This window comes from Ptychodera flava, chromosome 13 (assembly GCF_041260155.1).
Source record: "Ptychodera flava strain L36383 chromosome 13, AS_Pfla_20210202, whole genome shotgun sequence".
In the NCBI taxonomy this organism is placed as follows: Eukaryota; Metazoa; Hemichordata; class Enteropneusta; family Ptychoderidae; genus Ptychodera; species Ptychodera flava.
In genome coordinates this window covers 17,577,511-17,717,441 of record NC_091940.1, presented here as the reverse complement: position 1 = coordinate 17,717,441, position 139,931 = coordinate 17,577,511, and the positions used below count along the sequence as shown (strand labels likewise).

Below are 139,931 nucleotides of genomic sequence, written 5' to 3'. Positions count from 1 at the left end.
GTATGGTGAAAATACCTCATGCCAAAATGTACGGACTCCGACATGCTCATCGACGTTCAACGTGAATTTATGTTGGTAAATCTACTTATATAGCGGCGTTTTACGCAAAACAATGAAAACGATACTAGACAGGATGGAGTGCCCACTAATGCGCGAACCTGTGATTGAGAATGGCGGCTTTAAGAAGTATTACTGGAGCGTATATGTTGAGATCTATGGGCACATAGGTCTATGTCGTTGTTCCCAATTTGAAACACACAAGGCATGTCTATGTTATGATTCTAAATCGGGAAAAAAGATCAGACCTCTAGCTGTATTGGCCAGCCAAGAAATACATATGCGCATAATAAATGAGGTACAAGATGTGACATCTTAAGGTCAATATCCTTTCAAAATTGAAGGGTATAGAACTTGTGGTTACTGAGTTATGCATATATATATATATATATATATATATATATATATATATATATATATATATATATATATATATATATATATATATATATATATATATATATATATATATATATATATATATATATATATATATATATATATACACAAAATGTATACAATGTGCCCTCCCGGTTATCACCATAATGGCTTTATGGCAACCTCTGAACTTGGGCACAGAGTGTACGGTATATATATATATATATATATATATATATATATATATATATATATATATATATATATATATATATATATATATATATATATATATATATATATGTATGTATGTATGTATAATCAAGGTCAAAGGTCATCGAGGTCACGTAACATTTTGAAAAAAAATTATATTGCTAATTAATCCCTTAATGCCAGAAAATCAGATCTCTAGCTCTATTCGCTTGCCCAGAATTAGATATGTGCATAATTAATGAGGTGAAGCGTGTGTCGTCATAAGATATCCCATCCTACCAAAAGGACATAGCACTTGTGGTTACTTATTTATTGACATAAACGTATAATTTAGGTAAAAGGTCATCGAAGATACATGATATTTTGTCAAAACATTTCTATCGTATAGTTATCCCTATATACCAAAAATCAGACATCCAGCTCTATTGACTTGCTCAGAATTAGATATGCGCATAATTAATTAGGCGTCATAAGGTCTCCCATCATACTAAATATGAAGGGTGTACCACTTGTGGTTACTGAGTTATGGACAAACATGTATATTTGAGGTCAAAGGTCATCGAGGTCACGTGACAATTGTCCAAAAAGATTGTATTGCTAAGTTATCCTTATATACCAAAAATCAGACCTTTAGCTCTATTGGCTCGCTCAAAATTAGATATGTGCATAATTAATGAGGTAAGTATGTGGCGTCATAAGGTGTTCCTTCATACCATATATGAAGGGTGTAGCACTTGTGGTTACTGAGTTATGGACAAATATGTATATCTGAGGTCAAAGGTCACCGAGGTCACGTGACATTTTGTCATGGACTCACGAATGGACGAACAAACGGACATTACCCAATCTATTATCCCCCTGGACTTCATCTGTGGGGACTAAAAATGTGTCACTGCATCCTATTTTGCAATATGAATACGATGAGAAACTAAATTTTTATTTTTCTTGGCCTTATACATGGGAGTCTATGTAGAGAACTGCCTTACACAGGGGATTCTATGGAGGTGTAAACTAAAAAGGCCTCTAACACGGCCAAATTTGATCGCATTGTGAAACAAACTGACGTGCATCTGTATGGGGTAGGTACTATCCTTGTGCAAATTTTGAAAGAAATTGACCAGGGCATGTCTGAGATATCTGCGTGAACGAACGCACGCACGCACGCACGCACGCACGGACATGACCCAATCTATAAGTCCCCCGGACTTCGTCCGTGGGGACTAAAAAGACGTAAAGCTACCCTTTTCTATTTAGGCGTTGCGGATGTTACGGAGTCTTGTGGTAAAAAAGACTCAAATGACCATTTTCTCCTTTTAGTATCTTATTCATTTGGAGGTTGTTTCTCATGACCATTCTATAAATGATATTGAGTCTCAGCTGTTTGTCATTAAAGTTCCATTAGCTGTATCTTCTTGCGATTTTTCCGTTAGTTTTGATTGAAATGATCACTGGCTCATGTTGAATAGCCTGTCAAATAACAGAGAATCGCATATTATTCGAAACATTACGTGCCCTACAACTAAATAACATGTGATTTTACAACGAAATTTTCAATTTTTGTCCGGACAGAAATACAAACTCTGTTGACACGCGGATTGCAACGTTGGCATTCTTCTGCACCTGCGCGAGCCATTTACAGCGATTTCAAAATTAATATTCATTACTTAGGCCGGTTGTCCGCGCACGTTGCGTAGCCAGATGTCTGGCAATCCACGACGCAATGTTGTTTTGATCCCGCAATAAACGTGAAATTGTACATCTGGCGTCAACATTATCTGCGTTCTCCCCAGCACGCTGAGCATGCCAGACGTCAACAAACGAGCTCGGAAGGGCAACATGTTTGAACAAAAATTAGCAGTTTTATGTGGCTATAACATCGTTTGTTCTTCGTAAAACAACATTTTGCAACAAATGTGAGCCTCCAACATGGAATTTTCCGAGGTAAAAATGGTCAAAAGTTACAAATAATGGCCCTTTAAATTTCAAAATCTTATTTTGTCCATATAAGTGTTCGTTTTAAGTAACGCTTCGTAAAACATACCATCAGTGACCTGCTCGGCAATGTTTTTCAACCGGAAGAAGAAATTACCACTCTTTGGTACTTTTTCTGGTGGTCCATCTCCTCCAGCTGAAGACCCGTCTGCCTCTCGTCTGGACATCTTGCTCTCGAATGAAAACTGAGTGAGTATACGCCCTAGAGTCGTTTCAACATAAAAACCTAATATGTGACCAATTTATGGGCGAAAATGACGTAAACTGCAACAAATAAATAAAAATAATATGTTCATAAGTCGTTCTCCAAAGTGTGTCGATCACATGCACACTATGTACATTACACTTTCTTTTAATTGATAATTTTACTTTAAATTTAGTTGCCGCTATTTAGATGTCGGGAATCACCTAAAACCACAAAAAAACATTTGCAGTAGGAGAAGCATCGGCTCACATAACTGAGTAAATTAGCGAATCGGATGAAGCAATGTTGAATTGAATATTGCAAGTGGTATTGATGAAATCTGTTTTATCAAAATGGGTGTATTGTTTCGTACAAAACATTTAACTCCAAGTGTGAATACGAAATAGATGTACTTATAAAATACAGCAGAGATATCGTTGTAAATTAAAATGCTATTCAAACTATCAAAGTGACTGATAATTGAGAACTGTACTGCTACACCTAGATAACAAGCACAAGCCTTTCGATACTGCCAGCAATACAACCTCGTAAAGCACGGAAAAATTCACGCGATGTAAATATTCGCTTTACAAAATTCTGACTTTTATTAAGCTTATCAGTGATAAGTATTTAGTTAACATTTGCTTCCGCTCTCGTGCAGATAAGATCGCAAAATTATGATTTCGGAAAACACAACTTTGTACTATCTGTAAAACAGTGACTCGGTTAATAACGCTATGTTCGATTGACAACTGCCTAATATTTAATTTATTCATCCGTCGTAACCAAACTATGTTCGAGGATGACAGCTGCCATTACTTATTAACTTTATCGATTTGTAAACACTAGTTAAATAATAACACATGAGAGCGAGGGCAATATCACGATTTATTGCCTGCCGAAGGGATGGTGGTCATGATCGAAATACTGATGATGCCCGAGCCGTAGGCGAGGGCATCATCAGTATTTCGATCATGACCACCAGCCCGAGGGCAGGCAAAAAATCGTGATATTGCCCTAGCTCTCATGTGTTATTATTTTTATTACACCGAACAAGCAAACATGCAAAGAAACAAAAACACAAAGCTTTCTTCGAGTACAGTTCGCCTTCTGAGTCCGGACCTCAGCGTAAAATGTTGTCAGTGTCTAGGGTTGCAGCTAAAGTTTGCCGATCTCCTCGGTGGCGTATCCAAATTTGTTGCTTGCATAGTCGCTGAACACAGAAATTGCATTCCTTGTTGCCATTTTCGTTCGTTTGCTGTTTACTTGCATCAAAATATCGTCTAACTATGCCGGTGACAGCTCTGCATGACATTTCGCAGCCATAAGTTGCCAACTGCAAAGTACAACAAGCGAACGACAATTTGTTTTGCGCAGAAAGGATGCGCAGTAAGTAAAATGACGTCATCCATGTAATATCAAATGCAGAGGGCATCATCAAGTTCGCAGAGGGCATCATCACATTCGCAGAGGGCATCATCACGTAGTCTGGTTCCCTGACCCATTTCCCCGGTAGAGGGCGTGGGGAAATATAGGGTCAGGTACCGGCTAATGTAAACATGGACGCTATTGGGTTAAAATAAAACAAGCTGTGATTGGATGGAAGTAACACTTGTAACTTGTTCTCATGTTTCTTGGGTTTCCCACTTTCAGGCTCACTTGACACCAACTTCTTGTTTGTACCACAAAGCCGTGGGGGTAGAAAGAAAGACTTTTTAGCTCCATAATTTAGCCACTGTGATTTAGCACACCTCTTGATACTTTTAGAACGTCGACATGATGCCTGGCATTTTTAACGAAATTCGGACACCATTCTATCCATTAAAATCAATCGTCGTTCACAGTTCCAACTAAATTTGCTTTCAATCAGCTGTGATATCGCATAATGCAAGTTGTAGCACAGGGTACACGGGCTTGTTGTTTGTTTGTGTTTGTTTGTTTGTGTGTATGTTTGTGTTTGTTTATTTGTTATTTTTAATAAAATAACAGCGAAAAGCTGTTTTGTTAATATTTGTCAATAAAGAGCAGTTTATTTGTTTATTTGTTTGTTTATTTATTTATTTATTTGTTTGCTTGTTTGTTGATACGTATTTCCGATGGTTAGGGTTAGGGTTAGGCTTAAGTTAGGGTTAGGGTTAGGGTTAGGGTTAGGGTTAAGTTAGGGTTAGGGTTAGGGTTAGGCTTATTCACTCCCTCTATATATGGAGACAAGGGGAGCAAGTGGGATTCCAACATCTGTATTTTCAAGTCAAGAAAAACACACCAAATAAATGCCGGACAATTGAAATATTGGGTTTGTGGCAGCATCATGTCCTGTACTTACCACACCTATCCTTTAATTCGATGGAAAGGGCAAAAATCGGCGATATTTAGCATCTTTCTCCTTTGATTCGTACAGTTTGTACGGCAAAACGTAAGTGTCACACTTTGGCGGGTTAGTACGTCAGAGAAATTCAAATCGGACCAATCAGGCAGCTTGTTAGACTCACAGCAGTATATGAGAACGCCAGTTCTCAAGCGACTATACCACAGCAAGATGCAGTCATGCCTGTGACTAATACGTGTTCGCAGATATCGAGAATGCAACAAAAAAGTCGTTGATTCACTGTTCATGACAACGGATCATACTTTAACCATTAAAAGATGTAAAAACGATCGGAAACTCGAGTTCCCTTGACAGCAACGTAAGGAAAATGACACGTTTTTCCAGTACTTTCTTGATTCTTTGACCCTGCTCACCCCGTCGCCTAAATAGAATAGTCTCCACACACGTCTGCCATGGCTTATTTTCATTGACGGCCACGATGTCTGTTTTTTGCAGTTGCTTTTGTTTGAAGCAATTAATTATCCTTTCATTTGTGAAGCTTTTTTTCCTGGTGACTATTACAATCACTGCTATGTTGTTGTTTTCACAAGATGTATACGGTTTGATACAGGAATATTGAGTTGCCTTTCCGTGTAGGCAATATGCATGCCATACCAGTTCACATACACTCAGATCAGCAGCATACATGTACATGACGTCTTTGTTTCAAGTTTGGGGTTTTTTCGACGCTGAAATTTTACCAAAATGTCACTTCTGTATTCAGAGATTGTGTAATCAATACCTTTGGATAAAGTTGATTTGGAAAGCGATAGACACATCCAGAGGAGTTGAAAAAATCGTGCATAAAATAATAGCATAAGTTAAGCGACCGTGGTGGCGTGGCAGAAAAAAATGGGATACTCGAGCCCCTCCAGTTTTTACCACCGTTCACTGTTCAGTGTTGCCGAACCGGGGGCTTATAGTATACTCGGACGAGTACAGTATTGTTCGTAGTTGGAAGGTTACTGCCCGTAGTTTACTTTCGATAGCTAGAAAACTATTAGAATGAACCAATACCAAGAACAACTTTTCCAGTCGCGGAAATTCAACCGTGGCGTGGCGACGGTCTCTCTGTATTTTTTTACTTCCGGGTTTACGCTCATGTTTTTTGTCCATCTAGGCTCGTATATCTCACAAACTGATTGGAAATGAGTGCGTTTCGCACAGATGTATAGTTGAAGTACTCTAGTGGAATCTTCTTCTCATAAGACCAAAGTAAATGTTGCGTCATACAAAGTTGTCGACGATTCGTAAAGGGAAAATGAACATGGCAAAATGCGCCAAAGTAAATCATCCTGGTTCGAGCCCCATAAGGGGAGAACCATTTGATTTTTTGGGGGGGGGTATGGAGGAAATGGGTATGGGAGCAAATTTTTTTTTCCTGTCACAGTGACAGCAATTTTTTTTTCTACTGTCAGAGCTGCATCAATTTTTTTTTTCAAATGGAGTAGCAATGCAATTTTTTTTTCTTTGTCATCAAGTTTGTGATGCGTTGTATATAAGGGAGCCGTCATTATTTACGGCCTGAAACTCAGAAATTTTGAATGACAGAGTTTTCACTAGGATATCTGACCGGGCAGAATTTGAAAGTACAGGGGGAGAACACGCGAGAGGCTTAGGGGGAAAGTGTCGCAGGGGCTTTTCCCTATCTTGCATGGAAATTTTTCAGATATTGATGTGTGCAATGATGCAGTCTGATGCAATCTGAGAGGTTTTTTTTTAATTTTTTTACTAAGTGAAACTGTTAGAACACCCCAAAGGGGGAGCAGAACGAGAGGGGGTTTCCCCCTCTCGTATTGGAAATTTTGGGAAATTGATGTGTTTAATGGTGCAATCTGAGAGGAGTTTCAGGTTATTTTGCACTCTGTAAAACTGTTTGAAAATGACATTGAACACTGCAATATTTTTTTTACGTTTTTTGCATGATCAGTGTTTGTGTCACAATATTCAACAACCAAACAATGACAATACAATTTGTGAAAAATAGTTCTGTTTGCCAGAGACTGAAGATAAATAAATATACAGGAACGGAAAATCTGTGACCTTCTTGTGTCATTTCTCCAGCTGCCAGCTTCTAATGAAAAACATGAATATGGTATGTTTAACTGTCAAAATGGTCATTGAACTGAGGTAAATGAGAACATGTTTCTGTGATAATAAAGGATGAATTCACAACAGTTCAGTTTTGTCCTAGATCCTGTGAAAATTTTGAGAAATTGATGTGCGCCACGGTGCAGTGTGTAGTGCAATCCGACAGGTATTTTAAATTTGTCTTTTACCAGTAACACTGTTAGAAGAGCCAGGGGGGGGGGAGCACGAGAGGGGGTGCCCTCCTCTCGCATTGAAAATTTTTAGAAATGGATGTGTGCAATGGTGTAATCTGAGATGTGTTTCAATTTATTTCGCCAAAAAAAAAATTGAGTAACCCCGCCCCCTTCTTCCTCTCCACATTTTGAGTAACGCCCCCCTGAAGTTTTCAATTTTTTTAGTGACCCCCTCCCTTGTATTTCATTATATTTGTTGTTCCTCAATTTTTCATTGTCAACTTGTACATCTTCCTAATATATTTATATTGAGAGAATAATATATTGATTTTAACACTAGTTTATTGACTCCTGTCTTGTGTTTAAAATTTTCACAATTTACAGAAGTCAAAAAGTCCCCTTTAGATAGTGCCTATGCCATTGAGATATTGCAACAGAAATCCTGAAATATGATTTCTTGGGTCAGAAAAGGGAAGGAAAACATTGAGTGTACTGAGGTGTAAAGTAGACCTATGTAGTGCATGCTTATATCATAAGTGCTGGGAAAAAACATAAGAATTACTTGTGGTAAAAACATTTGCGCCGCCTATGGCGGCGCGCCGGCAAAGAATACATGAGAATAGGGTTTCCAAATTTTGCTAATTTCTGGTGCATTGTGACAATTTTTTTTTCACTTCTGTCTGTTATGACAATTTTTTTTTTCTCAGGCCATGACAGGATCATTTTTTTTTTCTTCTATCTCACCTGGCGACAATTTTTTTTTTCTCAAAATCCTCCATACCCCCCCTCCCCAGAAATCAAATGGTTCTCCCCTAACGGTAACGTCTCCAGTTCGGGCCAAGGCAGGGCTAACAAGCTATCTGATTGGGTCAGATTTGAATTTCACTGACGTACTAACCCGCCAAAGTGTGACACTTACGTTTTGCCGTACAAACTGTACGAATCAAAGGAGAAAGATGCTAAATATCGCCGATTTTTGCCCTTTCCATCGAATTAAAGGATAGGTGTGGTAAGTACAGGACATGATGCTGCCACAAACCCAATATTTCAATTGTCCGGCATTTATTTGGTGTGTTTTTCTTGACTTGAAAATACAGATGTTGGAATCCCACTTGCTCCCCTTGTCTCCATATATAGTGGGAGTGAATAAGCCTAACCCTAACTCTAACCCTAACTTAAGCCTAACCCTAACCCTAACCCTAACTTAAGCCTAACCCTAACCCTAACCATCGGAAATACGTATCAACAAACAAACAAATAAATAAATAAACAAACAAACAAATAAACAAATAAACTGCTCTTTATTGACAAATATTAACAAAACAGCTTTTCGCTGTTATTTTATTAAAAATAACAAATAAACAAACACAAACATACACACAACAAACAAACACAAATAAACAACAAGCCGAGTACCCTGTGATCGCAGCAGTACTTGTGGCGTGTATCGAACGCGCTCTGGTCATTGGGGTCACGCCACAGTCAGCGATGACCTCAATGACCCTAGCACGTTCGATACACGCCACAAGTACTGCTGCGATATCAAAGCCAGCCTTCAATCACCTCTATTTCCGCGTACTTCTGGATTAATCCTTTCAGTTTATGTTTCCCGTCTCGTGTGCCAATGTTTTTGGTTCGGATACCAGTGTTCGAACATAATTCTGATCCAGTCCAATTTTGACCGGCGTTTTCATGATAGCAGCCATATTTGTTGTGGCATGTTCTGTCAGGTGACTAACCTCCGCCATCTTGAACAAAATTCTGTTCAAGATGGCTACCTGGTACCTGACCCTATATTTCCCCACGCCCTCTACCGGGGAAATGGGTCAGGGAACCAGACTAATCATCACGTTCTTTTACATGTCACGTGATTCGTGTTTAACCAATGGCAGTGCATGCTGAATGAGTTAGGTGTAATAATAGTTTATATGTAAGGAATCATGTTACATTGACCTCACCCTGATAGGATGACTTTGACTCGATTTCTGTCTAACTACGTTGTCTACATGTTACATATTTTAACTTATTTGTAATTTTTAAGAAGTTTCGTTTGATTAATTTTTATTGTTTTATCCAATTAGTTTTAACTTTTTAGCTTCATGTATGGTTGTACTTTTATCAATTTACTTTTTATGCTGCTATGTAAAACGTGCTTAGACGTGTCTGTAGTGCATTTCGAAAAGTTCGTAATAATAATAATAATAATAATTAAAGCTCCATAAGCTGTATCTTTTGGCTATTGTTTCAGAACTTTTGTTTTGTGGTTTTCCTACACTTTCTGCATTGAATCCCTAAACTGTAATTTAATGCCAAGTATTTAGCATATCAACAGAACCTATATGAGTATAAAATACATTGCTTCTTATTATTATTATTATTATTATTATTATTATTATTATTATTATTATTATTATTACAAGTTTAGGGGCTATAAGTATTATATAGAAATCTAATAACAGTTCATTGAAGCTGTGGGAATTCTGAAAAAGAGGTGTTGTTTATTTTAATTTTGTCAATAGGGGTGACTTCTAATTGTCGTACGTATATTCTCTCCGCCCAGTTAGGTGTTCCTTTTGACATCACTACCCTTATGAATATTCATATACTTGCAAAACTGACAGTCGCTGTGTCTGGCAGCGCGTGCTCACAGCTGCTGAGCTTCACAGCGTAGCCTTCGAATGCAGCCCATCGTGGCAGTCGTGGGCGTGCACAAAACAAGGCACAGCGACTGTGCAGAGTCTATGCCAGTGTAATTGGCCTTGTAAACGTATCTTCAGCGTGGCATTTGTAGTTGTTGCGAAAACCATAAACCCTCTCCCTATGCTGACGTTGTTGGTTTTATTTTGTTCATGTGCATTAAATGTAAGCAATCAAGGAAGTTTTGGGATGGAAATAGAGCAAAGGCATGAGTTTCCGCGAGATCTGTGCTACAAATATAACTTTACGCATGCGCACTCTTTTGCCAGTGTAGTCTGCCAATTGAGCATGCGCATTGTGTGAACGTGCGCGTGAGTGTAGTCTGCTCTACGTCTCCTGCTATAATCATGTCGTTCAGCTTTGCATGTTGACAGAAACTGGAATTACTGCAGAGAATACCTTTCAGGACATCACATGTGAGTCTGCAAGGTAACAAGTAGGACGTTTAGAAAATCCTTTCCGAAAGTTCACGCTGCCTGTGGCCATTTTGTGGAGTATAAGCTTTTAGTTATACGTACCTGGAGCGTATACAATTCTACTGTACAGTGTACATATTGCCAGATAATATGCGATGGAATTTTGTGTGTCACGTCGTTCAATCATTCAGATGGAAATGCCGCTCTTCTCCAAACTTTGAAAAAACAGGGTGACAGACTTTGGAATGCTAACTCTTGTATATCAAGGATGTCGTAATTTAATGAGAAGACATTTGTATTCGAGCACGGCTACAGTTTTGAGTCGAGAACTCTCATCATAGACCCTGGTTGTATTCAACAATCGAGAGGGCTAGGGTGAGTCGAAGTTTTTCCTATGTCCATGTAGCACTTGTGCAAAAATAACCGAATCCACAGGCCTTTGTCGAATCAATAATGCGTTTTTCACCAAGCTGAAAGGTTGAAAGATCCGTCCGTCACTTTGGGACGAGGTAGATAAATGCAGTCAACCCAGCTGGGCACATAATGTGACTTTGTTCTGGAAATTACGAAGACGACCGGCCGTGCGGTGGAACTTTGCAACAAAGTTTCAATATCTGAACTGACGTACTTGAATGACAGGCACAGGAAACGATGGCCAATAAAAATGCATTCTTGTTGCATTTTGATAATAATGTATCAATCACAATGACACAGAAATTATGCCTCCTCCCGGCAGAAGGGCCATGGCCAATTTTTAGCCCTGCTACAGTATGTCTCAGTGCTGAAAAGGCCATGTTGATGTCAGGTTGTCATGGCAACTTTTAAAATTTGCATACAACTCGGGTTGTTAATAGGTCACAAAACTTTTGAGTCCCACTGTCGTCCATTATACCTGTTTCCTTGGGTATTAAAGGTGTGCAAGTATACACATCAAAAGACTAGAAAATTCACTTCATGGGCAGAATCTCGTAAAATAGCCTTTTCTTGTCTGGTTAACGAGAAAAGATACCCCTGATCTAAAATATGCATGGTTTTAAATAAAAAACTGTGGTTACCTAAATGGTTACCATGGCAACATGAAACAAAAATGAACATGGAGTTCATGCTGTGATAAATACACTTAGGAGAGCATTTGCATAGTAACTGGGATTACTTTTAATGGAATTTGGAAAAACTTTGAAATTTTAAAATGCAAATAGGTTACTATGGAAACACAGGGCAGTAAAAATGAATATCATGTTTTGTCTTTCTAACCCAAAATAACCCTTTGGTATAATATTTCTGTTGATTACTGGATTTTTACACTGGATATTTGGTCTTTCTAACCCAAAATATCCCTTTGATATAACATATTCTGTTGGTTACTGGATTTTAGGTGGAATCTTTGAAAAACTGGTAATTTTTACTCCTGAATGGTTACCATGGAAACATCTCACATTAAAATGAGTGTTTTTTTGGTGTGCTAACAAGAAAAACCCTTATTATCAATTTGTTTACATCAATCAAGAGTTCTTTAATAGGAATTAGGGAAAAAGTAACATTTTCAATCCCAAAATAGTTTCCATGGCGACTCGAAACATTAAGATCAGTCTTTTTTTGTGTGTGTTCTCTGACCCGAACTCCTCCACTAGGTAATTTTCATATCAATCAAAGTAACTTTTCATGGGATATTAGAAAAACTGAAATTTTCAACCCCTAAAATGGTTACCATGGAAACATGGGGCAGTGAAATCGATATCATATTTGGTCTTTCCGACCCAAAATACCTTTATGGTGAAATTTTCACGGAAATTGAACCTATTATTATTCGCGTTATTATTTCTATATAATACTTATATTAATTATTATTATTATTATTATTATTATTATACTTTATTGTCCTAAAAAGGATAATCACCTTACAGCTCAGAGGATAAAAATAACGACCTGACAGACATAAAAAACAAAAACAAAACAAAACACAGACTAAGTCAGCAAACACACGAAAAAAAAATACACTTCAGAGATTGAGTCTCTTGATGGCTGTTGGAACAAAGCTCTTTCTGTACCTTAATTTGTTACACTTCAAGCAGCGAAATCTCCTTCCTGAAGGCAATAATTCAAAAGAGGAATACAAAGGATGGTTTACGTCAGCAGTGATTGATCGTGCTTTGCGCAGTATTGCACTATCCGTGAGCACTGAAAGGGACGGAGTGGGTCCACCAATTATCTTAGCAGCAGTTTGCGAGATTTTAACAACTTATTGCGATTTACGGTAGAGAGCAACGAAAAGTAGCAGATATTGCAATAAGTCAGAAGTGGTTCAATAATACTCCGATATAGTAAGAGTAACAGATGTGAATCCACATCAAAGGAACGCAGCCTCCTAAGCACGTGCAACCTCTGCTGACATTTCTTTAGAAGGGCTGTTGTATGATGACTAAATGAAAGTTTACTGTCGAGAATTACGCCAAGGTACTTGAAAAAGGTCACTTGTTCAACAGGTTCTCCATCGATACAAATCGGGTCATTTTGGTCAGGAACCTGACGAAAGTCGATTGTAAGCTCTTTCGTCTTTGATACATTTAGCTCTAGGAAATTCGAGCTACACCAATCAGAAAAATATTTAACAGAATTTATGTAATCAATTTTCGAGTTTAAGTCACTAAGGAGAGCAAGTACAGCTGCATCATCTGAAAATTTGAAAAATGGGCTAGTTGGAGAACTACTTTGGCAATCATTTGTATACAAATAAACAAGAACGGACTTAAAACACATCCTTGTGGGGCACCAGTGTTTGTAGAAATCATCGTGGATTTGGACTGTCCAACCCTTACCACACTGTGGTCTGTCAGTTAGGAAATTATAAACCCGATGAATGATTGAAGATGGAACATTGAACTTCATTAATTTATCTATCATAATATGTCGCTGAATAGTGTTAAAAGCAGAACTGAAATCAATGAATAGAATCTTGGCATAGTTATCAGCTTTATCAAGATGTTCTAAAAATCTATGGAGAAGGCAAGCGACTGCGTTATCTGTACCTCTTTTACGTTGATATGCAAACTTATTTGGGTCCAGTTTTGATTGAACGTGGGGGAGGAGATTTGACAGGATCAACCTTTCAAAACATTTCATAATGAGAGATGTGAGGGCTACTGGTCTATAGTGATTTAATTCAGAAGGTGATGAAATTTTGGGAACGGGTACGATTGTCGACGTTTTCCAAATTTTAGGGATAGTGCCAGTGTCAATGGAACGCTGAAATAAATTTTGAAACACAGGACCAAGATCATCAGCGCACGCCCTCAGCACCCGACCAGTAACACCGTCTGGGCCTGGGGCTTTGCGCGGTTTCGTACCTTTCAGCTGGCGCCGTACATCACAAGCAGTAATGACTATGTCATTTTGAAGTGGAAGTGGACAGGAGGTCAGCCTTCTGTTACATTCGCAGAAAAGTCTTTTTTGTCAACCTGGTGTAAAACATATTAAGATCTGAAGCCAATGATTGTGGATCAGATAAAGATGATGTTGATTGTACGACGCTTTGACCGGACATCTTTTTCAAATACTGAAAAGCTTTCCTTGAATTCATGTTACTAAACTCACTTTCAACTTTCTTCCTGAATTTATGTTTTGCTTCCTTGATTTCTGCACGTAGTAATCTATTTGCCCTTAGAATTTGTTGACTATCTCTTGATCGGAATGCTGATTGTTTCTGTTTAAGTAAGAATTTGATATTTGAAGTAACCCAAGGTTTTGAATTGAGATAGACTAAAACAGACTTTGTAGACACTATGGAATCTGTACAAAAATTGATATAATTAGGTGACAACAGATGCATGATCATTCAGATCTCCTGACTCTGGTGTGAAAACATCCCAGTTAGTACTGGCAAAGCAGCCCTGCAGCTGTGCGATGGAGTCTTCCGACCAATGACGAACCTGGATTTTATTTGGTTTCATTCTTTTGAGCACCTGTCGATAAGTTGGAATGAGCTGGATCACGTTGTGGTCGGCACGACCCAGAGGTGCGCGCAAACGGGCAGTGTACGCGTTGGTAATATTCCCATAGCAAAGATCGATAGTCTTTTCTTTCCTTGTCGCAACATCAACATATTGATGGAAGGATGGCAAAATGTCTTCTCTCTAATCTGCAGCTATTAAAATCACCAAATATAAACATCGGAGCGTCAGGATAGTGAGACAGCATATTCTGGGTGTGATTGGCTATGGCATCAGCTGCTATACGTACATCCGCACGAGGTGGAATATAGACACAGGATAGCACAATGTTTGAAAACTCGCGTGGCAGATAAAAAGGACGTAGTGACAAAGTTAGTATCTCGAAATCTGGGTTACAAAGCCTCTTGTGCATTTTGATGTTAGTACACACAACGAGAATTAATATAGAAACAAACGCCCCCACCTCTGCTTTTGCCAGAGTGGGAGTTCCTGTCGCCACGAAATACGGTGAATCCATCCAGACTTATATCATCATCTGTCACGTTATCATTTAGCCAAGTCTCACAAAAAGCCATAACACATGCCTCTCTGTATACATTATCGAAACGACTATTCGCATGAAGTTCGTCCATTTTGTTTCTCAAAGACTGCACATTTGCAAATACCACTGCTGGTAGAGGTGGTTTGGTAGGCCTCTTACGCAGTCTTGTACGTACACCTCCACGCCTACCTCTTTTACGTTGTTTCGGGCCATCAAAAGGAGATGGCAGTTGACAGCAGGTGTGACGCTGAAACTGGACGAAGCAGAAGAAGCTGCTCACGCGTGTACGTCAGGCCACCATTTTGGTCACCTCTGATATCCAGACCTGTACACAAATCTCTCACAAGCGAAAGAGCAATGAGTAGAAGACACAGACATCTAACGATTGACGACATTATACACTTATAGTAAAATAACAACAAGGGCTTCTGCCTAGAAATGAGTCAGGAAGGACGCGAGAACATAAAACACGGGAGGTCGTCCAAAGAGCTGTTCGTCACAGCTGAGCATGCGCCGAAATATCATTGAAAATTTATATTATATTGATTATTGAAAATTTTATATATATATATTATTGAAAATTGTATTCAAGTCCGGAATAGAATTCATTTGTAAATAATAAACAATGATCACTACACACATACAAGCTGTGTTGACAAAAAGAATACTCGAAATTTCAGCATGACAAACGGATTAGGGTCAGACATGATAATTTATATACAGAAGCAGAATACTGAAAAACTTGCCACAAGTTACAGCTTATGTCCCTTTAATATAAGTATTATATAGAAATAATAACGCGAATAATAATAGGTTCAATTTCCGTGAAAATTTCACCATATGGGTATTTTGGGTCGAAAAGACCAAATATGATATCGAATTCACTGCCCCATGTTTCCATGGTAACCATTTTAGGGGTTGAAAATTTCAGTTTTTCTAATATCCCATGAAAAGTTACTTTGATTGATATGAAATTATCTATTGGGGGAGTTCGGGTCAGAGAACACAAAAACCAGACTTATTTTAATGTTTCGAGTTGCCATGGTAACTATTTCCAGAACAATGTCATATTATGGCAAATTTCTGTGCCCAGTTTGGTTTGACTGCATTTATCTAGCTCGTCCCAAAGTGACGGACGCATCTTTCAACCTTTCATTTTGGTGAAAAACGCATTTATTGATTCGCCAAAGGCCTGTGGATTCGCTTATTTTTGCACAAGTGCTACATGGACATAGGAAAAACTTCGACTCACCCTAGCCCTCTCGATTGTTGAATACAACCACGGTCCATGATGAGAGTTCTCGAATCAAAAACTGTAGCCGTGCTCGAATACAAATATCTTCTCATTAAATTACGTCATTCTTGATATACAAGAGTTAGCATTCCAAAGTCTGTCACCCTGTTTTTTCAAAGTTTGGAGAAGAGCGGCATTTCCATCTGAATGATTGAACGACGTGACACGCAAAATTCCATCGCATATGTTCCGCAATATGTACAGTAGAAATACGCTGCAGTTAGTAAGCTTATAAGCTTGTACTCCACAAAATGGCCACAGGCGGCGTGAACTTTCTGAAAGGATTTCCTAAACGTCCTACTTGGTACCTTAGACACTCACATGTGATATCCTGAAAAGTATTCTCTGCAGTAATTCCAATTTCTGTCAACATTCCATCATTTTTAAAGGTCAACGACACGATAGCACGAGATCGGAGATGTTCTACTGTCACGCGCACGCACTCTCAATTGCGCATGCTCTGGGATTCGCATCGCGTCTCTGAAGGGCGCGCGCGTGTTCCAACAGAGAAGAACGCGAATCGCATCAGGCAGGGTCTCTGCCAGACTACACACACCTCTTTTTCAGAATTCCCACACAGCTTTAATGAACTGTTATTAGATTTCTATATGATACTTATAGCCCCTAAACTTGTAATAATAATAATAATAATAATAATAATAATAATAACAACAACAACAACAAGAACTTGCTGGCACGTTCGTATTCGTCGTCGCACAAGTTTTATCTATTCATGGATGTATCTTAGTTTTTACAAAGTTTGTATATTTTATCAATATGTATTTATCCATCTATCTACCCATCTCTCTATCTATCTATCTATCTATCTACCTATCTATCTATCTGTATCGTACTATCCGTCTCTCAATCTATCTCTATGTCTAATAGTATCGATTTGTATGTCTGTTTGTCTATCTGTTTGTCGTTTTGTCAGTATGCCTGTTCGTTTGTCTGTCCGTCTGTCCGTTCATCCATTTGTCTGTCTATCTATCTATCTATCGACCTATCTATCTGTCTATCTATCTATCTACCTATCTATATATCTATCTATCTATTTATCTGTAAAGCTATCCCTCCGTCAGTCTGTGTAGTATATCTATCTGCCCGTCTATCTGTTTGCCTGTCCGTCTCTGAAATTATGTGAGAAATGAAACTTGGAACGGAGCTCTACATTAAGATGGTGAAAACGTTGTGAGTTTGAAAGGCTTGTTTGATCATCATCATCAACCATCAGTAAGGTAAGAAGAGGTTCAAGGGAATCATAAAAAATGAATGTTGCTTAAAACTTTCACTAAACAGGCGAAGGACAATAACCCCGTTTTGCGTTGGTAAACAGAAGTAAGGTTTGCGGATCCGACAAAAGAATTGTCCGTAACATCTCACATCAAAAATGCCGCTAATTGAGACACGGGCTTCACATGCGGAGTGTTGTATGATATAAAATGTGTTTTTGTTTTTCCCCGTCAAAACAGAACGTAGCAAAATTGTATTTGAGGGAAAATTGAGAGCTCCCAAATCCACGTTAAGGTATCCAACAAACACGCAGGCGTAAAGTTTATTTGGAAATAACCATATTGGCTCTAGTCGGATGAACTTTATATAGCTTGTGTGGTCAGAGTTCAGTACATTAAATGTTTTCATATTTTTGAAATATTGAGTTTGCCACAAAATAAAATATCAACAAGCGATATAATGTAATGTTGTTTCAATTCTTGCATATCTACAACCATCCTGTGGAGTAAAAAAAATATAGAGCACTGGTTTGGTTGCCATCTAAATATTTTAATTATTGTTCGTAATAGTTTCACCAATCACGTAATCAACAACTGGCAGTTTCTTATAAAGCGAGACATTTTCTGTTAGTGATAAAACCAGCCACAGTCGAATCACTTAAATGAGCATGTTAATAATTAATAGTCATTGCGAAATACACCTACGTAAACGTGCCTGTATTGAATCGGGCTGTTCAACATTTACGTGACGACTGGCAGGTAGGGTAACAGTTCAGAGTGCGTGTTGCTTTGTTATTTCTTTTATTACCGGGAACATTATGTTTGTCAGAGTACAAATATTTGAATGTTGCTCGCTATTTGTTGTGGAGGTGCAATAAATATTAAGGTAGAGTCGATACAGTAGTAACCTGCTGATAAATACAAACACTGAAATGATGTCGGCTTCATAAACTTGGAATGTTTGTTTCAGTTCCGTTTCTGCTTTCCCTGTGTGGAAAATTTTGTTGTTTGACATTTACAACGCTGGTACTTTTTTTAACATTTAAGTGGCTTCTTTAGATTTCTGGGAAAAAACGTTGACATGTTTCACAATATCTAGAAGTTAGCTACCCACTGGTAGCATCGGAGAAATATTCATACATCAGCCTGGGTGGCTACCAGTAATTTGTGTTTAAAGGTAGGGGACTCGATCCCGGGGATCATGTTTGTTATAGTCATAGGAAGATCATGACCTGTAATTTTGGGTCTTAGACAATATGCTCCTGGTAGCCCCCCCCCCCCTCTAATATCTAAATTTATTTTGTTCTTCCTGTCAGCGGTGTTAAACTCGATTTCTTTGTATTTACTGCTCAAATATTTGGAATGATATAAAAGTTCACACGATATTATCTATGCTTTAGCGACGAGTACATGCATACATCTTCCTTTGACGAGCAGGACAAGGTTAATAAAATATGATATAGTTGGGTCTTCAGCAAATCTGCCAAACTTTTGTCCTGTTATGCATTGCAAGTCTTCTGTCCTACAGCATGAAGAAGCTTTCCCAAAATAAATGTACTTTTACATAGTCATGAAGTAAATGGGAGAATGTTCATTCCTCGCATCTATAGAATGTACATAAATTAAAGAACTTTCGGCTTCTGCACATTCATAAAACTTGAGTACCGATTCACAATGTCGGCACATGCAAGAAAGCAGAAGCGTGTACCGTCCTCTGAGAGAGAGAGAGAGAGAGAGAGAGAGAGAGAGAGAGAGAGAGAGAGAGAGAGAGAGAGAGAGAGACGGATTTGGTGAAAGTCACCCTGGCAAGTGCATTTGAAAACATACAAGATTACAAAGAAACAAACAAGCAACATACAAAATATGTAAAATGACGTATTTAGGGTCCACATCTAGAAAGATACATAGGAGGGGAGTGGAATAAATAGGTTGGCATTGTCATCTTAGTTTTTACCATCCTATACGTGATCGATCATAACAAAATTTAACATGCGGGATGCCGTCATGACGTCATTGTTTACTCACATGACGTGACACTTCGACTACAACTTTGTTCTCAGAAACTCTAATGAAACCAATAAAATGTTAAAAAACTACAACGTTGTAAATTTCAAACAACAATATTTACCTCACAGAGAAAGCAGAAACGGAACTGAAACAAACATTCCAAGTTTATGAAGCCGACATCATTTCAGTGTTTGTATTTATCAGCAGGTTACTACTGTATCGACTCTACCTTAATATTTATTGCACCTCCACAACAAATAGCGAGCAACATTCAAATATTTGTACTCTGACAAACATAATGTTCCCGGTAATAAAAGAAATAACAAAGCAACACGCACTCTGAACTGTTACCCTACCTGCCAGTCGTCACGTAAATGTTGAACAGCCAGATATCTAGGCACTTTTACGTAGGTGACGGACTCGTCGTATTTCGCAATGACTATTAATTATTAACATGCTCATTTAGTGATTCGATTATGGCTGGTTTTATCACTAACAGAAAATGTCTCGCTTTATAAGAAACTGCCAGTTGTTGATTACGTGATTGGTGAAACTATTACGAACAATAATTAAAATATTTAGATGGCAACCAAACCATGTTTTATTACTGCTCTATGGTTTTTTGCTCCAACGGATGGTCGTAGATATGCAAGAATTGAAGACACCATTACATTATATCGGTTGTTAATATTTGACTTTGTGGCTGACTTAATATTTCAAAAATATGAAAATATTTAATGTACTGAACTCTGACCACACAAGGTATAAACGTTCATCCGACTTAACTCAATCTGTTTCCAAATAACCTTTACGGCTGCGTTTTTGTTAGATACCTTAAAGTCAATTCGAACTTAGGCGTAATTATTTGTAGAGCTCTCAATTTTCCCTATTGTACAATTTTGCTACGTTCTGCTTTGACGGGGAAAAACAATTACACATTTTATTTCGTACAGCACTCCGCATGTGAAGCCCGTGTCTCAATTAGCGGCATTTTTGATGTGAGATGTTACGGACAATTCTTTTGTCGGATCCGCAAACCTTACTTCTGTTTACCAACGCAAAACGGGGTTATTGTCCTTCGCCTGTTTAGTGAAAGTTTTAAGCAACATTCATTTTTTATGATTCCCTTGAACCTCTTCTTACCTTACTGATGGTTGATGATGATGATCAAACAAACTTTTCAAAATCACAACGTTTTCACCATCTTAATGTAGAGCTCCGTCGCCAATATTGCACCAAGTCTCATTTCTCTTTTACTTAAAATCATTTCATGAGTTCAATATATGTCTTCGCGTTCTATTGCCACTACAAAGGATATCAACGAAAGCCGCATAGTGTTCTTGACATTTGTTTTGATTTCAAAATTAAAAATGACACTTGCATATACAGTTCAGGGTCCGTTGCTAAAACACATTGCACCATTACATAAAATCAAGCAGTAAACATCGATGTCAGGATATTCTCATTTTGTGTCTCAATAAGTGTACATATCCTTCTGGCGAATAGGGAAATCGCTGAGTAATCATAAATGATTCGAAATGGGAAAGAAGCAATCACAAATAATGATACATTATGTAAAAGAAATACTGATCAATCATGAATCATGTTACATCTTATATGTAAGTATATGGGGCTACAGAAACGGTGGCGTACACGAGATCGGGAATCAAGTCGTCTTGTCAAAGGCACAGACAATTTTTACGACAAGGAACAGTTTACAGGTTACGATACTGTATACGGGGAAATTATCCCTTAAAATTGGAAGATTGAGTTTCAAATGTGTTATCTTTTTATTAGCGTTCAGTAGACGCAAAACGCAGTCTTTCATTCTATCGAATATTTATTTTATCTTGAGCATCGTCACCTCACGTCGGCATGGCCAACATTAAAGATGTATTGTAAAAAGTTTCATCTAAAAGACCTAATATTTTTGGCAAAGCGAGAGCTTCCTTATATACACCATCTTCATGTAACATGCAAGTTTTATTGTATTGACACAAAAAGGCTTGTAAATGATTTTATAGTTAATTCATTATGTCGAAAATCGCTTCCCTTCCCCTTTTAGTGTTTCTCTGTTTCGAATTTTCCATAACAAGTCTCATTCAGCAAATCTGCATGTTCAATTTATCTTGAATGCAGCGACAAAAATGCCCGCTACGTGTTTCTGTATCAACATTCTGCTCCATGGCAAAGTTGATGTTTACCTAGGTGTGAGAAAGAGAAACTATTGAAGATGCTTGATAGGCCCACACATTTCATAATACAAATTCCTCATCGATTGAGAAAGAACGATAAAATGTTTTCTGTAAGCCTTTCCGGTATGCTTATGCATTTGTATCATTCAGAAACAGGTGAAACTATTCGACTGACATACATCTGGTACAACATAGGGTTGTTACTCGCCTCGGGATTACATTCTGCTCTCGAAGGACTATGAATGGTTTTCTGAGCTGATTCACAATTTTACTCCGCTGTTTCTGTCATTGTTGTAATATTTTTGCTGTCTCAAAGTTTATGAATCTGACATCTTTTCAGTGTTTTTCTGCAGGTCATTACCATTTTTACTGTATCGAAGGCAACTTGGTATTCCAACCGATTTTTATTGCACCTCCACATTCATCGTACCTGCTACGAGGTATGATTAATACGCTTGTATAAATGTAAAATTAAACAACACGCACGCAGAACTGTGATACCACATGTGAATCGTCACGTAAATGTTGAATACCCTAGCTCCCTAAATGCACGTTTATGTCGACAATGGACTCTGTGTATTTTGCTATGGCTCTCATCTATGTACGTGCAATCCAGATTAAATTGCGGGTAGTTTAAACATTAACAGATTCTTTGGCTTTGTAATAAGTTGTCAATTATTAGTTAGATGGTTGGTTGAAACAATTATTCAAAATACATGTTTTAGCTTCCATTTTGTCTGATGTATGACAATAGAATCTTATATCATATCTGGGAAAAGCCAGTGTCTCTATGCATGCGCGTGCCTGCGTATGTATGTATGTATGTATGTATGTATGTATGTATGTATGTATGTATGTATGTATGTATGTATGTATGTATGTATGTATGTATGTATGTATGTATGTATGTATGTATGTATGCATGTATACAACATCTACTCCCAAACAGCTGTGTATATCGCTTGAATACTTAGTGTGAACATGCGTCATGCGGCGAAGAGTTTTAAATGTGGTACGAATGTTCCCTGGCATGGTATTGATAATATTTATTAAGATTTTGTTGAAACTAGCAAAATTTAATAAGTTTATACACTTTTCTTATTTTGGTGATACACCACCTACATGACTTTGAGGACATAATATGGTACTGTAATTTGATGGACATTTGATATGGTAAACTGTATTCGGTGTCAAATTTGTAGTGAAAAGTACATTGGAAAACAACGCTAAAGACGATATTAACAGTTTTTTGCCTCCAACCAATGCCAAGTAGTATCAAGGTTGTGAAATAGTTCAAATATTTCCTGCCATCTAGATCTGGCCTTTAAATCTCTTTAAATAAACATGGCCTATACTTACGGTTATTTTCATGGCAGGAAAAGTGCTTTCGTCGGTCACCATGTTGTGACACTTGTGTAATTGGTTTGGCAAGTTGTTCCAAAAGTTTCTGCTCCAGTTGCGCATGACAGTAGAGGTGCAGACAGAACAAAAACAATGTTTACTTTTACCGATAGGGTTTCTCAGTTTATTGTGTATGTCTAAATCTCATCATGTATCTGGTGTATGGGCAAAACATACATTGATTCAGTGTTGTGTATTTCGGTCAATGATCTCCACTGTTTACGAAAAATCGAGTAAAGTTTTCCTGTGTGCCTGAAAAAAATGGCATGTATGGGAACACAGAAAATATAAGGCAGAACGGCAGTCTCAAAAAGTAATCATAGAGGACAAGAAACAAATAAGTGGATGTTACATAAGCATCCATAGTGCTTATGTACTTGACCATTTTATCATCAACCCCGGCTGTTTATTATCCAGAGTTCTCATGCTATCTTTGTGACTTTCCCAATGGATGTGCCAAATGCATACGGGGGGTAGTGCCATCTCCTTGTCACTTTATCTCTGTGTCTGTCAGTCTGTCCGTCCGTCCGTCAGTAGACCAAGTTTGTGGAGCTCATAACGTCAAAATTACTACACCAAATATGACCAGCTTTTGATGTTGACTCTTTTGATGATTATCTAGAAGAAAGTAGAATCTTTTAGATGTTGCTAGCGGAATTAAGCAAAAATACATGGTCACGTTTTTCGGGAAATTTCAAAATTTTCCATTGACAAGAGAGGTATTAGTTTGATACTTTATATATGTGTTGATATTTCGCCATTGAAGGGGAATATTCCTTCTCAGAAACTGAACACTGAGTTTAGTTGAAATATTACTGACAGTTTCTTACTGGTTTTATTGTATATTATATCTATTGAAATTTAAATTAAAAGTGATATCATTAGCATTTTTTAGAACAGCGTGAATACACGTAAATACCTTGTTTGTTTGTCCGATGTGTAGAAACTATATGCCAACAATCATTGCTTAAAACAATAAAATTTAATTTCATATACCGTTGTTTTGTTGTGCCTGTGAAATTTACTCTTTAGAGACAAGGCAAGTCACCTTTGTATAGGTGAAAACAAAACTTAGCGACATTATAATTCTTTAGAATGTTTCATGAATTTTGATTAAAAGCTATCGTAAGAAAACACCCTCTTATGGTTTCACATTGTTACTAGTATTTTCTGGATGTTTTATGTTAGTTTATCTGATTTATTACAAAACTACCCTCTCATGTCGTTTGAAAGAAAAGAATACACGTTTCTTTCATGCTTCCGCTTACGAAGCCCCTATCTCATTTAGCTGCATATTTAATTTTAGATGTCAAAGTTTAATTTCCAGAGATGCTATTCCTTTGTCAGATCTGTTGACCGTCCTTACTGCCGTACACAGAGACAAAAGAGCCGATCTTCCTCGGACTGAATTTATTGTAAAAGTTCAATAATATTTCTTCTTTTAGGATTAGTTGAACCCATTCATACCTTGCTAATGATAAAAAGGTTAAAATTAAAGAAATTTTGCAAAATCATAACATCATTGCTATTTTATGCTAAACCCCGTCGCCAATATGGCAGCCAGTCTCATCTCATTTTTACTGAAAATCATTTCATGTGTTCCCTCCATATTTTAACTTTGGATTATCGCAACAAAATACATCATTGAAAGCCACACAGTATTCTTGACCTTTGTTTTAATTTTCAAAATTAAAAATGACACTTATATAAACGGTTAAGGATCCATTGCTAAAACACATTGCATCATAACATAAAATCAAGCAGTAAACATCAATGTCAGGATATTCTCATTTTGATTGAAAAAGTGAAATATCCTACAAGAAAATAGGGCTATTTCTGAGAAAATATGCATCACGTGAAATGTACATACAGAGAAAAGAACCAATCATAAATAACATTACGTTAAAAGAAATACATTAAAGTCATTCATGAATCTCGTTACATGTTATACATGAGACAGAAAACAGAGGTGAACACAAGCTCAAGAATCAAGTTGTCTTTTTCACGGCGCAAACAACCTATTAACAAAGAACAGGTACGGTTTGAGATACTCTACTGGGAAGGTGTCCCTTAAATTGGAAGATTAAGTTTTAAGTTTGTCATCTTATTATCAGGAGACTCGTGTACAGTACACGTATAAAACACATTCTTTTATGATATCGAATATTTTAACTTATACAATCACCTGACGTCGGCATGGCCGATATCACCGAAGATTAATGTAAATGTTTGTAGCTAATAACTATAATAAAACAGTAAAATAAAATGAAGACGGCAATGCGATACATATTTCATCTCAATTCCCAACGTTGGGGAAACTAGCGCTTCACAAATACACATCATGCAGGTTTTATTATATTTACACAAATGGCTTGACTTAATGGTTTATTCGTTAAATTTGAAGTGCTTCCCGCTTCCTCTTTTCTAATTCCCTGATTCGAAGTTTCATAGCAGTTTCGTTCAACAAATCTGCTTGCTCAATTTATGTTGGTAGATGACTTTTGAGATCGCAGCAACACATCTTCAAAGTACGTCACGTTTGTGATGGTTACTGCAACATAAATGCACAACGGCTACGTGTTCCTTTCGTCAACGTTCTGATCCTTAGCAAAGTCGATGAACACCTGGATGTGAGAAAGAAGGTAATAACAATCATGTGACCGGAATAACGGTTTTTTTCTGGTTTCAGGAGTGCGTTCTGCTTCTCTAGGGACAACGAATGGTTTCCAGGCTAGATTGGTAATTTCAGATTGTTTTAATTAGTTTTTTATCATTTTTATGAGGTAAATTAGTTTTGCTCGTCTTTCTGATGGCCTAAATTTCTTTCAAACAACCTTGAAAGACAGACATATTGTACGACAGGCAAATGGGGTGTTGTGTCTTCCAAGAGCAGAAGTCCTTTGCTAAGCCAATGACAAATCATGTGTCATGTACCAAAACGACTGGCACCAATCACGTATCATGTTAATTGCGTTGATGAAAAGCTGCAAACCAATCATGGATCACGTTACGTATGGAAAAGGGGGAATAAAAAAAATATTCACGAATCACGGGTGCTCATTATGTAAATCCAACATTCCTGTTATGTGGACGTAATATGGACGTTTGACCAGAATAGCTCCCATCGAGAATTACCAAGATTACTGACCTGTTCCAGGGAAGTTTGGCTGACGCTGTAGTCGATGAGTTCAAACTGGGCTTTGTTGTCTTCTATCGTTCCAAAGATGTAGGACCAACTGAGATTAGTGCTATCGATTCGATACTGTATCATCCCCTGAAAGTCGACGAAAATAAAGAATATATGGGTGAAACTCATGATGCGTAGTGGATAAATAACAATTCTCAAGAAGAGTTTATTGAAAAGTTAATGAAATTTCAAAACACTTCAATTACGTTCAGAATTCATATGTAACGTTCGTGGTGAAACCTATCTATCTGTCTGTCTGTCAGTTTGCTCGTAGTCTATGTCTCTGAGTTTGTCACGGGGATTTGCATCTCTAAAAATTTATTCCCAAATCATCGAAAATTTCACAAAATAACGTCGCCCTAAAGATTGTTAATCCATCCGTACCGTGTCAGCCGATATGATATCTTGAAAGTTCAATAGTATTGGAATTGCAGTTATTTTTCACCAAAAAACAGGAAGGTCAAAGGTTAAAGTTAGGGGTTTATAATTTAATCGCCAGCCTAATAAAATTGAAAACGGGAAATCTAATGTGAATATTTTAAGCCACTGTAAGATTTTCTTTACCAAGTGCTCTTCTAGAAGAGTAGCCCCTGGGAATTTACTGGCGATGAATTCTTTTATTGCGGTTGTGTCGCCTGTAGGTTCAACTTTCACCATCATACTGTAACCACTTCCAAACCTGAACAGAAGAATTAGAGAAAGTTAGAGAAGAGAGAAGAAATATCAGTCTATAGAGAGAGATCAGTCTATAGACTTGGTACAAGTCTGTGAATAAAAACTGATTTAGTGCATGCGATGTAGTAGCATAATTGCAATGGTTTTATTCTGATCGCGATGTAGCAGAGTTATTGCAATTCCGGGAGAAACTTACTGCCCATCGAGTTCACTCTACAAGTACACTACGTCTAGCAAGTGTGAGATCGTATTCCGGTCATCTCAGTTAAAGCGTTTCACATAAAAAGTACAAATTCCTGAAATGACTTTATTTGACACAATAACTGAATTGAACCAAGTCTAGTCAAATCATAGAACAAGGACAGAACACTAAAAATGGCATTAGGCGGGAAACTGTGTCTGGCATGAATAAACCGCGTTGGTTCAGTCTAATACCACCGTACATACACCTCATCCTTGAGTTGTTTGTGTGAACAAGACACAAAATACGCATTTGTTCAGTGTACGGACTACTTCATGTATATATATATATATATATATATATATATATATATATATATATATATATATATATATATATATATATATATATATATATATATATATATATATACCGCTCGTGGTGCTATCGTCAGAGCGTCCATACAACACCCGACTTTTTCCTTAACCAATCCCGCTCATAAACTGAATGAAAACACTGTATATACCGGTAGTACTAATTCAAAAATATCCAGAATATTTCAAATTCAATGAGATTAAAAGCCACGAAACAATGCTCAAAAGGTCTCTGTAGTACGTGAATCTCGGTCGCTCCGATACAAACCTGCTTTTGAGGTGCTGCGTGCTGCCCAGGCACTTGAATTGTCCGTTCACCATGATAGCCATTCGTGTACACAAGGCTTCACATTCTTCCATACTTTGAAGTTACGACAGGAAAAAGGAAGAAATAACTAAGTGATGGTAGAGGAATGGTAATGTCAGAGATTGCTGCCATTGAGGATGAGGTATTTATGCAACGTTCATCCAGTAATTCAAACTCATACGGTCAACCCATCTGAAATTATGTTTAATATCATACCAATGACGTCACTGTTAAATCCGAAACATTATCACACTTTTTATTCCATTTCACCGTAACGTAAAAGAATTGTGTATGGTACAAACTAAACATTGTTATGCCGAAACCAAATCGACTTACTCATTGATAGTTTCTTTAATACAGAAATGATATACACACATTCACAGGGCAATGTCAACCGCGCGAAATCAACAACGCCGTCTTCAAGTTGTGGGCAATGCGTCAGTTAATTCATTTACCTGTGTGACGTCAGCACAATGCATCGTCCACCTTTCATCAGTCGTGTTATGGAGTTCCATAGGAACCGCCTCGCTCTGGGATCCATACCTGCCGTTGGCTCGTCCTGCGAAGATAAGCAGCCAATAGTGTATGAGAGTCGCAAACAAATTTATATCGGATCCCCTTTTCTTGTTATGTATTGTATATTCATCTGATGAAATAAACTCAACTCAACTCAACTCTTGGAACGGAGGAAGATCACATTCACTGGTAATTGTAATGGATAAATACTGTGACAAGCAACGAAAGCTTTGCCTAGTTTCTCATAAAATATCTGGTAGACTTTGAAGGCTGAGCTAAGAAACGCAATATCGCATGTTGAACAGAGGTACAAGAAGCCGAAAGAGGGCCAATGAACACGTATTAAATACTTCATTATTCATTAGAGGAACTTACCAAGAATATGATTGGTGGATTCCCTACCATTGCGATCGCTGTGCTCAACTTCCTTTTGTTTCCTCCACTGTGGTTAGGAATGAGTTTTGGAAAATGTTAGAAAATTAGCCGTATGTTCATATAAACTGAGATAATATTTGTTTTGTTCGTGGTGTAATCGAGCTAGGTAGTGAATCCTCAAGGGATATTACTTTGATTATTTCCCGTTAGCATTTGTCAGGGAAAAATTCATCATTGGTAGACAGTCAAGGGCAATTATTTTTTTGCTCAGAATCCATCAGACTGAATCAAGTTCTCCCGACTTATTCACCATTTGTTTTCTTTAATTCGACATATAAATTTGATATCCCAGTGACAACAGCGCCACCACCCGAAAATTATTTCAGCCAGAAACTCACCTGTAATTACCACATATTTTGTCCGCCCAATTGCCTAAATAGATGTGACGTATGCAGGATTCAACCACTGCTTCTATCATGTGGGAGGGTATTCCACGCAAACGTGCATACATACGCAACAACTCACGTCCGGTCAGCTTCTCGACGAGTGCATCGAACTGTAGTCACGTGGAAATAGACAGAAATGTAACTTTAACCACTTATGCGAGAAAAATGAGAAGTTTCAAACAAATACGTTTCACGCTTCACTCGTTTTCCTAAGAAACGAGTGCGGATTCTATTTCCTCACATGCTGTTGTAAATTTTGCTACAATGTATTCTAGAGTGACCTTCTTACTCGTAAATGCTGGTAGATTTATTCTTGGGATGGTTTGATCGGCTACGGTAAAATTTAAAAGGTTGTAAATATGCGTATTTGTTGTTGAGAGAAAACGTACCTGTGGACAGTATCCGATTCGTTGTTGAACCTTTAACAGAATGAAATGGAACAGCTCAAACTTATTGTTCATCTGTAAACTTTGAAGTTTCAAATGGCAGAATGCCTAACGTGATTTTATGATGACACATAAATATATTGATTTCACAGAAAGTCAATCACAAACTGTGACCTTTGTGCGATCGGTTTTATATTTTTCAGTGTTTTTCAGTAATACTTTGTAGATATTCATCTTGCCCAATTACGACATGATTTTCAGTCCAAATTGCAACCGATCACCAAATTGTTAAGACTCCATGTGTCGTTGGAGTTCTTCCTTGTGAAAATTTGCTATTTTTGTATAATTTCACAAAATCACATGCATGTTGCTAAATGATGAGGTTCTTTGTTTGTAGAGCCCAAAGTGCACGGCTGAATACAAGACTACATGCGAAAGATGCATGCATAGGGACCGGCAGACATGGTAGATTTAATTGGACGTGGCTTTACATGCATTTGTAGACGATTGTGTCTGAGTGTGCAAATGCACCCACCTGTCGCTTTTCTCTTTGAATATTGTATCCGCCCATGTAAGCTGTGCCAGCAGAAATGCTCAGATCTCCAGTCATCATACTAAACGTACTCGTCTTTCCCGCTCCTGTAAGAAGTAATTAATCGAGTAAAACTAAAAGCATTTGTGTGTCATTAACTTCAACTTATAACTGGCTTTGGGCATTGAAAGACGTACCCGGAGCTGAGATGTAATTTGGAATACGAGTTGCGTGATGGTATCCATCACTCGCACAATGGCAGTAAAGTTAGGCTTACACTGATTTGCGGAACGGAATGAGCGGAACGGAACGGAATAGCCACACCAAAAAGAAAAACAGTTTCTCTCAATAAGAGTCAATTTTTTATCGTCCACATAATTTTGGCGCGGAACAGCATGGAATTTCGAATCTAAACATAAATTTGGATTTAAATAAAATACAATTTTTTCAACCCCTAAAGTAATACATCTGTTTTTCGAAGTTTTCCTTGCTGTGATGAAAATCGTGAATAAGACTACTAATAGGAATTTTATTCCACAGAAACACACTTCGGGAACTGTGGTAGAACAAGTACAATAAATCAAAAATTACACATATAATCAGGCAAGACTGCTCCCGAGACTGCTGGTGGGAATGAATAAGACTACTGGAGTAAAGCGATAATAATTCAAGTCTCAAACAACACCTGAATCCAAACCTCACACTCAGGCATATTGCATCTGCTGGAGGATGCTATGGCTACCATGAGGTGGCGGTCTGTGTATGAAATATTCATCTCGATGGCATGGCGCCAGATGACTTTTGGCGCGGAGGTGAAAAACAAGGGAGGTGGTGACGGATTATAATTTCTAAAATTGATTCATTGTAACTGCATTGCTGACTGTGCGGATGCAACCCCTGACTAGTATGATAAAAGTCTCACAACAGCCAGGCAGGGCAAGGAGTGGTGGAGCCAGGTACAACCGCAGCAACTTTTATGTTTTACTGACAGTGCGTCATGGTGAGTTCCTGGATCAATTTATCTAAACTGTCCAAACGTACGAAAGTTGTAAAGGCATTCAGATCCTGTACTCTAAATCCGCTTGTTTTACGAAAAAATATACAGCTGCTCGTGTAACGATGACATCTTAAAACATTGCGATCGTATGTAACAAAACGGAGTGTACAATTACACAATAGCCATAGTAGACACGTCCTCTTTTTGGTTGATCACCCCTCCACACTATGGTAGTGCCTACTATAAGGCGTGATTCTCGGGGTTAGTTGAAGTTACAGCCTCGTTTCCTGTGGTATTTGATATAATTTTCATTTTGGAAACTTCAAAAATTAAGGTGCGTAATACGAGTACAGTTGAATAAGTGATATATTTTATTTTGATCAAAATGTCTCTCTTTATTCCATTCCTTTTCGCTCAAAAATCCAGTGGGTGACAAAATGGACTCTAATTAAGAGAAACTAATTTTTTATTTGATCTGGCTATTCCGTTCCGTTCCGTTCCGCTCATTCCGTTCCGCAAATCAGTGTAAGCCGTAAAGTTATAGTCACCTAGGCTGAAACACCAAGTCAACAAGAGAAGTATTCGGCTAACTTGCTGAGGTTACAGAGAGAGACATGAACTTTGATGCACTTTACTACTGATACTAGTAGGGGCTTCCACTGAAGTCAAGTTCATAACCAAGTGACGCATGAACGACAGTTTTGGATAGGCAAGCTGGCCAACCAATCAAATTCCGTTATAAGTATGATCTATGAAAAAGTACAGAAGTGACAATTTTTGTATTAATCGCCATCTTCGCTTAATGCAATACAGTGATCTTTAATAGTAGAGTTCTGGCAAGCTCCCATGTATAATTAAACTGACTGGTTTTTTAACAGTACCGTTTATTCCGAGTAGGCCGAAACACTCTCCTTTTGGTATGGTCAGGCAGAGATGATCAACCGCTGGATCTCTGGTTTTCTTTCGGCAGTTATCAAATGTACCGCTGTACACCTTGGTCAAGTTTGTAAGTACGACTGCGTGGCCGCTGGTTTCTGGTGTCAACATGGCATTGACTTTGTGTCTCTCCTGGGCGACATCTTCGTCCTGATAAATGAAAATGCCAAAGTTTGTATGGTGAATGTCTGTGAAACCGTGAGTTACTAAAACTCGTGATAACCATACGATATTCATTCTGTTTGACCTCAGCCTAACCCCTAAACGTTAGTTTTGAAATGCAGAAACCCGACGACGTTGTGATCTGAACTTCCCTTAACACACGGTAAATTGCTGAAATTGGCTGTTAAACTTACGTTGCAAATTGGCTGTTAAACTTTACGTTGCAAACAGAGCTTTGAACAGCTTTTGAAAACAAACTGAGAACGGTAATTGAATGCAAATTTACACGCGGTTCTTATAGCATAACCGCGGCATACATGTATATTTAGTGTGACTTTGCGAGGTACTCGAAATAAAGCTGAACCCCCTCCCCTGCTTTTACTATTCCAGTGACGTAATGACCAAGCCTTGCAAGACCAAGTTTCCAAATAAGTTTAAATCTCATTCTGTCTTGCTCAAAGTTTCAAATTCAGTTGCTCATTTGATCTCTTTTGGTATTTGTTTTCCGCTCTACCCCAGAAGTATCAATGGCAGAAAACTCACCTCTCCCTCATAGTCAGCAGAAGCAAGATATTTTGGTGATCTTGCAGGAACGAAAAAGTTCACCTGGTTCGAGTCAAACAATAATCAGAAACATCGGTTATTGACCCAGTGCATTCGAACGTGGAGTAAAAGTATACGAATAATTTGGAAAAGAGACACACTCCTTGGAAAGGTCATCGTCTTCAAAGTAACATTTATCGATTGTTGAGTTCAACTGAAAACGTATCGTCAAGTCCTCGGCTCACTACGCATGTGCAATCGGCATCTTAGTGTGTCACAGTGTACAAAGATACTACATGTACCTCTATGAGCAATGTCATCGCCATCCAGAAGACGCCCTCTAGGAACAGGTAGAGACAATGTTGACCCACGCCGGGTTGATTCCAAGCCAAGATATTCTCTTCAAACTCTATTCCAGAACTTTCGCACACCTGGCGGTCACTGTGTGACAAAAATGAGCAGATTTTAGAATTTGGCTCTACGAAAGCGGTTCAACAAAATAGTACACAGGACAATATATCGTAAGACACAAGAATAAAATCAAAGCTGTTTAATCTTACTTCACAGGCCAAGAATAAAACAATTTTGGTCCTTGACGTTTGGCATTAGTGTGCAGAGGCGCTTTTTTTTCTTTTCCCCTATCCACTTTAAAATTAGTTCTATTTTTCATCGACTAAGACTGCGAATACACCTTTTTTTTCATTTTAAATATGTTTTTGGTTTAGAAGACAACAATCCATTTATTTTGGCTGTATGTCATGTCAGCCTTTTGTTGAACTCGGAGAAGGGAAAAAGACACTACGCGTTTAAATGCCGAGATGCCGCAGCGATGGCAAGAGACAAAATGAACTTTTAAGAGATTTAGCAGCATCTGTTGGTGTATATATTTCCTCATTATTTTTGTACCATGTTTGTAAAAATAGTTTCTTTTTCTAAGTCATGTCACAATGCCCCGTGACCAGTTCTTCAACACAGACTGTGTGGGTGTAGTTGACAACTGAATTTCAGGTAGGATGCGTCTTGGGCACATATATTCGGTCTCTCAATTTTTTTTTTTTTTTTTTTTTTTTTTTTGATACTATTCTGGTCTACCTCTTAAGGGAGCTCATTTTAAAGCCTTCGTTTTTTGGAAATCGATTTTTTTTCCAAACAGAGTTAACACAGGCATTGCGACAATTTTGAATTTCAAACAATCGGTAATCTTTGGTATTTTGTTTCTCTAATACAACACTTCGCACTGTGAACCCCTGGTTTATGTTCTTGATTTTGAAAGAGAATGGTTGAAAGTCACTATGAGGCAAGTTTGAGCAAAAGTTTAAATCTTTCACTTTTGAGGCGAATACTACTTTATTCTTTTGTCGAAAACAAAATTGCATATTGTACCGATTCACTTCATTGGCGAGGATTATTACTTAGTTTTTTTATGGTAAGTTTAGGAAGAAGAAGGAAATATATATTTTTTAAAAACAAAGATAGTGAAAGCATCAAAAGTTAAGTCCACTTTCCGATGAATACACTTGATAGCGTATATGGTGACATACATTTGTGAACCGGTGCACTGTGCTATCGAGGCAATATTCAGCGCCATGAAAATCATTGCCCGGCCCAGACAGTGTGTAGGTAGAAGGTTGAAAATGTAGTCGCATATTACGGCGGCTTCCTGGGTGTGGTCCAACAATTCCAGAATAAAGACTGTGATTATTGTAACCTGGAAAGAACAAAAAAAAATGGAGAAATGATGAGATTTGCATTTCCAGTCCTAACTGCGGAAGATTTTAGTGGTCGTTTGATATTGTATTCCTCGCAAGATGAAACGGTCTTTAATGAATATACCACTGCTGCTGGTTACAAATTCAAGTTCACTGCTAGAAAACTGGCCATATCTGTGAGAGATATGACGTCACCTACCATTGATCCCATGGCCAACAACAGAGCGATGAGTCCATAGCCGGCCAATGGAGACGAGAAGGGCCACGACAGAGAATATACCATTGGGATAGATGCCCAGCCGTACAGGACCTGTAGGGGATGTTTTCAAATTATAGGTAAAGAGCATGTTGACCGCAAAGTGTGCCTTGTTCAGTTTCCAAGGTAAATATTTCACACAAAAGTCAAATCAAACTGCACATGAAAACGATCCGATCCCCCTTGAATGAATCACATATGGGTGCATTCACAAATATGAAATTTTGTGCTTTCGAGTATCACTTCATGAGAAGGCAGACACGGAAAGAAACTTCCTTTCCTTTGCAATTGACAGTGTAAATTTCCGAATTATTAAAATAGTCAGTTTCTTACGGGCTAAGGCATGCATTACAATAACGCTCGACATTTGTTGCCAACAGTGGCCGATTCTGATTTAGTTTTAAAATGTCATGAATGTTGGGCTATACTCACGAGAAGCAACGTTGTCTCCCCTAGGTGAGGGGGCGCGTACACGGTCGGGAAGATGCCGAAGAGAATAACTAGCAGAATTAGAACAATACCGTAGTTGATGGCATCCCATAAAATAGTCCCAAACCAGTAACTTAAGGGGTCCAATCCGCTGACAAACTGAAGTAGTTTCGACTGTGAAGTTGATAAAAAAATCACTGTATCAAATATAATAAATATAATATAAATAAACTCTTTTTCGAACGAGAATCCGTACTACGCATGATTTCCTCGTGTACACAGAATCATGAGCCGAACATCGTGTTTTGATTCAAACCTTGAGAAAAGGCAGGTAAGTTTATCGGCATATTCAAAGATTTGTGCTTATCTATGCGACGAAAACTCGTCTGAGTCACAATCACTACAGATTTCAAATTGTTACCGTCCCTACCTTGCTGGCCTTTTCGTGAATCAAGAATGGCGCGAAGCTTGCCGAGAGGAACCCTAAGCCGAAGACAGCACAGATCGCCAAGATCATCGACTGTTGAGCTTCGTCCGATACCTATGAAATCATCGAAAATCGGAAGTTTGGCATTATTTGGGTGAAATGCTGACCAAAGTGCAGAAATTTTGTCTCCTAATTTTGTTGTTTAATATCAAATACCTCGTCTAGACAATCTTCATGCAAATATGCATCGGTTTTATCTCATCGAAGTTCATTTCTGTACCGCAAAAGGTGTTCTGTTGGAAATGTTCCAAGACTGCTACACTACATTTATCGCAATTATCACCAAAAACGTAACGTTCATGAACTTGGCGATATTCATCTCTTGAAGACGATGAAATAAGTCTACATGTCCTGATTAGTCACAGAGTGAATTGGTAGAGTTTTCGCCATCACATCCTAACGGGACCATATTGTGAACGTGTTATTTTTGCTTCATCTTCTTTGCTCTTGGCTCTCATTTCAACAGAGAATGGTCAGTTTTTTCACCAGAATAAATACTTAGTATACATATACAACAGCTGTTTCAGGTTAGATGACTTTTGTAGGAGTTGTTCTTGGGATCCGCCCTTACCTGTTCGGAAGAGGAACCCGGCAAAGGATGGTTGGTGACCACTAACTGGTAGCTGGAATTCGTGAAATACTGCAAGAGGGCGTTGTCGAGGACGGCCAGGGACTCTGCATTCGCATGCATCGGCTGTTGACAGAAGAGAACCACGTGACCTTTTACACGAAATTAAGCTTGAAGACTACTTGCAGTTAAAATAAGAATTTTCCGACATTTTCATAGTAACATAGTAACAGGCAGAAAGATTCTCCATTCATCACATTTCATCGACGGATTTGGAGCGTTAATCATCGTTTATCGAGTTTCCTCAGTAAAGTCAAGGCTGTATGTATGTACAATAAACTTGGCGAAAGCACAATTATATGTCACAAGATTATGTGCCAGGAAGTTTGATAGAATGTGCGCTTTTCGCAACCGACGGAGACTTCAAAGCCTGTTGACGTACTGTTTATGTACCATTTGCCCACAAGGGGGCGTTTCTTACCTGGTTACTGTACCAGGCGATCACAAGGGTGGTATTAGTGTTGTTTTTGTCCTCAGTCAGAGTGAAGCCTGCCACCAGGTCGTTGAAGTACCCTCCGACAGAGCTCTCCCTTAAAATGTACTCCTCGTAGTAAGTGTTCATGTAGTCAAGCATCTGAGTGTCCGTACCAACGGGGCAGCTGTCGTTGTGATCTCGATCGTAGTAACTGTTGAAATGAAATGACAAACGCACATAATATTAAACTGAGAGTGGTCTGACAGGTTTGCGACAAAATTTGAAACAACTATAATTTGCTAATTAAGCTGTTCGTTTTAACCTGGCTTAAGACATTTAAATGAAGCATTCCCGGGACAAGTGGAATATTTTCTAAGTCCTAATCTGAGTCCAAAAGCAGCCTACGAGCAAACTGTGGCCTGTCCTGACACAGAAGTATATTTTACTGGAAGTAGGTACACCTCTGAGATTGATCGCTGTATCTGTACGATGAAAAGTAGGTAATTCATCTACCTGGAGACGAATGCTTGTAAATACTAACCCTGGGTTATCCACACAGTATGGACAATGGTAGTAGCCAAAATCTTTATATTCTGAACACAGGTTGGTCTCCTCGTTGACAGAATCGTGAATCTGTAATACATTCAAGACGAGAAAATGACGCTCAAATTCGCAGATTTGCAGAGCAACATCATTATGAGTGTTATTTCGGTACCTTAATAGACGATAAAATAACGTGGACAAAACGCGTTATTCAACACCACGGACACCACATTTGCCTTTTACCGACTTAGATTGAAGTTTATGCAATTTCCTAGCTGTGTAAAGATATTAACACCTCATGTTCTAGTAACTTGTGAAATTATAAGTATTAGGCGATTTAAAGAAAATTCTTTGTTTGCCGCACTTGGATGTTTGAAAAAGCTACCAGCCAGCCTGGGAAAAAAAGAAACACAGACAAAAACCGGAAGTGTATAAACATAAGCTCAATTTTTATTTGGTTTCCTTAGGAAAAATAATATTTCTATTTGTAATACTGTTAACATTGTGTTTGTTTTCTTGATATTCTCTGAAAACCTACCAGGACGCGGACGGCAAGCAAAGAATTTTATTTAAAGGGCCTTATTCAATACGCTGGCAGGAACACTTCACCGGACCACGCTACATCGCGCAGCGGTCGTGCTGAGCCGGGTACGCACATCAATTTAACCACTCACCTCTTGAGAACAGTTTTGATTTAAAACTTGAAACTCGTAACCACAGCAGTCGAGCCTGTCGGTTATCTCATTACCATTCATTAGCTTCCCTGTGTTGTCACGCTGTATATCGAGCGCCTCCTGAGTGATGTCACGCACGGCAAGGCCTTGGTCTCTCACCGAGTCTGGTAGATACTGAAATAAACAATAATACCCTGAGTAAATTTTCCCCACTCATATAACATGCAACAATGTGACAGGCTTACATGCAACTGCTTTCAGTCGGTATGAATTAGTATGAGCCGCATACATATATACCGGCTTTTTGTCAACCGTGGAGAAATGTGCATTTTTCATGGCATACCTTCAGAATGTCCCTGTCATCCGGCCCCATCCTCAGGTCAGCGAAATACGTGAAAGCGTCTTCGTTCTCTCTACTCATGTTGTGCAGTGTCAAGGTCCTGGGCGGGTCATCTCCGAAATAGGGTACTAGAACCAGCAGAAGGAGGCCGAAAAGAACGAAGACTAGCGGAACGACCAACTGCGTGATAATGGCCTTCTTGTCTCGCTTGCTGTGTAGCAATCGCTTGATGAAAATGGCCTTGAACTGTAGCCATTTGAGGGTCACACCGGTTAAAATACCTGTCGTGCGAAGAGAAGGTGATCGTGGGTATTTGAAATAATCTGTTCCACTGTCACTGACGTGGTTGTATTCCTCACATGTTTGTGCTAATGGTGGCGGTGATGGAGACGATGACAATGATTGCCAGGAAGATGATGTGATGATAACGGTGATGGTGGTGGTGGTGGAGGTGGTGATGAAAATAATGATGATGCTCGTGGGGATGAACATTGTGGTTCCATTAGTGGTGGTATTATGATGATTATGATCATGATGATGATCATGATCATGATGATTACGTTAGTGGTGTTGGTGATGATGATGATGATGATGATGATTAGAATGATGATGATGATGATGATGATGATGATGATGATGATGATGATAGTGGTGATGGTGGTGGTGGTTGGTGACGACGACAACAATGGTGTTTATGATGACGTTCTTGATGGTGGTGTTTGTTGATTGTGATTTTATCGTGACGTTGGCTAAGGTTACCATGGAAACTTGTCATCACAATATTTCAAAAGATCTTCAGTGTTGTCTGTCATACAGTGTGAGTAAGCATTATGTGACGGGCAGGTTTCTGTTACATTTCAGCAACCGTGACAGTCTGATGAAGTACAGTTGCCCGGGGCTTCGTCCGATTAACTTCGGCCCGCATGTAGGTGTATATAATTCACAATCTCAAACATCTACTAACCTTCTTGTTCATAAGCATTTTGGTCCATATTTACTTCAGTTTCGTCAGGCCTAAGAATATTGGCCGTGCTTCCATTTGCTTTACCATTGGCGTGGAAATCACCCTTTTCCGTGTCCATCTCGTCGGGGAGGATGTCTTTTTCGAGGTGGGCGCGCCCTCCCTCCTTGGTCTCGGGGATCTCTCCGTTGGAAACAGCGCCACCATCCATGGCGAAGTTGTCCTTCCCGTCCATCTCCATCATGAGAGGGTCGAAGTCCTCGGCCTCTTCCTCGGCCAGCTGATCGACTTTTAGGAAGACCTCTTCCAGCGTTGTCACCGATATTCCAAAACTTGCAATTCCGAGATCCCTGCGGTTATCTGGATCGAATAAAATTATGCTTATAAAACATGTGATGTAATAATAATGAAGTGTGGAGAACGTACTATAAGTTTGATTGATGATGCTTCGATGTTACACCTTAAACCACAAAAATAATGGTGAATTGACAAAAATATTGTGGCTGTGTTTCATAAACCGGCGCAATCTTTATACAAGCGACCTAGCGCCGATATAGCTCCGCTGTGTTTATGTAGAGAATAACTATTTTTGACACATGTTGATGAAGAAGGTGGAAATCTTTGATAGCTCAATGCAGTGGCCAGAAAAAAGTGGCTAAAATAGCTGCAAAAATACACAATTGAAGATTTCATCATACTTTGAATATATCACATCGGATCATCCCTAAGAACATGTCAACCAAAGCTATCAGATGAGTAGTTTTTTGAGAATAAAATCTTCTGACCAAAAATGGCAACAATTGCCTCCCCCCCCCAAAAAAAAAATTGCAGATTTCATTATGACTTCAAAAGATCAAATTTAGTTCATCTATAGAAACCTGTATACCAAATTTCAAAGCTGTTAGACCAGTACTTTTTGAGAAACATATGTTTTGACCAAAAATGGCTAAAATTGCCCAAAAAATTCAAAATTGCAGATTTCATCATAATTTCAATAAATATAATTTACTTCATCTATAGAAACCTGTATACCAAATTTCAAAGCAATCAGATGAGTACTTTTTGAGAAACAAATTTTTTGACCAAAAAACAGCAAAATTTGCCTAAAAAAATTCTGCAAATTTCACCACAATTTGAACAAATTGATGGAGATCACCCCTAGGAACCTCAATACCAAGTTTTAAATCATCCGACATGCGCTTTCAGAGAAGATGATTTTTATACCAAAAACAGGAAAAATTGCCCCAAAAATACAATTATGCAAATTTCACCACAATTTGAACAAACTTGACTGAGGTTACCTCTAGGAACCTCTATACCAAGTTTCAAATTAATCTGACTTGAAGTTTCAGAGAAGATTTCTTGACCAAAGACAGGAAAAATTGCCCCAAAAATACAATTATGCAAATTTCACCACAATTTGAACAAACTTGAGTGAGGTCACTCCTATGAACCTCCATACCAAATTTCAAAGAAATCTGACTTGCGGTTTCAGAGAAGAAGACCATTGTTGACGGACGGACGGACGGACGGACAACGACGGACAATCAGCCTATCGGATAAGCTCCGCGTCTCTGACAGCGGAGCTAAAAATCGACACCCGTAATTAAAACAGTGAAGTCAAAATATGCGTAGCCTGTGTGGCTGTAAGATGTACAACGCGTTCATGAGAAAGAGTAATTACATTCTCATTATATTCTTGTGATGGTAGTTTTACTAGTTTTTCTGTGTGTAACGGGGATCTGCTGGCAATTCAATATAGAATAAGTGTTGGCTAGTGGGAAAAGGGGCAGTTTCAGTTAGAAAGCCCTTAGAAGTTACAAACCTGCATCTGTGATTTTCTCACCTTCTAAGTATTTGCACATACTCGTGAAAACGGACGTGTTCTCCCGTGGCAGCGTGTAAGACAATTCAGCACCAGATTCAGACGTCAATTCCGCCTTGGGCACGAAGGAATGGATTCGGTTATCGACCTCTCCGACGTTACAGTCAGGTTGTTTCACCAGAACAAGGTGGTAACCAACGCCGTACCTGGAAAGGAAGTACAGGGATGGACGAGACCATCACAAACAGTCAATACAAAAGAAAATGTTGGATGCTGTAGTACACTGTCTTATAATTAATTCTCATTGGAAAATATCTCCGACAGGAATATGCCTGTAGTTCGTTCATTTCGCCTCGCGTATTACTATTTCACAACCCAGGGATAATGAGAAAGCTTACTTGTTCTTCAAGAATAGCGATGAGCCACTGCAGATGAGGTTGCCTCTTGCCATGATGGCGATGCGATCTCCAAGGAGGTCTGCTTCATCCCTGAAAACGAAGAAAAAAGACAGACGAGTAAAATTGGCCATTGGGAAAGCATGGAGAAGATATTAAAGGGGCAAGTCATTTATCTGGCTTATCTAACAGCGAATTGAAAATTTCAAACAAAAAAACAAAGGGCCGTCACCATGTAAATACTCAATGTCTACAACGACTAATGCGAGAACCAAGGATTGAGGTCTGCCCCTTTAAGAAGAAATAACCAGCATGAGGAAACATTGCTTGGAACGAATCAGTAGTCATGGTATCTTCAAAGTGCAATGGATAAAGAGCTTTCACATGCAAAACATTAAACGCCAAATGACCTGTACACAAAAAATGTCCGAAGTGGAATTAGATGTCTACAGTTTGTCCGCTTACATGGAGTGTGTGGTTAGGATAAACGTCTTTCCGTGTTTGTGTTTCAAAAGCAGGTCCCACGTTGACCTCCTGGCGTATGGGTCCATACCAGATGTCGGTTCGTCCAGAAGTACCACTTTGGGCCGACCAATCAGCGCGATGCCAACACTTGTAGAGGGATATTTATAGACAGTTGTTATGCGATTATTGTCACTTGTGATAGCAGACTATTTAAAAAGCAATATCACGGGTGCTACGCCGATACGCTACTATAGTAGTAAACACGCGTTATATGATAAATGGATATTTTATTATAAATATACAATTTTGAAAATATTATAGTCTATATTCATCATTGCCATCATTAAGTCGAAGCGATACACTTTTGATCTTAGCACAACCACAGTTTGATGAAATATTGAGCTAGCAAGTCTTGAAATCTTACCTGAGTTTTCGTTTCATGCCGCCAGACAGTTGGCTACTTTGACTATTTGTCTTGTCAACCAGTTTAAGATCATTGATCATATCTGTGCAATAGGCTTCGGCTTCTTCGCCAACAATTCCCTGTAAGGCAGGTGTTTTTAACCAGTCAGCGAATCAGCTCATGCAGACAATATAATATGCATATTATCCAAACATGTAAATTGACCTTCTCTTGCATGGCCTTGTTGAAAAATAAATATTTGACGATTCCTTACATTTTCTCCTTAAGCTTTCTGTCATGGTTTGCGTCACGTGTCAATGTTATACCACAACATGTCTTCAAAGTGAGATGAGCATTATCATGAACGACGGCCTTGATAACGATTTTGCTACACAGGAGGAAAGAAATGTTCAACGACCTAACCTTCAATCCGAGGAAGAACTTCAGGTGTTCCTTCACCGTTAAGCGGTCGAAGAGAATGTTATGCTGGGGGCACAGGCCGAGGCTCTGTCGTATGCTGTCCATATCTGTCACGATGTCGAAGCCGTTGACCCGTGCCGTGCCGGCCGTCGGCGGAAAGAGACCCGTCAGCATAGACATCGTCGTCGTCTTGCCGGCTCCGTTGTGCCCGAGGAGGGAGGTGATTTGGTCTTCAAACATGTTCAGTGTAAGGTTATCCACTGCCACTTTCGTGCCGACGGAACTCTGGGAAGGCAATAATTGATGACAAAGGAAAATCTTCTGTGAAATTTTACTTGGAATTCTAATTTGGAAGTAACGTTTTCACAAAAGTTGGATTGAGAATCATTCTTTAAACATCATTCACGACTATTAAAAGGCAAAAAATAAACCCCAACTAAAGTCTACTACAATAAATTACACATTTATACGACAGCATGAAGACAGCACAACTATTTCAGGTAGGATGCACCTCGGGGACACACATTCGGACATCCAAACTTTTACAATACTTTTTAGGTCTACCACTTATAGGGGCTCATTTTGAAGCTCATGAGGTCAATACAATTTTCACCAGTTTATTGTCGTTTTAGTTTTTCCGACAGAGTAAACACAGGGATGGCGGCCATTCTGAATTTCGGTAACTGTTACTTGTTTGTCTGGTCCAAAATTTGCACGGTGACCCCCACTTTGGTCCTTGATTTTGAAAGAAAATGATTGAACATTTGCGTGAGGAAAGGTTGAGTAAACGTTTAAGTCTATCATTTGCAAGGACAGAACTGCCCTAAATGAAACTGTACAATGACTTATATTTCGGTATTTGTCATCTGTTTAATCATTTATAATGTATTTTCTGCGTAACAACTATCCCTGGAAAACTGAATATTAAGTCATTTGAGTTCAAATTTTGCGTTTCACTGGCGTCTATAAAGTTCGATCCTGCTCGATGAGGAGCAACAGGTTTCGCTATCGGTGGATTTTTACATAATTACAAGCCAAGCATCCAATCACTTACCTCGAAGACTTTGCGTAGATTTTGAATGGTAATGCCGGCTTTCATGCCCACTGGATCAGGCTCGTGATTCTGAACCGATGGATCGTCACCCAGCTCCATCTGTAGGGGATAACATGAATGTAGTCGACAGAGAGTATGCTGCTCACATCAATTCCAGTCAATAGCTATCTGCCCTGCTGTCATTATATTGCTCTACAACATGTTCAATAACTGTGATGTGAATACATCTCTGTGAAAACTAGCTGTGAAAATTACAAAGTCCTGTATTATCTTATGTGTTGTATAGTTCGCTGTACAATATATCGTATTCTCACGAACTCGAAAGTTCATTTAAGGTAGAATGCGCCTCGGGGACAACAATCTTACTGTCAAATTTTTACGATTCTTTCCGATCTACCACTTGTGGGCTCATTTTAAAGCACTAAGAGTAAAAAAAAAATTAGTTGTCTGACTTTTTCGAAAATCGAAAATTTTATTTTTCCCCATAGAGTTAACACAGAGATGGCGGCCATTTTGAATTTGAAACATTGGTGAATGTCGGGTAATTTGTTTCTCTGGTCACAAATTTTGCACGGTGACGCTTGGTTTTTTTATCTTCCTTTGGTAAGAGAATGGTTGAAAGTTTCATTTGGGAAAGTAATGACAAAAGGTATAAGTTTTTGACTTTCGAGGCGCATACTTCCTTAAAGAAAATAAGCACTTTGTCTTTTTGGAAACTTCTGAACTTGGTTTCGTGATGTGTACAGTAAGCATTTCCTGACTCAGAATTTTAAGCTATAAAAGGTCCTGCTTGGTATTAGCAACGAACAATTTAGTACAATATACATTGTTTTGATGGATGATCCAGCATTGTTATGTTAGGCAAGCATTCATCTCCTCGCTCAGGCTTTCCGGCTACAAACATGGAATATATATCACAGCAAACAAAAATGAAGTTATGCGAATAACTAGAACATGCAAGCAAGCAATGAAGTAAGCAAGGATTGTTTAATAATTGGGCATATTGAAAGTCTTATGAGTTTTTTTTAATTATTCTGAGCATGCGCGGGGATGAAACATTTGTTCTGCTCATGCGTGGGTTTTATCTAGCCAATCATATGTGTTGTAATTCTCTAAATAACTCACTTGCTGACACGTTCACTTGGCTACTGATGCATGCTTTGATGATAGTGTTGCGATTTGGGCATGGTTTTCTGAGTTCATGGAAGTGCTTGAGCACTGGTCTTGTTAAAAAGTTCTTTTGCAGTGGTGAGAATGGTACACAAAGGTATTTGATTAATGAGCCGCCAAGAGATTTAACAAAAGAAGTGAAAAGTCATGAGCGTTGACCAATTCTAAACGAAGTAAAAATGAAACCCTGACCTCCACAATTTCTGGTGTGACAGAATTTACGGTATAGGCGGTTTGACCAAACCAGTAAGACTTCGTAAATGGAAAGTAGACCGGCTTTGGTATACCGTATTCACCGGGAAATACAGCCTCTATGTACCTGAAAGCCACCCAGATGGAAACATGAACGATTATGATGGTTTTTTTCTATGAAAACTAGTGTACCTCATCTATTGACTTAGTCGATTTGGCATCGTTTGGATCGGGGCCAAACCAGTATGACTTCTGGAATGGAAAATAGAACGGCTTTGGTATGCCATATTCGCCAGGAAATACAGCCTCGACATACCTTCATGGTGGAGAAAGAGAAAGAGACGTGAGAAATTGAAGGGGTAAAAGGTTATTCTAATTTTCACCAGGCACGATCTAAATAAAAATGTACATACATACATACATACATACATACATACATACATACATACATACATACATACATACATACATACATACATACATACATACATACATACATACATACATACATACACACACACACACATACATACATACATACTCACGTACGTATACATACATACATACATACATACATACATACATACATACATACATACATACATACATACATGCATGCATGCATGCATGCATGCATGCATGCATGCATACATACATACATACATACATACATACATACATACATACATACATACATACATACATACATACATACATACATACATACATACATACATATACATACATACATACATACATACATACATACATACATACATACATACATACATACATACATACACACGCACGCACGCACACACCACACACATACATACATACATACATACATACATACATACATACATACATACATACATACATACATACATACATACACACACATACATACATACATACATACATACATACATACATACATACATACATACATACATACACCCATACATACATACACCCATACACCCATACATACATACATATACATACATACATACATACATACATACATACATACATACATACATACATACACACATACATACATACATATACATACATACATACATACATACATACATACATACATACATACATACATACATACATACATACATACATACATACATACACACACACACACATACATACATACATACACACACACACATACACACACACATACATACATACATACATACATACATACATACATACATACATACATACATACATACATACATACATACATACATACATACATACATACATACATACATACATACATACATACATACATACATACATACATACATACATACATACATACATACATACAAACCTAGATAAATTCCTCCCCAAATACCAAGATGGTCAAATGCAGACTTGTATTTTGTTTTGTATTTAAAAGGCCATTGGCCTTATATATACTGAATAAACGATTATTCATATTCATACATACATACATACATACATACATACATACTTACATACATACATACATACATACATATTTGTGTGTGTTTGCGTTTGTTTTGTTTGCATGAGTCATGTGGAATTGGCATGACAAGATACGGTGACCATTCAGTTTATTTAATGCTGCAAAATCACCACTCATAATGTGGATATTGTTAGAAAGTTGGAATGAACATCGTTTTGGTCTCCCCCACCCAACGTTCATCGGCTGGAACACAATTTCTAGGTTTCTAATTAGGGAGTTAAATGAGATCCAGATAAGACCTTGAAAGACACCTGAAATGAGAGATTTTAGAAATATGATTTCCCTAGACATTACACTGTCCTATTTACCGTCCCATATTCTGAGAGTCATAGATATAATTGTTCAAAGAGAATTGGTAACGGTTGCCATGAACGAAGATAAAGAAGTTATGTTGTCTCACCATGCGAAAAGACCATATACGATGCAGTCTACGCAAAACATGACGTAGACAGCAGCTATTGGTACGTCATAACCTTCTGCTGGTGTAGCCATCAAGGTCTGCCACGTCATACCGACATGCAGGCTTTCCAATCGGGAAATAGTTTGTATGGCCACGCCGAGGCACGTGTTGTGAAGCAGACAGGCTGCTATCTTTTCGTTCCTAGGCGATGGTGGAAAAGATTATTTTTACAATTAGGATGGTTTTCTGTATCTGATAATACAAGAAACAAATTGCTCAATATCTACTTAAATGACCCCTTCAACCTTCTCATATTGATAAGTTTGCGAACAAATGCACGCATTCAATCATAGCAGTTGAGGAAAAGGAAAGTCTCCATATAAATTAGACAAAGCAGTAGGCCAGCTATGAAAGGTTACTGAACTATAGTCTGTAATACAACGATCGACGACTTTTGAATGAAAATTTCCAACGTTCCTCTGCAACAGCTTGTCAAAGTGGTGTATACGATTTAACTTACGTCGGGATTCCGAAGTAATCTATAAGGAGAAACTCAACGCAGACGTAGTTGAGATACCAGAATATGATGGCAACGACCATGGCGATCTTGGCCTTTGAGAAGAGGACACTGATGGCGAAGTTCCACATTATACCGGCCGTAATCCAGAGTACCAGTAACAACAGCGTGCAGCCGTAGTCACTGTATCGGAACACCTCGCCAGCCTGCAGGCAGAATGATCGAAATGCCGGTCGATATCAAACTAGTAATTACGCAGGGAAAAGAATGCATATTTTCGAGAAACCTCGCACGCACTGTTTTGGGTCGGTGATGTTTGAAACAGTTCAGTCATTTCGCTTTTGCAATCTTCATGATTTTTACGTAGGGGGAGACTTTCGACAAGAGTTGTTTACCGGTATCATACCACGTATTTTGAAATATTTCTCATTTTGATGGATAACTTTAGACTTGGCCCATCCAAGCTTAGGTGCAGACGTCGTACGTAAAGGGGTCATGTTGAACACTATTTGCGTTTTCAAACTTCAAAATTTTCTATATAGACGCAATTCTTTTTGTGAGGTTCTAAATTTTCTGCAAGTATGACAAAATGTCGAATGGAACATGTCGAACAGAAATGAACAAGCTTTCAAACAGCTTGTAAGACTGGATCGCGAAATAGTCGACAATTTCGTAGGCGCAAGCAATTCTGGTACAAAACGTAATCTTGAACTCAGTAAACTCTCGCACACATCGACTTCTCAAACACAAAATACTCTCTTTCGCAACTTTGTGAAGTCAAGATTTTCCGAGTGAAATAAATACGGGTAAAAACAGAAAGGAAAGAACGCAGCCCAAAGCTGCTCGTGAGGGCGCTCACCTTCAGAAAGATAGACATGACGAAACCGGAAATCATTAGAAAGAGGAAACATTTCACAAACCAAGCTGACCAGTGTAACCAATTAGATAATCCCATCATCTTCATACTCTCTTTCATCCGGGTTTCTTTTTCGAGAACCAATTCCTGTGGTAGCCATGGTTACAACAGGGAAGAGACGGATATTAATGCTTATATCTGTAAAAGAACTAGTTTTTATGGAAATCCGGTCACGACATGCGACATGCGACCTGCGACTTCAAAACTGCGACCTGCGTCCTGCGAGTTTGAAACATACGACCTGCGACTTCGGCATTTAGACCAAGGTGTAACCTGCGACTTCACAACAGCGACCTGCGTCCTGCGTGTTTGTCAAACTGCGACATCAGTCTTGATTTATATTCGCACCATTGCTCTGAACACGAGCCTGAAACACACGAGGGACACCATTGCACTGTATTAAAACAGCCGGTTTACCGCATTCTCGCGACCAGAGCATAATTTTCGCACCGCTGGCCTACGCAAAAATCGGCAAGCGAAAGAATTCAACCAGCGATAGAAGTGCACGAAGGCGTGACGGTAGAGAATTCCACAAACGAAGAGCACAAATTTATTTTCCTTCTTACGAAAGACAAACTGATCTGAATAATGCAATAGCAATAGGGTTTTAAACGTCTACATCAGAGTTAGTTTCTGGAATTTTTCTGCCCACATGATCTAAAATACTATATACACACACAAAATATTATGTACATATTATAGTATGTACATATTGGGCTTAAACACTGAAAATAGGATTGTAGGAGGGTTTAATGATGTCCTGTTTTACAGTTTTAACTCGCGTTATCTATAAAGAAAGTCGGTCACTGGCTATTCATGGTTAGCAATTATGTTTGGATTGCACTTCTGTCAATATCAGTATTATTTCAACTGCTTTACTTTGCATATGTTATTTGTGTAGACAAATGTAGTCCGAAGTAAACCAGTAAGAATATTTTTATTTTTCCAACTGTACAAAAGTTGGATCAATTCGATTTTTTGACGAAAAAGTAAAAATGAAATTAGACGAAAAGATGGCAACATCCGATGATCAATCACTGGAGAATTGGAACAAAACTGGAAATGTTAGAAAATAAACGACAATAACTGAAAATTCTAATGTTTGCAATGACACTGACGCAGTTATGATACAGGGGGGGGGACAACTGATGAATTAAACAGACAGCTAGATGGTTATACCACAGTGAAATGAGGATAAATACCAGAGATATCTAAAAATCAAAAGGTTTGTCGATAACATAAGGAAAGAAGCGAGGTAAGGCAGACGAAGAATATCTACAATAATTTGAAATTATAATATAAACATATAAATGCCTATCACGTAGCACATTATTTTCCATGCATTAACACGGACTGTCAATATTTCCGTCATAAAATTATCTCTCCAGATGAAAATGAGTGAACTGGTGTGTACATGAATTGAGTTTTGCCAGACTTGGTGAACGATTTACCAAAGCGAAAGCAATGGCTTATTTATTGATCGGTGTTGAACGTTAAATCTCCTTTCCACGTTTTACCCTTTGAGCGCTGTAATTTGCGCTGTAATTTTCTCCAACCAAAATTTTAGTGCAAAATTATACCAATTGTATGAATTTTCTGTAATTTTTTGATAATTTTGGACCAAATCGACATCACATTTCATTGGCTACAGGTTTTTCCCAAAATTCTTGCAAAAATTGGAGAAAAATTGACAGGGGTTTATTATATAAAGGGGACAAAAATAGACTTTGTCGCTCAAAGGATTAAAGTTCACGCAAGACGCCTCCAATCTAATACTGAGGAAAACACCATGAAACGTTACGTGTTGTTGTCGCATGTCGCAGTTGTGAAGTCGCAGGTCGCAGTTTGACAAACACGCAGGACGCAGGTCGCTGTTGTGAAGTCGCAGGTTACACCTAGGTCTAAATGCCGAAGTCGCAGGTCGCATGTTTCAAACTCGCAGGACGCAGGTCGCAGTTTTGAAGTCGCAGGTCGCATGTTGCATGTCGTGACCGGATTTCTATAAGTTTTTCTTCGTTGTTTTTTAAAATTTGTGTCATAAACCTACCGTGTGAACGGTGTGAATTCGTTTTGTGGTTGACAAAGACTGATATGAAGAGGCAATCATTACCTTAGTGATGGATCCAGCGGAGTAAATAAGTGACAAACACATAATTATAGGCATCAAAAACTGCATACTCGAGAGGAATGTCTCAACCCTCCATTGCGGATACGGAAATCTCTGAAATAAACATACAAAAGACAGTTTGAACAAGTATGTGGTCAGAACTATCGATTATGGTCCATATTTTCCCTTAGAAAGTTTATGTTAAAGTCATAAAGGGATGATAAGAATAAAATTTGATTCACAAATTATGCAAACAAATACATAAAATAACTAAAAGAAGAAAAATTAACTTCCGTAATATATTTCAATATCATATATAATGTATACTATAACTATATTAAACATGCCATTGACAGTCTCTCCGAAGCGCACCCATTCGATATAACGTAACAGTACCTGAACTTCCCTACGCAGTCCGAACATTTTCTCGGGCGTGCCGTGCTGTTCGCTCTGAAATTCCATGATGGTGTAGTCTATAGCATGCTGAAGTTCCAGAAAACGGTCGTCATAAGCACTGGAGAAAGTGGTAAAAAAAGTCAGCAGTTACGTATATGTTACATGTTATATTCTCTCGACAATTGTGGATGAATTGAAATACTGACGATGGTTGATCAGTGTTTGGACGTTGGTGGCGTGTTTCAGTCAAGCCATAGATGCGCATACAGATAAGAACCTGTTTTCAACATCCGACGCTCTCAGGAGTGTAACTCGTCAACTTAAATAACATTTCTGGATATATAATATAATGTCCAAGCCTCCTTTTGAGTAACAATGAAAGTATTGGTCTGATTATTACAGTCATATTACACAAAGAGAAACAAGGCCACATCAGACCACGAAAGTCCGCTGCACGTCTTTTTGGAGAATTCGTACAGTAATTTATAGCACAGTTCCAAGAACTTCCAACAGTCTATCCATGCTGACACTCTTTATACTTCAACAGTGCATCGAATTTTCTACAATACCTGTACATTATAACTTGAACAAGGGGAAATCAGTATGTGCCACACCAGAGCAATCTATTCGATTTTAATCACATCAAATGCACACAATCAGTGGGTTCAATGAAATGTACTGTTGAAGTTCATACAAACTACTCATGGCAAACAAAAAATCTGATTACTGTCTATTCACCATTATATAAACACTTCATAATTAAAAAAACAAAGAAAGGTAAAACCAGCATAATTCTTCCGCCTTTTTATAGCCATATACCCCATAAATAGTCCCAATGATGTTACAGAGAACCGACACTCAAGCTACTTAATGTAAGGACACTGGTGTATACCATTATCAGCGGGCTAAGATGTCTCTGAAAGCCTGCAAAAACTGTTCTACACCTACACAAGCGTTCCGTTCACACACTTACTCGAAGAACTATGATATGTATTAATACAACCACTGGCGGAATGACTTACTTCAACGGCAATGGTACCGTTAGAATGTAGTAGGGGTAGGTGAGACCGGTAAACCAGGCCGACAACTCCGACGATATCCGTATGCGATACGGTGTAATGAGAGGCAGTGCGCTGTCGTTGGCAGGGAAGTCGAAGACAACGGCTGAAGAGAGAGAGAGAGAGAGAGAGAGAGAGAGAGAGAGAGAGAGAGAGAGAGAGAGAGAGAGAGAGAGAGAGAGAGAGAGAGAGAGAGAGAGAGAGGTAACTATCTGTATTCATGCTTATGGATGCTTAATTAATGTTTTCGAACATTTCCTACTAGCATGATTTTTTTTACATATCTTACATGTACATTGATAAATACAATTACTTGTTGTAGTTGTTCTTAACTTTGATTTGATGTCTTGACTGGAAATAATCAATATCCAATTGAATATGCACTCTTGTCAACAGATAAAATATCTGTTGCAGTGTATATTGGTGTGTCAACATGTTTTTGGTGACATATAAAGATAAAGAGAATAATCTTCTTAGTCCACAGTCCTGCTACTCAATTCTACGAATATGCAACACGGCATTTCCCGGCATTTCACGTGACATAGTTACGAGGCTAGGGGGAGGGGGTTACGAGACTTGGCCTAGACAGGTGAACTGCATCAAAGAAACATAAATGCAAAAACATTAATGTTCAGATTTCGAAGAGTTCAAGTATCATTCCGTGTTGTACGCTCTATGAAAGCTTTTCTCGAATTCCGTCCCAAAATGAAAAAGAAAGTAAATTGTTAACAATGTTACGGAAAACTCGATAACAAAACTCAATGAGTTCACTAGATTGGCAGTGGTTGTGGATTTCATATATCGGTGAAATAACTGTCAGTTGCTTCTCTTGTCCATTAATTCCTTGTTGACCTTTGACTTTTCATTCTTAGGCCAAAAAAAAAAATAATTTGTTTCTGGTCAGCGCGCGCATCACTTCAAAGTTTGCGCGTCAACTCTTTTTTTCCTGTTTTTCATTTGCCCCTATGGAAACAAGGGGAAAATGTACCAAATTCCACCAAAAAATAAAAAAAAATTGAAAAAAAAAATTCGCGTCACCGCATCATTTCAAGTTTGCCACATGTCAATGACCAGAAACAAACCTATTATTTAATTTGGCCTTAATGGCAGAGGCATATTCATGTACTTTGAATTTGCTTCGTGTTTCTTAAGATAAAGATGGACATGCCAAAAGCGCTGAATTCATAGTTATTTGTTCAGCAGCAAGCCTACCTGCATAAAATTTTTCGTAGTCCTCCGCGATGATTTTGACCATATCCTCTTCTGATTCGAAGACAAGCTCCGTTAAAGACAGTTGCATGATTCTCGACACGTCGAGCATGAGCCGTGTCGCTGTCAAATAGTGCAAAAATATTGTAAATAAATGTTTTCTCAATTGTTTTACCGCACAACCTTTCATGTATGTTATAGCAATACTCTTCCGAATGGTCTAGGGAACACAAAAATTAATCTGGCTTACATACACAACTCTTATCTCGCTATAAAATATGCAAATACATTGCTTATCAACAATATTGTACTGTCTATTTCGTGCATTTTGGCTTCTTTTTGATATAAAGTGTTTTCCCAGGAGTTGCTCTCTAGAACTATTTTAAGTCAAGCGAAAACTGGTCATTCCCCGATTAGAATAGCGATGGAAGGGTTTCTGAACATGTTGGTATTCTCCATAAGGCGAGTAGAACATATGAAAGATTTAGGCCGACGAATATTCTCAATGACTCGTTATCGGTTGATTGACATACTCGAACAATCTCCATCAAAACTCTTTGCATAAATTAATAAATTTATTTATTTAGGAAACCAAAGATTACATATCAACGTGTGCAGGGCCTATCCAAAGTATCAGACACGTGAAATTAGTGCTCCGACAATATTTCATATATTGCTGAGGGCGCCCTGAGCATGCACTCTATATACATCGATGAGGGCGCACTGAACACTCTACTCATGAGATTATTTAAATCAGGGAACAGGCTGTCGTCCAATTTCGGATGGGGAGGTCGATAAACTTACTGAGCTCTGTTTGCGGATACCATGCCAGTTCACCGCAATTGCTCGTCAGGTTGCAAATGAGTTCATCGAAGGGAAGATCTGGACGGTCGCTAGGGGCGGGGAACGGCAGTCCGGTTGGCAAGGGAGGTAAAGCTATCGGGAATTCTCGGAAATCTTCGTCCGTTCTAAAGGATGTAGGCTCATAAGTGGCTGGAATAAATACAAAACAGTAGGGGAAAAGTTAGTCAAGATTACATGTTGGTGCTAATCGCTGATTTGAAAAAAATGCCATCAAGGGGCGCATCATCAAGCGCGTCAGTTGAAATAACTGTATCGTTTTGTTTCATTTCCCCTGCTCTGCACTTAAACACAAACGATTTCCAAACCAGACTGAAACACAGCTGTACTGCGGATGGTTATGGTGAGAAAGCTGCAAAATATATATGACTTTGGAATTTTGAAATGCTTAAGAACTAACACTTCCAAACAGGCGGTATTGACTGAAATTTGTAATATTGACAGTCCGTTTGAATAACCGTCTAGTATTGAAGAAATTTTTTAACATCGTATCTAGCATAAACAGATCACAGTTCTTGATAACGTTCAGTTTTATATTCATTTGCTTTCGAAAATTTTCTTCTGCAGAATTAGCTTGTGGAAATTTGAGAGAAGTTACTTCAGTCGCATTTTGTTTTGTGTGTTTGTTTTTAATATCATTGGCATTTTCATTATCAATGAGGAAGATAAGCTCTTGACTTCCCCTCCACAATGTCAGAACTTAATTATTGAACAGGATAACCACACCAGTGACATCATCATCGCGAGTACACTTTGAAGCAGCTAAAATCATGAGAGCCGTGATGATTTCATGTCAACGCGCCACGTTTCTATGGGGACAAATTCCATGGCGTCTACAATCCATCCGACCACTGACTTGACGATCGTTATTGACTAATCTAATAAGTGTCTGGTTGTCAGTCAGAAGTGCCCATTTTATAGGGCAGCTTGTCAAGGGTTCGGTGACTTTGCAAAAGGGCGTTCAAAGTCCACGCCGCTCCCAAATGCCACTTCTCCCACAGTACGAACATACGTCACCGACTTCGCGTTTGCCGACACACCTTGGACAATCTCATCCGATCCGCTCATCAATATCCCCGCAAAGTCCGGATTACGCGCTCGAGCGATTATTTGTCCACCTTTTTAAAACTTCCATGGACGTTTCCTGGTAACATTTTCGAGATTTGGAATCAAAAGTCACAAAATTGCTGAACTGTGGAAATTTTACACGAGATTAATTTGCTCCCGGTATATGCAATTTTCATCAAGATTCTGATCGCAGAATTCGAGATTACGTATATCGTCATATTTGCGACTATGAACTTTAACAAACATCTGCAGTGTTTTTCTCTCTGGCAAATTTTGTCGAAAATTTCACGCACTCTAAACTTGAAGTCAATTTAAACGTCGCCGACATATGAGAACGAGTGAATGAAAGCCGGTACAGAACACAGAACAAAACTTACAGCAAGGATAAAAGAAAAAAGTGAATATTTTATCTGGCCCTTCAAAGGAACTTACAGGCAAGTTGTGCTAGCAATTTTGCAGCACCAGCATAAAACAGACACTTGCCATTACGTATCAACGTTGTTTTTCGATAAAAGCGGAACCACAAATAACTCCCTGGAAGACTCTTTTTCAGTACAATACGAGTTTGCCGGAGATGTAATCTTAATTAACCACATGATGTTCCGTTCATATCATACAACAATGTACCTCGTAAATCATATTTCAACGCAGCTCAGAGGTTTGTTGTTGAAACATTCAAATTTGCATAACGACGATGAAGCAAACCAAATAATCTAATCCATACAAGGTAATAAATTACCATATCCTTGAAAGGAAAACAAAGAGAGAGGAGACAGTCTGAAATATGGTCATTGAAAGAGCAACACTTACCAAAACACATGTCCTGGTCGAACGTTGTCTCCAGGCCAACCCTGTAGTAAGCAACAGTCGAGCAATAAAGTTTTATATTTCCCTGTCACATGCCATCGGAACAAGCATATCATTTAATTTCTTTTATGAAAAATTGTTCAAAATTTCTCAACAGAACACTTTTACTGCTGCACAGTAATGAACTTTGATGACACAAACCGAGGCAGGTTTGCAGTAAAAGTGTGTACGCGCCTCGAAATTGAAAGACTTGAACTTTTAATAAAACCCTCCGGAAGGAAACTTCAAACCATTCCCTTTGGAAATCAAAATCAGGAGTCAACATGCACAATTTGTTACTAGAGAAGCAAACTGCCCAATATTGAGCGACACTTGAAATAAAAAATGGCCGCCATCCCTGTCTTAACTCTATAGGAAAAAAAAAATTTTCGATTTTCAGAAAAATAAGCAGGTGAAAAATGTATTTACTTCCATGAGCTTCAAAATGAACCCCACAAGTGGTAACGACCAAGAGAGTGTTGTAAAAGGTTGAATATCTATCCCCGAGAGAACACAAATACATATAGTCCTGTTACACCCAACGTCATTATGAAAAGGATTCCTGTTACCTACCTTGCAACTACGAGCAGAGCCACCAACGCTAAGGGCACGAGAATTTCGAAGCCTGTGCCAATAGGGCGACGAATCTGTTCAAGAACATATGATCAAAAGTTACATTTGGGGATGTCTGACCTTCATTATCACAAACAGCATTTCATGTTACATTTTGGAATGTCTGACCTTTAAGAGTATATCACAAATATAGCATTTCATGTTACTTGAACATTGCTTCAAAAGGTACTTTTTTCAATTATTTTAAGTGAACTTTATCGAAGTCATTGGATGTTAACACGGCCCTCGGTTTTCTGTTAATACTCGCGACTCAGAGTAGGGCCTAGATAGCTGAATTTTGTGCAGTGTCACTGCAGGTCTCGGACGTTGATCTTTCTCATGCCTGTTTATTTGGATGTCGTTATCAACGTTTCATCGAAGTGAAACATACATTAGCCAAGTCTTAGACAAAACATTTATTAAGAATTGGTCGAAGACGCAGTTTTGTATCATTCCAGTCATAGAATCTGGTTTGCATTCTCCATCAAAGTGGAGGATTTCAGACAGAGAAGAATGAGAGACAGGGAGACCAACGCGGACAAAAAGACAAATGGAGTGACGCATGGGACAAAGTCAGAGAGAGAGAGAGAGAGAGAGAGAGAGAGAGAGAGAGAGAGAGAGAGAGAGAGAGAGAGAGAGAGAGAGAGAGAGAGAGACAGAGGCAGAGACAGAGACAGATAGACAGACGAGACAGAGACAGAGACATTTTTATCCTGCGAGTGGGAATTAACATCACGGCTAGGTCAAAAGTCACTCACAAAATACAGTTTCTGTGGCTGAGTATATTAAAAGGTAAACTACGTGTACGTCTGCGACCACGTGATGAGATACTGATGAGTCGTTCCATAACGCCAGGGTTGACCTCTGAAAAGTTCGTTCACCCCTACCCACATCACCTGGCTTATGTTATCATTAACGATTTGTTTCTTACACATCGAAACAACAGTATCATCACTTGATAGAAACATGACCTTAATAGAACAAATGTAATTTTCAAATTAATGTTTTGGTCAAAAAACTACTTAACAGGAAAGTTAGTCTTTCAGATTTCCCTTCAAACATAGATGTGAGTTTGAGCCCCTAATCGATACCCCGATGGTTATCTAGTCAACAGCCCGAGCTTTTTATGATTGACGGGCATTCGGATTTATTTATTGCTTATTTTCTTTAAGGAGAGACTTTAAACCCGATCTTTGTGAGGATATTATACCATCTGCCACAAGTCACTGACCCCACCAAAATCGCTACCTAAGACAATTTTAAATCAGCCAATGATGTACATAACCGGTCTGTTCATATAGCAATACGTAAAATTCCGAACGCGTACTGTGTTTTGCTTTTTCTTTTGTTTTGTTTCGTTTTTCGCCAAAAATACATTTTAATTAATAGTAGATTAATGAACGTATTAATCGAGGTACGAGCTTTTACTTGGGTTAAATCTATCAAATTGCAGTGTAACTCTCTGGATTTATAGTTGTAGTTAAAATGCGGATTAAAGCGATAATTAGGTTAGCAAATTGCTCTATTTTTTCTTCCCATTTTTTTCAGGGGGGAAGAGAGAGAGACAGAGACGACAGACAGACAGACAGACAGACAGACAGACAGACAGGGGAGCGAGATAGAGAATAGCAGAGGGCGAAATTAGGAAGGAGTTACAAAAATGCTCACTGTGATTAACGCAAAATTTGCAAACAACCCGTTTTTATGCAAAAGGAACATATCAGTTCAAGTCTCATAGAAATATCGTCATGACTGTCAGCCCATGTAAACGCTGGGAAATGAGGCAATTTTGGACGTTGTGAGGTGTACTGCAAAAATCTTCGTAAAAATGTCATTTATTAAAATTCAACGTGTTTCGAACACGCCATGCCCGCCGACACATTTAAACTCTGACGAGGAATTCGGATTCTGTATCCGTTGGCTACACGATTGTCTGTCTATAATAATATGTTCAAAGTAAGTTCCTACAAGCCTTTCCCTTCTCTACAATGACCGTGTCTTCAAGGTGTGTCTATTTGCATCGTAAATAACAGACTAAGTTCTATTTCCACCTGTCACGTATTGTATATTTGTGATGGTTTGTTGGGTTCAATATGTGTATAACGGATGTATATGTTCATCATACTTCAAAAGGAGGCAAGAACTACCCTATTGTGTGCTAGTTACTTGGTATCTGACTTATAAATGACAGTTTCTGAAGTTTTATTTGGTTTATTTGATGGGAACCTAACAATCTATACACACACACACTCTCACTCTCTCTCTCTCTCTCTCTCTCTCTCTCTCTCTCTCTCTCTCTCTCTCTCTCTCTCTCTCTCTCCTCTCTCTCTCTCTCTCTCTCTCTCTCTCAGTGGTCCCTGACGCACGAAATGTGATGCAAAAGAGTACAGATCAGGTGCAGCCAACGGAACTATTCATCGAAAAAGCTATTCCAGGAGCAATTTTTTAGGGCAGGGGAAATTTTAATTTTGCTAGGGCAGGGGACATGTTTTTAGGTGGTAGGGGAGCAAATTTTAGTTTTTTTGTGGGGCAGGGCGGATATCGGTTAATTGTCCTGGGGACAGGGCTTGGCCGAAAACTTTTTGAGGGGAATTGTTTCCAGGGCAGGGGAAATTGGCAAGTTTTTTTCGCCACAGGGCGAGGGAGCTTCAAAAATTCACAGCGGGGAGGGGAAACAGGCAAAAATAAGTGGGGAGTGGGTAAAAATGAAGTTTGAGTGTTGGAGGGTAAGTCGAAAAATTTTCTGTGGGAGGGCAAATTATGAACAGCTAATTAATTACCCTCTTGACTTAAAATTAATCAGGTCACATTATTTGTCATGCACAATATATGTTATCATAGTAAGGACCTTTTTAAAAGTGAATTGTTCGTTGGCTGCACCTGACTGTTAATAGATGAGTATAAACTGAATTGTTATCCGTTTATTATTGATTTTTTCTACCATTTTGTTTATTATCGATCCGTAGACATCGCTGATTGAATACAGGAAGTTACACTTGCCTTCCCTATTTTCAATTAAAATATTGGAAAACGTGAGAGAGAGAGAGAGAGAGAGGAGAGAGAGAGAGAGAGAGAGAGAGAGAGAGAGAGAGAGAGAGAGAGAGAGAGAGAGAGAGAGAGAGAGAGAAGGAGAAGGAAGCAAGCCTTTTCACTGAACCGACAGAGAAATAGAGGTGGGTACAGGCAGGCAGACACATCAGACACACAGACAGACAAACGGCAGAAAGGAACAGAGAACAGGGACAGAGGGATAGTGAAGACTATCAGGCAGAGACAAAATTAAAAAAAATAATGAGTTGGAGACACAGACCGAGAGACAAAGACATATTTGAACTGAGGGGTAATGAAACGAATTTGATCAGCAAATCATAGTCATGAATACTAGAAACGTATGTACACATAAGGGATGAATAGATAGGAATAGCTTGGTGTCACTTTAGGAAGAATAGAGTATGAATAGACTGAAAGACTATATACATAATGGTAATAGATATAGGATGTTATTTACTAATAGCATAGACTAATATGGGTGACAGCGACGACCATTGAAAGATTTTTCTGTAGTAATTTATTTAAACTTAGAACATATGAAACCGCACAACATTTCATTCAAAATGAGTGAGGTCGGTACCTTACCTGTAAAATGAAATTTTTCCATACTAGCCAATTAAACTGGCGTGATCTGACACCCATGATGATGTAAGCCTTGTGTGCTGTTAGCTAGGCTCTTCAGGGTCAGGTGGGCCGGCAAAATAAATGTAACACGACCTTTGTTTCCTCCAGCCGGTCCCTATGCAACGTAACTCGGCTTCTGTCGATTCCCTTTTGTTGCGAAAACTGTGTGGTTGCCTATATTTGCGAAAGAACAAAATCAGGCGTTTGTTGAAAGGCGGGTTTGATATAAACTCTGGAAACCAACTAGACTATTCAAAATATAACACAGCAAATAGGTCCAAAAATCCACCCGAAGTGCCTTGTCATTACACTTGAACTAGCCGGCAGCTTATAGACATGACAGTACAAGATACCGACTGGCACCAGTTGATTCAGAAATCAGGAAGATCCATTGCGATCAGTTCCCTTACCCTTCTTTCGAAGACTCGCTGAATTTGCCGAACTTTCCAACTTCGTGTTACCTATATATACACGCTCATTCAATGAACCAACACTCCCAGTCCGAATGAAAGTATGCGTCAACTTATTTTTGTGGCGGCCATCTTCTCTCTAACAATCCGACAAACGTTACGACACACGGAAGGAGATGGTCTTTGATAGATCAGATATTTTTAATTATTAACCATTGTTTGAATTCCGTATACCTAGCCTTTTTCTGTCGCTGATTAACTATAATTGGGATGAGTGTCAGGTAGCGATAGGAGATTCAGCCGTGGAACACCATCCAGGGAAGTCATTATACAATGTGTTTTACTGTGTATCAAATATTTACAAATAATAAGAAAACAGCCATGATGTATATTTATGTCTGATCACGGTCCGTGACTTTTGAGTTTGGGCGATACACTCCAACTCTTTAACCAAAGATACATCGGTCTATTAATGTAAATAGCGCCGTCATTGTCTAAAAATGTCATCAGTTAATGAGTAACCGGCAGAGATAAATCCGTGTCATCGTGACATTATTCTAGACATCAAGACGAGCTCGCTGTAAAATACATCGAATTCAAAGTCCACGTCCACGTTTGGCACGTACTAAGCCACGGGAGTCCGTGATCAACATGCTAATACGGTATGTATCCCTACTGACAATATTGTGTCCTCGTTGACGTTGCCAGGTTTTGAATGCATGAGATACCCACGAAGTAACTCGGATCATCTCATTCATTTGCATTTTCCCTTCTTGTTTCCTAGAAATTATCTTCACTAGAATTAGAAACGCAATCTTTGAATTGAATAGCGTACTTCACATTTTCACTCTGGTCAAATGGGATGTAAGCCAGAGAGCAAAAAATTATTTAAAAAAAACTATAAAAAACTATCAAAAAATTCTCAGAAGCATTCCAGGCAGCGTTCACGGTCATCGTTAAGTGCCGAAGGACCGTCATCCATTTTTCACCGAATGGACACAGGCGAATTTGATCATATTTAACTTTAGAAGAACAATTTGACTTTGTGGGTCAGTTTTGAAAAAAAAGCGAGTGTACTATGTGCGACAAATGATGACGTTTGTGTTTTTCTGGATACTTTCTTGATATGAAATGCCATTGCGTTTCCCAGCATATATGTTAAGCGTGAGACTGAGTCTGGGGAATATGGCGGAATCGAACAAAACAGATATCACTTTGCGATATATGACAGAAAGAAATTATGATTGTGGATGGTATTGACGAAGTTGGTTATGGGCAAAATAGATGCAATACAACCGAACCATTTGAGTTGTATCTTGTTATCTTGGACGATATGTTTATGCTTAAAGTTGTTATCACATTTTCAATACACAGTATAGCCTCCATGCATTGTTTGCCTTTATAAGTATACAGTAACATTGAGGCGGCGGTGCGACCAACTCCGTGAGCAGATTTTAGAGTAATGTGCACCTCATAAAACGAAAACCTTAACCTTCCTTTCCCCCAATTCCCTGTAAATAGGTCCACCATCACCATTGACAACAAAGGGTTTGGGCCAAACCATGGTGATGAAAGGGTTATTAATAAACATACATTCCTTTATTCTCCAAGCAAGGGGGATTTAAAATGTTCTCTATCGCAGTCAATCGGACATGTCGATTGTCGAAAACCATGAGAAAATTGCCTCAAATTAAATTTAAAGATTAACAGAAACAACACGATTGGAACTAATTTGGGATAATTGGATGGTGAAGTAATGTCTGTTTTATCTGCAAATGTAAGCTCATCTGCTTTTCTTTTTAAGTTATACACTTGTTTTTATGAGTAATTTGTAATATTGCAACATTCAGCCATAGGAAACCTAACATTTTTGAGAAATTTGAAAAATATGAAGATCCAATTATCCCAAATTAGTTCCAATCGTGTTAAACTCAAATGGCCAATAATTTGTTTTATTTCGACGAAAAAAATTATCGCTATTCACAAAATTAAAATCGCTATCTCCGGCAATCTGTGGTTCATGTAAGCATTTATTCATGTTGTCCTGCTTACTGAACCATGCTGTATTGTTAGCCACATCTCTACTCCCTCCCTGCTTGTAGATATAACAATAAATACTAGGATGACGTAATCTATGGTAAATCAACATATTTTACGAGTTATGTGTATGCAATATGTGAATAGAGTTCCGGCGACTGATAATTCAACAAGTTTCAGTAAACAGAACAGTATAAGTAACTTCTCACATGAAAGTAAAACAACCGAAATAATATGAAAAAGATATAGATAGCGACTTTTTCCAGTTGAAAACTTCCTACACTAATATGTGTGTCCACACAAGACGTAGACTGGCAATGGATAGCGTTGGAATTTGAGAGTAAAGCCATCGACGTTTTGGTAAAATTATACTCAAATCTGAAGGTGCCGCCGCTCTCTGAGACAACTTACCTTTGTTTTTTAATTTTTAAGGAAAAACCAACTGAGAAAACTTAATTTCAAAAGAAAGAATTTGAATGAGTCCAAAAAAGGTGCATACCGGCGAAGAGATCTAAAATGATGATGTTTGATTTATCACCGATGTTCATATCTCTCTACTGATGTCATGTCTTCTGCAAACCAACGGTGTAAAGACACAGAAACTGAAGTCTCGGCAATTTCATTCGGTTATCACAAACAAGACGGAACTATCTACATGTAAGGATGGTCACATATAGTGAAATACCCTGAGTTTTTTTGAGGACATGCGTATACCAGTAGCGCCGAAAAAGTTACAATTGACGCTTAATTATCGTGTCCTGGCAAATAGACAGGGCAAATCGGAAAGACGAGTACTGAGATTTGCGATACACCTTTCGGACAGGCACTGTACCATTTCACTGATTAACCAATAAGCTTTTTTTATTCAAAGAGATGATATGACGGAAAGCAAATATGATTACAGTTTTCCTGCACGTGTCATCACCAGCAATTATCCCGAAAAATAGTTCAAACGCTCTGAATTATCTTTCCTGATTAAAACATATGCATGCGTTATTTTTGGTTTCTGAATTCTTTCTTCGTTGCAAGGCCGCAGTGCACTTATCATCATGATGTCAGCCCGCATTACAAGTGCAATTATCTGTTGACTTTCTATCGAATCACCACTTTTGACTCTGTACAGTGACGAGAGTACTCCATAGGCAAGATTGTCATATCCTTCTCTCTCGCTTGTTGGGAGCTAGAGGTCTGTACTGTTGCCTTATTTCCCAGCTTTTTGCTCTCCCTTATACCATCCTCTTTTGCAGAGATGACCCATGGCAATTGCTTTTGTTTCATTGGTAAATTAACGTTGAGATAGGAATACCAATAATTGATTGCAGGAAGTGTCAACTAATATCATTAAAACTTTTGATACGCTTTACCCCAAGCAGTTTTCTGTTATAAAGCCAGAAATTTGTGAACACTGCAAAACTATTACGTGAAGTGCGCTGATTTTGAAGTTGCAGCCTGATCAATTGCAGATCATTTGACAGTTAGATCTCTCTCTCTCTCTCTCTCTCTCTCTGAGTAAAAGTAATCTCCAGCAACTCTTTGAAAGACGGAACATTCAATACACAGATATGCAACAACACATTTGCTTTATTGATAATGATAACAGTACATCCGTCAAATGTGCTTCACACAATGTTTACAAGGATGCATAAATAGATTCTGGGAGCATGAAAAAAAACCAAAAACTTTTTTCCTACATTGAAACGATGGGCACTTCGTTTTTCTGGGATAAGGTTGACATCAAGACGTTGCTTGGGTTTAAAAAACAGCTGAGGGTGATACATTGCGTTGGATATTTTATGGTGGCAGAGCAAAATACAAATATTTGAAAGCAGACTTTTAACACCAAGGCACACTAAACACACACTGTACAGCAATACTAACATCATAAATTACGTCATATGGCACATACTGGTACTATGTACAAGTAAAAGCTCTAGAAGGCCAAAAAAGTAGATTTGCGATTTCTGGTCACTGCCTGTATCACTTTAAAATCTGTGCATACTGTTTTTTTTAATCTTTTCAGACATGATCAATGCAGTCCTCAATATAGTATCTGCAACAAACAGTTAATAAACAAGCCAATAATTACGGATATTGTATCATTAAAATTAATGGACTAGGTGTGTGGGTTGTTTCCTCTTCGCTCCGACAAACTGTTATGATGAAAACAATAATAGTTGCGCAAAGGAGAAACAGTATCACCAAACCACTTTTGCAAAAAGTCGAAGACCAGGAACAAATCTTTATTCTTGTCCAAAATATCTTTTTGATAAAAGGAAAGCCTCACTTATGTTGTCAAAAGCCTCTCTTTGCAATCATATGGCTGCCTTAGAAAGCAATTACGTAGTTGCCACAATGGTTGTGGCTACTGTAAGGCCTTGGGAAACGGTCAATGACCTTGAAAACTAAGATTAATCCAAAATCAGCCTCAAAACTAGCATATTGCAGCGGCTAAAACTTTTGCTAAACTATTACTATATGGCACATATATTAACAATAGGCAAGTTTATTTTTTCCGCTCCCTCACCCTTGATATGCATTCAACCATTTCATGCACTGCAATAAGTGAGCGAGGTATAGGACTATTCAACATTGGTAATAAATCATTAGCATAAAATTTTACACCCAAAACAATGCTCATTAATGTAATCTTCATAAATTAATGACAAAATCATGTCAAATCTTGCATTAAGAGAACTACTATTGAAAACAACAGAGTTAACTTGTACTTTGGTACTTTGGCTTGTGGTCATGGTTGGAAACCTACCATTATAAAAAACAAAAGTACGTTTCTACCTGTAGTTCAGCTGTAGTAGCTATCTTGAATGGTGCATCATCGTCACTATGCAAATTAGCAAACAAAGACTTCAAAATCTGATAATTACAATTCATTTATGAAATACAACAATTATTATAAATAGTTTATATTTAATAAAAAAAGGAAAATAGAAATTGACTTTTTAGAGTTTGTACTTTGGTTAATTTTTATATTTTTTTATATATTTTCTTTTGACTGCATACATATTGTGTTATTTGACTTTCATTCTATCGTTTCTCTATTTAAAGCTACCTAAAATCACAGTCCCCCAACTAACTTTGTGGAGGGACTGTGCTAAAATGTAAGTTTAGAATACTCCTGCCCCGAAAAATCCTGCTATTTCATCGACAGACCTCTTTTCAAATGCAATATATATACCCAAATTGTGCAGGATTCACTTCTCTGGTAAATGAAGAATTGGTGCACAGTTTGTTACAGCTTAAATTCACACCGGAAGATCAGTCGCTAAAAGGTATTCCTCCCTCATGGAGAATAGAGCAGCCTCACGCGACAAATCTTCCGGTGAAAGTTCATATGTACACAAAAGTGAAAGGAAAAATACTCTTTAAACACCAATACTATTCTTTGTGATGTGTTGCTTCAAATTAAGTTAGATCTTCGCGAGGTGAGAAGTGAATTTACAAAAATGTTATTGTAAACTTAATGTCTGCATTTAAACATTGAACATTGTAAATATTTGTTTCGCGGCCATCAGTGAAATTTACACATTAAAATGATGACAGCGAACACGATTGGAAATAATTGGGATAATTGGATTTTCATATTTTTCAAATTTCTCAAAAATGTGAGGTGCCCCATAGCTGAATGTTGCAATATTGCAAATTACTCATAAAAACAATTGTGTAATGTAGAAAGAAAAGAAGATGAGATTACATTTACAGATTAAATTGACCCATTACTTCAGCATCCAATTATCCCGAATTAGTTCAATCGTATTAGCGGTACAAGAAGGCACGCATACAAAAGTCATGCTGAACATTACAGAGCCCTGAATTGAATAGCATGAAAAATTTTGCTTTTAATTTTTTTCTACTGTAAAGAGATGTTAACATGCACATGACACTGATAATGGAATGTGAAATTACTAGGGAATCTTCTTTCGGTGTTAGAGAAGTGCTCTTGATTCAACGTCCCACTCTGGAAAACAGACATTGGAATCCCGATTGGGTCTACAAGTTTGTAAAGACAAAACTATATTAATTTTTGATTGTGTGCATTAATTTAAGAGTCATCATACATAAACTGCCATTACACCTCTTTCACTATATATACTATATATATATATATATATATATATATATATATATATATATATATATTTATATATATATATATATATATATATATATATGAAATCTGATTCAATTTTTTCATACCTATGCCTTAAATAGATGTCAGGAAATGCACTGCTGTTATTTCAAAAAGGCACATTGAATCCGGACAGTGACATCAGCCGAGGTAATAAAAGCAAGCTGACACTACAAAGGACCTGAGATCTAGCATTGACATGTGAATGTGATTCACTCAGCATGAGAATACTGCCCTCAACCTGTTTGAAGTGAAACGACCGTTACTTTCCATGTGCTTTGTAACCACAGAAATGTGACATTGTGCTTTGCAGCCATAGCAACAGGGACTCCACCTGACTGAGGGGACATTCAGTGTTTACCGGTCTCAGGTATTTCCTCTCATGGAAAAAAAATGAAATTGACATATATTTCAAAGAAAGTGTTTAAGTACAGACCACCTCTACCACAATACATGCAGTATTAATGTTTTCAGCGTACATAAAGCAATAAAACTCTTCCAACGTTTTGGGTCTGAGATCCAGTTTCTCCAGATAAAAATTATTCATTCTGTATATTAGGGGCATCCTTGTAGAAAATTAAATACTCAATAGTGTCCCTTTGCTCTGTAAAGTAATTTGTTAGTTTGTAAATATTCTGCCTTGAGAAACAGCTATCACTAATTAGGCATACACAATACCTACAAATCACCTAACCAGTCAGCTGATAAAAATTGCAACCAGTATCTGGGGATCCTATATACATTCATATTACTGGCGAGTCCAATACGTCTCCCTGTACTACATGTAGTACTGATTCTAAACCTCTCTAGGATGAAAGACTGTGCCGTTAAATCCATTCAGAAAAGCTCAACACTCACATGTGAGTGTCTCTCCCTCAAAAGAGTCCTCCCCTGTCCATCCTGACTACCCTAAAGTTTCAAATTCTTTAGTATAATCAACAGTACTCACTATGGGCACTGGCCATGTTCATTACAAATCGGAGGTAGGGCCGCTTAAGAGTAGTACTACATTAAATATACAGCGCTAACGTCTAAATTATGCATAAGCACTGTATTTTTAAAGTAGGGAATCTAACTTTCATGCATCAATCAATCAATCAATATTAAAAATACAGTTCTTTGACCTCAATTGTACATGGCTCATTTCTAAAATCTTTTGATATAAAATATTTGTATACGATAAGGAAAATTTAGAAAAAGTGTTAAATGTAACTTTAAAAATACAGGGACATTTGTAAAGTTAGTTATTTTTGTGAATAAAAACTGATGATGATGATGAGCTTTCTTGACTTCTTTGGACAGTCTTTATAGCATCAGTCATAGACGTGTGATTAATGATGGCATGCATGGAAAGATGTGCTACGAAATGACTCTGTCATTTCACTGTCAGTTTTCACCCGGTTGGGAGTGGTCTGAGAAAAACAAACACAAAGAAAGTACAAACGTAAATAAATAAGTAAATAAAGACATGCATACAGCAGTCATTTAGATGTGAGTGGATGACTGGTGATGTTGAAATCATGCCCGTTTCAGTATGTAAAATAATTGCACCTGAGATGGTCCTGATATGTAGAAATTCATATACGTCAAGGTATTTTTTTGCATTCGTTACAAAAGCAGAGTGTTTTGACATGGCATGGAACACAATAAGTGTTCACTTGAAGATGGTGAGTGGCTACACATCTCATAGCAGTTGCATTTGTTAATTCAATGGGAAAGCATCGTATTAAGGTAGAATGCGCCTCAGAGACAGATATTGGGACTCTCAAACTTTTATAATTTTTTTCTGTTCTTCCACTTTGGAGGGCTCATTTTAAAGCTCTTGGAGTATAAAGAAAAATTTTCACTGTATTAGTTTTTTGGAAATCGGAAATTTTATGTTTCCCAATCAGAGGTAGTGGCCATTTTGAATTTCAAATATTGATAAATGTTAAGTAATTTGTTCCTCTAGTGACAAACTTTGCATGGTGACCCCTGCTTTTTATTCTTGATTTGGTAAAAGAACGGTTGGAAGATTCGCTGGGGAAAGTTTGAGCAAATATTTAAGTCTTTCACTTTCAAGGCGCATACTGCCTTTAAGGTAACATGCGCCTCAAAATTAAGAGACTTAAACTTTTGCTCAAACTTTCCGTAGAGAACTTTAAACCATTCCCTTTTGAAATTAAGAATAAATACCAGGGATTTACTATACAAAATTTGGTACTGGAGACAAAAATTATCTAACATTTCCCGACACTTGAAATTCACAATGGCTGCCATCCCTGTCCTAACTCATTGGGAGAAAATAAAATATTCGATTTTCACAAAAAATAAACTGGTGAAAACTCAAGTTACTACATGAGCTTCTAAATAAACGCCTTCAAGTGAAAGACCAAAAAAGTATTGTAAACGTTTGAGAGTCGGAATATCTGTCCCTGAGGTGCATCCTACCTTTAACTGAAAGCTTAGGATGTGTCCATACAGTGCATGCAGACACAAAGCAAGAACACCACTGTAACAGGCCAAGCAGCTGACATTTCAGATCCATAGCAACCATTTCACTGTTCTGTAAATGTGTGTTTTTTCGAATTTATTCTGTAGAATCACATCCATGCAATGTGCAAACTTTGAGATGGTGAAAAAAATAAGTACGGTGATTGGCAATTATTCATAGAAGCACTGTCAGGCTCTGATTAGGGGGGCTTCAAATTTGTGGCAGTGACTCACACATCCTAGATACAGAACAGATCTGGTAAAAACAGCAGAGAATATCTACAGCAAAATACACCTAGCTGAAATGCCTGAACAAGGCAAAAAACACAATTCTGTGAAAGCCACAAAGTCTGAACAGTGAAAGGGGTTTACAGATGCTGCAGCAAAAAAATCACAACTGCCATGTGCAGTGTTTTACGTCAGCAGAAGATAGACAGCAAACAGACTAGCAACAAAGACACCCCTAGAAGAGGTCACACAAAATTATGAAAATTTGAGAAACACTGACTGCAGCATAACTTTTGATTTATAGCTCTTTGTATTGCCCTTCATACCATCATGAGAAATTACTTGTTTTCGTAGAACAAAACTTTAATGGTTATCATGGATACAGGTCTATCAAAGTTTGCCAACTTATCAGATTCCCTGCGATGATCAACTACCAAAACACAAATGAATTAGTAAAATTTAAAACTACTATAAATCTAATCAATATGAAGGTTAGTAAATGCTGATGCCAGTTGAAATTTTCTTTTTTTCAACCTTGCCTTAACTTGCCGCAAACTTTTCAGAGATGAAATGGTACTGCATCTTACAATCAGTGTTTCTCAAAAAACTTTTTTCTGAATACCACACAGAACAAGCGAGAAAGCAAAGCAGAATTCAGACTAGAAGACGTGTAGCTTGTGGGTACTGTTTTCTCTTCGCAAAACAGCGCCCTCAATCAGTATATAGGTCTTCCAGCAGAGTTCAAGGGCAGACATTGTGAGATGATATAAACAAATCAGTCTCTAATACTAGAAGCAGCAACACCACCACCACCACCACCACTGGCAACCACATGAGAAGATGCTCTACCATATGACTGATTGACGAATCCTTCCGTGTTGGTCCCAGGAGGTGGTGCCGAGTAGCTCATCCGAGGAAATTCAGCGTCTTCCAAGTTTTTCTTCTTCTTCTTTTTCTTCATGTCCATGTCCGAGTGTTGCTGCTTGGCAAAGTTGATAAATACCTGGAAATCATCGCAAAAGAAATAAAGAGTTAGGGAAAAGTTAATATATCCCTTGGATGAGTGTAACACACAATCACGCTTCAATGGATGTGCTGTTGACCTCTGACGTAACTGAAGGCAGTGGAAAAGAATAAGGTAGAATTGTGCCTTGGAAGTGAAAAACTTAAATGTTGGCTCACACTTTACTCAAGGAACCTTCAAACTATACTGTAATTACAGTAAAAGATACTGGCTAGGCCATTGTAAATGATTATGCATGTACATGTAGGTGGAAATTATGATAAAACTTCATGTGAGATCTTGAATATCTTTATTAATTTTAACATTTTTTAAATTTAATGTGGAGAATACAAAGTATCAAAGCACATGATCATGAAAAATCACTTAACAAAACAGTTGCAGGCACCGCCTTATAGAAACCTTCTTCATTCTTCATATAACTAGAGGAATACAGCAATCTGATTGGCTTCTGATTACTCATTGAGCAGGTGTTCTCTATTTGGTATGCATGATTTGATAGCTCAAAAATCATACATATCACAGATCGGAATAACAGGAACATATTTTGCATTCTCAGGTATGTGAAAAGGGAAAGACTGAAGAATCCTGGGCCAACACAGACTGAAAGATCCATCACTCGAGGGCGCTCTAGGAGCGGAGAGAGCGCCCTCGAGTGACGTATCTTTCAGCCTAGGGCCAACACTGTACAGTTTTACAAATCATCGCAATCCTAGGGGGTTTGGCTGTTTAATAAAGCTGTTTTCACCTCCTAAGAAAGCAATCATTTTGTTAATCAAGATTGCACCACGTGTTCTTCAGGTACACCGTGAAATGATGGAAAAACAACACTTCAAAGTATGTTTTTCAATCAGTGTTTGGTAAATCTTGGTAGAAAGTCAAACTATCTGGTGGTGGGAAATGGTTTACCTGTTCTAGTGAGGTTTGACTGACACTGTAATCTATGATCTGCAATGTTTCACGTTGGCTCTCTATAGTACCAAAGATAAACGGCCAGCTGAAATTGGCGTTGTCCACTTGATAATGCACCATGCCCTGTGAGAACAAATGATTGTCATGACAACAATAAATTTCAATATCAACAATAGGCAAAATACTACCCTGACAGCCCCTACTGGAAAAAGCTTTAATCAGGGGACTTTCCTTGGAAGGAGTACATCAAATGTAACTTTGCTAGGGTATTTTTTAGGGTTAGCCTTACTTAAAAATGAAGTATACATGCCAACCAGAGAGGGAAAGGGAGGCTTTAAGGAAAGGAGCCTTGGGAAAGTCTCTGTAAAATTTGATAAAAATTTGTAAAGGTTACTGTAAAATTTGTGGGTAATCTACGAATTTTCTAGCAACACTTCTACCATACAGTTAACGACTTCAGAGAGTTCAAATTCAGTCAAAGACACAATTTCCATTCATTGAATGTTTTTCAACTACAACAGCAAAGTTTTGAAACAGTAATTGAATGATCTTTTGACTTTTTTCATGCCACTTGCAATAGATCTGTGTCTACACACATACCGGTACATGTAAGAGTAGGGCTCAGAATAGTTAAGAGAGCGGTTGTGTTTAACACCTTGTACATAGCTTAGAGAGTTCCATTTGCTTAAAGATAGTATGCGCCTCCAAAGCGAAAGACTTTAACTTTTGTTCAGACTTTCCTAAATGAAACTTTCAGCTATTCTCTTACTAAATCAGGGGTCATTGTGCAAAGTTTGGTACTGGAAAAACAAATAACATAACATTTACCGATAAATTCAAAATGGCTGCCATCCCTGTTTTAACTCTATGGTGGAGAATAAAATTTTCAATTTTTGAAAAATTATGATGGTGAAGTTTTCTTTCTCAAAGAGCTTTAAAATGAAACCCCACAAGTGGTAGATCAGATAAGAGTTGTAAAAGTTTGTGAATGCAAATATCCGTCCCCTACACGCATACTACTTTAAGAAACTTGACATCAACAAAAACTGTTGACATGTTTGCAATAAAAGGAAAATAAATGATGGCAGAAATTCATCATTACCTGTACTTCTTCCACCAGATTTGCTCCTGGGAAGTTGGCATTTACAAATTGCTTGACTGCTTCTGTAGTATAATTTTCATTGACTTTCATCATCATTGTGTAACCAGATCCAAATCTATTGGTGTTAGAAATACGGGAGATAGTTTATTAGCATTTCTTTAGTCTTCAAGATAAAATTCAGACACATCCATCAGGTTAACATGGCTGAGTGTAAAACGCTACATGTATATATATTCTACAAAAATACACCTCCAAGAGACGTTCCGTTGGACTTCAGCAGGACTTTGTTCATGTAGGACAATCCAATGAGATGTATCTTTTATTATATTCTTTCATCTTGCTTGGAAAAATCTCCAATTTAAGCTATGTTGAAAGATTTGAATCATTTTGCAGATTCACGATGGCAAGCTAAAATATAAAACCATCACCTGCAAATTTTATAGGATTGACTTCTAGGACTTTAAATCTTGTTGGTGATAACTTTGGTTCAAAGACAAGTATATATGTACATCCAGCAGTGTGTTGGGAAATCCTGATCTTCACATTTTAGATGTGAACAGCTTTGCTTTACGTTTGGTACAAATATTGTGAAGATAAGCTTATACTCGGATTTATGTGCAAGCTGACACAAAACAATGCATGCATCACGATATTAAATGAACAAACCAATTGATGTAATCGTATTTTCTGTAACTGCATCAGCAGAAAACACCTGTTTTGTTATAATATTCCTTGCAGTAACTGCTGGAAAAAGTTTCCAAGTCATAGCTATAACTTGTGATCAAATTTATCCCCAGACAAGCACTGGGATTGGGTATGTTGCACAAAACAGACCTGCGTGCTGGCTTTATGAAAATCACCACACTATGACAATACTACAACGTCCAAGGAAGGTTTAAACTGCAATATCAGACTCCAATACCTGTTCTTAAGATGTTGAGTACTTCCAAGACACTTGAACTCTCCGTTGACCATTATTGCTAGTCTTGTGCACAGAGCTTCACACTCCTCCATGCTGTAAAGAAAATACATTACTTGTTAACCCTTTGAGCACCAAAGTCAATTTTTGTCACCTGCATAGAAAATAACAGAAACATATTTTTTCAGGTTTGAATAATTTTTCAGATTTTTCCTAAAATTTTGATCAAAAACTGTAGCCTATGAAAGTGCTGCCCATTTTGTCCAAAATTATCGAAAGGATTACAGAAAAAAACATAATAAAAGGTAAAATGTTGCAAAAACTTTTGGCAGAAAATTACAGCACTCAAAGGGTTGATATTAAATTGGAATGATGTTAAACGGCATACAACATATCTTAAACTAAACCTCACCATTCGCGGTGTGACTCACTGATAATCAAACATGTTCACTATATGCAACCCAAATAGTTACTCTCTCTACCATTTCAAAATTAAAATCTAACTCTCATTGTCAAATTTGAGCTACTAATGAGCCCGATTTTTTAAACCATCAATCTACGCACTGTGATAACCCACTGGTCAATTCTGTCACAGTTAGTATCAATATCCACAAAAACATCACAGAAATCCTTATTTCAATACATTACAAGAACAAAAGTTTTAATTCTAAATTGCATCTTACTATCTACTATTTGATCCATTGGCCTGAAGTCGATTGATTCATCAAGGATTGCACGTAAAACCAAAAAACATTACGTGTGAATCAAACCTCTTCATACATATAAACAAATCCATACATAACACTCAACAATTCACAAGCTGTTTCCTTTTCAAAACTATGTTTTTACTGACAGTATCACATTTCCACCACCAAGAAGAAATCACTGGAGATATTTCAACAGTACATATAGAAATCAAATCCTTGTACCTGTGGGATGTCAGCACTATAGAGCGACCTCCCTTCATCAGTGATGTCAGTGCATTCCACAGGAACCTTCTTGCTCTGGGATCCATTCCGGATGTAGGTTCATCCTGATAACAAAACAAAATAGAATGATGTAATGAATTGAGTGTGTCCCCACTGATATTTCCAATTTAATTGAATACTGATATTAGTGGAATTGACTGGCTCATGCAAATTAATTGATCACTCAGAAATTCACATAAAATAACGGCCAAGTCAAGACACTGGTTCTCAAATTTATGCCAGAGTTGAACTTACCAAGAATATAATTGGTGGGTTGCCAACAACAGCACTGGCAGTGCTTAGTTTTCTCTTGTTTCCGCCACTGAATAAAAAGAGGAGGAGTTGAAGTTTCATCACCATCATTTTGGTCATAATCATCATCATCATCATCATGACCATCATCATCACCATATTTGGTCATCATCATTATCATCTTGATAATTATCATCATCATCATCCTGATCATGATCATCATCATCATCATCATCATCGCCACTAATATTTTAATCATCATCATTATAATCATCATCATCATCCATCACCACAGTAATTGTAATCATGTAATATTCATTGTTTTAAAGTTTTCAGTGTACCAGTAAATCTATCTGTCTATCAATCATTCATTCATTCACTTTTTCTTGAAATTACAGCAAACAAGAAAGGTGACATACACACTAGCTGCTGCATTCAACTGGCTTAATACATGTGCAGCATTATACTGTATGATGCATCATCGTAAAATGTATCTCCATACCAAGGATATGGAGGTCTCAATGGGAATCAGATATATTCAATGTTCTTGCAATGACCTACCTGTATGTTCCAGACAGTTTATCAGCCCATGGTCCAAGATTCAATTGTTTAATGGTGATCTCAACCACTTCATCAAGTTTGTGGCTGGGAATACCTCGCAGCCTGGCGTACATGGTCAGCACTTCCCGACCTGTCAGCCTTTCTATCAGAGCATCAAACTGCGGGCAGTAGCCGATACGCTGTTGTACCTGTAGAGTCAATAAATCGAATGAATGAATCATTGAGCTTGTGTACGTAATATTTGTGTAGTCATACACAGTAGAATATATTATTGGCTGATTTCATACAGTGGAAATATTGTACTAAACTTTCACTGGTAAATATGACTTTTGCTCACATGTAGCCCTACTACAAAAATACTGCTAGCTGGCTATGTGCATTCCATGACAAAAATAGATAATTTGTCTTTACTTTCACAATACATGTAGTCTTTGTACTACTGTTTAACTGTACACTTACTACATGTACTAGCAGACATTTTTGTTAGCTAGTTTTGTTCCTCATAACCCTTTCAATTCAAAACCATGGTTAGCCAAAACCAATTGTTTTTCAGAGGTGGATGCTGACACCTATCTACCGGTAAATGGGGCAAAGATTAGAGATCATTTTTATCAGAGTAGAATCTACCATGTACATGTAGCTGTAACCTGGCCCTCGATGTCAGTTTATTTGATCATGCCTTCAAATTTATCTTACCTTTCGTTTGTGTGTCTGAATGTTGAACCCATCCATATAGGCAGTACCAGCTGTGATGCCTACATCTCCAGTCAACATGCCAAATGTAGTGGTTTTACCGGCTCCTGCATACAAAATCAAGAGAGGAAATGTTCAGCAAATAAGAGCCTAGTATTTCTAGCCATCTCCCTCTCTGCTATCCCCTCCTCCCCCTTGCTCTATCACACACACACACACACACACACACACACAACATCATCATCATAACCGCCAAAACCATATCAAACCCACAATCACTACCATCACCACCATAGCCATCACCATTATCATATTCATATCAACTCATCATCATCATCTTTCTCACAATCATCACCACCACTATTATCATCATCATCATCATCATCTTTCTCACAAACATCATCATCATCATCATCATCATCATCATCATCATCATCATCATCACCATCATCATCATCTTTCTCACAGTCATCCATCATCATCATCATCTACGTCATTATTGAAAATATCCCAAATGTCCTTTGAATTAACTGTCATCGTCGCCACCATCATTATCATAATCATCATCAGCAGCAGCAGCAGGAGCAGTAGCAGCAGTAGCAATACCATCATCTTTCTAAAAATCATCACCACCACCACCACCATCATCATCATCCATCATCCAAATGTCCTCTTAAATCACTTTCTGAAACACGGGCAAAACACCAACGTCCTGAGACTCACCATTTATTCCCAGTAAACCAAAGCATTCTCCCTTTGGAATTGCCAGGCACAGAGAATCCACAGCTGGTCTGGGTGCGGTCTTGAAAATACCACGGTATACTTTAGTCAGATTTTTCATCACTACAGCCATCTCACCATACACACTCTTGTCCATAGCTTTCACATGAGCTCTTTCTCGGTTGACATCCATGTCCTTAAACAAGTGAAACAACTGACCGTTATCCAGGGAAAGCACAAGATTACTTTTGAGGAAACCTTTTAAAATAGGAGATCACTTTCTTGAACAAACCATACAAGCAATGTGATACACATTTTGTGGCAGTCAAACATCTAACTACTGACAGCAAACATTTAGTTTCAACTTTTTCTCCAGACAAACACTCACTTAACAAGTAAACGTACAGTTTATTTCCGATCTAGTGCAATCTGTATACATCTGCATTTACAGATAAAACTCTTTTTAACCTTTTGAGTGCTGTAATTTTTCCCACCAAAAGTTTAGTGTAACATTTTACCGATTTTTATGAATTTTCTATAATTTTTTGGATAATTTTGGACCAAACAGATATCAAATTTCATTGGCTACAGTTTTTCATCAAAATTTTGGCAAATATCTGAAAAAATTTGACTGGGGTACATTTTATAAAGGCAACAAAAATTGACTTTGGCGCTCAAAGGGTTGAACTACATGTGCAGTGTTTGGTGCAAGATCCGTATGTCCTATAATACCGTTGGTCCAGTAATCATAGACATCGGATGAGAGGTTCAGCAACAAACCAATGTTCACATGGGTTAAATTTCTTTGTGATACAGATGAGGCATTTCTATGAACTTAATCAGCAAGTCTTAATTAAGGTAATTCATTTGAGACAAACTTTTGCTGTTTGAGGTTTTTTATCTCCAGGGTATACATGTATGTTTCATATTCATGGTAGTTTGAAACGAAAAAGATGCGGAGATGTGGTTTTTTACTTTTAATTATAAGTTTTGGATTTTTGGGTTTCCTGAGCTAACAAGATCTGACTACTGACATGAAAATAACACAATCAGGTGCATTTCCATGGAGCAGTAATTCTGAAAAGTAGCAAGATGATGAAGAAGAGTTGAATGTGCAGAACTGTACAATGCGTACATGTAATCATATGGAAGCTGTTATTGTTTTTAATGAAAAGGTGCATGCTGACACAGTTTTTCTAGATCAATGTGCATGCAGATAGGAAACAAAGACTTTACTTTTTTGGCCTTGCAATCATCAATTCTTGTATGATGGGAATGTGTATCCCAATCTGAGGTTAAGGGTAATGACAACACAAGTGTTGCAAAGATGACAAATTAATGTTTACCTCTTGTTTGTCTTCTCCGTGACCTTTCAAGACGCTGGCAGATCTTGACGGAATGAAGAAACGCACCTGCCATACATACGAAATATCAGGAAAAATTATTTCATAGTATTAGCAAGATGATATGGTAGGCAATTTAATATATATACAGTGAATGTTGAATCCATGGTAAAATATTTCAATTGATAAATTGAAATTCTGATTTCAAAGAAACACTAGAAATCCAGGGAAACACTGATCTGATGACAAAATCTGCATCATGGAAGAGGTCATAATGATGAAAGTCTTTGAACTGCAATGTTGTCTTGAAGCAATTCATACAACAGGTTGTTGAAAACATACTTGAGTACTGAATGCAAAATTTGGTAAAGCCATTATGAGAGCCTGGATAAAAAGGGCTATGTTGTTATTCAGCACGATTTTAAGTGAGTTTGGTTTTATAAATATGAAAATATCTCACAGATCATGGAAAATTAAGTTCCTATTGACGAACAACAAATCAATGTTTACTAAAAAACTTTATGTATTCCAATATTTTGCCTCCAATAGATGAAATCCGGACCACTAATGTTTGGTGGCAATGGGACACTAATTATATGGCTACTAACATAACTTTGCAAATCTGGGTAATTTATGAACATGTTTGTGATATATAGGACTAATTCCCAGTGGTAGCACACTATGCTGCAACAGTTGTGAGGTAGCGCTAACACAGCTGATGTTCAATGAGCAAAGGGGAGGACATTACCTCAATGAGCAACGTGAGCAGGAAGTACCCAACAGCTTCTGCCGCCAGCACGGCACAGTGTCTGCCAATGCCCGGTTCCTCCCATGCAAAGTTGTTCTCATGGTAGGTTGTGTTGGTCAGAGAACACAGATACTTATTCCTGTTGGAATAAAAAATCTAAAGTCACCAAAATCTGCATTGTTAGGATGTTGGGAAAAGGACTAGCACGTAAAATAGTAACAGAAAAAAGATGTGTGACTTCTTAAGAAATTTGCTGTGTCATTCGTCTCTTTTATATCTTGTTGAAATTCCAACACGCAGACATCTTGCATGATACACAGCATGACAAAATTATTGAACTCGCTCCACACTATGCTTATATTTAGCTCTGCACAGAGTAACATGGTATGTTGCACAGTTTAGTTCTGTATATCAACAAAACTGTAGGTGTTGTAAAGAACTGTTTTTAATCATCTTTATAAGATGATTGATGTTTTCTGTTTTTTAACATCGCGCTATTTAGCACGAACAAAAAAAAATCCTTTGTCCCTTTTTTCCTAAGTTTAACTTACAATGCTGTAGCAGTACAGGTCTTGCGTATTTCATGGTTTACTGCTATGGAAACCATGGCCTGTCCCAGAGCGTGCGCTGGAGACAGCATAAACACATCATCAACTATGTCCGCCTCTCTCTCGTTGTCTGTCACGTCAAGTATGAACACCGCTATTAAACTTCCCTGTTATTGAAAACAACAAACAAAGCGATGTGAACGAACTCGTTTGCATGTGGCAGTTTCTTTATCATCAAACTGTTACTCAGTAAATTAACCCTTTTGCTAAAATGGTTTGGCCTAGATCCATTGTTCAAACTGGTGAGAGACGACCTGTTTCAAGGAAAATTGGGGTGAACAAGTTGTTGCTGAATGGAACGTCTCACAATCACACAATCCTTTGATGGCCCATGATTGTGAAAGCCAATCTTGAATCATACCCACAAAATTAAATTTTTACTGCCTTGTAATAGTTGTACTAGAGAAAACATACAAAGTTTTTGTTTTCATACACCATAAACACATATAATGGAGGGCATTTGAATCTCAAATATTATTTTGAAGTACCTTTTTTTTTCTAATCATAAAATATGCTCAGTGACCCTTTGATTTTTATTTTTGACCATGAAAGCGAAGTTTCCTGAGTAATTAAAGTACGAGTAAGAGTTTGATGTTTTTATTTGAAGGAGACGCATACCTAAACCCCTCCCACAATAATATCATCTTAAAATTTGCACTTTATGTGTATATGAACATGATGCATACATCTTATATTATAGTTTAACCAACTGCTGATCCTTCAATATATTTCTCATTGAAAATGATTTAATTGTCACAGTAAGTTTTCTAGTTGAAAAATTTCCATCAGACTGAAAAGAGTAATACATAACTTTTCATGTGCTTGCTTGGAAGAAAATTGCCTAAAAATGAAAGCTATCAAACTTTTGCTTCTTCTTTGTTAAAAAATATTTTGACCCTTTCTCACTGAGTGAATAGAACAGGTGCATTAGAACATTCAAATTTCTGTAAAGAGTCTTTAACAAACTGAGTTCCAATTTGTCATATATCTCCAAGGAACTTTGAATATGGTGTGATGACGAGATAACGACAATTGCTTGATCTGAAAAAGATGAACATATCCAAGAAGTTGAACGATGACTCTAAAATGGTGACTTACCATGCTTATCATGGCAAAAAGGAACGTGATCAAATTGTAGGCTGCCAGTGGATTCTTGAATAAGAATGTGAAACAGTACACCAGCGGTATAGCTGCTAAACCAAACAGTAGCTGTGGAATGGAGGTAAACAAAGATGGAGTGGTAAATTTGGAATCCTTGCTGTGAAATATGATAATAGATATCACATCTAATGAGACTTGTTTTCATTTATTACCAACATGCAATAATTAAGGCAAATGCCACTATATCTTTATTACTTTTTTTATCATTTATGGACTGAAAATCAAGAGACAAAGAGGGAAGAAAGAGAATAGTACATCTTGTCATGTCTGGTGTTTATGCAACAATCTAAACTTTTACAGTCACCCACTTTGGAACCTGCAAGAATTACTAGGTCAGAATTTGATCATTTAATATCACGTGATATGTCAGCAAGATCACTCAAGTGCGTACTGGAATGCTTTCATGCATTGAGGTGCAGCCACATATACATGAATCTGATACATTTGTGATGTCAAATGAAAAAAAATGATAGAAATGTTTTTCAAATATATACAAACATTACATCATTAGTACATTTATGATTTGAAACTGTAAAAATTTTGTTTTGGTGTTTTATTTCACTACTATTACGGAGTTGGAATTTTTTCTTTATTACACGCCAAGCAAAGATATACATAATGTTGAAATCGCTGTCTAGAATGGCAGGCACTTAGAGTTTCTGTTACTTGTCTGCCAGAGTATTTATATATGATCAAAAATATCATGAAGCTGCAGAATTCAAGTGATAAATTGTACACGAAAATTCAAATATAACAGAAAAGACAGAAATAGATAAAGTACAGATAATCACCATGATAACAACCACGCTACCAAAATTGCGGCCGCTGAAGGAATCGGTGTTGAACGCGGCAAACATGATGCAGATGCAGACGAACACAATCAGGTAGTTGATGAAATCCCAGACGTAGGTGGCACACCAGTAGCTTAGTGGATCAACGCCACTAACAAACTGTAGATGTTTAGCCTGGAAGTGCCAAAAATCAGAGATTAGGAATCTTTTCACATACACAGAGGTATTTCCCCTTGTCAGCAATGATTTTATAGTACATAATCAGAGATAATTAAATATTCTTCGAGGACAAGGAATCATTTACGTAATTGGATTTGCATACTTAAGGTAGCATGTGCCTCTGGCACAGATATGGCGGACTCTCAAACTTTTACATTCAAGTGGTAGCCCAGAAAAGCAATTTGCTATTTTGATCTACCACTTGTGGGGCTCATTTTAAAGCTCACGGAAAGAAGCCAGTTTTCACTGGCTTACTTTTGTGAAAATCTAAAACTGCATTTCCCCCATAGAGTTAGCACAGGGATGGCGGCCATTTTGAATTTGAATTAGTCTCTATAAATATTGGGCAATTTGTTTCCCTACTACCAGATTTTGTATGTTGACTTTGACCATTAAAGGGAGAAACGATGAAATAATATTTACTACCACACGACATGGACAGATTTAGTGGTTCTTAAATATTTGAATATTTGTCATTGTTTTTGTTCATTAGGGAAAAATTATTTGACGTCCATTAGGGAAAAATTATTTGACGTCCTTGAAGTATGTCTTTTATAGTAGTATGATAGAAATAAAAAGCTTGTAGCTCTGTAATATTACACAACTATGATACAGTGATGGGAAATTGGCAAATGTTGAACAGCATATACTGCTTGTACATGTATTGAGGTTATGACATCTAAATTATCAAATATTTGGCAAGTATTAATCAGTCATCTGAATTTTTAAGAAAAAAATCAAAATGTTACCTTGCTTTCTTTCTCTTGTACAATGAACGGTGAGAAGCTCGCAGCCAAGAAAGCCATGCCAAATGTGATCAAGATAGCTAAACCAACTGAACCAAAGTCTGTCTGTACTGCATCCACCTACATGAATGAAGATATCAAGCACCAACTGATCAAAGACATGTATTTCTGTTGATGTTGTAAAATGAAATTTCTTGGACCAAAGTCCCTGGTGGTTTTTCAGTCAAGAGTTTTTTTTACTATGATCTTATTCATAATCTCAAACACAATATTACAACAGTTTTTCTAGGTCTTTTGATTGTGAAGGTGATGACCAGATTGGAAATCAAAAACAGGCAATTGTATGAGCTGGGCCTACTTCCATGCATTATTGATTGTTCAATCAATTTATTGGATCGAAAGAGCAAGTATAAAGTGAATGGGCCAAGGAAGTAAGAGTGCAAGACAGTGGGCAGTTGATATGTAAATACCTATGTAAACAAAAAATTAAATTTGTTACACATGAATTAACAATGTATGCAATTTCTATTACATTTCTATTGCTTTTCAGTCAGTTTTATTTTGATGACACAAGCACTTTTTTTATAAATATCAAACAAAAGTATTTTAAAAAAGAAACGACAAAGCTCTTATGGAAACACGTACTGAACGTAATAGCTTGTTCACTTACTTGGCTTGAAGCACTGAGCGGTAGCGGGTAATTTGTGGTTCTGATAGAGTAACTGGAGTTGGTGTAGTACTGCAAGATGACGTTGTCAACGGCAAGGAGAGTGGATGGCCCAATGTGGAAACCCTGTGAGAATAAAACACAATACTGTCTATGACCCTTTCAAGTCAGCAATATCATACAAGAGCCAGATACTAAGACTGCGTAAAACCTAGGTGTGAGAAGTCAAGTCCATTGAGTACCTTTGAAAGATACTGTGTTGGTAGCCATTGGCTTTTCACTTGAAAGATTGCTAAACACTCTAATCTAAGTCACTCATTCATTGAAACTTTCTTTAAGTTTGTTTTATATCAAAATGTGTGACACAGAAACTTTTCTTGGCTCATTTATATATCAGTGATGCACTTTACCAGCACTGTCACCATTACCCAGCAAAAGAAAACAAGGAAGTAAGAAGCATGAAATAAGTTTAAAAATTCACAATTATTTTTGAGTTTCTTTAAGTTCCAAAGATTTGTAACTTTGTGACAAGCTTTTTTTTTGAACAATTTTTTGTTATTGACACAAATCATAGAGTAAAACTCGAGAGTATCAGGTGTTTGTCACAGAAATCAAAACAAGATGGGGCAAAAACCACACAAAGATGAATTTCCTCACTTGGTTGCTGTACCATGCAGTGAAAACAGTCTTGTTGGAATCATTCTCATCATCAGCCATGGTAAATCCCGATACGTGAGTTTCAAAGTATTCTTCACTGTTGCTGTCTCTCAGGATAAATTCCTGGAAATACGTCTCCCTGTCATCTAAGATGGATATGTTGACTCCCATTGGGCAAGTATCAGTATTCCTATCAAGTAAATGAATAACATTTCACAACTAACTGGAGACGTGCATAGTATTGATATAACTTGTACATTTTATCAGGTGAATATGTATCTGAATATTATCATGTGCAGAATGTATAGTGACTGAAATCATGCAAGTGTCCTAGGGAAAGTTTCTTTTTGTTTAACTTGTGTCCATCTAGCATCCATCACCTGACCTGACCTGACCTGACCCAACCAGACCTGACCCAACCAAACCTGACCTGTACTAAATTTAAGTTGAAATTTCATGGTTTTTCCCCTGACGTGGCTATGGTTTATACAGTACTTAGAATCACAGCAAGACCGGGCGTCACCACTATTTGACTTGTTCTGTACGTGGAGAAGTTCACTGCCTCGCTTGTATTCTTATACACATGGGAGTTTGCTGTGTGCATGGCAGTGACAGCACTGTTGGGGTACTTACTCGTAGCCTGTTATGCAGTCTTTGCAATCTGCATATCCAAAGTCCTCATACTCATTACAGATTTCACTAGCCTCTCCATTGTTGTTTAGCTGTCACATACAAAAAAGAAACCAAAATTATCTTTAGAAAACTAAAAACCCGATGTGCATGGCTATCCATAAAGGATTGACGTTTTATGTTAAGGGAGAATGCACTTTGGGGACAGATATACCAACTCTCAAACTTTTTTAATTCTTTTCTGATCTACCACTTGTTGGGGTTCATTTTAAAGCTCTTGGTGTCAGAAAACTTTTCATCGGCTTACTTGTTCAAAAGTCGAAAATGTTATTATTTCTCCATAGAGTTAACACGGGGATTGTGGCCATTTTGAATTTCAAATATCGGTTAATCTTGAGTAATTGTTTCTCTAGTTCAAATTTGCATAGTGACCCCGCTTTCAAGGCGCATACTACCTTACGACCTTTGTGGCGTGAGATATTTACTTGAACGATAACAATTTTACTAGTTCAGTGTTTCATCTAGGATGCTACACCAGAAGGGGATTGGTCCCCTCTACTGGAATTTTGAGGGGGATCTTAAAATTTTTGGGGGGATTTAACTGAAACATATAATGACATCTTTATACATAAGTTTTCATGCTGCAGTGATGTTACTTGTGATACACATACTACAAGCCATAAATCACTTGCTTACAAAATCCAAGCTGCTGGCTGCAAACACCATCCTCAATAATTTTTTTTTCAAAAGTCAACAAATTTGCGTATCACTGTTGTGAATGTATAGGGCTTCCAAGAGTGGCAGACAGCTCATTAATATTCATAAGCATTACTATTCCTAAATAAATTGTAGCATATTCTGTATGCTAAAATATTCTGTATGTTTGCTTTCTTAGGGCTTAATGTACATTCAAATATAAAAATGAACAACAGTTAGCCATTCCCACTGTACCTTTCCAGTACAAGGGATTTTTTTTCATTTTTCACTGAACTGTCTGCACTACAAAAGCAAGAAAAAAATCTTTTGTAGTTATAAAGGAATGTTTTGTAGCTTCTGAAAAAAATAATGTACTTGTTTGTCACGTTTTTACTGTGCTTATATCATCCCTCACTACTGTAAGTTTGGATCAACATTGCCCTATACAAACCAGTTAGCTGTATTTTTCTAGTGACCTAGCTGGTCTTGTAGTTTTGTGCGCAGACTCAGTAGAGTTAAAACGAACAACTTAGAGGGTCGGACCTTAGTCTGCCGTATTTTGAATGCGGAGTTTCTCGATGTCAGATTCGCTCCAGTTGCTTTTTGTCAGTCATTTTAGAACGGGAAAATAACAAACAGAAAGGTTGGTTGTCACGGACAGTTAAATTTAGGGTTTATTTGCCCCGAAAAATAAGTCAGTGTCTGTTCACTTAATTCAAAAACGGACCCATTGACACCATAGCTTGCTTGTGACTGTTGTGACTTCATTGCATGCAGCTACATGCAGTCTGCACTGAACACGTTTCTGTGACAGTAAAGTCCAAATTTTCGTGTCAATTTTGCTATCAGAATTATTTCAGAGTGTTATGGACATCCATACGATGCATAAAAACTTCAGTTTGTCTCCTTTTCTCAATCGTACAGAGATAATGTAACACAGAAACCTTATCGGGCAAGGGCAATGAACTTTTGTGAACGTAACTCTCAACTGGCTGACAGGCTTTCATATGCAAATTCAGTGTACGGAAATTTACGCGTGTTATTGTTTCAACAGCAATTTATTGTCAAGCAGTTCAAAAAGTATCAAAATCGAACTAAAATTAGTCCCTTCCATGTAAATGTTCTTGCAACACTATACAATGCCCGTTGCCACACTATGAACAGGTGCCAATAACAGGTCAAATGCATCGAAGTGTGGCACTCACGATAGCAGCCATTCCAGCCAGCTCAGTGCAGTGCGCGATGGGTCGCCCCTTCTACCTGTGATTGGCGGCGCGCAGCACACCAGAGAGGGGGAATTGCGCAATCGCGCAGCCTAGATGAAACACTGCTAGTTTGATATTTTAATAGGCGTGTAATTTAAAAAGCGCAATCGATATACATGTAAAAGAAAAACATTGATACTTTGGACGTTTATAAAGTGCGCAGTGATCTAGAGTGGACATATTATTTTGACCAGCAATTGATGAATGCACAAATTTACAAGGAATTGGGATGTCAAGAGAAATTGCATAAATTCCAATATTTTTTCATAACAATATAGTTAACTGGCGTTACAGTATTAATTCAGATGTTGGCCTAGGGATAAATACACATGGCTTTCTGTGGTATGATCAATTTTGAGAATGCAAGAAAGAACAAAGTGGTCCTTTATATGTTTGGTTTCTTCAAAATGAGTTGAGGTACGCCAACTGAGAATCAGCAAGAAAACATGATCAATTTCTCACCTTAGAGACACACTGGTCATTCAAGACTTGGTTGGTGTAAGAGCAGCAGTCAGTGTCGCTGCCCTTGGCTGTTCCATCAATCAAGTTGCCCTGGTTGTTTGTTTCTATGGTTACCGTGTCAGAGGTCACATCCACTGCATCCATGGATACTGTTGAGAGATAGCTATCCAAATCCTACAAATAAGACATTGTACATGAATAAAATTCAATGACCGTTGCCTATTACAAATCATGGCAAGAAATGCTACCTACAAAGCTCTTCTTGGGTTTTTCTTGATGTATATGTGTGTGGGTGTATGTATTTTATTAGTATACCATGCATTGGTGCAATATTGAAAAACAGGCATTTCTCTGCTCTTTAAACTTTGTGGTACTACTCAGTCATAAAGATTTACAAATTTGCTTTTCACTTTGTAGCATCACTGATATTTCAAGGCAGCATTTCCAGTATCATTACCATGAACTTGAGAAACACACAAAAAAAAATTCAACATTATTGAAACACAAAAACTTGTTAAACTGAGTTTCCATTGCACCTTGTTTCTCAAGCTAATTAAGTTCCATGTTGTCCTTAACTATAACACAATACTTTAACTGTTATCTGTAACATCAATAGATTATTTGGCTTTGTCGGTAACATAGCATATTGTGAAACAACCACAGAACTACAATGCCCCTGAAAGGTTCTATTTCAGAATGTACCCCACACTGTCAAGTTGCTTTCAGAATGAGATTCAGACTGACCCTGAACAGCATCAGGCTCTGATTGTTGCCCCTCAGATCTGCGTGGTAACCTCTCAAGTTGCCGATTTCCACCGAGGTCAAATTGGACAGAGTCAGCTCGAGAGGGGGATCGGACGCGGTGGGCTCATTGACCACTTCAACCAACAAGCCGAACAAAATGAAGAGCAGCGGAAGCAGCAATTGCGTGACTACCGCCTTGATATCGCGTTTGCTATTCAGGAATCGTTTGATGAACATCGCAACGAACTGTTGCCACTTTAGGCTGCAGCCGGTCAAATAATCTACAAAATACGTAGACATGCACTAGTATTAATAACTTCCTGCATACAATTAAGTGGCACATTTATAATATTAGATATGAATAATAATTACTGTTAGCAGGAGAGCAACATTCATTTGTCAGTGAAAGACTACAACTGTTGAAAACACATATCAACCATGGTAATGTAAAATAGATGATAAACAATGATGGTTTCAAATTTATCATTTTCAACACTGGACACAAAAAGGTACCGGTACATGAGGACACATAAACCAGACATAAGAGAGTCCAAATGTTGTATTAAAACTAATTTTGCTTTTGATGGGCGCAAAAAATTTCCCCAAAAGTTATGAAAGCGGTGTTGTTAGGCCTTTCACAATGCTGAAAAAGTGAATTTTTTTTTCACTTGGAGAATGCAATATGCTGATATGATGAATTTTCAATACTTATCCAATGTCATGGTATTTTGTAATGAATGGAAAAGAAGCTGTTTGGGTTGTATATGTGATTGCGAAAATTTGAAATTCGGCCATGGTGAGCTATGTTTCTTCAACAAGTTGACAGGTCAAGGAGGTGCAGATGTTGCCTTGACAAAAGGATTAGGAAATATTGGCAAACTTTTCACGACTTTATTGTCTAGACTTGATTGTTAGGCACAGTGAAAAAATCTTTGCTTCTTGCCCAATCAAATTCAATTCCTAGTTGGCGTATGTTAAGTTTTTTTTGTAAAGCTAAACAGATCAGCAATATACCGGTAGGTGAGAATTTTTGACGGAATTGAATTTATTTGAGGAAAAATTTTCCTGGTAATGTTTTTCATGAGTTGCAGCTATATGAAAAGATAGCTGCCAAAAATATTTAGTAGCTGTAGCGAATGAGTTTTCAGCCAAAGTTAGCAATAGCAGACTTTGCAGGGTTTTAGCTTGTGCAAAGAAAAGAGACTGCATTTGTTGTGTTCAAACATTTGGTAATGAACTTCCTCTTTGACCTTTGACTTTTTAGCAAAATTTTTATTAAAGTTTCAATGAATGAAAACTGACTATAAATATCTCATTTTTTTTTCATTTTATGAAAACATCATACCCATCGAATCATTGCCAAGACACTACCAGAGAAACCTGAGAAAATGTTATGTTTTAAGTACATGCTATTATACCGTATGGCCTTGAACTATACTTAGATAGAGCCTGGAAAATGTCAGTTAGTGGCGAGTTCAAACAGAGGACTACTGGAGGGGTGAAAGGAACAAGTGAACATAGATCAGTGCCTATACCTTGTAAAGATGGGAAAAAAACACCATACTCATATCATTTTGGGTTTTGCCAAGTACATGAAGAAGAATCTATTATCCATGGCTGGTATGTATGTCACAGACTGGTCTATGTTTAAATACCGTTGGGATTAGAATACAGCTTTCTCTTTGTGAGATTTATCAAAACAAATCCATGTTTTGTTTAACCGAGATGCCTTAATGAGAATTGACTGTTCAAAACCCAAGATAATTGTTAGAATAGTTATCATGGTGTGGGTAAAGAATGTGCAGCTAGAAATTGCCTCACAGCTCAGTAAAACCCCAAATTTACGGCCACAAGCAAGAAAAATGAAGAGCGCCCTCAACGTCAAACAGCTGAATTTCTTGGCCTATATGCTGCACTTAGAAACTGCTCCTATGCGGAGAGTTTTGCCAGTGCTTGTTAATGCATTTTCTAGATATGCTTGATGAACTTAAAGATGCTGTGATAGCACCACTTCAGTGAGCAGCTAATTCTTTACCCTACCCCATTCGATTAGCAGGAAACTTGGTATGAATCAACGTGTTAACTTGCAGTGAGAAAAAGCAAGATGCACAGAGAGTCAACCAAAAACTTTTCAAACTTTTCCCCACTAAGATGCATCATATAATCAGTACTCTGTCGTTGGACGACAGAGATGCATGCACCGGGGAAAGGCTAGAAAAGAATTTGTGCAGGTTGCAGATACAACTACTTGCTATCTATGTGCAAAAAAATGTCTGTTCTATAGGTAGGAAGCGAGATGATAGACATCAGGCAAAAAAGGGGAAGGGTGAAAGCTGAAACTATAACTGATCATTACTGATTTCATCCGTGGCATTAGAGGGATGTCTATGAAGCTCAACGGTGTCGTCTTTGAGTGCGTTATCTATTGATGGAGAATCACACAGCGAAAAGTGATGCAGTTGAAACAAAAAAAACATGAAAATGAGTGAAAAATTATGCAAAAAAAATAATCATAGAGCATAATATGTGAACATATTCATGTGGAAATGAATAACACTGTCAGTATCTGAGTTGACAGTTTATGCTACCTTTGCTCTGGATGGTCGGCTCATTGAGATGAACTGCATCGCTCTGTGAAGATGTACCGGGGTTAGTGATGTAACGCTGCTTGCCTGGAGGGCAAGGTGAGGTGAAATATCCATTTTGTGGAAGCGATTGGAAGTTAATTGAGAATGCCGGCAGAAAATGAGAGTCGAGGATGGTTAGTTCAGATAAGTGCTGACTTTGCGCCACACTACTCACCATGGTATATTAGTACAATGTTAGATGTACATTTACAACAATGCGATTATCAAGCTACCGGTATTACTAAGCAGTAAATACAATTACACATAATATATCAGTTATTTTACTTATCTGTATGATGCTTTAGTAAAATATGTATATTTACAGGTGAAGTCTGTGTCTTCTGCTGTAGGTATATATGCAATACCTTGTATATCAATACTTGTGTTTGCTGTGTGAGCTTGTCTGTATTGCACACATATGGTTAGCTGCAGTACAGTAGCTCAAGGTTAAATTGCCTGGGTATCTGGGTCGGACGGCAAAACCAGAAAACACTGACCCAAACACCCAGGCAAAACCTCGAGCTACTGTACTGCAGCTAACATATGGTGTGTATATATGATACAGCTGTACATTAACCCAACTTAGTTTTATGTATGAGGTGTGTATGATCTGTAAAATGGAACAGCAGTCTAGGATATGTTTGTATGGGGTGTACTAGGGATGTCTTGTAAATGTCATGTGTTCTTGCGTTTACAGTGTAATGCCTACAATTATTCGTACAGAGAGTCCATATATCATATCTAAAGGTGTTTACACCTGTGATGCTAACATGTACCCAGGTGAAATGCCTGGTTATGATACTGAAGTGGACATGATTCACCAATATTTCTAACATACATTGATGACACACATTTCAAACATTATCACGCCAGCTGGTGGACAATGGAAGAACATAGCACTCAGAAGTACCAAGAAGACTAAAAGGCAGTCAAGTACATATATTTACTTGGGGCAATACAGAAAAAAAATGAAAATTTAACGTTGTTTGAAATTTTGCTACAGGCACATTATTTTCTTTGACAGCAGTTTACACGGCACACTCTGTGTTTAAAGCTGAATGTGCCTCAGGGATATGTATTCAGATTCGCAAATATTTACATTCCTTTTCTGATCTACCACTTGTGAGGGCTTATTTTAACGAGCCTGGAGTTAGAAAAATGTATTAAATTCTAAACTTTTTGAAATTCAAAAAATTTATTCCCTATAGAGTTAATACAGGGATGGCGGAAATTTTGAATAACAAAATATTGGGAAATGTTAGGTAATTTGTTTCTTTAGTACCAAACTAACATATATCATGGGACCCCTGATTTTTATTCTTGATTTGGTGAGTGAGCAGTTGAAAGTTTCAATCTTTCACTTTTGAAGTAAGAACAACCTTAATCTAGTATGTTGTGGTAAGGGGAGTTGTACCTCTCTTGCCACATTTAACTACGGAATTCAGGATCCTTGAGGGGGTTTCTATAACTAAATGTATGTTTGTTATCAAAACGTGGCACGACTTGCCGTTGTCCCCTTGCAGGACTTAAATGTCTTGCAGCGTTTGACAGTTGATACTAAGGGCTATAACAAATTATTGGAATGCTTGAATTTTCATGTAAAATATTCAAACAAATATCATGAAAAACGGCAGTGACTTCATTTGCAAGATGCCAAGCTGGTACTTCTGAAGTGCATTTATTTCTGCTTTTGTCCACTCTTTGTTAGTTCTGCGGCATGCACATGCAAGAAAAACTTTTACCTGGAGCTTGTTAGTATAAGGTTGACAGGAAGGTTATCGGTGAGAAAGACAGCAACAGAAGTGTTCTAGCTGAGAGAAGGACTGCAGGGTAAATCATGCAAAACAGTGGACAGCAAATTAAAATACTATCTTTCAGGGTGGAGAGCATCCGATACAGTTTGTCTACACTGTGCACAGACCACTGTACATAGTACTTTGTATGTCTGAAAAATATACCGTCGTCAAAGGATTGAAACTCCCAACCATTGTGTACTGACAATTGTTAAAACTACAAAACATGCAGTCTTCCGCAGCAAAGGTGCACGCAAAGAGTATGTAATTCAACGGCAATATAGCAGAAGCCTGTAAAAGAATATCATGATCATGCACTATATAGCAACATAAATTTTTGCATCATTCCTCAAACATTTATAATAGCTAAGATCTCTCTCTCTCTCTCTCTCTCTCTCTCTCTCTCTCTCTCTCTCTCTCTCTTCTCTCTCTCATTATATATATATATATCTGTATCTATGTATAGTATTGCAGTATCACAGTCTTTGTCATCAATATGAACTGTTTTCACATTTTACTGTACACCCCCACTAAGTGAAACAAACTTGTCTACTTTGATAATCTGTTTAACTTTTAACAGAGAATTGCCGTTTTACACTCAGTATGCAATGTAATACCGTAAAACAATGGGATTGCTGCAATGAGATTTCATGACAGGGTCAGTTGACAGACTGTATAGTTAGAACTTTCAAAAGTTGTCTTCATGTACATGTACATCCTCAATTGGTCACTCTTGGATGGGACTTTCTTAAAAAGCAATCACTAAAAATAACAAAATTAGCATTCATGATGATAGTAAGCGTACCTTTTCTTGCTTCAGGATCTTCTGGGTTGGGCAATTCAGAGAAATCAATGACAGCGCTGTTTGCCGGCTTGACTAACATTGAGTTGTCTGCCTCTGTCACTGTGCCATTGTTTGCGACAGGTGCCTTCACATCACCGTTTTCATCTTCCTCCGCCGTCTCCCCGACTTTCATGAAGACTTCTTCCATGGTTGTGACAGACACACCGTAACTGTCAATGCCCAAATTCGACAGATTTTCTGCATGGAGAAAGTGAAAAGGTCGTGTCTAGTGAGAACAGCAGTGAAATATTTCAACTCTCAGACTGGTTGACTTACAAATTTCCAAGTCTCAATCTCAATAAAATCTCTGTAGTCGTGGTTCATTAAATTTTCATGTTTATGCGGCGGTCTGCGTCAGTTATCAGTTCACAGTTTGGAAACTGTTAGCAAATTGGTTAGCTGTTTGGACAACTATTCCCGTGCCTTGAAAATGAAAGACTTAAAACTGTTGCTTAAACTCTACTCAAGGAATATATCAATCATTCTCTTTCAAAATCAAGAATAAAAATTGGCAGTCACCATACACATTTTGGTACTAAAGCAACAAATTACCCATTCAGATTCACCGATATTTGAAATTCAAAATGGCCGCTATCCCTTTGTTAACTCTACGGAGAAAAATAAAATTTTCAATTTTCAAAAAACTAAGATACTGAAAAGTTTTCTTACACCAAGAGCTTCAAAATAAACCCACGAGTGGTAGATCAGGAAAAAATTGTAAAAGTGTGAGTCCAAATACTGTATCTGTCCCCTGAGGCGCATTCTACCTTAACTAGGTAACTTTCCAAGCACTTTCTATGGAAGTGCACATTCTTGAACATGTAAAAGAAGATTGCAGTGTCGTCTGCAACTGAGACTGGGGATAGCAAAGGAATTTCCTGATTTTTCAATGAGAAAATAACTCTCATAACAGAATGTACATATATATGCAGTATGACCACATAAAAGATATACACATTCAACAAAGTGTAATCTTTCATCAACCCTATGTATCACTCAAAGTGTAACAGCCTGCAGGCTTTTTTGTCGCAGTGCATCAGTAGGATGATAGTAGGTGTATCTCCAAACCAACAAACCTTCAAGTTCCTGGAACATAGGAGTAAACGCAGGAGTGTTCTCTCTTGGTAAGATGTACGAAAGCTCAGCTCCAACATCGCTGACAAGCTCAGCTGGTGGAACATGGCGTTTGATCAGACTGTCTATTGCTATTCTGTCGCAGGCGGCATTCTTCACTAGATTCATGTGGTAGCCAATACCATATCTGCAAAGGCAAAAAAAATAATAAGTTTATCACTACAGCTTTCCCTACGGCAAAAATTTTTGTTACAATCATAAGAAGCTTATAAATAGCAGCTGGGTTCTCCAGAAATTTTACCAGTTTCCCTTCAGTTAATGGATACAGTCACTTTACTGACAGAAGATACATATATTTTTAGAGTTACAATTAATTTACTTTTGTTAAAACATAAAAACACTATTCTTAAAGAGTAAATTTACTACCTTGTATATTAACTTGCATAAATCAGTTAATACACAACTTCAATGCCCCCTCATTAAAGGTATACTGTCACCTGTTCTAATTTGCCACAGTTACTATGGAAAGAGAAAATCTAACCAATCACAGATTTTAAGCAGGTGGCCGCTTTTTAAATACAGCGCCCTCACATGGGCATTTTGAATGCTGTGGAACACCCCTTTGACCATATATGGGCACATTTAGATTACAGGTGACTGTATACCTTTAACATAAACAAGACCCAAACAACACTAACCTATTCTTGAGGAAGAGAGAGGAACCACTGCACATAAGTTGTCCATTTGCCATGATGGCAATTCGGTCTCCAAGCAAGTCAGCTTCATCCCTGGGTGAAACATAATAAAATGAAACATTTTCAGGAAATTCACGAATGGCTTTAATGTTATGGTGATCATGTACAACTTATTCAACATAAGGAGGGATAAAATGTAACATTAAAATTACATAATATAAAAATTTGCAGGATGTGGGACATTTCATCACAGTTTCCTTTCCATCTTTAGTTGGAACTGATCAGCAAAGTGTGCGACTAATAAAATTCTCAAAACTCAAAACTTCCCCTAATCCCAGTCATTCCCACTGGATGCTGTATTAGTGCCCTCTATGGTCAAGCTTTAAAAATACTTTGTCTTTCCCTTCCACATACATCCCCCTGTACTTAAACTGGAAGTTGACTTACATGAAATGTGTGGTGAGCACCATGGTCTTGCCAGCTTTGTATTTCAACAGCAAGTCCCAGGTGGCTCTCCTAGCGTACGGATCCATTCCAGACGTGGGTTCATCAAGAATCACAATCTTGGAGCCACCAACCAGTGCAATTGCACAGCTAATAAAAAAAGCGAAAAATTTCAACAAAAATAACTGTACACTGCTCAATTACTAGGCAGAATGTTTGAAAACAAGAAGTGAGTTAATATTCTTCTGTATTTGGCACAAAAAGCGGTGTTGGAACTTTGAATATCCCAGGTTTTGATATGTCAAGGTTTCGATACGTCAGGGGCTGTTAATGAACCGATTTGAGAAATTGTAACAATAGGTATCATACCTTTATACATTTATTTGTAACATCACATTATTTTGATCAAAATCAAAATTTGGAGGGGAAAATAGTTAGCTGTTGATTACTGCATGCCCTCCAGCCACATTTGAAAAATTCCCCTCCCATTATTTAGTCTTCTCCTCTCTCCCCTCCCCACAACAAATCTCTCCAGTTCCCCATTGCCTAGACTGAAAGATTCGTTGCTCAAGGGCACTCTACGCTCCCCCCTCTTACGACTAGATGTGGTCTACCACATGCTACGGAGAGGGGGGAGTCAGTCTATCTACTGCCCTCTGCACACTATTAAGTCAAAAACTGCTGTCTCTTTGCCACATGCTTTCCCTTTTCCCATTGACAAAACAAAAAATAAAACTGCTGAATCCCTTTCAACTATATTGGTTTGACCCAAAGCGATTGTTACTAATACTGAGAGTGGAACCTGTTTACAGGGAATAGCGGTGAACAGGTTGAACTACCAACTGACTGGGAGAATGACACTCCCCTACCAGCTGATTAGGAAAAATTGCCTGCCTGCCTTTCACACGCCCACTAGTACTTGTAAAGAATTGCCCTACCCCCTGCCATAAAATCACCTGCACACAGTTCTTAGCATGACCAGCCTTGATGGCTGCTCTGATGGATAATTTCAAAAATACATTTAAAGCACTACAGAAGCTGACATCTAGGGTTTTACAGGGTACTATATTACTGTAATTTTACCTCAGTTTTCTCTTCATACCACCAGATAATTTGGCAGCCTGCCAGTCAGTCTTGTCTACTAGTTGTAGATCAGCAATCATGTCAGTCACCTCTTGCTTGGCTGCCGAGCCACGTTTTCCCTGTAAGATTGAAAAAATTTATCCTGTTTTTCTCTATGTTCAGGGAGGTTTACCGACTGTTCATATCTCCTCAATCTTAAAAAAAATATTCTGCACCAATTTGCCATCTCCCGAGACATCACTGGTCCTTACTATTAAGGCAAACATGAAGTTTTGTTCGACTTTGAAGAAAATCGATCACCATAATTTTTAAACCAGCGCACAAATTAAGAAGGTAACTCCTTGTAAGTTTACGTCGATGATCCAAGTGTAATGTTCTAGCTGCTTCAACAACATAATGTTTGCAGAGTATTCAGAGTTGGATGTTGACTCTGTGTGGTGTAACGAACATATTTGTACAATGAAGTTTGAATGCTGGTGACATGTGGATACTATGTTGTTCCTAACAATAATATTTCGTAGCCCACACTCATTATTTTATCTAAGATTAAAGAAAGGGAGAGAACGCTTTTGTTGTTGCTGCTCTCAATCTGAGGCCAACACATGCTGTTTAAGTTAATAGAAGTACATATCAGAAAATGAAGTTGTCAGAATATTCCTGGATATTACTGTCTGTTATTGTTTTCATTCATACTTCATTATAATCATTGGACATTTCTATTTTGTTTTTTCTGAATAGGAGCTTGTCATTAACATTCAGTCATCATCGCCATCATTACCATTATCATCATCATCATTATCATCATCATAATCATTGTCATCATCATCATCATCATCATCATCATCATCACCACCACCATCGTCACCATTATGATCATCATCATCATCATCATCATCATCATCATCATCATTGTCATCATCATCATCTAATCATCATCATCATCATCATCATCATCATCATTATCATCATTGTCATCATAATCATTGTCATCATCATCATCATCATCATCATCATCATCATCATCACTGGCCCCCAAGTTGTATCGGAAACAACCCCACAGAACCTTAACTGTTCACTTAGGAGTATTGTTGTACCAGAGGCACAATATTTTATAATGGATTCCTACCTTCAGAGTGATGAAGAAATCCAGATGTTCTTTAACCGTGAGTCTGTCAAAGAGAACATTGTGTTGTGGGCACAGACCCAGGCTCTGTCTCACACTGTCCATTTCTGTGTTTATGGAATAGCCGTTCACAGTCGCAGTTCCCTTTGTTGGAGGGAACAACCCGGTAAGAATAGACATGGTGGTGGTCTTGCCAGCTCCGTTGTGTCCCAACAGTGATGTGATCTGTCCCTCATACATGTTTAAACTCAGGTCGTCAACAGCAACCTTGTTTCCGACTGAACTCTGCAAAGGCAGATTTCAAACCAAAGTTGTTTATTTCATGGAAATGCATGCAATGAAATATGCACGTTTGGTCAGCAACTTACATTATTACTATTGTCACATTGAAGGTTCCAAAGAGTTGCCAAATTTCAAACTCAATCAATTAAATGGTGCAACTGAAAAATGGGCTCTCTTTGTACAATACATTCTTTCTATCAAGGTTGGCAATGACAAATATATAATATGTAAGCAATCCATTAGTGATATCTTTTGATGCATACTAGTATTTCATTATATTTGTTCTGTTTGTAAAATAAATTATTGTTCTACTCACAAAAATCATATCAAAATGCCAAGTCTTAAACTTGTCAATAAAGCCTGTATGCATATTTAAAGGTATACTGTCACCTGTTCCAATTTTGCCACATTATCATGGAAAGAGAAAATCTAACTAATCACAGATTTTAAGCGGGTGGCCGCTTTTTAAAAACAGCGCCCTCACATGGGCATTTTGAATACCAACGAACGCCCCTTTGACCACATATGGGCATATTTAGATTACAGGTGACTGTATACCTTTAATGTAATTGTTCAAAACTGAATTTCCATCTGGACCAGAATTCATTTGTCAAAAAGGACATTTCACTCTAAAGTTTTCCACGCTTATGGTACAAAACATGTTGTGTTTGCGAGGCAAATACTCTGTACTTCAACACAGTCCTGGGTGAAGAATGAAACAAGTATTTGTTTCGCGGAACAAAAGCAGTTCTCAGTATTATCACTTCAAAAGTTTCAGCTACTGTACGTCCCTCTGAAGAAAACTAAGAACACAACCCTACCTTGTAAACTTTAGTCAATTTTTTGATGCTGACACCAGCGGACAGATTTGATGGTTCTGCTTCATGATTGTGGTCTGCCTCTCTCTTGTTGTCCAGACCAATCTTGGAGATAATGAAAACAATAGAGCTAATTGCTAAAGATGTTCAAGTTCCGTCATTAATATGCAAAAATAAATAATTGTTGAAAAATCATGCTCAGAGAAATTCTAAAATTTGTGTTATTTGTAGTCATTGATGATATGATTGTAGCTATAAAAATTACATCTACAGGCAGTCGACCACAGACCTGGTAAATTAACATTTGTGAGAGAAGACATTGTCCAATTTCCATCTGCAGGAGCCTATAAAGTTACAAAACTTAGGCTGTGATCAGTACCATCAAAGCTTAATGAAAGACAATAGGTTTCTGTGAATACACACTTCAATGTTACAATATTTTGAGATCAGGGGATCCATGAATTTAAGGAGACGGTGATGGCTTACATCATTCATATTGACTGCATTGTTGTTTCGTTTGCCACACCAGTACGATGCCTGGAATGGGAAATAGAATGGTCTCGGCACACCATAGCTGCCAGGAAACACTGCTTCCACATACCTACATGCAAGTCATAATTAACATATGCAAATCATAATTAACATATGCAAAGCATAATTGACATATGCAAAGCATAATTAACGTATGCAAAGCATAATTGACATATGCAAAGCATAATTGACGTCTGCAAGTAAGAACCCACATACTCAGCATTATGCAAATCACAATCACAACTGAAAAGTCACAAATTCTAAATTCATATAAATAATATCAAATGAAAATCAAAGTTAATGTTTTTTAAATGAAAGTTAGTGTATGAAAACCACTCATGAACATGTGCATCATGCGCGAAATCATAATGCACTAATCAGGATAAATCTGTGCAATTCAGGCCTATATGATATGTATGCAGTTTTTAAAATGAAAATGGAAAAATTTTGAAATCATTGATCTGTTGTATGCAAACTGCACCCCTTTTAAACAGTTCCTATATCATAGCCATTTATACTGCAGGTTTCAAAAACCACTTGCATTGTTTGTAGGGCAAACTGAGCAGAACATTCTAAATTGATATTTTGCTTTCTGACAATTTGAATATTCCTAAATGGTCCATCGGTACACTCACCAAGCTACGAGACCATATAACACGGTATCTACCAACAGCATCACTATGAGAATAGCCATGGAGAAGTTGTCATCAACGGTCACAGGTCTCGCCAGGTTGGACCACTTGACACCCACCGTCTGAGCTTCCCTCTGGGCAAAGATCTGAGACGCGATACCCATGCATGTGTTGGACAAAAGGCAGGCAGCTGCTTTGGCCGAGCTGTCATTTAGAAAAAAATATCATAATGAAAGGGAATATTAGTATAAAAATTAGTTTACTCAGTTTCTTTAACTTCTCTTGTTTATATGAATTGAACTTAGAGGAATACAAATTAATGATGAACAGCAGGTGTTACAGACCTTTGTCTCAAGTTGAAATTGAACAGACTCTGACTGCTGGATTACATTGGTCCTAAAATGAAATGGATGCCGACATGGAAAATCCTAACCAATTTTTTCTTACAATGTTCAAATCATCCTTGGAAAACAGTGACGATTTTGCGATTGGTTCTTTAAAATAATCTTTAAAATGGCTGCAGTGGATTATGTCTGTTGTATATTAATTTTCCCTACATAGGGGATTACAGATCAGATGGACATTAAAAGAAAATATTGTGTGGTTCCATATCATGCCCTTGGGAAATAGCGTAGATCGGTTGGGAACTTTTTCTCATTTCTTATTGTTAGTTGGGCGTGATCCATCAAAAAAGCAGCAAATTTTGACATATTCATGGGTGATTTTGCAAATTTGCAAAACTGAGTAAGGGTTGGAGAGTTATATTAGGCAGGTCTTTATCCAGCTTAGACCACTTGACACTGAAAGATCCAGTCGCTTACGGGTCCCTGCAGAGGCCAACCAAAACCATGAATGAAGGCGGAGTGTTGAGTATCTGCTCTTGAACAGAATCTTGTTGGAACTAATCATATTGTTGTGGAGTTCATTGACAGCATATTGGGAAAAGAAGACCGAGGCCACAATTGGTTTCCGGATCAGTGAATGATAACATTCCTTTTTTTTTTTTTTTTTTTTTTTTTTTTTTTTTTTTTTTTTTTTTTTTTATCATGTCACCAGGTTTGATAATTATTTATATTAGGCTAAAGCTTCATTTTGCCGGTTTCAAGAAGGCTGCTGTGCGTGTCAGTTGTGGGCAGTGCTTCTTTTCTCAGAGTTCACTGCACCCGCAGTCGTGGTTGAGGTTGGAGTTTGTGGAGACCGACACGTAAACAACTGAATCTTTCAGTCTCGCTGTTACTGGAAATACAAATGGTTTTTGTTTGGTGTACGGGCAATACAGAAAGCATGGAAATACAATTTACAATTATGATCCTTACGTGAGAACTTTTTATTTCTTGGCATGTTGTTGTTTTCAATCCACTGGTTTAATAAAACACTAACATGCAGCATTATCGACTAGATTACACACTCAAATGCTACTGTTACCAATTATTTAGTTCATGTCACCTTTTTTTCATAGCCAAAGTTGAAAATGAGGATGTTACTAGACAGTCAGGCTGGAAAATTTCCAGTTTTTCCTCAGCTGAACACTGCAATTGCAAGCAACACCAAAAAGAAGTGGCCTATCATAATATCACAATAAAAACTGCTGACACCATCAAAGCACAGAATGTAAACAACAATGCACTACCAGGCCATACCTGCTCATTGCATCGTAGGTATTGGGCTGGGCAATGAACGAGTACGGCATGTAGTTGAGGTACCAGAGGACCATGCCAACGATCAGGGCCACTTTGCTCTTGGAGAAGAAAACACTGACCGCAAAGTTCCACGCGATGGTTGCCAAAATCCAACACAGGTAAACTACAAATATCACAGAACCATCACTGTACTGAAAAACCTGGCCAGCCTGAGGTAAAAAAAATGAGAAAATATTATAATTACATGCTGTCAACATCATCATTATTACACACAGTTACTGTAATGTTTCCATTGCTTAATTAATTGGTTTTACCACAATCAGTTTGGTCAGATAAGAAGCAATTTCAGTAGACATAACTGTTTCCTATTCAAGTGGAAAGTTTAATAACGGCTTTATGTTGTTGTTGCAACATCTCTTGTTGACTGACAAGTTTCATTAGGGACTTAATAGGGCAATGCAATTAGTTTTCACATTCGATGATATTTGCATTTTCCTTTTTTCATGAGCAAAACAAATACAGTCTCTTATTCTTCCCCTTAAAGTGGAAGGTTATATCAATGGGTAAACAAAGGGTTAAACACCATGTAAATCCTCAAAGTCAACGTGGACTGTGATGAGAGAACCCCGAATTGAAGACTATCTCTTTCAAATATGTTGATTTAGAAGTAAAAAGTAGCCTTACAAGCACGATGCATAATAATGCCATGTTATTGTTGGCAAATTAATAATCCTGGCTCAAAATTCACTTGATAACAATAATATCTTGTCGCTTCACACATACAGGTTCTAGTCCTGACAGTGGTGTTCTACACAGCTTGGGAAAACAGAGAGGTGGCTAATTTAAATAACAGTGCACCATTTGCATATTCTTTTATGGTGGAAATGTGTTTTTTTTGTATGGTTATTAACATACGAATACAATGTAGACTGCACCTGAAACAGAGGGGTTGCCAACCTCTCTCAATCTTTGTGTGGAGAAGCCTGGTGGGCAGGTTAGATACTAGATACTCAACATGATTTTAGGAAAACTTGACAAGAAATCATATTTTACCGACAGAATAAAAAATATTGAAAAATATGTCAATAATTTTAGTAAATGGAGTTCCCTAAAGGCATTATGTAGATGTTGATATTGGTAAGTGTGTTTTGAAGTCTATAATACGGTGTACCTGTACATATGTACGTGTGTGAGAGTGATGTCAATACGTGTTACTGTGTACCAGGAACATACATAGAGCTGTGCTATGTTACTGTGTACCAGGAACATACATAGAGCTGTGCTATGTTACTGTGTACCAGGAACATACATAGAGCTGTGCTATGTTACTGTGTACCAGGAACATACATAGAGCTGTGCTATGTATGCATGCCTTGGTATAATCAGTATGTACATTGTATTCATTTGCATGCTGGTAATTGCAATCAGTGGTGTTGAGGATTTTTTCGCTATTTTTGTTTTGTAAGCCGTTTGCAAATTCTTGTTCTCCTCCCCCACAGTATGTTGAAACACTTACAGTATGTTGTCTTTAAACTGTTAACAAAGCATCCAAATGAATGTAAAATATACCGTTATAATGTACATTTGAATTCTAGTCCAGACTAAAATTCACTGGTCAATAATAACAATTCAGTACATACACATGTATCAGGCTGAGTTGACAGCTGAATACTGTGTATCTCAATATGCTCGGGGGAGTAGGACAAGAAAGTGGGAAAACAGAGGGGTGGCTAATTTCAATAACAGTGCACAATTTACATCTTCTTTTATGGTGATAATGTGTTCTGGATATTAACAAAACATAAATGGAGGGGGAGCATTAAAAGTAACAGCTACTGGTCCTTTAACTTCAATGATAAATTTACAAGATTTCAGATCGGATTCTTACTTTCAAAACGACCACGACAAAGATTCCGGTGATGAGGAGAAAGATCAAACACTTGAGAAACCAGGCCAGCCAATGGATCCAGTTGGCTAGCCCCATCATCTTCATACTCTCCTTCATTCTTGTCTCCTTCTCGAAGACAAGTTCCTGCAGAAACAGAATTCGAAATCACATATTGCAGCTGTAGCTACCAGTGTTGTGCACACACACAGACACAGAAACACACACACAAAAGGCACACACACACATACAAACACACACACACCAAATCTACATTTACTTCAGCTCATGATATATGTATGTCTCTCTGAAATGACATCAAGGTAAAATACCCCTCAGGGCCAGTTTTTTGGAGACTCACATTTCTTCATTACTTTTCTTGTTTGCTTTTGTATGGTTTCATTTTGAAGCCGGTAGAGCAAAATTAATGATGTTTACAGTCTTACTTTTGTGGAAATTCGAAAAAGGGATTTTGCCTTTTTGATTGACATGTTGCACGGTGGCCAATGATTTTTATTTTTGATCAAGAAGGAGAATGGTTTAAAGTTTCCCTAAGTAAAGTTAAAGTTGGCTGGAAAGGCTATTTTTGCACCAATTCTTGTTTCAGAGTTAATGACAAGTTTCAAGTGTTAGAATCAAGATATTTAGTTCAAGTTTTCAGGATAACTCCCTTAGTTAATATTTTCTCCAAAGAATATAAAAATTGTATATTTGCAGCAATAATTTTGAAATATGACACCAGTAAATATTAAAATTTAATTTTTCATATTTTTTTTACATATTTGAATTTAATAATAATTGGATTGTATTAATATTACTGAATTAGTTATAAATATGTTGACACTATTTATTGTAAGATTTGTACGGCAGGATTTGTAAATAAAATTTGTTTTTATGATTTTACATGGGTTTATATATCAAAAAATTATTAAAAATTCTTTCAAATTTCAAAATGTAATTTTTCAAAAAGTACTTCAAATACAGGAAAATTGTGCCGTACAAATCTTATCTGTAACCTTGTTAATAGGCTGTAACAATTCCATGTCCATATCTCATTTCAAAGTTGGATTAAATTGGTATACAATTATGTAGGAAAACTGTTATTCTGTCAAAAATGTTGAAAACAAGCCATATTTGCACCCCTCTTTGAAGTCATAGAGCAGTTTTTTTGGTTTATCTCACTTTTGACACCTCTTTGACACTTAAAGAATCTAAAAATGCATTTACAATAGCAGTCACTCACTCTGATGCCAGCACCGCCTTGTCAAACTTTCCTGAAAAACAGCAAATAATGACTTTCCCTTTTCAAACATTTTATTAAAAGCTAGGGGACCTCTACCATAGTTAATACACTAAGGACTCCCCAACTTCTTCTTATTTGGTCAGTTTTTCAGAAGTTTTAACAGGCTATAACTCTGCAATGCCTTTGTGCCCAAATGTCTGGGTTTTTTTATTCCACAGAGAATGTTGACTACTTTTATATTTTAATAGTTTTGTTGAAATTTATAACTGACGCTCTAGCCTTTCCAACCACCTTAAAACTTTCCATTTTGAAGCCAATGTTACCGAAATTACCGGTACGTTCTTTTTTTTACAGTAGAAGTTCCTACTTAAATGATACTCCAATGCAACAGCACAGGTTACCTTATGCAAGTTTTACTATTTTTTTCAACTATTCTTTCAATAAGAAGGGCTGAAGTTAGAGAAAAGAGCATCCTAAAAGTACAGCTCCTGCAGTCAAATGAGATTATATACATATATATATATATATATATATATATATATATATATATATATATATATATATATATATATATATATATATATATATATATATAATTTTATCTCATATAAGGTTATGTAAAGTTTTGCTTGATCATAGATGAAACACAAAACAGACCCTCTATTTATTGCCCATTACTACAAAACCACTTTGTATGTTATTTTGCTGAAGGTCGTGCACGTCTCTAAATTGAAAGTCTTTAACTTTTCCTCAGAGTTTCCCCAGGGAAACTTTTCAACCATTTTCTTTCAAAATCAAGAATGAAAGTCAGGGGTCACCGTGCAAAACATTGGTACTATGGAAACAAATGATCCTAAATTTATCAACATTTGAAATTCACAATGGCTGTCTTTCTTATTGAACTACCTGTATATGGGAAATAACAAAATTTTCTATTTTCTCAAAAATAAGCCTGTAAAAGCTTTTAGTAACTCCATGAGCTTCAAAATTGGCCCTTACAAGTGGTAGACCCAATAAGCACTTGTACAGATTGGAGAGTCGGAGTATGTGTCATTGAGGCACACATTCTACCTTAAAATCAATGGACAATTATATTACCGTGCCCTGTCCATCGCATTTTAATTGGTCGAGCTGACGGCTGACTCGCAGCGTGTTTGCAAGGTTATATCTGATTGGTCGATTGTCACTATTCACAGCCACTTAGGGAGTCTATTTGTATTGTTTTCATTATATTGGTAAGATTCAGCCACCCAATTGGATAACAGCTTCGAAATCGCTGCGAGTCGGCCCCCAGGTGAACCACGTGACTGACCACAAATACACAGTAATGATTTGTTTACATGCCGGTAAATATGAATTATAAGATTAACAAATCATATCGTCACTTTACAGCTTAACCCTTTCACCCCCAGTTCCCTGTATACAGGTCCCACTTTACCAAAGAAATCAATGGATTTGGGACAAACCATGGTGGTGAAAGGGTTAAACGTAAAATGTGATTTCTACAAAGATCAGAAACAATCACAAATTAAAATGGAGCCAAGTTTAGATACTTTTTTCCAAAAAATTTCTTGATTTACAAAATTTTTACAGCGCACGTGACAGTGCGTTGCGTATTTCTCAGTTCTTGGACCCCCTGTCTTTCACATATGAAATCTTTGTAAATTTTGACTGTTTTCTTGGGTATGTTGATAATGTAATGGAAACAACAGACTCCGCCCCGATCGACCATTAACATTTATATATGGTTGCGGGCCAGAGGAAAGCCAAAATTAACGGGTGAGGCTTGCCAAGCCCATTAACTTTGGCTTATTCTCTCGCCCTTGCCCATAAATATTGCGTCGCCCATTATTTCTACATTGTGCACTTTGTTTTGTTTTGATATGAGTGCATGGTTTCTCACCTTGACAATGACTCCAGCAGTGTAGATGAAAGCAAGACACAGCAGCAATGGTAAGACTCCAGATATGATTCCAATAAAACCATCGTTGGTGTATTTAGGGTACGGATATTGCTGAGTGGAAAAAATCAACAGACTTTTTCAATAATGGGCACTTTAGGTATATCACCATAAAATTTCTTTGAATGCAACACTTCAATTCCAACATGGATTACTGTGAAGCAATGCTTCTTTATCACCTTCATCATGTCATCATTTTTTTCAGTACTTTTTCCCAAATTTATCAGTTTCTGCTTTCCATTTGAATTGTGAGAGTGACCAAAGCAGTGTACTTGGGGTGTCCATGCACACATGAGGTTCATCATTTTGATCACGCTGGTGTCATGCAGGTATATGTACAGCTGTCTCACAACCTTGTCTGTCATGAAAGTGATTGTTTCTGGCACTTTTGTGAAAAATAACATGTGTAATGTACACAAACTTTGTCATATGGTAAGCAGGCTAAGCAAGATTGATGCTTTGCGTAAGCTAATCCTCAAACAAAACAAAATAATTTGAAAATCAACAAGTAAAGTACTTTTTACCATCATGTAACTTCAACATTATCTGCTTACAAATGTTTTGAATCAGAAAACACAAGTCAAAAATCAAAATTAATAATTAGTCCAGATGAAAGTCCTGTTCAACAATTTCCTTAGCAGACAAATCATTCCTTGAATGGAGATGAAAACTTACATTTTGACTTTTCAAATTGTTGAACTGGACAACATTCATCATTTACATTGAATGTTAATTTCAATTTATGACTGTCTCCTGTTCAAAAGTGGATCACAGACTAGCATTCCTGGTTGGTCATTGCATAACCACTGATTGAAAGCTTTGTTGGATATCAGGATGGCCATGCACCCCCTTACGAAAGTTTTTTTTTGTGGCACATGTCCCACTGTCTTGCGGCTTATAAGCTACACACAAAAAAGGCTGCCAGAACTTTTTTTTTCATTATGTGCCGATATGTGCCACTAGAGGCACTTAACAGGCACACAAAGACAATCAGTCAAATCTTTTGTGGCAGATATGCTAAAATATTTGAATAAACACAGTTTGAGCAAGATATTGCTCACTATAAGCCACAACATTGAGTTGACACTCCACTTGGTCACGCATTCTTAGATGAGATATCCATTGACAGTGACACTACAGCTGGCACAGCAGGAAACCTTTGATTTTCAACAAACTGTGTGAAAAACTACCATTTGACTTTGATCGGTGCAATTAATCAATCACTGACTTTTGTACGTTTTGCAAATGATCGGTACTCACTGACAGCGTAACTGTTTCTACAGAAAAAAAGGCTTTGCAAAATATGAACTCTGGCGAACCATACATCGACGTATGATGAACTTATTTCATGTGCATATCTCCCTCGAAAAGACTATATAGTCTTTCAAAGAACTGCAACTCAAAAATAACGTATATCTTGTTCTTTTGTGTTTTCTTACCCCCTTTTCACACGCGGGTTTTAAATGAACTGCAAGTACGGAGTAGGTCTTGAAAGCGTACGTACGGCATGGAGGTACATACGGTATAGAGATTTCCCATCCCAGCGTATAATAATGTACGCATAGTTTCAACATTGATCACGCTGGGCTTCAAAATACGGACGTGAGCGATGAAAGTCATCGTCGGGCAAAGTTTGTAAGTCACGAGACTGCTATGTCGGAGCCGTTTTTGTAGAATTTTGTGTTGATCTAGAAAGGTTATTCCCATGTATTTGTGTCGTTTTGGTTTTCAAACGCAAGCTCGCATGCAGCTGAGCTCGATCAAGCTGCTCGCTGAAGCAGGGAGACAGTGCGTGGGTCAGAACAGACTTTGAACCCGGAACTCTAGAATCACGCCTGATGATGTCATAGATCATGTGAAGACTTCTTTATGATTGGTCAGATTGTTGTAGATCATGTGAAGATTTCTTTATGATTGGTCAGATTGCCAAAAGGTCATGAGTCAAATCCTGAGCGGCAAATTAAATCTGATATGCACTGGTAGGCCGTTAGCACGTATGAGCGAGGAGTATATCGTCGTCATTTTTTCGCTCTGATTTTTGTACAGTTTAGCATAAAATTACCATTGGACATTATCATTCAGGGTACGTAAAGGTTAGCTATGAATTTAAAACCAACAAACAGCGTTTGGGATGCGTTGATGGCCCTTGGATGACCGATTCTGAGACCGCGATATCGTCCCGAAGAACAACGGTCACGGACGGACACACCCGTAGTTTGATTAAAAATTCGGTAAGTAATTTTCAATACCACGAGTTGTCTCTATAATTTTCGCAGTTTTCACTGTCTTTGGTCGTGCTATATTGATGTTGTTCTTGGTGAACCCTGATCAAGTATGCCAAAGGAACGTACGGTATTGGCAAAAATAATATAGTTAATCATGGAGGTTGGTACAATGGTTTAATACAGTGACGTGTTACTCCACACTGTCTGTCTCTGTGCGTTAATTACAAGTAGGAGAGTTTAGTAACGGATAGAGCCGGGCTATTATCTGTTATTTTTATTCATTGATTCAAAATTTTGATTGGATTGATGATTTACGACACATACTCATATCTTTTATTATTTAAACTGAGACCTAATTTTGGTAGGGCCGTTCACAGTTTACGTCACTGTTCTCTCATTAATATGCAAAAGTATATATTCGTCCGCATTTTTGGATTACGCTTTTGAAAATTACGCATGCAAGAACGACGAAAATACAACTCAGTGGGCTAACTGCTAGTGTAACAATGAATACCAATAGGCATATTCACGACTCAAAACAGCAATGTATGCAACATTGATAAAATTTGTCCGCATTACAAGCTGCGTGTCCGATATCGCGCACGTACAGCTATATTTAGTAACAAACGTGTCACCGTGCACTGCGCTATTATAAAGGGATACTTTTTGTTTTAAAACATTTTATGAGACAGTTTTCCATTTACATTTCTTCTGTTTGAGATGTGCTGAAACCCAATCACCGCTGGTCAATAGTTGTAGTTTGGAGTGGTGTGTCACAAGTAAATAGTGAAAATGAGGCTGAAAAGCAATGATTTGGTAATCACAATAAACATAATGTATAGATATGTCATGAGTTTGTATCATCAGGTAAATTATTTTATATTAATTATTATAATTTCTTTCAAGCACATGAATGCTCTTTTCCATGAATTTTTGTATTAATATATAATAAGGGTAGTCGACAAAATACAAGTAATTTCAATTTGCACATGTAATAATATCCTTGTCTGTTATTTATCATTTTTATTCTCAGTGTATGGGCAAAGGCCATGAAGCTGAACAGACCAATGGATCAACAGGAACATTCAATGTGAAGTTTCAGAACAAGATCAGAAACATTAGGATGGCATCGAAAACAACTTTGGATAATGTGAAAAATCAAATGCAGACTTTTAGACGTGTTCTGTTATGTTTTTCACATGAACCTCATTAGATTATTGAATTTTGATTTTATTTTAATTTCTTAGTGGTCCAGCCTAGTGTACCAACATCATTGGTTTACATATCAAAATAAACAATGGGGTATTATCGTGAAGATATGTGGTAAGTGTTTTTTTTGTTTCCATCTGTGAGTAGGCGGTTTAAAAGGCAGTAGCTGTAACTTCATCTTTATGCAGTATTTTTATACTGTTATGTGTCTTGATTTTTGCCTATTTTGCCAAGTGAGTGAAGTGAAAAGTTACCTCAACACACAAAAGTTAAAAGAACAACATCATAAGTTACAGCTACTGTCCCTTAAAACAAATGAAGATGTGAAGTGTATGGTAATCTCCTGGCCAGTATAAAACAGGTAGGCACAAATGCAGGTACATTTTTGTATGGTTGGGGAGGGGGGGGGGGGGGGGTAGCAAAGGAATCATGCATAGCAGCATTTTAGCATGAAACCTTTTACCCCACCATTTTTTGTGGCATATTGTCTGCAATCACAGCGGCCTCTATGCCGCTAAAAGCCCCGCCCCATTTTTTTGCGGCATATCGTCTGCAATCACAGCGGCCTGTATACCGCAAAACTGTGCCAGAACAGATCTTTACATGATAAAATATGAATAACCTGCTTATAAGCCACAAACAGTTGCAGCTTGGTATCCACAACTATTGTGGGTTAGCATGCACAACTATGTGCCAGAAGCCATATTTTTTCGTAAGGGGGCCCCTGGACAGTTCACCACACACCAGGTGCATGGGGCTGGGGCGACATTAGCCAACAGATTTTACAGCAGCCAGAAGCAAACAAGCAAAATTATGAAATTTCCCTTCCATGCTACAACTCTGTTCAATTAGCAAAACAAGTCAATCCTGAATGCAAGGTTTTAATTGGGTCACAAATCAATGAGCCAGGATTATGCAAGATGCTACCATTACCTTCACAACTAGGGTTAAAATATAACCTGGACTGGATATACAGTGCCTATCTGGGGCATTACCCAGGTGTCTTTGCTGTCCCTGCTTTAAATCTTACTGTCTTGGTGGGAAAACGACCAGGGGGTGACTGTCCTATATAACTATCAATGTTATGCATTAACGTCGTAACTCTCTTTACCTGCAATTTCATGTCAATGTCTGATAGTGTGGTGGCCGGCGTCCCGTGGTCCTCAGCTAGCATTCTGACCAGAGTGAAGTCCACTGCTTTCTGGATCAGAAGAAACCTGTCTGTGTAGGCACTGCAATTTGAAAAGAAGAAATACGGTACATTGGAACATGCAAAATGAAAAAATTTAACAAGAAGAAAATGGAAAATGTTTTGGAAATGATATACATTTTTGAAAAGAGCCAAAGCAAACTAATGACAAATCTGCAACATGAAAAAGTTTTAAAAATTCCTGATTATGAGAAAAATTTCAGATCAGTATAAATTACCTTGTTCACTAATTTTAAAAAAAAATGTATGCTGCAGCCAATAGACAGGTAACTTTAGAAATGAATCTAAATCATAACTGTCAGAATTTACGGCATCATGGTCAATTGGTTCCTGCTCCAAATATCCAAAACAAGGGCAAAAATTTATCATGCCAAATTGATTGTTGATGTTGTGTACGTACTGTTTGTGCATCTTTGAATATAAAATGTCACATACCTTCCTCTGCGAGGTCCAGGCGTTTGAAAGAATGGATATTGTCTCTGTGTGTAGAAGGTATCTTCGTTCTCTGCGCCGTACTTGTGCGATATGCGTATACTGTAGCTGACGTCAATTGGCAGGCTGGTAGCAGTCTCCGAGATATCAAACACGACGGCTGAAATTGAGAATGGTTCAGTCACACAGGTCAAGTACAACAATGGCAGAGATATCATTGATAACTGAAAATAAGAAAAACCTCTTCAACCAAATTAGCCTTATCTGCCAAGGCTGCTCCAATTCAAACTTTTTAATTATCCTGAAAAATTATAGGGCAAAAGGTCACTTCAATTTCCCAATCCCTTGACCTTTACAGTCATGTCTCATTTTTGTGATATTTTTTCAATGTTTGGGATTTGGGATCTGACTTTTCCTCCTATTTTCAAATCATTTTTTAACATGCGTCATCACTAGAGAAATTTCCAAATCCACATGCATCTCACATAATGGATCTTGTATATCTACAACACCACTGTCAGTGTATGTTCATACAAATGTCAGTCTGCCTTGTACTTCTCCGTCTCTGTCTGTCTCCGTCTCACTGTCTCTCTCTCACTGTCAATCTCCAATGTACTTCACAATTTGCATTCTTTCTATGAATGCACAAAAAAGACTTTTTCTTTCACAGGTGGTTGTACAATTCAAAAATGTATGCAAAATTTAATTTCTCACTTTAGTTTTGAATTTCTTGCAAGTGTGAAGAGATAAAGTAATAGAAGACTGAACTTTCAGACACAAGTCTGCACAACACTTTCTCACCCGCATAGTATGTAGTGTCTTCTTCCGAGGCTGTTTTTGCTAAAGCTTCTTCTGTGGCAAAAACAGTTGGGGACAGTCCAACCTGTGTTTCAGTTGCTACATCGTTCATAATGGACTGAGCTAAGTAAAATACAGAAAAAAGATGACAATTTCACAGAGATATTAAACAGTTGCGATATTTTATAATATTTCTATATTTTTCAAATTTAGAATAGGAGCACAATATAGGCTTCTTCTTTGTCCCCTCACAAAGTATGTTAAAATATGCATTTAACGACACTGTGCAATCCCGTTGTTGACAAACAGAATGCAGAATGGAAAGTGAAATTCAGTTGTACACAATGGCATTGGACACCACACATCTATAGAGCTTCGAGTTGACCGGCTGCAGACACAAGGCATTTTGACACGACTTTGGAAGTATTAATACAAAACTACATTTTACATACAATTACAGAACAAAGATCCTACAAAATTAATCGGTAGTGACAGCTCATGGAGCTTTATATTAGGCGCTCTATATCAAGCAGCTACACAAAAAGTCACATTTTCTTCCGTTACAGCATGACTAATCTCAAGATATGGTAAGATTTTACAAATACATCATATAAGTAATGCAAGCTTAGACAATTTCACAGAAACCGGTTTTCTGATAAGAAATGTAAAGTGTGAGTAGCAACCTGCAATTTATATTATTGTATTTAACAATTACATTGATCATTACTTTGTTCATAACAGTCGTACTTAAGAATAGTTTCTTTGTCTCCCTATGAATTCAATGACACTTTACAAAAAAGAGAAAGGTAACTTGGGAAACTTACTCAGATTTGTTTGGGGATAGTACGTCAGCATTGCACATTGTGTGGTGTTGCAGGATACCGGATCAAATTCATATGCATCAAACTTTGCTGTAAAAAAAATGGAAGAAGCATTATTAGCCAGCTCTGTAGGGTTTCTTTCTTGCAATTTTGAGGGAACGAACTATCTTAAGGGAAATTTGTGTTATAGTATCTTCTGATGGTACCCTTTTGTAATTAATGTATCATTTTTGTCTTGACCACCAACATGCATGTTACCAGGTCCATACACTCTACCGGGTAAATTCCTTAAAATTCAAGGACTTTCAAAGGTGACGTACACTATTCAATGACTTTTTAAAGTCAACAACACCATTTTCTAGATATCATTCTTACAAAATATCATTTTCAGAAGTCATTTAACATATCACTTTTTTGATATCATGACTGATCGTCTTGTCATTGTTTGAAAAACTGTGGATTATCAATTTACCGGGACCTTTCCTGGACTTATTTTGTATCCGTTGGAGGTTGTATAAATGGAATAGTACTGCTCGGTGATTCACGTCCCCAATTGTTGGTGAGTTTGTATATACATATTGCTAAAAATAAGTAATTTTTGCTGTGGCATGGAGTAAACAAATCTCACATGCCCATAACGTTAAATTGAATGCATCCTTGTTGCAAATAGGAAAGGAATAGGACGCCCATATGAATAAGACATGAGGCTTATAATATGTACTTGTATATTAAAGGACAATAGAATGCCTCAATCTTCCCTCCCATACTGAAATGCTCAATTTGTAATTTGTTTGCAAGTATAGTCATAATCAGTATTGGAGCATGGCAATTAAGCCAACAAAATAACTATTGATGGTGCACACACTGGCACACTGCATTTTAAATGTGATGTAGTCACTTTGAAAATTAATTTGTGATAAATTTTTCATGAATCCAGTTTCAGGACATTCAATATCCTTTGAAACTTTTCAACCCCTGGTTTACTATTTTGAGGCCCACTTTAAACCATTGTGGACAAAAGATTGCACGAAGTGGGGGAGATTGAGGGGTTAGGTTACAAACAACAGAATATCAAAACACTGAATGCTTATACTCACAGAAGCAATAACTCTGTGGGTCAATAAGGACTCTGGAGAAAAGAAAGAACAAAAAACAAATAATGAGTCAGTCGATCAATAACTTTATTAAGTCAACATGGAGCTTTGAACTGACATCTCCATGGATACGACTGGTAACACAGACATAACACGGCGACAACATATTGGCCAATCAGCAATGTGGTGAGAGGTTGCAGAACAAAAGCAGAATTAGGCTGTTAAAATATCACTGAGGCTATATTCCTATGACGTCTTTCAATTCCTGAAATAAAGTCTGTCTGAAACACTCGGATATAAATATGGTAAACTACAACTTGAAGAGACAGTACATGTGTTATTGTAAGGTGAACCAGATTGTATTTCTTAGTGAAAAATGTCAATGAATTTTAATATTACATGGTTTGTGTGAACTGTGTTGTAAGCTAGTAAACAACAAAAAGTTTCCAATTATTATTTTTACTTCAGTAGAATCAACCCTAAAACTCTTCAAATAATCATGAAAGAGTTAAAACTATTGATCATGTGCAAACCCAAAGACCTGTTGACTGACTTAACACTGCAGCACTGAAGTGACTTTGTAGGAACCTGCCAACAATGAATGAAATGTGAGATCTTTCATAATACAGACAAACTGACAGACTGCCAGGTATTGGATTAACTGGCCACATTTGTCTTACGACTTGCCTTTACTAGTTCAATGACTGCATGCCCAGTTGATCGATGAGGGCTCATGAATTAAAATGCACTATTATATGTATACATTGCATTCGCATCCATTAAAAGCAACAAGTCCTGAATACACATAGCAAACTGTTCATCTATCATTGCCTCTTTAATTTTGTGATTTCCACGGAAATTAATGGAAAACGATATCAGCATGAAGAATTTCTATCTTTCTATCAGATCAAAAATCTGGTGATCTGCAAATATTTACATTTTAGTTCTTATTATGGAGATATCATTTTTTAACACAAAAACAAAAACAAGAATGGATAATTCAATTCTTTGAGATTCACATGATGCACATGAAGACAATGGTTGATGATGAGAGCTCTTACCTTGCCAATATCAGCAATGCAACACACGCTACAGGGATAATGATTTCAAAAACTGTTCCAATTGGTCGGCGAATCTGTTCAGATACACACATTTGATGGTTAAAAATGTTTACAATGTACTTGAACAAAAACATATCTGATGGACAGTCTAAAATAAACCACCATCCAATTAGTAGAAATAATAAAGAAGGGGGCAAGCTATATAGCTACACTGGGAGATAATCAGTCAGTAATTTCTTTCTTTCCTCCTACAGCAATTTGTGTCAGCCTCAGGCCACGCCACAGATATGCTAGATCTACGGAATAACCTGACTTACTCAAGTAAAATTAGCTACGAAATTAAAAATTTCAAGTAGATATCAGAATTATAGATGTGGTTGTGTAGAATGCACCTCAGGGACAGATATTTATAGACTCTCAGACCTTTACATATTGTTTTGGTCTACAACTTGTGCGGGCTCATTTTGAAGCTTACGCAGTAAATGAAGTTTTCACTGGCTTAGTTAAGTAAATATCAATAATTTTGTTTTTCCCCATAACGGTGGGATGGCGGCCATTTTGAATTTCAAACATCAGTAAATATTTGGTAATTTGTTCCTCAAAAAAGAACCATGACCCCTGATTTAAAGGGGAATGATTGAAAGTTTCAATGAGGAAAATTTAAGCAAAAGTTTAGGAGAATCTGATTAACAGCATACAACAAAGAAAATAATCGTGACATACCGGTATATTAGCTATACATGCATATAGGACAAATTTCAACAGAATGGCGCTATGTTGGGATACACGATGTTTTCATGGTTGTACGAGTACATCAATTATAATCACAAAAAAGCTTTTTTTTACAATCAAGCAAGAGTTGCTTAGGGCATTCCTCATGTGAACAGAAAATGAAATTCATTTTTCATGAGCAAAAATACCTGCATGTTGGTGATCTGATGAGTTGATGATGTTGTATGTCAAATACGGTAAACACCACATACTATATAATGTAATCTGAAGTTTGCAGTTTTTGAGTTTTCAATTTGCATGCAGCAACATACTGGTCAAATGATCACAGACCATTATGATTGATGGTTAAATGCAAGAATGCAACTCAACTTTTCCGTCATCTTCAGGACAAGAGACATGAGGGTTAAAATTTCTATATTTTGATATGCTCTGATAGAAATTTTATACTGATTCACCAACTGATAATGATATAATTGCATGATTGGTGCCGTAATGTCATTTTACTTTTCTTGACAGACAAGAAATTGTGGAAATCTATACTAGAGAGAAAAAAAACTTCATTAAGAAGTTTGGCTGCTTGATATCAATCTAAGTCTTATCACGTAGTCTACTTTGCCAAGCCTACATATATGTACAGTCTCAATCACACATAGAAGTGTGTTAGTTCTCATATAATTCCATCTGACTTAGAGTGGAAAATTCAAAGGTCAATGCAAATATTGGGTCCAAAACTTCAGATCCCTATGACTTACTACAAATTGCTACTCCCTGCCCATTATGTATGGTCTCTGTGTGAGCCACATTGCAAAACACCATTTTCGTGAAAATACATTGAAAATTTTATAGAATGCATATCTGTACCAAATTTATTTTCTTGACCTCATTTTCCAACAATGTTTGAGGATGCAGAAAAAAAATTTAACCTTCTATTCGTACAAAACAAATTTTTACTAAAATTATGAATGATGCCAAAAGTGGCGTTTTCCGGTGAGTTCAATTGCAGTGTCAAAATGTTTTCAAATGCTAGTCTCTGCATCATGACTGTGTGCTGGGCGTTCCCCAACAGCACCTACTTGCACATTAATCATCAAGGCCTATAATAGTATATGCACATCTAAGAAGCATTCTCTTTTGTGTCTGTTAACAGTGTTCTTGGGTCCTGTTGCCAGGGAGACAATCTTTCAAGCAGGAAAGCAGGGATTTTCATAGAAATTGATGTATACTTGATACATGTACAATGGTGCAATGAGAGGGATTGGGGCATGGTCACCGTATTTAAACATTATATGTCACAACCAAAGACTGTATACCACAAACATCATGTAAACTGCACAGGGAAACACTGATTATTGTAGAAAGTCTGTGCTTGACGCATGTAAAAATCTAGAAATGAGTCACAGCTGGGGGCATGGGCACATTTGTATCCAGCTGCATGAAATAGTCCTAGACTGCTTGTCACAAACAATGATGAGAATGTTCAGTGAAAAACCAGCATTTCTGGTCAAATCTAATTTCATTCATCAGTAAGACAGGGTTTGAAAAAAAGATACTATCTCACTGCTTCTATATTTAGTATATAATGTTCATATTTTAATATACCGGTATACGGTATTGTATTATTGTACTGCGTTAATGTTAAGTGTAAATAAAGCTTGGCTCAACCTCTTTTTCCCTATTAATAGATTATAAGTAAAAAAATGCCATCTTTCTCCACATCACATCTATACAGATATACATAAGAATATGCGTTGTTTTGTCAAACTTGAAAATTCAATGCACTAGCTCTGAGTCTGATCGAGTCTCAATCTTCATATATGCATCATACATTTTTCCAAACTGAAGTAGGAATTATTGATTTGGTGCCATACACCATACTTCTCTTGAATGCTTGAAGTATCTCCTTCCAATGGAAAGACTTGGGAGTATGCACACGACAAACACCCCAACAATAATTGCCTTTCTCCGAAATGAAAAATTCAATATTTTATCGCTGTGATATTCAGGACATGATAGAAGACTACTTTGAAACAACAGTTGGTATATTCAGTATTATTGAAAAACTCATCAGAGTGACCCTGATATCCAAAAGTGAAGAAAGCAAATCATATAGTACAAAAGCTGGCATTTTTTTCTAGTTTTGGTTTGTTCTCAAATCATACAAACACTTAAAGATTAAATCAAGATTCTGAAATGTCACAAGGCCACCACAAAGGTGATTTTCTCTTTCAAAATCAATGAATGGTTACTCATATAAATATCGATAAATGATTAATATTTTTTCTGTGGTGTTTTGCAGTGTCAAAGCCAAATAGTTGACTATCTTCAAGTTCATCTCAATTCCTAGTTTCAGTCCTTAGTATACACAGTGACAGAAAGGAGACATCTTTCTGGTGTTGAGTACAACAAAATTTTCTTGTCAAATCATGTTTGATATTATATGTTTCTTAACTGTCGGTATAAGCTCAAGTTTTGAGTTTAGTTTTCCTTAACAAATTACAATGATCTGTTTTTATGCTTGGTATCATAGATGTAAAATAGTGTGCAAACTCTACAACCATTTCTGTTGTCCCGTAATATGATAGCATCAATGCTACTGGAAACCCTGATAACAGGTAACTTTACATGGGTAATGCCCATTAACACTGAATGATTATTCATTTCAATTGTCACAATGACTATTGATGACTTCTTTGATGAAAACAAATTACGGCCAATTATAGGCAAAAGCAGCCATCTAAATTTTGTCACAATTAACTTCTCTCTTCACAGCATATAAAATTTGTTTTAAATTTCTACAAAATTATAAAAATATTCCTTATATTAAATAGATGTGAAATCTATTATTATTATTGTACATTATTTCATAAAAAGAAAAGAGAAGCTTTTTTGCTGTAAGTATTGTATTGGGTGAATGTACTTCAGGAAGTGCGGTTGCAGCCGGCTGGTTTTTGGAAATCAAAGCAGATTTCGGTTTCTCGTGTGACAAAGTTGCGGCGTGCAGTGTCCTTCGTAGTGTTTTTCTTGGGCGTATTTCCGTTTGCCTGTCGTTTATCAAGGTGATACAGTGATAAATGGAGGTCCACGGAACCCCATGTGATTGAGTCCGTCGCCTGTTTCTTGCGATACTCGTGATCATACGATAAAACTGATGATGTCGTAAAAGATTGCGCGTAATCCCTGATGTTAATTGTGTGATCGAGGTACGCCAATGTGTCCTTCGTGGACATGCCGCGGTTAATCAATGTCTTTAAGATTCGGGCGTTGGCTGATATCCACTGAGGAAGGGAAACTTGGTCAGGTTTCGGTCTACGCTTGGCGGTCCGCATAACTAGCTTCATGTCCCCTTCCGCTGCTAGTTCCGTCTCGTCGGAAGAGTCCAGCGAAGCAGTCTTTGTGGTTATATGGTCCGGAATCAGTAATGGTTTACGCTCATCCTTCGTTAGATTTTGGGATGTGGTGCGCTGGTCCGATACAATGTCTTTTAGCGCGTCGTTGCTGAAAGCTTCGAGGAGTTTGTTCAGCTCTTCATCTTTGGCGAGGGACTTTGTACTTGTAGTCGCCCCTGATGTTTCTGTCCCGTGTGTAGGTTGGTCTTGAGGTGCCTGTTGTTTTGCCGGTTTTGCGTCTAAGTTGTTCCATGCCCAGCGGAGCAGTCCGCGTTGGCCTATAGGCAGTTTAAGTCCGATGATGTCTTGATTGTTGAGCCGCTTCAGGACATCGGTTGATGGGATGCCTTGTGTAGTTAGCACGTCATGTGTATCCTCCGTTAGGCCTGCTGCCTCACACCATTCGCGGAAACTTTGTGCTTTGTCTGACATTGTTGCTATTCGTTGGCGGGAACAATAGCTTTGAGGGCGAAGCCAATACTGATTAACTATTAAGTGGCCTCGTCCGGAGACCGTCCCACTCACAGCCTCGAACCCGGCCCATTTAAACTACAATAAAACAAGTATTATTGTTCACTCTAGAAATCTCTGTGTACTTTAAAGACGTTAGCACAGCATTCACATATGACAGAATTTCAACTTGCATCACGACAACAATTGTATTCAATGGCTACAGAGCGATTTTGCTGGATTATATCAAACCGCATGAAGCTATAGTCTAAACTGACCACTCAACTACCCTGTTTTAGCTGGTGGTTCAGCATGAATGACTGAATTCATTAATCATCTAGAGTTGGCTTCAGATGCTACTCAATATCCATGACAAATTTCGACTGACTGACTGACTGACAGTGGGGCAGACTCATTCATTCAATTCTGTAATTTTCACCAAATGTCCTTTTTTCACTTCAAATGTCTATTAGTGTTATTGAAAAATCTGCATCTGGAAAATTCATGACATAACATGATATTAAAGTGTCTCATTTGGTATGACCTGCTGGCTGGTGGTATCATAGGCCTTAAATTTATGTCCATGTGATAATCAGCAATGGTGAATGGTTATGTGTTGCTCTAGGGAGTGGGTTAATTGCCAAGTTCAGATGCAATTCTACGTGCAATCCCTCATTTCTATTTCACCTGAACATTTCTAATACACATTGAAAGACATAAATATTTCCTCAAACTTTCCATTATGGATCTTTAACTGTTCATTCGAAATCAAGACTAAAAACTGGGGGTCACCATACAAAATTTTGTACAAGGGACACAAATTACACAATATTTCATGACACTTGAAATTCAGAATTGCGTCACATCCTTGTGTTAACTCTGAGTGAAAAAATTAATATTAATATTTATTTTTAAAAACGATAGGCCAGTAAAAACTTTATTTACTTCACAAGCTTCAAAATGAGCCCCAAAAAGTGGTAGACCCAAAAATAATTGTAAAAGTTTGCAAGTTCAAATACCTATCCTTGATGCCACCCCGTTTACACTTATGAAATCTTCCATGCAAATATAAAGTTTTGGCAAATGCTTCGCAGCTGACACGGGATGAGAAGTTATACATACATCTTTGATTGGCAGATGGTGAGCAGGTACTTTGGATTACTAGCACAGCTATAGGTGGTACGGTAAATATGTTTGTAGTCCGACTAATTTAGTGTACGGTGACATGTTAACTATGTTAATAAAATTACCACTAAGGATCAAGGGAACTACAGGGGGAACTAAAAGGTAGAAAGGAGAAAGCGGGAAGAGGGAGTGAGAAAATATTCAGCCCTTTGAACAGATGGGAATTAGGCATAGCAAGAGCAGGAGTCTTTTGATAGATGGATTGCGGAGGAAAGGATGGCACTGGGTAGAAATGAACGAGAATGAAATGAACAGGAAACATACTGAGGGGATGAAATTGAGCAATTACACAAACATAGCCAGATCAGTCAAAGTACAGAGCTTCATAAATTAAACTATTGGTGAGGGGGGAGGGGGGAGCAGGTGAGAACTTTCAAGATGTTTGCTTCATCAATTCTTCAGACAGTTGGTGTCCATATATCTTCTTGAAAGAAGTTACAGGATAATGCACGATGTATATTAAATGCGTAACATTACAGGATGTAATGATGCGTGATAACAAACGTACTCCACATGGGAAAGGATAATGATATAAACAGAGCTGTTCTGCTGACTAGTTATAGCCTCCAGAGATTTGGCAGTAAAATGAAATAAGATGAAATTAAATTTCAAAACATACCTGAAGAATGAAATTCTTCCAAAGTAACAGCCGAAGCTGTCTTGCTGTAGCGCCCATCTTCTACAGGTACTTGATTAGATTGTCTGTGAAGAGACCCATTCAAGCATTTGATTATGCGTGACATGTCTCCAATGGCAACCAACATCTCCATAACAACACAAATTTTTTAAAGTAAGATTAAAAAACATCTATTTTAGCTAGTGATACCTGTGATGGCTGTGATATTTACTTAATAATCAGTTTTTCTTGACAAAACGTTCAAATCAACTAAAATAAGCTAATTAAGTTTGCGACAAGAGGGTCTTTTATTAAAAACTTGTCAACTTTCTATTTAGTTATTTCAAACTGAGAATAACTATGTTATCATTATCATTAAAATATAAAAGTTATTCATATTTCAGTGGGATTTACGTCCAAGTACAGGTATTGCAAATTGCCTGAGATACGCAAAAGTTGAGAACAGTGTACACATGCAGGTATGATCTATCATTATCAAAGTCAAATCTTATGAGCAAATTTGAGATGTTTTTAGAATACCCAGAATACTAACTATGTACACAAAGTGGGTTGCACAATCACATGCAGACTACCGTAATTAGGTACGTATGATTATCCAACACTTCAGATGAATGTATACACACGTGCAGTGAAGAGATTATTGTTCAGTAGAATTACTTTGTATGAATTCACTGGTTTTTGATTGGTATTTGTTCACTGCATGCTTCACTTATCATGATACATCTATTTCAAATTTTTTTGAAAAAAAAAAATCATGATATCCTATCAGAATTCCCCAGATTTTATAGAAATCTGCTTTGAGATCAAAGCTTAAATCAAGAAGTTTTGTCCACATTAAGTGTTGTTTACATTGACGATATAGAGGAGGACTCATTCTGACCAGTAGTACTAAAATTGGCAGGTGTGAGAGGAAAGCCAAACACTAATGAGTAAGGCGGTGTTAAACACGTCAATTTGGGTTAATTTCTTCTTGCATGAGCTCAGCAAGGCCCATTTAAGGTAGTATGCGCCTCGAAAGTGAAAGACTTAAACTTTTGCTCTAACTTTCCTCAAGGAATCTTTCAACCACTCTCTTTCAAAATCAAGAATAAAAATAGGGGGTCACCATGCAAATTTTGGTTCTAGAGAAACAAATTACCCAAGATTTACCGATATTAGAAATTCAAAATGGCCGCCATCCCTGTGTTAACTTTATGGAGAAAAGTAAAAATTTTCAAATTTCAAAAAACTAAGCCGGTGAAAAGTTTTCTTTCACTAAGAGCCTGAAAATGAACCCCCACATGTGGTATATCAGAAGAGAATTGTAAAAGTTTGAGAGTCCAAATGTCTGTCCTCGAGGTGCGTTCTACCTTAAGTCCTAAAAACTCACAGAAAATTCCACTTTTTCAAAAAATTTTGACTTAAAGAGAAGGTTTGCCCTGCAACAGGAACATGCAAGCAAAGATGAAATATACATGTACAGAACAATTATGAGAAAGCGTTCAATTACAGTGTGTGCGAGAATGATGATACGACAAATCATACTTAAATGTGACTTGGGTGGTTTCTTCATTTGTATAATGAAACCCCTAGTAGATATTATCCGCTGGAAATTGTTATAAAATTGCATGAACAAAGGTCCTGCTGTCAAGTAATCATGTGATAATATAAGCACAATAGAGAAAATGCTGACTGTTCACGTACCGTACACTGTGTGTCGTCTGCTACTTGTTTGGTACATGTATATAGCTGCATGTGTTTGTGGTTGGGATGACACACTTTTTGCAAAAAAATATGATTTAAATTTACCCAAAATTAGTTCAGATGACTATCAAGTACCATCTGTGTTGAAGATTCGATGAATGCAAGTTTATGCTTCAGGTCATATTTTAGAAATATTTGTGAACATCTTTTTTTTTTATTACACACTGTCACAAGATTGAAAACAATATATCCTACATATTGAATATCAATGGTCTGTCATGTACTGGCCCTACACTTGATACACGGCATATATGGTATATTATGATTGGTAGTTCTAGTCAAGGTTAGTGAAGGAGAGATTGTAGAAGACAAAAAGTATGTCCAAGTACGCGACTTATGAACTACAAGAAAACTTTAATAGCCTAGCTATCTTCCAATGAGTAGCATGAACACTCAGAAGCAAAAAATTTCTCCCGGCTTTCAGTATCTCAAACTGAATACATGCAAGTCTCTGTATGTGTAATGCTAGCGAGATCCTTTTAGCTTTCAGGCTATGTTATTGAATGTTTCAAAACTGGCCTTGCATATGTTACATTTTGAATTATACTGCCTCAAAGTAAATTACTGCATGGTGAAACCGGTGAAAATGTAACTACAGATGCCCTTGTCTTGTCAATGTTATATATATTATCATGTAGAGCTGCACGTATGCCGTCCAAAAATGGCAAGACATTAAAGGGCTTATAAACTATGAGACTGATTCTCTAGCTCCGGTCCCATTTCCATGGAGATGCCAAAAACTGTGTCCTTTCCTCCAGCCAAACATCCATGGAGATGCCAACAACATATCTTTCCGACATGAAGGAGTGATTCAAACATGTGGCTCATATGTGCTAGCTTTCATTTAGCTTCAAAGTCACACAAAGCAATTAATATATCTGATGACATTTAGTGCCATTGGCATAGTGTGAACACGACACCACACCAGAGATCTGCAATTTATCCATTGGCAAGATTTTTTGATCTTGTCAACTGAAAAATCCTTTTTTTTAAAAGAAAATCTCACCGATGAGATTTGTGTACTAACGCTGCAAGACTTTCGCAGTAAAAACACCTTTAAAATGTGATTACAAATGTTGTAGAACAAAGGGTTATCGTACAACCTAAAACCCTCACAATTTTGATTCACCTTCTGAGGTTTGAATTTTGATTTGTGATTTAAATAAATACTTTATATATTTGCTTGCAAACTTTCACTGAAAAGCCAATCTTACCGCTGATAAGATTACCATAGATGGGGTATATCAGAGTTGTAGTAATAACATGTGGTAAGATTTAAAAGAATACAACATTATTCACTGGGCCAGCTAGTAGCTGTAACTTATGATAATTTTTTTCACAGTTTTTGTAATTTCATTGTCCATTTTCTTGCCCTACTCCCCAAAGCATGTTGAGATACAGTATGCAGCTTGTCAACTCAGCCTGTACATGTGTCAACCACATTGCTCTCATTTTAACAAGTGATTTCTCATCCCGACTACAGTAAATTGTGGTTCCGGCTAGAATAAATTCTGGTCCAAGCTAGAATTTAAATGTAAACAATGACTGAGCAGTGCAATTTTACACATACATGTGTGGACTTTTGTTGACAAGCTCAACTTTACAAACATTTCAATATGCTAAAGAAGTACCATAGAACAAGAACTTGTGATTAATATACGAAACAATAATAGTGAAAACTTAAATAAGTTAAATACAGCTACTGGCCCTTTAAAATGAGGTGAAATAACAATTTTTTTCTTTAAACGCGTGGAAAACAATCATTGAGTCATACAAGTTTTTCTCCCAAAACAATGAAAAGAGCCTGAAGTGAGATATTAGCAAAGTGTAAAATTAAAAAATGTCAAATAAACGGATGATTGATGAAGGAACTTGCTTCCTCCTATGTCAATCATTAGGAAATGTGTGGTATGAGATTACTTGTGCTAAAATATCAACAGCTGTGAAGAATTCTTATGTCCTACCTGTAACTAATATGCAATATTGTAGTTCACTCGAAATTAGCCTGTTCTTTCTAATTCTCATAGTTTATCCACTGTCACGTGATTTCAAGCTTATATAAGGTCTGACCTGTCCTACTTTGGCCACTCTACACTTTACCACTTGAACTTTCACACGCAAACCAAATAAAGTACAAGATTCTGCATTTAACAGCCGGCATCAATGGCTTTCATATTCAAATTTGACAACTAGGTCAGAGAGGCCGTCAATCATAGCGGCTTGACTGGGAGTGGCAAACATGGTGACATTTATGAATCAGTGGTTGTTGGTGATATCGTCGTCATATTTTATTTGATATCACATCACGATTCCTCAATGAGCATGAAATTATGGCAATAAAACCTTGTCTGATATCTTAAAATTCATTTTTCTTCACATCAAACCACCTCATCATTCGTGCAATATATGAATTCAAACTCTATTTGTAACAATATTATGTTCATGGAAAATTAAAAAAAAGACAAACTGGTTGTTTATGCACGGTAACAACAAACTGAAGGAGATGACTACCAGATACATAAACAATGTAGTCTAGAATAGTTTGGTAAATAATGGTACCTCATACTAACATATAGCATGGTACAGAATGGTAAGGAATGCACCATGGCAGGTCTACTTTTTGCAGTAATTGGTCCACCAGAGTACCTGACAGATATACAACCAATGTGGAAACTATGGAAAACCTATGACATATATGACATATATGAGCTTATACAGTTTTCTGATCAAATGTATTTCATTTGTGATCGGTGTTGATGAAAATCAACAGGTGTCACCATGGTGTACGCCCTTCTATCTCAACTTGCAGACACAATCATGTGATGTGTGACCCCTATGCATGTCAAATTTTATTGCAGGTTTAGTGAATATACAGTCTATATATAGTCCTTAGTGAGTTCAAGTTCCTGCTCTGTTTTGTTTTCCTGTTACTTTGAAACGTTCATTTTCAAGGCTACATGTACTTGTTGTTATGTGCAAAAATATACTACATGTACAATATATTATATATGTGACAAAAATAAAAAGGCATGAAATTGTTGCATCAGAATGAGAAGAAATAACATGTATTTTGGGTTGAAACCACCAAATCCTTCCAGAAAATGACTTACAATGACTTGTGAGATGGGGTGAAATTAAAACAATATAAAATCATTGTGTAAACCATTACTAAATTATCTATAAGAACAGCTTTCAAATGTACAATGCAAACATCACTACCTTCCACTGCAAGTCATTTTTTAAATTAGGACTATGAAGTCAATCGACAAATCACATTTAACTCAAAGTACCTGATTCACAATTTTTAAGAAGAGGTGGCCATAAAAATAGGCTTATATTTGTAAATAGATTTGGTACACTTGCCAATTAAAATGTTGCAAAATAAAAGTCAGAGAGCGCAGAGCTGCTACCACCATTACTCATATTACACCCTACCAGGATATAAATTCACAGCTTGTATCTCCCTTTGAACAAAATTACAACATGAATAATATATGTGCAATCCATTTGCCATGCTATTAATAATTATTCTACAATTTATACAGCAAATTCAAGATGAATCAAACAGTATATCAAATTTTAAACTGTTGAAATTGAACAAATTATCCCCATGAAGCCAGTCTTTGATAAAATATGGTAGCAACATCTCTGTTAGAAATGACTTGGTATTTTAATATTATCTGAAAGCACATGACATATAAGGAAATAGAAATTTTCTGATGAAATTTTTTTTAACAACATTTGATTTGACATAAAATTTTGTAACGCAAACCATACAGACAGTTATATACTTGTGTACAATTTGTATTATAGATAGGTAGGGGCACTAAATCTCTGTCACTAACCCCAATCAACTTTTATAGCTCATCAAACCTACACTGAGTGCACGCACCAACTTGAACTTGCGAGCATTTGTTCAACTATATATACCTATATTACATATACTGGTACACTGAAAACTTGACGTACTATAGTCTGTGGTATTAGACCAGGATTTCAAGGTGCTGATAGTGGTATATGAAATGTATATATTTAATGGCAGCTATAGTGAAATGGGAAACAACTTGAAGAAGCACGTACATTCTTTTAAAAAAGTACGCTATTTATAAAAGCTTACGTAGGTCTAGCAAAGAAGAAGTAACACGTCTAGCTAATAAGGTCATTCTGACACCGGCCTTTTTTTTACAGCCACCATTACCACAAGTATGTAAAAACTGATTAAATATTAATATCTGACCCCCAAACAGAACAACTATACAGTTAAATAGATTTCTTAGCTTGCACACTGTAAAAAATGAGAGACTTACTTCTTGTTATGGTTGCTATATTACAGCTAATAAGATGTCAACACCTCAGTTGCCGGTAAATTGTCCTATGGAGCACCATATTAGACTCACGGTCACATGTCATACAGTCATACCATTCAAATATGCCTGTCACCTTTAAAGCACACATTCATTTTACTTGATCACACTTGGCAAATGATTTATTACTGTTTAGTTATTGTGTTGACACAACGATAAAAACATTGCTCAGTGTTCAGCTGCCATACTATGCAAATTAAATGCACGGATGGAAGCCAATACGGAGTTGTCAGAGACAGGTGAAAGACCTTTTGTGACTCAAAAACTAAAGCATTGACCGTCATGGTAAAGGTTTTGAATCAGCTTCAATGTGGATGATCTTATAAATTACTTGCAAGATTGAAGAATGTTGAATACTAAGAAGTCACAATAGCATACTGCAATTTGACACAATGCTAATGTCATCATGCTCTTTATTCAATGTGAAAGGCATGCAAAGATGAAAGGAAAAAGTAGTTGCATCGCTGATGTAATTTATAATAAATAACATTAGATCGTAACATTGGAATATATATATATATATATATATATATATATATATATATATATATATATATATATATGCATTAAAGTACGTCTATTTATCTTAGTAATTTTTGTTGCTGTTCAGTATTGAGTTGGCAATGTTGACACAATGTTTTGTCTGAGTAGAGACTTAACAAGTTTGAGTGCTGTAATTTTTCCCACCAAAGTTTCAGTGCAACATTTTACTAACTTTTCAACTTACTGAAAACTAAGTTTTTTGATAATTTTGGGCCAAATGGATGTCGTATTTCATCAGCCATTGTGTTTTAACAAAATTTTGGCAAAAATTCTGAAAAAATTGACTGGGGTATATTTTATAAAGGTGACAAAAAGTGACTAAGCGCTCAAAGGGTTAAAAAAAAAAATTAACAGGTGAACAGATGTCTACAAAAGAAGATTATAATAGACAAAAAAAATACTGCAATTATACGGTGTCGCTCAAATTTGATCAGAATTGGTATATACCAGTATGGGTTACCAATGATCAACAGTAAATGTTGTTTCTATCTGTTCAGTGCAGGAAAATTCTACGTTGATGTTATGACAATGATTTCTGCACAGTACAACCAGAAAAACAACAAGAAATATTTAAACCAGAAAAGCAAGAATGACAAAAGTAATTAAGGTCTGAAACTTTAGGTACTGGAGAACTTTAGCAACATGCATAGCATAGCCCCCCTCAGTTTGACCATAGACGGTCTTCCTCCCCTCTAATGACGGTCTTCCTCCCCTCTACTGACGGTATTCCTCCCCTCTACTGTCTATGGTTTGAGCAGGTCTGTTAATATGTAACAGTTCATAAACAATGACAGGAAATGACTCAAGTCAGGGGAGTAAGCCTGTTTCAAGCCTGTTTCAGAATTTCGCTTTTTCTTACCTCATTTGCACATTTTTGACACTGATGTATTCATTTGAACAAATTCACATCTCAACCCCTACATCTACCTGTACACCAAATACTGAGACGGTAGCTTTGGCAGAATGGGAGCCTTTGTGTGTGACGGACATACATCCGCACATACCCACAAATATACAGACATTAGACTCATCATATAAGCTCTTTTTGGTATTTATATATAAAACCAAATATGAGCTAAAAACAACATAAAAAGAAAAATTCTTCTTCTTATTTATGTTGTTGTTCTGTCTGAAATTTTTGAGACTTTCAAAATTCACCTACAAAAATGGCAACATTGTTACCTTGTCATCATCAAGATTATTCATACTTCACAGTATATTTCAATGACTTTGATGTGCTCATTACCAGCTTTTTTCACACCTCTAGTACTTTTCAACACCCTATAGCTAGCTATTTATAGTGCTGCATTTCAACCTTCCTGTCAAATCCAGTATGTGCACTGCTGTAGGCAAGTGTTTTGTTGGAAACATGTCTGTCTTCTCAATCCCATGAGAAGAGTGAACTTCGGTAATTCAATCAAGGTTAGGATTGATAACGTTGTAGTATAAAAGTCATATGTCAAGGGGTCAGAACAGTAAGATGTAAGGATTTATAAAAAGACAGGCTCAAAAACAGATCAAATTTCTGCATTTTTCTGTCAACAACAGCGAATATCATGGACATATTGTTATTCAGACAGACTCTATTACAATCACGACCGATACTACCATGGCGCAATGTTCTGTGATGCAAGCTGCTGTAGCTGCAGCTGCAGTACTTCTGGGAACACACAGAAATATAAAACAAAGCATCAAATACATAATGTAGTCCATTATAGAACAGATGCTTGGACGGTGTAGAAACACTGCCGACTGAGCAAATTAGATATTATTGAATGACAGCAGTGAAGGTATGTTTATTTTGTCAGTCTTGATATGTTTTCAAATCATTCTGACAATGAAACATTATGGTGACTTTGATGACAATTTTCATTATTTCGTCTTTACTCCCCAAAGTATGTTGAGATACACAGTATTTAACTAGTCAACTCAGCCTGTAGAGACTTGGTTGTTATTATTGACAGATAAATTCTATTCTGAACAAAAATTCAAATGTAAACAATGACAGTCTGATATCACACACAGTGTTGACAAGATGAGTGGAGGTGGGTGTTTCAACATGTTGGGGGAGGGGGAAGTAGAACAAGAACTTGCAGTTGACATACAAAACAAATGTGGTGGAAAAAATCAACAAAGGTTAAAGCTACTGTCCCCATAATTAGCCATACTACTGTGCAATCGAACTCTCATTGGAAGCATGTATGCATAACTTTCTAAATATCGTACATCATTGAAGACGCCTCTTCTTACTTTTTCATTGAACTTTTGAAAAAATTCAATGAGAAAAGTATAAACATGAAAAGAAATTGAAATTTAATAAATTTCACAGTTTCATCTTCAGAGATCATCTTTTCCCTGTAACTTGTCTTTTATTTGAGAGTTAGGATTAATAATGGACACTTTAAGATGGTGATAATGATTTTAACTTCTAACCTCCACTGTAGCAATTTGTGAAATTCAAATTAAAGATATGATGAAGATTGGTACAATAATGCTTCACAAGCAGCAAACCAAAGTGTTTATGATGCAATTATTAGTACTACCTCCGTACATGATTAGTCGTATTCATTTTCATACCGGTCCATTGCATTTTGCACAAAAACTACTGGTTGCACAACTCGGGTATAGCATTAGGCCATGTCTCTTGATAACTCAAGACAACTCAGAGCATTGTGTTACCAAGACAATGAATACAGAGTTTGGTAATTAAAGAAAAAATTGTTGCGTGATAAAAGAAGAAGAAAAAAACTTTGCAACCAGAAAATCATGACTCAACACAAAACAAGCACGTATTAAGTTTTGATGCTAGACAGTAAGGTCATCGCAATGAAATTCGACAGTTACCGAAATGCAATAATTTCTTTCCTATCTGTTAATGATGACTGGAAAAATAAATACAACAGAAGTGTCATGATACTGTTTAAGGCTAGTACCCGGAATTTTTCTAGAATTTTTCCACAATTTTTGTTCTGCATGTCAATTGCAGTTTTTGTGCTACTCCTCATAGCATATTGAATCAGCTTGTATTTAGCTTGCCTACACAGCAATGTGTAAAACACACTGTACATGTATTGTTTACATGTCCATTTGACTTCTGCTCGGGACCGGAATTGTCAACAATAACTATGCAGTCATACACAATGTACATGCTGAGTTGACAAGCTGAATACTGTGTATATCAACATGCTTTGGGGATCAGAAACTATAGTTGGCATTTAAACGAAAATAGTGAAAACAAAAACATTATAATTGTAGCTACTGTCCCTTTTAATATCATTCATGCATATTACTGTGGGATTTAATTTCACTATTTTGATGCTTTGGTCATTTTCACTGGGACTTAAATTCACTGACTTTGTGAGTAATAAAATTGAATTTTACTGTTATTTGACATTTTTACTGAGGATTAAATTTAGTGTATTTCATCTGTTAGTGAAAGTAGTGAATTTAATCCAAGCCAGTGCTTTTGCAGTATTTTGATTTCAACTGGGCAGTATCTGACTACCGAAAGATTTTAATCCACACATTGTTGACAATTCTAGGCTAATAATGTTCAGAATATTCACTCTGGCATTTCATGAAAATGGACTAAAAATTACCTACATCATTAAAGTCTTTTTCAATTCCCCAACTCCAATGGATAGATTCATGACTTACTCAAATAATACAATTGGCTTCTTATCCGCGATCTCATTACTGTAATTCATATTTTCTCATTAGTTTTCTTTTCCTTCAAAGCCACACTAATGCAGCAGATCAGTTACAAAAACTTGTGTTTTTTTGTTCCAAAGCCAGTGCTTTAATGGCAGAATTAACTCAATCCATAGGAATCATGTTACAAATATGCCTTGAGGTTTTTTACTCTAAATTTCCCCTTAGTTATCATTATCCTATTAATTTCTGCCTGCTTTGATTCAAACCTATTCAGGGGCAGTCAACAAAGTTCTTTGTGCAAAAGATGTCAGTAACAGTGATTTCACAACAGACAAGCAAGCAATTGTCTTTCTGTATCAGTGGGTAAGGTGGCCCACCGAACAGGTGGTTAACATTTCTTCATATTTAATATGGCAGACAAAAAAATTTAATTTTTGTACTGGTGGGCAACTACAAGTGGGCAAGGCATAATGATAATGATTCCATTTTAGGGAGTTTGCCTATAGAGAGGGGAAAATATGTGGCAGCAGGAGACTGCTATAGGGGAGCGAGATTTTAATGAGTGATTTTAATGGGTAGAGGGAAAGCAAGGAGATTTCCTGTCGGGCAGTTGGGAAAACTATAGCCAGGAAATTGTTAAAATTTCAAATGAACTGAGAGGACAGTTCTGAACCCGGAACAATTATTTTACACACTTCCAAATTTTAGATATAGGGTAAACATTTAGTCCAACGTATATTGTAAATTGACAATAACTTATTAAAATAAAAGGTGATTAACATACTTTACATTTAATGAATACATTTGCTTAGGAAATCCAGCAAAACAGACCAATTTTAAACGGAATACCATTGATTTTTACATCATGTAAAGACAACGTGAACTAAAAGTTGTCAGAATCACCCAGCTGACTGCCCCGTAGTTTCTAACAGAAGTCTCCTGCATTGCCTTGATGGGGATAGGTGAAACTTTATCATGCTTCTTATTAGCTAACTACTTTCTGCCTCCCTAGTTGCCATCCACTTTCTACCTACGACATCATTATCTGACAGTAGATTGTACACAAAATTTTAAAATATTTAAACTCTTAATTTCAGTCATCTTTATAAATGAAGCTAAAATTATTGCTGGCAAGTGATTTCTTGCTGGGCAGGTATTCTACTTTTTTTCTCAAGTCAGCTGCCAGAATAAGCTTATTAAAGAAATGTTGTTGCCATCACAGAACATGACTTTCGATGACTTGAAGAAAGAAAAAGACCCGGATCAGGGAATGCCAAGGATTGCTGAGGGTACAATGGCAGGAACTGGGGGAACTTTTTGTATATGGAGAGGGTAAGCGAGAAAATGTGTTCAAATAACGAGTGTCATTACACAAATGGATGATTTCTAACCAAAACTAATGTGAGAAATACGACACCAATCATTGTTGATGGGTCAGTATTAAAAGGTGTTGTGCAAAAATGCATGGTTAATAATGTGACTTCCAATGTCGTCAACAGACGTGATTGACTGGACAGCAACAACTGATGGACCAATTTACTGCCATCTCACATATCGCATTACCATCAGAGTTATTAAATTTGTTTCCTTCCCTAAAACTTATATATAATCTTCATCATCTTGATGGATTTGAGTGCCCGGACTTTGATTACCAAAGTCCAATTGACAGTGTTCTTAGTACTGGGATCTGATGTCAACCGTACACAAAGTGAAATTAATTCCAATACTACTCACTACCAGTGTAACATTCTGTGCTGCTGTGCAAAGTGAATGTCGTCTGTCTGTGAAAGACTTTGTTGAAACAGAGGTCAAATGTAAATACTGAGAAAAAAGCACTGTAAAATTTTGAGCCAACGTAACACACATGCACATGAACCATGTGTATACCAGTATATTGACTTGAAAGTATGAAAATCAAGAAATTGACAAATTTGACAAAAATATATATATATATATATATATATATATATACATATATACATATATATATATATATATATATATATATATATATATATATATATATTAAAACATTTTAAGTGTTCTGGTACCGGGATGCCACACTTGATAAATATCTCATGGTTCTATGGTTCTGATCTATCAAAACTTGAAGTGAAAAATCAGTTGTATAATTCCTTTGGCAATTTCCATGACAACAACATACATGGACACTGAAGTGAATGTAGGTCTTCAAGGGGTTCTATGACTTGCTCGGAAATTATCTTCCTGTGTTACATAATGATAATGCCTCGAGGTTAATTTTAGTCAGCAGATGAATTTCATGATACTTTGGAGCCTTTGCTCTTGGGGACTGTACAATTTACTGTTGTCTGACACTGCTTGTGGAGAAAACCGTTATTGTTGAAAAGTAACACTTGTCAGATTGTTCAAATGACAAATTACAGTAGGGCTAATGCAACTTAATTCCTCGAAAAACGTAACAAAAGTAACTGCTTTTCAGTTAAAAAGCTTTTAATTATCTTGATAATCAGCATACTAATTAGTCAGTGGATATATAAACTAGATGATTAAGGTGAAATTGTCACTTGTTGAAAAGTAACACTTGTCAGATTGTTCAAATGACAAATTACAGTAGAGCTAATGCAACTTAATTCCTCGAAAAACATAACAAAAGTAACTGCTTTATTAATTATCTTGATAATCTGAAATCAGCATACTAATTAGTCAGTGGATATATAAACTAGATGATTAAGGTGAAATTGTCTCTTTATATAGCCGTATACCTCGAATCGAATACATGTAAATTGGTAATTCATACCTGAATGATGGCATTCACTGTTATTACTACCAGTAGTTTTGCCAGATAATCAGTGATAATTGGCTGAGACTTAAAAGACACAAAAATTAAAATGACAAGAAGATTAATTTTATCTATAATGTGCCGTCAATACACACATCAGACCGTTTTACATCATATTGTCACAATTAATTATGATGTCAACAGGATATCATGTACTCAACTGCTTTGCTATGTTCACAAAATTGAAATAATAATTTCAACAATTATTGTTCATACAAGACGGCCAATGAACTTCATTAATCCTTGGTTTGGGGATAGGATTGATGAATAAAGTCAAGCCTATGAAGTGTGCGATTATGTGAGATGTGGCTTTTTTACTTCAGCTTGTTGTAAATCTTACAGGCCTTTGTTCGTGATCAGAACAAACGAAAAACTGCCATTTTATACTGACATCAGTGCTGTGAAAGCAGTTTTGATACGCGGATTAATTCTACACCTTTTGATCATAATACAAATTCAGTATTCTCCCCATACCAAACAATTTTTTTTTCATAAAATGTATTTTTATTTCACACACAGTACTGTTGTAAATGTCCCATCTTTCATGAGTTAATGGCCCATAAAATCCTGTTATTCACTGTCATGTGGGAAGATGAGTAGGTCACACTGACCTTGAAACGACCTACGTGGAGCATATATAATGAGCCAGAAGCCACAACAGGGCAAATTTGTTCTTTGTATTTATAGATCTATAGCCTCAATATTCTTTGAAGTGTAGCAATGACACTTCTTTGCAGTGGATAGAATTCAAACAGCTTTAGAGGAGAAATTTTTACTGAATCATAGCAGGTGAGACTAGTGGCGTATTGACTGAAATCATGAGCAAAACCATGGTCTGCTGGGTTCTGGTTTAATGTCACTTGTGACTGCTCAAATATTTGAATAGCGCACTGAGTGGTACGTATACGTACCACTGAGTTCATGGCACAGACTGGGAGAGAAAGTCACGCATCAGCGAACATGGCCTGATCATCAGAGAGTTAAGTGAAAGAAGTAAACTATATCCAATATCATGCAATATGAAAGATTTCTAGCCCTCTGACAAGGATATAGTAAAGTGGACTATAATAGAATACCAGGAGAATGTGAGGAATTTTGTAGGAATTTTACCCTTATGCTTCAGTAGACACAAAGCCAATAAAACCAAGATGACTATACTCTCATTTCTCACAACTTAGAAAGGTCACATCTGAAGATATTCAACTGAGACTCTCAACAAAAGAAAACACCCAACTGAGACTCAACAAAAGAAAACACCTAAACTGATATGCCTTTCAGTACCGTTGCAAGCTAAAATACTTCTTATATATATATCATTACTTTCTTCGAAATAATGAGCTTGTTTACTGAATTTTTCACTCATAATTTGTTTTGTTTTTTTAGCACCTTTTATGAATTCTATACTCTGATCTGACATCAAATTCATTTGTACACACTAACAATCTATGAGAATCTCTACTGAATTATCCTGTCACCACCGTGGTTTGGTCTCAACTGGATGTTATGAACGGTGACTGTGGACCTGCATGTTCACAGGAAATAAAACCACTGAGGTATTCACAACAGTCTTTCTTGGGCACTTACTTAAAAATTACGCCACGCAACAGAGACACTGCATTCTATGTTTCTACAGTAGTGAGGAAAATATCAACTACTGTGGAAATAAACCATTGCTCCCTGCAGTAATGACATTGAATGTATGGGTAAGCCTTAATTTATCAGTTTTATAACAATTATTTTACAACAAACTAATACGCTTTGCCAGCCAATGGAATATTCTGGAGACAATGTTTTATTGACATTTCTATTACTGGTAGTGGTAACAATAGGAATAGCTTGGCTAATACAAATATCGCCCACTACTTACCTGTTCATGCCGTTGTCATGGCAATATGGCTTGATGCTTTTGTCAACGTCAACGTCAGTATCAGACATAATGTCAATAAAGGATTTCAATAATGGAACTATGATAAAAAATTTAACATTTCCCTATTGTGATATTTTTTACTTCTGTAATATACACTGTTGTGACAATTATAATGTAGAAAGCTGTTTTCACTTTTACGACTACAATCATACCTGACTGTAATTCTTAACTAGAATAGGAAACCAAGGGTGCTATCACAAGTATTTATCTTTTCTTTTGGTACAGTAGATCATAATTCATTTATGATCTTACATTTATTAGATTTCTAAATATGATTTTGTACAGCTTTCTGCCAGTCATTAATTAATGTTGCATACCTTCGGCAGTGTCTAAGGTTTATCATGGGTATGGTTTCATTCTCATAAACCACAAGAAACTGGCTGCTTGTTTGTTTGCTTGTTTATATGGGTTTGTTTATTTGTTACATATATTTTCCATGTTCACTAAAGAACCAAGTTAGGAGTTGTGTTCATGTTTATAAATAAAGAACGGTGTGTGTTCATCGTTTTTGCTTGTTTTTTGTTTACAAATGCATAGTCAATAAATGACACTTTGGTTTCCAATATAATCCAACATTTGCAATAAAGCACACCACTCCTTTGTCACAAGGAGGTATAGGCACTCACTGTGTCCACCACTCTCTCTAAATACTTACCCTAAACGGCAAGTATTTTGAACCAGAGTTCCCTGTGATAGCACCAGGTTATTTTAATATCTTATACACTGCATGTCTCATGAACTTAGGAAAAAGCCCATCTACCAGCGTTTTGCAATGACACACTTGTTAAGTATGGATATTCCTGAGGATGGTACATAAACCTGGTAGACTTGATATTATCCATCAATGCATATTTTTCAAATGTGAGATAAAAATGCTGTGAAAGTTTATTCATAATGTACTACGGGCAATCATGACACACAGTTGGAACACACATTGACCGCTACAGTATAGTAACTCTGAAAAATACACAATAGGTGTAAGGTAATTAAGACCATTCAGAGAACAGAAAATGTCAGCTACAAATTACCTGGACAGTGTTTTCCCCTTCTTCAACTGCCTGAATTGGTGAGAGTGTCTTCAGCGCCTACGAAAGATGAAAGAATTTGGATTTCCGTCACATATCAGAGATGCCTGGTCGACACTCTGCACAATGAAAAGTGATGTTATGTAACGCTATATAACTGCTAGGGGTGACGCAGTTATGCAGGGTCACTATGGCCTATAATCAATAGCATGAGTAGCACATTCACTCACCTAGGTAGTCACATATAAGCCTCAATGTCACTTTCACAGGACATATCATTTGCATAATGAGGTCACAAGACCTTTTCACATGGGTGTGGAAATACATGCAGACTGAAATGGATTCCACATCATCCCGCTGTAGAAATATCCAGAGTCCATGGCATTGTTATAACTTTGTAAACAACCCTTTGAACAATATCGTTTTATACTTGTGTTTAACTGACGCCTTGGTCTAAGGGAAGGAAGGTACACACAAGCTGGATTCACAGTATATTATTATTGCATAGCATCCAAGTTGATGAAACAGAAAGTGGAAATGCTGCAGTATTTATCGACTGACTGAAGGACCTGGCCATACATATACTCTGTATTTTATGTTTTTAATAATGTGAAAGGCATCTGGAAATTATGATTGACCATTGAGATCATTACAGCACCCACAATGACTGTTTATTGTTTGAATAGGTGGCGTTCTTTCCATTTTTCCATTTTTTATTACATTTGTTTGAAAGTCCACATATTGGAGGAAAGTTTTACTTTAATCCTGCATGCAAGTTGCAGGCAAAACACTGTCAGATAAAGACAGCAAAATTTTACACCACTATGCACCTAGCAACACAGACAGTACTAGCATCAGAAAACAGGACAAAGCATAAACAGATGTTAACCCTTATGAGTGCCAAAGTCTATTTTTGTCCCCTTTATAAAATAAACCGCAGTCAATTTATCTCAGATTTTTGCCAAAATTTTGAGAAAAAAACTGTAGCAAATGAAATGTGATGTCCATTTGGTCAAAAATTATAAAAAAGGACACGAAAAATTAATAAAAATTGGTAAAATATTGCACTAAAATTTTGGCAGGAAAAAATTAGTGCTCAATTAACACTGCCCACGGAGGAGGGGAGAGAAATGTTATCTTGCAAATTTGCTTGAGAGAGCACTTTGTCAAAATAAACCTGACAACTCAGCTGTGACATCGCTACTAATTTTGATAATTTCAGACAGCTTTTCGAGAATACATGATTTATCCACACTTTGTAAAAACTATAATGCAAAGGTCACTCTGATATTTATTTCACAAAGAACCTAAATTTTGCGCAATATTCCCTATTACAGCGCGACATTTTCCACTTGAATTTTCTTATGAAATTATAGATTATTGCACGCCTGTGAAAGGTGTTATCAATTTAATGAGAAGTAAAATAAAGTTTGAGTTTCCAAATGTCATTCTTCTTTTTGGGAAAAATTATTGAACGCTAGATGCAAATTTGACATCAAAAACCGACAGAAAAGTATAGACGTGATTTTTCATGTTGAGCAAACTTGGAAGAACGAACATCGTATTTAATATGCAACTTCAAATTTGCATGTACACTAAAATTTTACAAAAAATCTCACAATATTCCCCAATATTTTCCTTCGTTCACAGTGAAAGAAAATACGAGTGACGTACGTACTGACCATGTCACGACGCACTAGTCAAACATGAATGGTGACACAGTCTTTCAGTAGCGACTTCTCTTGAGACTTTTTTGGTTATAACATGTTATTTGTTAGAAACTGCAACTTGGCTGTAGACTACCGTGATCAATACCTCGAGTCGACATCGAATGCGGCCGGCCCTGTGGTCAGATCGGCCAGGCTGGACCAAACTGGCGAAATTTTATCATTAGAGCAAGCAGGTAAGAGCGCGCGCATGAGCACGCGATCGAGTGGACTTACCTGCACATATTCAGTTCCGTAACTCAGCATTACACTAAAGGGTACACTAAACGTTTCAGAAATGCGAAGGATGCACACACTGCATTAGTTGAGAAGGAGCGTTGACCTCGTCCCTCTTTGTTATAATAGTCAACAGTACGTTTTGATGTTGGTTGTTGTACACACAGACACTAGTCACTACACAACTCTCGATTTCAGTCTCCTGCACAATCCAAAACTGTGGTGGCGCACTTGCACGACACGTTACTGTCGCTGACTGTCGCTAGCTGCAAGCAAGCTATTAGAGTAACCACAGGGTGTTGTCTAAATGTCCGTCCCCAGGGGTGGGTAGGTGTTTCGTTGTATCGCTAATAAAGATATATTCTACCAACCTTTGGTGTTTCGGTCTTAACTTAGCACTGCCCTTGACAATCTTGCGTATACGTTTTATCAACATGCTGCGTCTATTATCTGATGAGTTTGAGTGCCTAA

The 139,931-nt window shown here is 37.3% G+C and overlaps 2 protein-coding genes across 3 annotated transcripts; both read right to left on the bottom strand.

Moving 5' to 3' along the window:
- Nucleotides 1–24,842: 24,842 nt before the first annotated feature.
- On the bottom strand, nucleotides 24,843–60,928 carry LOC139147643 (phospholipid-transporting ATPase ABCA3-like). Of its 2 annotated transcripts, none has more exons than XM_070718788.1 (42): nucleotides 60,761–60,928; nucleotides 60,312–60,524; nucleotides 56,637–56,710; nucleotides 56,028–56,068; nucleotides 54,093–54,281; nucleotides 53,292–53,411; nucleotides 52,044–52,185; nucleotides 51,022–51,139; nucleotides 50,629–50,739; nucleotides 48,462–48,605; nucleotides 47,606–47,808; nucleotides 47,086–47,286; nucleotides 45,167–45,293; nucleotides 43,805–43,903; nucleotides 42,754–43,035; nucleotides 42,352–42,470; nucleotides 41,928–42,074; nucleotides 41,466–41,555; nucleotides 41,089–41,273; nucleotides 39,246–39,602; nucleotides 38,285–38,562; nucleotides 37,942–38,115; nucleotides 37,266–37,357; nucleotides 36,731–36,935; nucleotides 36,253–36,375; nucleotides 35,625–35,735; nucleotides 35,198–35,368; nucleotides 34,709–34,819; nucleotides 34,342–34,508; nucleotides 33,103–33,241; nucleotides 32,801–32,863; nucleotides 32,041–32,245; nucleotides 30,166–30,269; nucleotides 29,634–29,663; nucleotides 29,197–29,354; nucleotides 28,799–28,865; nucleotides 28,363–28,466; nucleotides 27,869–27,961; nucleotides 26,935–27,049; nucleotides 26,332–26,457; nucleotides 25,721–25,807; nucleotides 24,843–25,681 (listed from the first exon to the last, which is right to left on the bottom strand). In XM_070718788.1, the coding sequence occupies exons 2-41, from the start codon at nucleotides 60,366–60,368 to the stop codon at nucleotides 25,757–25,759; spliced, it is 5,493 nt and encodes a 1,830-aa protein (XP_070574889.1). In that variant the 5' UTR covers nucleotides 60,369–60,524; nucleotides 60,761–60,928; the 3' UTR covers nucleotides 24,843–25,681; nucleotides 25,721–25,756. The 2 variants fall into 2 exon arrangements, with proteins under 2 accessions (XP_070574889.1, XP_070574890.1); XM_070718789.1 differs by lacking the exon at nucleotides 45,167–45,293 and adding an exon at nucleotides 45,359–45,482 and having other exon boundaries at nucleotides 60,761–60,926.
- A 7,236-nt stretch (nucleotides 60,929–68,164) lies between these two features.
- LOC139147642 (phospholipid-transporting ATPase ABCA3-like) lies at nucleotides 68,165–139,634 on the bottom strand. The gene is made up of 43 exons (XM_070718787.1): nucleotides 139,461–139,634; nucleotides 137,521–137,577; nucleotides 121,423–121,505; nucleotides 115,051–115,124; nucleotides 113,993–114,024; nucleotides 112,899–112,985; nucleotides 112,078–112,197; nucleotides 111,280–111,436; nucleotides 110,746–110,866; nucleotides 106,144–106,254; nucleotides 103,001–103,144; nucleotides 101,113–101,321; nucleotides 99,476–99,676; nucleotides 98,796–98,910; nucleotides 98,313–98,414; nucleotides 97,213–97,494; nucleotides 96,087–96,205; nucleotides 95,007–95,153; nucleotides 94,563–94,652; nucleotides 93,867–94,051; nucleotides 92,752–92,988; nucleotides 90,115–90,198; nucleotides 87,527–87,807; nucleotides 86,783–86,956; nucleotides 84,363–84,451; nucleotides 83,730–83,919; nucleotides 83,076–83,198; nucleotides 82,409–82,525; nucleotides 81,441–81,614; nucleotides 80,587–80,697; nucleotides 79,432–79,595; nucleotides 78,881–79,019; nucleotides 78,136–78,201; nucleotides 76,793–76,985; nucleotides 76,073–76,176; nucleotides 75,377–75,564; nucleotides 74,819–74,885; nucleotides 74,525–74,628; nucleotides 73,599–73,691; nucleotides 72,677–72,791; nucleotides 71,572–71,697; nucleotides 70,491–70,644; nucleotides 68,165–68,353 (listed from the first exon to the last, which is right to left on the bottom strand). The coding sequence occupies exons 3-43, from the start codon at nucleotides 121,477–121,479 to the stop codon at nucleotides 68,328–68,330; spliced, it is 5,472 nt and encodes a 1,823-aa protein (XP_070574888.1). The 5' UTR covers nucleotides 121,480–121,505; nucleotides 137,521–137,577; nucleotides 139,461–139,634; the 3' UTR covers nucleotides 68,165–68,327.
- Between the last annotated feature and the right edge of the window lie 297 nt (nucleotides 139,635–139,931).

Bases quoted from the DNA above. Each gene is read 5' to 3' on its own strand.
- LOC139147643 (XM_070718788.1), bottom strand. From the start codon at position 60,368: ATGGGTGTCAGATCACGCCAGTTTAATTGGCTAGTATGGAAAAATTTC. The intron at 56,069-56,636 runs GTAGGTAACAGG...TGCTTACTACAG, and splicing joins GCTCTGCTCGTAGTTGCAAG to GGTTGGCCTGGAGACAACGT. The intron at 29,355-29,633 runs GTACGTTTTCTC...ACGTGACTACAG, and splicing joins GAATCGGATACTGTCCACAG to TTCGATGCACTCGTCGAGAA.
- LOC139147642 (XM_070718787.1), bottom strand. From the start codon at position 121,479: ATGGGCGCTACAGCAAGACAGCTTCGGCTGTTACTTTGGAAGAATTTC. The intron at 92,989-93,866 runs GTTTGTTGGTTT...TTCTCCATGCAG, and splicing joins TATGTTCCAGGAACTTGAAG to AAAATCTGTCGAATTTGGGC. The intron at 86,957-87,526 runs GTCAGTCTGAAT...TCTTATTTGTAG, and splicing joins AGAGCCTGATGCTGTTCAGG to GATTTGGATAGCTATCTCTC.